The sequence below is a fragment of the Callospermophilus lateralis genome, unplaced genomic scaffold (assembly GCF_048772815.1).
Source record: "Callospermophilus lateralis isolate mCalLat2 unplaced genomic scaffold, mCalLat2.hap1 Scaffold_66, whole genome shotgun sequence".
Lineage (NCBI taxonomy): Eukaryota > Metazoa > Chordata > Mammalia > Rodentia > Sciuridae > Callospermophilus > Callospermophilus lateralis.
The window spans coordinates 5515839-5637734 of NW_027514882.1; the positions used below are offsets into that span (position 1 = coordinate 5515839).

General features: G+C 33.8%; 1 protein-coding gene across 1 annotated transcript; it reads right to left on the reverse strand.

Annotated features, from left to right (window-relative positions):
• Positions 1-64235: 64235 nt before the first annotated feature.
• Positions 64236-117571, reverse strand: LOC143389861 (roundabout homolog 2-like). The gene is given in 12 exon segments (XM_076842625.2): positions 64236-64471; positions 66239-66511; positions 73015-73188; positions 84875-85080; positions 88280-88540; positions 97497-97653; positions 102310-102435; positions 102837-103120; positions 108318-108443; positions 109888-109938; positions 115335-115369; positions 117530-117571. Coding segments are annotated over 12 exon segments (1971 nt in total).
• Positions 117572-121896: the final 4325 nt, after the last annotated feature.

The window sequence follows — 121896 nt, forward strand, 5'->3', positions numbered from 1 at the left end:
CTTTATAACCATGTTACAGAATTATGTTTTTGTTCCCAATAAATTAGTATGTTGAAGCCTTAACCTCCAGCATGGCTATGTTTGGAGATAGGGTCTTGTAGATATCATTAAGATTAAATGAAGTCATGAGATTGGGGCACTGATATAATAGGATTAATGACCTTAAAAGAATTGATACCAAAAACATGTTCATACACTCTCTCTCTTCTCTCTATATCCTCCCAGTGAGACAACACTTGAGAAACAGTTGTCATTAAGAAGCCAGGGAGAGGGTCAAAGCAGAAATCAAAGCAGCTGCCACCTTGATTCTAGACATCCCAGTTTCTAGAATGATAAGGAAAAACATTTTCTGTTTTAAAGCCACTGGTGTGTGGTATTTTGTTATGGCAGCCTATGCTGACCAATACAATACCGGGAAGCTTAGATCAACTTACATCAACTTAGATAAAAAGAAAAGGTGTGTGTGTGTGTGTGTGTGTGTGTGTGTGTGTGTGTGAGAGAGAGAGAGAGAGAGAGAGAGAGAGAGAGAGAGAGACACCCTCAAAGTTTTGATTACAATTCAGATTAGAATGAAACATAGATCAGGGGAATCTTCTTAGAGTAGATTGCCTAACTTATTTTTAAAGATGAAAAAGAGTTTCATTAAGCAAGATAAAGAGGAAAGTTTATTCATGAACTGTGGATTAATGAAGAGGAAATACAGTTGGAAAAAAACAGCATAAAAAACCAGAAATGCAAGGAGTTGGTGAAGGAAAAGGTCTGAAATAGAAATGGGAGATGAGGTGAGGTCATTAGGGGAGAGATCACATGTCCACAACCATTTGAAAAACTGAAATATACATATCTATTGAAAACCCATCTTCAAAACATTGATGTCAATGGAAGTTTGTTCCCAGTGTGTGCCTTTTTGGGATTGCTTATGTGGAACTCAGAGCACTCATAAAGAAATTCTATCACATTGTTTTTACTATTTAGAGGGTATCCCAAGTTGACCACACTGCCAAGATTTCTATTCATTTCCTATGACAAACTTCTGCACACAGAAAGATAAGGTTCAGGATTTTTGTCTGCCGTACTTTCAGTAGACTTCAAAAACTCTACATATTAAAACACATGATACATTGGAATATAGGGAGGAGACATATAGCAGTATAAAATAAAATTTAAATTAATTTACTCTTGGTTTAGAAACATAGCCAACTCTCTTATCTTGGATTTTATTTTTAAAATATATAATCTGTGACAATAATTTATGATGATTTGTTTATTTTAACATGAAATGAACAGAACAAAATGCTATGTTAATGATCCAACAAAAATGTCACATAGAAAGATATTTATCTAGAGGAATGGATCACTTAATTGAAAAGGTATACTATTTTTCTGTTAGGAAAAAAAATCATCAAGATATTTAGCAATGTTTTATTACACTAAGATACACATTTTTACATTTTAAAATCTGAGTTTGAGAGGATGCTTAAAATTGACAACTGGCCAGCTAACAGTCACAATGTAGCTGTCATTGACTTGACAAGCCTAAAATCAATCATCATTGTTCATGTTGTCTTTGCATCAATTGAGTTATGTGCATTATTAGTGCTACATGTATTATGTTTTAATTGCTGCTTAAAATATCTTTAAAGAGATGACAGTATTCAACATGGAAACAATAATATGGTAACCATAAAACATGACAACACAGATGATTAATTTATGCTTTTTAAAAAATTCCAAGGTAGATCAAAAATTCTTTTGCAATATATGGAGAATAAAATTTCAAGTGATGAAAAAAAAAAGATTTTCTAACGATGCTAGTTTTTATCCACTTACTAGTTTTCTGATTTTAAAAGAGCTGCAGATTTCATATGCTCATATTAGTAGTATTGCAATTGCATTATGAAAAATAAGGTTTGGGTCATTTTCCATGTTTATTCTTAAGACCAATTGTAGAGAGTAAGATCTATTTTCTCATTTCCAAACATGGTCTGAGAACATTGTTGGCATTATTTCTTGTGTTTACATGAAGAAACCATGTGAGGGATGAAATTATACTTTGACATGTAAATGAAATTGATTATTTTCCTGGTAGACTGATAAAACAAATTGCCTATACATTTCTTACTAACACTTACTGTTGCTCTCCTGTAGAATCATGGGATACGCTGTTTTTCACTACTTTTTCTTACTCCTATTACAAATTTTAGTTAGAATATATATGAATTTTGCTTCTAATGTTAAGAAGTGAGAAGTAGATCATTCTATAAATATCAGCTATTATGTGTTCTCACATAAATAAATAATAAACTCTGAGCAAAATCCATGAAAGAGCTGCCTGCGTGCTCTGAAAAAAATTTTAATGTCAAAATATTGTCAGTCAAAACTGATAACAAGCAAAATGATATGAACTGAGTTTTCCAGTTTTGTCTTTGATTCCCTGAGGGTGGCCTAGTTGTGGCTTTGTTTGCAACATATAGGCATCTAAACTCTGATAAAAGAGTACATAGGCTGTTGTGCTTGAAAAATTCAGAGAGATCAAGGTAATAAACATCCCCTGAAGATTGAGAAGAAAATCCCAGAAAAGAAAGCACCAAAGAAGAGAAAAACAGTGTATAGGCAGTTTGAGTTTACATCTTGTCCCCAACATTTCAGGAAGATAAATGAAAGCACCTTCAACTATGGCTGAAATTACTGAACTGAGATCAGTATTTTCAGACATCCCTGTATGCTTTGTAAAAGCAAACTACCAACCTAACAAACAAAAATCATTTAGTTCTTTGGCATTATTGAGGAATACACAGTCTATGCACCATAATATTAAAAATGTTCAGAGTCCAATTGACATCTTCAACGTACAGAAAGCAAGAACATAGAGTTCATTCTCAAGACACTAGGCAGTAAGCACATGCTAACCTTGAGATTGCCTGGAGGTTGCAGTTGAGGAGTTGATATAACTCTCACTAGTGCTCAGATAAAGCAAAATATGCTCATCATGAAATTAAAGAGAAATTGCTAGAAAAAAATAAAATATAGAAAAAGAACCAAATGCAATATCTAAAGTAAATTTTTGAAGAGCAAAACGAAATATCTATATTAAACCTCAAGGACCTGTAGGTTATTATCAAAACATCTTGTTTCTCAAGAGAAGAGGGAAAACAAGATATTGAAAAAACAATACCAGAAAACTATCCCAATTTGGAAATATAAATATACTTATAGATTTAGAAGCTTATTGAAATAAACAGAACAAACTTGAAAAAATTCACACTTACGCACACAAGAGTCAAACTGCTGAAATCTAAGATAGAGAAATAAACAGTGAAATCTTCTGTGTACTCAGAGTAAATTTCTAGATATATAGGGAAAAAAATTAGACCATAACAGACAGCTCAACAAAAAATATGAAGTTCAGATAAAAATAGAAAATTTCTTGAAAAGATTAAAAGAAAAAGCTAAACAAGAAAAGAGAACAAAGGATTTTATTTCCAAGCAATGTGAGGAATCCTCAAAAAACTATGAATGGAACCACTATTTTAATCCAAATAAACAAAAATCAGTATGCTATAGTGATATAGTCACATCCATGTTTATAGCAGCATAATTCAAAATACAAAAATTATGGAACCAGCCCAGATGCCCATCAATAGATGAATGGATTAAGAAAATGTGTTATACCAAAGGACTTAAATATACTACAGGGACACAGCCACATTAATGTTTATAGCAGAACAATTCACAATAGCTAAACTGTGGAGCCAACCTAGATGCCTTTCAGTGGATGAATAGATAAAAAATAAATGTGGCATATATACACAATGGAATTTTACTTAGCATTAAAAGAGAATAAAATCATGGCATTTGCAGGTAAATGGATGGCACTGGAAAAGATAAATGCTAAGTGAAGTTAGCCAATCCCCCAAAGACAAATGCTGAATGTTTTCTCTGATATAAGGAGTATGACTCATAGTGGGGTAGGGAGGGGGAGCATAGGAGGAATAGATAAATTCTAGATAGGGAAGAAGAGTGGGAGGGAAAGGGAATGGGCAGGGAATTAGCAAGGGCAGTGGAATGTGATGAATATCATTATCCAAAGTACATGTATGAAAACTCGAATTGGGTGTCAACATACTTTTCATACAAACAGATATGAAAAGTTGTGGTATATATGTGTAAGAAGAATTGTAATCCAAAAAAACAAAAACAAAAAAGTACATGTATAAAGGCATGAATTGGCGTGAACATACTCTATATACAAAGATATGAAAAATCATATTGCATATGTGTAATAAGGATTGTAATGCATTCTGCTATCATGTATTTAAAAAATAAAATCAATATAACAAATTTTTTTAAAAAAGAAATTTTTTTCTCTTCAGATACAAAAAAACTGCATAACATGTGATATACTTAACATGTCTTCCATTTGTGTCCTTCAAATTTCAATGGAAATAAAGGCAAGGCTACTAGTGACCAACTTGAAAAAAAAAAAAAGAAAAGAAAATGTAGTATATATATACACAACGGAGTTTTACTCAGTCAAAAAGAAGAATGAAATAATAGAATTTGCCAGTAAATGAATGAAATTGGAGAACCTGGTGCTAAGTGAATTAAGCCAGATTTAAAAAGTCAAGGGTAGAATGTTTTCTCTCATATGAAGAAGATAGAGAAAAATAAGAAAAAAAAGCAGGTACAGGGTCAGATATCATAAAGATAAAGAGAAGATCAGTGGAGTAGAAGAAGGAGATGGGGAGGGAGAAGGGATGTGAAAGGGGAGAAAATGCTGAATGAGTTTAACAAAATCATATAATATGCCTATAGAAATATACCAGAGTGAATGCCATCTTAATGTATATGCACAAAACACCGATAAAAAATAGTAAATAAATATATGAGCTAAAAAAAAACCAATAGAATAGTAGAAAAAGAATAGACGAAGGGAAGAAGGGAGAGAGAGTGGGGCAGGGGAATGGGGACTGAAATGGAATAGATCAAACCCCATGCACTTATGATAATTGTCAAAATAAACATAACTACTGTGTATAACTGTAATTTTCTAATAAAACTGCAAAGAAATGAATAAAAGAGGATGAGACTTGATTCTTGAATGAAAAAGAGTACTATTTACAGCAAAAAATCCTCCAGTAATGAAAACAAAGCATTTTTACATGAAGTAAAATGAGAAGAATTTGCCCTCAGTAGGCTCCATAAAGGAAAAGATGCACAAAATAAATTATTAAATGCAAAAAAGAAAAATTATTTCAAATAAATCTTAGATATTTTTGAATAAGTGAAGAATATTCAAAATATTGAAAATATAGACAATGCATGGCTTCTATTTTCTTTAAGATTCACATGGTTATTTAAAATAAAATATTGAATTATCTTTTATAATAAATGGGTATATAGTACATATGAATACAGCAAGATAAAGAAGGGCAAGAGCGTGTCAAATGGGCCTAGATTAAAAAGTTTCTACATTTATCCAGAATGCCAAAATATTATCTCTAAGTAGGCAGTGAAGAAAACAGTAAGAATGATTATATAATCCATCTAACATTAAATTAAAAAATCCTAAGAGTAATAACTCAGGTGCCTCCTAAATTAAAAAAAAAAGCAATTTTAAATTTATTAAAAGAAGATAGGAAATGGGATCAGAGAAATACTAAAGATGAAAAGAAATAATTTAATAAATTAAATTAATAAAAATATTTATTTAAATAGAAGAAATAATAGATTTACAGACTTAAGTCCAACCACAATGATTATAATACATGTTAATGGACTATTCACTCCAATAGAAAGATAAAGATTATCAAAATAAATACAAATCAAGACCTATATATTCTACCCAAAATTTTTCAGAAAATATAAAGGCAGAGGAATGCTTTCCAATGAATTTGATAAGGCAAAATTACCCAAACCAAAAAAAAGACTATGTAAGGAAAAAATCTGTGAACTATTAATATCTCTCATAAGCATGGGCAGGAACATCATTAACAACATATTAGCAAATCAAATAGAACAATGTACATTTTTTAAAAAGAGTAATAATACACATGGGCTGAGGTTGTGGCTCAGTGGCTGAGTGCTTGCCTTGCACATGTGAGGCACTGGGTTTAATCCTCAGCACCACATAAAAATAAATAAACAAAATAAAGAATTTGTGTCCATGTATAACTAAAAAAAAAGGTGGGGGTAGTTATAGTAACTGAGTGGGATTTATCCTAGGAATGCAAATGTTAAATGAATCTGAAAATTAGTCTAATTTATTTTAATAACAGAATAAAAGAGAAAAGACTTGTAATCAATTTAATAGATGCAGCAAAACTATGTAGAAATTAATTAAAATCTCTCAAAAAATTATAATTAATAAGAACTTTCTCTTTCTGATAAAAGGAATCTTGAAAAACCTTGCAGAGCACAAACACATTAGTAGAGTTGCTATAGTAATATCATTTTGAATTCATATATTAATGAAAGGAGAGAACACTTGAAATAGACCACCATGTCTCACGATTTTGCTTTTTGTGCTATATTATTTTAATCTATTCTTAAGCAGATAACTAGAGTAGCAAATATTGATAATTCTAAGTATTATTAACTTGAAATATGTATGTTCTACTTCTTTTGCATCTGTACAATGGGAATAAAATTAACAGCAATAATAATAATATTATTATCTCATGGAATTCTTGAAAGGATGCGATGAATTAACTTATGTGAGATGCTTAGAATAATTCTTGGTGCACACTAAGTGCTTTGTGTGTTATTATTGAAATATAATAACTATTATAGGAGGCTGCTAATTACCTTTAATAATAAGAATCCCAAACATTATTTGTAGGATGCCTGACATTTTACAATATCTGAACTGTTGTTATTTTGTACAGATTTTTCACCACATATACTGATTTCATTTAAAATGACTGCTTTGGTTTATTATAATATGAGGATCATGTAAGAAATTTTTTATTGCCACCACTTCATATATTCATAATATTTACATTATTTGATTCCAATCTGTCTGAGTTATAAGAAAAGATATTTGTGGAACCCAACATAATAGTAGTCATACTTTTGACAGCAATTGATTGAGAAAACTTCAAAATGACAACAATCCTATTTTTAAATACAAGCACATGTACATGAATGCTGATTATCAAACATATAGATCAAAGTTGTTCATCAAAATGTAAGTATTTGACACACTCTGTCTTTCTAAACATCACTGAAGGCTTTCTTTGTCTCTCTTTTGATTCTTGTCAGGCATGGTATTTCTGAGTACATCAAATATTCTGTTGAGGATTATAACCTTAAGGAGCAGTTTCGAGGGTTCTGATATGTAGTGTGTTATTATTCCTGAAGTAAGAATTTTAAAAATAAAATATTTTCATATAAAGTTCTATAATAATTGCATTTTTTGTAATATTTTTCTTTTCATTGTAATTTTTAATATCCTTCTATAATCCATGAATAAAATTAAATAACATTTTAGAGTATCTGAGCCTTGTATATCATGATGTTTCATTTACCTGAGTTGTATTTCTGAGTGAATATTGACAGTAAACCTATTCAAATATAAGTATTTGAATAAACTTATAATAGTGTACCAGACAATTGTAAGAGCTTACATCATATACTAAGTATGTGACGTAAGAGTTGCTATCTGCAACAGAAACAAAAATTGCTTGGGTCTTATATTTAGACCCTTACTACCAGAAAGAATATGGATTCAAACTTAGGTCTGACGTACTTTGGGCACATTCAGATTGTCTTTCTCAAGGTCAATGTCAGACTTGTTACTTAGTATGTCTACAGCCAGAACATGCTGTCTATGCAGGACCATTACATAATTGTATTCCTCAGGTACCCATGTCACGTACTCTGGGAACTGGTGTTTCACACCACTCAATGCTGCACACCATATCTGTCCTTGAATTATCCATCACAGCTTCACAATAACATTCATGGTACCCAATTTATTGCCTTCCTTAAGATTCATAAAAGTGATCCCTGAAAGCTTGCTTGCTTCATAAACTTCTGAGATAATCAGAATAGATTCCTTCAGAGCTAGCACAATTATTATTTTCTGTTTCTTCACAGCAGGTTTCATAACATACCTTGTAATACCTCAGTTCATTATGTCTTTTGCTTGGAAATTAATTGCATCCTAGCAGCAGGAACATCCCTCACCATTGATTATTTTCCTCCCTCTACTTTGTCTCAATTTATTCCAGTCATGTTTGTCTTTAACTAAGATTTTTAATTTTTTTTTAAATTTCTACTGTCTAGACACACCCCAACAGAGATGCACAGTTCCTTCCTCAGTGTGACAACAGAGAAGATATGCTTAAAGGTTTCTTTTCTTTTCAAATTAGAAATATATTGTGATTCAAATTTCTTATACAAAATAATTTCAGCTAGAAAAGATAAGCCCCTCTGACCCATCCTCACCACCACAACCAATAAATGTACATTTAAAATTGGATAAATATTGTAAGGGAACAAGTAGATGTGAAAGATAGAAACATGAGGTTAAGAGAATAATGAGAGAGAGAGAGAGAGAGAGAGAGAGAGAGAGAGAGAAAGAGAGAGAGAGAGAGAGAGAGAGAGAGAGAGAGAGAGAGAGAGAGAATAATTCTATAAAATTGGCCCACTGCGCTGACCCCCCCATCCCCATCTCATGTTTTTTAAGGAGACATATAGATTAGGATGGTGGGAACACGAGGGTAAGAGAATAATTCTATAACATGAGCCCACTGTACTGACTCTCCACATGCTTCCTTTGCCCAAAAGCAATCTGCCTGCAGCCCCTACCTGGCCTGACGAGACAGGAACTATCACATTCTTCAACAAACTGAGGCAGGGGGCCTGGCAGTCAGTGTTGATAATGAATGATGGGAGACAGGATGATGACTGGTTATCACTGGGTTGCTAATAGAAAACCTCTAGGGGGAATCACACTTCCCAGCTGAAAGGGTTGCTAACCCCTCTGGCAACTGACAGCATTTCCTGACAGAAATGATTACCCCCTGTGCTGCTTCTTCCTGTCTTAGGCACTTGTACACAAGGCGAAAGAAGGTGAAGCATTCTGGGGAACCTATAAAAGAGCAAGACATACACGCTTTTGAGGGCATACAGCTCTTGGCCCCACTTTTTTCCAGAGAAGTCTGTCTCTGTCCCTTTCTTAAATAAAACTTGTTTTCTACACTTGCCTCAGCATTTCTTGGGTGTTTAATCTTCAAAGTCAGTGGAAGGAAGACCAGAGGGCTGGTATCAATATTATCAAATTTATGTCTACAGAGATCATTCCCATTTCACTAATACCCACAACAAATGAGAACACCAGTTTCCTGTTTCAGTCGGAGTTCAGATGGGAAAAGAGAAACCTTTCTTTTCTATATTTGGTGTCATCAAGATGCTCCAATTGACTGAATACATTATGTTAGCACCAAATCTTGTTGGCAAGAACTTTATTTGACAACCTCCGCATTCCTCACCCTACCATCTGTTTTCCTTGGTACTTAGTCATGAGAAAAAGAACTGATTTTTTGCAACACCCATATCAAGCTGACCTAATGCCAGATTTCAATTGACTTCAGAGAATACTCAGCCTTTGGATTCCTACACAGGGTGTGCAAAGAAAGATGTGAAAATGATTCAGAGAGAACTATGTAAATGAAGCGGAGTCATCATTGGGAGCAGATGCAGATGAGCTCCTACACTCCATATATAAGCCAGTAAGCTAAGGCCAAAAATTCTCATGATTTGAAACACATTGCAAAATAAGTTACTTTTAGGAGCAGATTGGAAGTACAAACTGACTCTCAATGATGTAGTCTAGTAGCTATGTTTTCACATATCATCCCCTTCCTTTGACAGCAGATGCAAAATGCAAATCAAATTTGCCCTTGTAAATATATCAATAATTACAATTGTTACTGGCTTATTTATCCGTGACTTAATTACAAACAATGCACTGTCTATCATTTCTACCTAATAGCTAACTCCCTTCCTCTTTTTCTAATATCTTCATTCTCTAAACATGTCATTAATTTGCATATGTTCAATGTTAATTAGCACAGACCATACAACATGAATAATAATTTCTCATATGGGATGTGTAATTATCTCAGGTTCTTTCAGTCACCAGCAAGTTAATTAAGACCTTCTATGTCCTCTTGCTGTGCTTTGATTAAGATGTAATTTTGCCTCCTGGGCAGCTTCCACCCCCTTGATTTTGGAATATATGTTTGGAATATATATATATATATATATATATATATATATATATATATATATATATATATATATATCAAATGAAATGAAAACTCTTCAAAGATTGCACTTTCTGTAGATTAAATATGATTTTAATAGTTTGTTTACAAACTAAGACACAATCTCTATGTTACTGCTGATCTCATGTATGTCTATATCTGAAAATACCTGGTCTCTGAATTTACACATGTATGCACTCTTTCTTACTCCTCATGTTTTTTTTTTTTTTTTGTTCATATAGGGGTACTTAAGGAGAGTGAACAATTTTATTATTCTTTATTTCTCTCCTTGAGCTAGTCCAATACTTGGCACATATAAAAAACTCTAGAAGCATATTTTCTTGAATATGAAGGAGAGACATTAACTCATTAAGCATCTAAAAAGCTGTCCTATCACTTGTAGTTTATATTATTAAATAATTTGTGTGATTCTGTCATATTCTGTGTGAATTACATTATCCTACATGCTAATAGAATTCTCTTTGTTGTTTTTACTCTTGAGTAGAAGCATTTGATCAAAAGATCTACAATTACACAAAAATATTTATCATCCTGACAAAAGAACATTACTATTCCATTCAGACAGCAACCTTTGCAGCTGAGAGTTTCAATAGAGTTTTGAAAAAACAGTTCACTTCAGTTCCAGTCAAGGCATCTGTGGATTTATTGGAAATACTTTCAAAATGGCTAAATTCATATATTGGATAGTGATAATTGTTGTACAAAGCATTTATGATTTTTCTGCAGTCTCAACTACTTCAGATAACTTAGCAATCATCCAGTGTTACTTCATATGAATGATTGCAGCTTTCTTTCAGGCATTCAAGGCAAGCCTCATTGATTCTCTTCATGATTTATTAAGCTAGAGTTCTTTTGTGGTTAAGTGACAGAATTCAGATGTGACTGTAATATCTTTTGTAATGGTTTTTAAAAAGCTTGATGGAAGAATGTGAAGTTTGTATATCACCTAAATTAAGTGTCTACTTAGTCAAACACATGTGACCTGTTTCCAAACAATTTCAGAATGACTCATAGCTGATGCTTGCACCAGAGATAGAATTATTTCACATTAGTATAATGAAAAAATATGCAAACATAGTTTCCATATTTTGTATATTATTTTAACTAGGACTTGGTTGGAAATAAAATATCCCAGTCATAATGACGATGACCTGGAAATCAGAAAGGTTAAAACTGTAAAATAAAAATAACTAAGATAAGTATGTATACACAGAGGAATAACATTTAGAAATTCACTGGGCGATTGTTTGCAGAGGGGTCTGAAAACCAGTAGTGTTGCTCTTCCATTAAGAACAGTAACAAGAAAAGAACTATGAGGATAGATAACAGAAGAATAAAATAATTTTTACAGTAGAACTCAATTATTAGCCTATACAGTTAATGAATAACCCAACTGTATACTGACACACAAGATTATTAGAAATGTAGTCTAAATCAAGAATGGTCCTCAGTGTAGTCAATGAAAAACCTTGTTACTGGACCTGCTGTGTAAAAAGTCTCAGAAGCAATGGATGACTTGATGATGAAATAATTAATAGCCCTGAGATTGTTTTAACCTACTCCAAGGTTTCAGATTTTGTGGATTTGCTAAATTTACAGGAGGAACTGGCTTTATGAGAGGGGATAGAGGTCCAAAACAAGACCACTTGCTGTATCCCTGCCTCATTGAATTTACGGACTCTTCTCTCCCTAATCCCAGCAACATTATAAAAGTCCTAGGACATTTAAACAGGGGAGATAGTGATGATAAGAATTTCATGGCTATAGGGCATTGTTTTTGTGAATGTATGCAAAAGGAGAGCCTATAGTTTGCTGTTATGTTTTGCTTTTTGTTAAACAAAAAGTGCAAAAAAGGTCATAAATTTTCTATTTTGTCTATCAAATCAGAAAGTTGAATATCTGCCCTATCCTGGCAGATTTGAAAAGAAATGGTAAGATATTTTGTAGGCAACCCTCAAGTAAGATTTTTCTGTTGTATTTTTTTTTCATGATTAGCTGGCAGTTACGTGTTTTGAGGAGGAACATCAAAGATAAATTGTTATTTCAGAACATTATATCACATAACAACACTGTTGATGTCAATCTTGAGCACCCGACTGAGGTTGAACTTCACTGTAAAACTGTTTTATTTCTGCCGTTATATACCATGATCTTCAGAGGTTACTTTGGGAATCCCATACTTAAGAAGTAGGGAGTTATGTTCCATCTCCTTAAGGGTAGAAGGAGTGTTTATATAAATTATTTGATTTGCTTCCACATGAGATTTTTCTTTACTGTACCCAATTTAATTATCCATTCATTTGTTCATATCAGTACAGTCTCACATATATTTATTTCATACATTGGTTTATAATCTCATTATTTATTTTGATACTCAAATAAATAATTACATTATTTATTTTTTTAAAGAGAGAGAGAGAGGAGAGAGAGAGAGAGAATTTTTTAATATTTATTTTTTAGTTATTGGCGGGCACAACATCTTTGTTTGTACATGGTACTGAGAATCGAACCCGGGCCGCATGCATGCCAGGCGAGCACACTACCACTTGAGCCACATCCCCAGCCCCACATTATTTATTTTGTTACACAAATTCTTCCAGCTTTAAGATTTCTGTGTTGGCTCTTGTGTTCTTTTAACATATCCCTGAAGTTGCGGGACCAATTTATTTATTTGTTTGTTTATTTATTTATAGCAAGTTCTGGCACAACACTCTAGTAGTGGATTTTAAGAACAATTATGAGAAGAATGGTGAATACCTATGTGCAGTAACAAATGAGTCCAGCCACAGGTATTAAATCCTTTTTAAGTAAACCAAGAGAATTTCTGTGAACTGAACTCAGACTTTTTCCAATGATGTACTTTATTTGTTTCATTATTTCTACCAGAATATGAATCAGATTTTAAGCTTATATATGCCATTGACTGTTACACAAAAAGCTTAAGAAATGCCTTTACCAAATGAAAAATTGAGGGTGACCTTTCAGCTCCAATGCTAAAATACATACTGACTGTGTTTCTTTCAGTATTTAACATAGATAATGTTAGATGAATACTATTTGTCTAATGCCAGTACACAAACCCTTCCTTATTCACATTTCAATTTTCATGTAACTCAAAACTTTCATATTTTAGAAAACACTGTGTTCTATGTCAGATCCAAAAATCACAGATTATCACAGTTTGATAGTAATCTGCCCATTATATTACATCAATCCTCATAAAATAGTTTCAGTTCTGGATCCTAGTGTATAAATGCGTGTAAATGCTTATTGTATCAGAGGAAAGATAAGGCAGAGAATGAGAAACATACTGTGCTAAGACTGATTCTGTGAAAACTATGTTGAACTTGGTCTTTAACATTCCTCTAAAACCCTGTCTCCTCCTGTGTACCTTTATCCAGTCATGCTCTGACTCCTGCAAATGATTCAGGCTTTAAAAGACTGTTTATCCTACCGCCAATCCCTTCAAGATATCTCAATATCCTATATTTATAGTCTTTTAGTAAAAACTATTCTTTCTTAGAAAACATCTACCTTCTAGGACAAAATTTCTCTCAATATCCTATATTTATAGTCTTTTAGTAAAAAACTATTCTTTCTTAGAAAACATCTACCTTCTAAGACAAAATGCTTTCTACCTTAGTGACATTCAACTATACTTTTTCTGTGCTGAAAATGTTATTGTTGCTTGTTATGATTTCCTGCTGGTTTCAGAAGGTTCTTAACACTATTTATTACTTTGGAACCAGGAGAGAGGGGAAAAGGTACATGTCCAGATTTCTGGCCAGTAGGCTTGTTTTTACACAAATTTCTATGCTCTTTGAAAGGTTGTTAAGTCCTGTGTATATCATCTCACAATTACTGGCTTTCTGGGGTCATGCTTCTTGGTATCAACTGCCTAGAGGCTGTATCCACTCAGAAGCTCATCACAAAAGGTATGCCCTGTGCTTTCCTCTTTTGTGTTTTTCTGTTTGGGAAATCTTTACATAAACCTGGTTGATGGCTCACAGCTCTTCAGTCTTTCTGTTTAATATCTGTTGAAAGCATCCCCTGGGGACTGACCTTAAATGTTCTCTCCATCTAGAGCCAACAGGAAAGATCCTCCTCTTCCTTGTGGCCAGGTTCTTCAAAGAAGTTTGCCAGAGCACGGCAGCTAGAAGACAGTGATCAAAGAACGGTTATTTGTGTATGGTGTATGTAGCTGAGATTTTGAACAACAGAGTATGATACTATGTGATTAGAAAAATAGTATTTCCTCTTCCACCTTAAAATTGATCGTACCACAAATTTGGTAGTGGTTGGTGGAATATGACACTTCCCTTGAATAAAAATCAGAACAATTCAATTATTCCTCTCATCAAAGAGTACACATAAGATACTTAAAACTGCAAATACAATTTCAACTAAGTTTTTCAAATTTCCAAGCTCCACATGACAACCATATCTTCAAGATTTACTCAGGGGCACTGGTACTTTTGCAGGGTGAGATGTGTGCTGGACGTGATGGTCAAAGTCATTATCCCTTTTAAAAACATTCTTTCAAAATATAGAAGCAACATCAATTATGCATAAGATTAGAAAGTTAGAGAATTTGTAGACAATTGAGTTTGTGTAAGTTTGAAGCAAATGAAGAAATTTAAAACATAAATCAAATAATTCCAACATCTTTTTCTCACCCAGCTTAAAAGCTTCTAGAGACTCTTTACTGTCAAAAGAATTATGACCAATTTGTCTAAGAGATGAGAATACAAGCATAATGATTGAATTCCTCCCTAGAATCACTTTCAACATGACATTGCTTCTATCTCTTTCTATATAGAAATGCTTGCAGTTCTCATAACTGACCCCACTATTTCAATGCTGTCATTTTTCTACCATGTTATATTCTCTCTTTGGAATTTATTTATATTAATCTAACATAGTAATTAAAATTCTTCATTTATTATTATTGTATATATAGAGGCTCACCTCTATCATTGCATTTTCTTTCTTCTTTTACATTTTTTTCTTTGCTTTATCCAACAAGTCTAGCAAAATCTATAGCACTTACTAAACACAAAGCAAATACTTTTTGAATGGATGATTTCACATAGACCATAACTGCAAAAACATCAACTAAGCCCAATCTTATGAATATAGGAAAGTATGTCATCATAAAACTAAATTATGAAGGCAATGTAACACAGGTTAATAATATATACATAAATATATGTAATCATGTATCTATATATATATATTTATATCAATAAGTAGATATAACTAGTGACAATAATACCTGCAGTACATTTAATAATGTCTTACAAAATACATACAACTGAAATATTAGAATGTGATATTATTTGGAAATAGAGACTTTGAAGATATAACTAGTTCAGTTACAATGAACTCACAGGATCAGAGTGGATATTAAATCCAATGCATTGTGTCCTTTGAAGGGAACAGGAGATATGGAGTCATAGAAGAAAGAGGCCAAGTGAATATGGGGCAGAGTCTGGTGTGACAACACTGTAAACGAAGGAACACTGAGGACTTGATGAGTGCCACAGTCCAGCTGCGGCAAAATAGTGGGGCGGGGTGGAGTTTGGGGGGGACGAACAACTTGTGTAGATTGATACAGCAGGAGTAGGAGCCATTTATTGTAAGACAACAGAGGTATTCATACATTCCACACAGCTTATCTTAATTAGCATAAACTAGATACAGCAGTCAACCAATAATAAATCTCCACACTTATTGGCTCGCTTGCTCCACCTCACAAACCACTCCCCCTGGCATTTTGCCAGGCGCCATCCAGACTTGTTTACAGACTCTAACATTTCTCTGGCAAAATGCCAGGCGCCATCCTGACTTGTTTGCAGACTCCAACAGATGAGAAATGGCAAAAGCTAAGAAAAGAAAAGGATCATTCCTCCAGAGCCTTCAGAGGGTGTGTGGCCATGCTGATGCCTTTATTTTGACCTCTAGACTCCAAAACCATGGAAGAATTTTTCAAGGGCTCTTTTCCACTTGAAGCTCTGAACAAAAATAATAATAAGCCACTCAAGTAAACTAAGTGAATATATCAAAGGAAAAAATGACTTGATGTAGTGCTAGCCCATCCATATCCTTCCTTCTTGATCTCTATTTTTTTTATTTTTTATGCAAAATTAAGCAAATATCTCCATGGCTCTTAGCTTTTTCATATGACACACAAACATTTAGAAGTTATTATTTATTATTTGCTTTTGGAGAATTAAAATAGTCATCAAATATTTACACTTATTTACACCCCATATTTTAATTCATTCTTCTACTACATGAAATCGTCTAGGATCATATCTGTTTGTGTATAATTTTACAGATATTCATGTAACTTTCATATTAAAAAGTTGTTGAAGAATTACACATCAAAATTACAATCAAACTAAAACTCCAGATATATTCATGATTCTGGAAAATCAATTTATTCAAATAAATAATTTGACTTCAGTACATTTTGAAATTAGGTGTAGGTAGAAAAAATTAGATGATTGAACCCACTCTATAGAGTGTTTTTATAGAGGAATCAAAGTACAATAAGCTTAGTCTAAATTTTTAAATAATTAAAAGAGTTCACTTCAATTGAGTTTAGAAGATTAGTATCCAATATCATTTTAAATGACTTGGAAAAAAAATGTCCCTAATCACGTGTGATGAAGATGACTTTTTTTTTCATTTTTATTTTCTATTATTAAGAAAAATTCAGGGGGTTGTTATTTATATTTTTAAAAAATATTTATGTATTTATTCTAATTAGATATGACAACAGAATGCATTTTGATTCATTGTATACAATTGTTGCACAAATTTTATTTTTCTGGTTATACATGATGTAGTGTCATACCATATGTGCAGTCACACATGTACTAGGGTAATGATGTGCATTTCATTCCACCATCTTTTCTGCCCCCATGACCACCTTTCCCTCCCCTTTACTTAATCAAATTTCCTCCATTTTTCTCAAACCACCCCCCCCACCACCACCACCACTGATAATGGATCAGCACACACTTATCAGAGAGAACATTAACCTTTGGTTTTTGGGGTTTGGCTTCTTTGCTTACCATGATATTCTCCAACTCCATCCATTTCCCTGAAAATGCCATAATTTTATTCTCTTTTAATGCTGAGTCATATTCCATTGTGTATATATACCACAGTTTCTTTATCCATACATCTATTGAAGGTCATCTATGTTGATTCCACAGTTTAGTTATTGTGAATTGAGCTGCTATAAACATTGATGTGGCTGCTACTAAAGAATGCTGATTTTAAATTCTTTGGGTTTAAACCAAGGAGTGGGATAGCTAACTCAAGTAGTGGTTCCATTTGAGGTTTTCTAAGAAATCTCCTACTGCTTTCCAGATGGGCTGCACCAATTTGCAGTACCACCAGCAATGTATGAGTGTGCCTTTTTCACCACATCCTTGCCAATACTTGTTATTTGTATTCTTGAGGACTATCATTCTGATTGGCATGAGATGAAATCTTACAGTAGTTCTGATTTGCATTTCTCTAAGTATTAGAAATGTTGAACATTTTTTTCACGTATTTGTTAATTGATTTTATGTATTCTTCTGAGAATTGTCTGTTCAGTTCCTTAGCCCATTTGTTGACTGGATTGTTTGTTTTGTTGGTGTTAAGTTTTTTGAGTTCTTTATATATCCTGGAGATTAGTGCTCTATCTGACGTGCATGTGGCAAAATTTTGCTCCCAAAATGTAGGCTTCTCTTCATCTCATTGGTTGTTTATTTTTTTGACAAGAAGCTTTTTAGTTTGAATCCATCCCATTTATTAATTCTGTTTCTTGCACTTCTTTAGGAGGCTTGTTAAGGAAGTCAGAGCCTCATCCGACATGATGAAGATTGGGGCCTACTTTTTACTCTATTAGGTGCAGGGTCTCTGGTCTAATTCCTAGGTCCTCGATCCACTTTGATTTGAGTTTTGTGATTGGTGAGAGATAGGGGTTTAATTTCATTTTGCATATAAATTCCCAGTTTTCCCAGCACCATTTGTTGAATAGGCTATCTTTTATCCAATGTATGCTTTGAGTGCCTTTGTGTAGTATGAGATAACTGTATTTATGTGGGTTTGTCTCTGCATCTTTTATTCTGTACCATTGGTCTACAAGTCTATTTTGGTGCCAATACCATGCAATTTTTGTTACCATAGCTTTGTATAATTTAAGGTCTACTATTATGATGACTCCTGATTCACTCTTCTCACTAAGTATTGCTTTGGCTACTCTTTGATCTCTTTCCAAATGAGTTTCATAATTGCTTTTTCTGTTTCTATAATGAAAGATCTTGGGATTTTAATTGGAATTGTATTGAATCTGTATAGCGCTTTGGGTAGTCTGGCCTTTTTGACAATATTAATTTTGCCTATCCAAAAGCATGGGAGATCTTTCCATCTTCTAAGGTCATCTTCAATTTCTTTCTTTAGTGTTCTGTAGTTTTTATTCTAGAGATTTTTCACCTCTTTTGTCAAATTGAGTCCCAATTTTTATTTTCCTTATTTTCTTATTTACTTATTTATTTATTTTTGAGGCTAATGTTAAGGGAGTAGTTTTCCTAATTTCTCTTTCAGAGGATTCAAAACTGATTTATAGAAATGGATTTTATTTATGGGTATTGATTTTATACCCTGCTACTTTGCTGAATTCTTTTGGATCTTCTAGGTATAGAATCATGTCATCAGCAAATAATGATAATTTAAGTTCTTTTTTTCTACTTGTATATTTTTAATTTCTTTAATCCAATTGCTCTGACTAGAGTTTCAAGGGCTATGTTGAATAGAAGTGGTGAAAGAGAGTATCCCTGTCTCATTCCAGTTATTAGAGGGAATGCTTTTAGTTTTTCTCCATTTAGAATGACATTGGCCTTGGGTTTAGCATAGATAATATATACAATGTTGAGTTATGATCCTATTTTACCCAGTTTTTCTAGTGTTTTGAACATGAAACGGTGCTGTATTTTGGCAAGTGCTTTCTCTGCATCAATTCATATAACCATATGATTCTTATCTTTAAGTCTATTGATGTGATGAATAAATTTATTGATTTCTGTATATTGAACCAAACTTGCATCTCTGAAATGAATTCCCACTTGATTATGGTGCACTATTTTTAAAAATATATTTTTGTATGTGATTTGCCAGAATTTTGTTGAGAATTTTTATGTTAATGTTCATCAGGGATATTGGTCTGAAATTTTTTTTCCTTGATGTGTCTCTGACTGGTTTTGGTCAGGATGATACTAGCTTCATAGAATGAATTTGGAAGGACTCTCTTCTTTTCTATTTCATGGAGTAATTTGAGGAGTATTGGTGTTAATTCTCTCATGAGGGTTGTCAGGTCAGTGTGGTCAGTCCTAGGCCTTACCTGGGCCTGGGCTCCCATGTGGGTCTGCTGGATGAATTAGTTTCTGTTATAAGTCATATCACCCAGCTCATGTAATTTCTATGGCTTCTCCAGCAAAACAAATATAATTCATAAAATGTATTTTAATGATTATAATACTTAGCATAGCATTTCATGATAAGTCTGACTTTTCTAACAGATTTTGTTCTTGTTGTGCACACATGGCATTGTTGAATGATTTCCTTGGTTGTCCAAACAGTTTGAGCCCACAATAATCCTTTGAATTCTGCCATGCAAATTATTTGTAAGTCAAACATTCCAGATCTTCTTCAGAGATCCACAGTCCCTGAATATACCTAGAGTGGAGGTTCCCTATTTTTCTTCCCATATATCCTTAATTCATCACTTCCTGGTGCCTTCATCTTGAAAAAGTTTCATTTAAAAAGTGTACATTCTCTAATTCATTCCTATAATAACATAATTTTCACACTCAACTTTCTTCTGAAACCCTATTTTTTCTTTCCTTATGTTTTATGATTAAAACTAATATATTACCTTCTTACATTAATACTACACTGTTCCTTACTTGAAAGACAGAATTATCTGCAATGAAAGCAGCAGAGAACCTAGAAAATCTGTTAAGGATTTGCTGAAATTGTAATTTTGAAAAGGACTGCCCTCTTCTCTTTATCATCTGCCATGTTATGTAAATACAACTTAGGAGACTAGAGTATCAGAAAACTTGTTGCTTTTTTAGCTTAAAGTTATCAAAAATATTGAGGGTATGAGGACACTTTGAAGAAGGCTCACTGATAGCTGGAGCAGTACTCAGTCCTGCTGAGTACTGATGGATAAGGTGTACAGACCAATCCTCCTGTTTAGCAAAATAAAACATAGGACAAAATGTAAACATCATCATAAAAACACATAAGACCCTGTGAGATTGTGAGAAACTTGAGGTGTAAAACTTAAGAATGTGATGGGACTCAAAATATGTTACCCCAAAATATGCATGTTGGCATTTGAGAAAAAAGCAGAATCAGAAAGGTCTTTCTCAACTTCCCTTCTTCTCTCTCCTCTGAAGCAGGTCACAAATGCTTCATTCTAGGGGTGCCACCCTTAAACCAGGAGGAAAGTAGTATCCTTATCTCTGAAGACAAAAGGATATAATAAAGAATCTGAATGATTGGCCTCTGGTTTATTGTCATTAGCTAACACCCTCTTGGTTCTCCAATCCCATTTCTCTAAAACGGAAGCATAAAAATAAACCACTTTTCCAGTTTCTTTTGGCTTTCATCTCTTTATCAGGAGTCTCATGTCATATAAAACTTATATTAAATAAATTTGTATGCTTCTCTCTCCTTAATCTATTTTTTGATGAACAAAGGTCACAGAGATAAATCAAACATTTGGGGCTGCTTTGGAAGCATTCGATACATTTTCAGAAATTGCTGAAGTCTTGTCGTTTTTATTATCTCAAACTTTGGAGATACCTTCTCAACAATCTGCTTGTAACCTTCAGCTAGACCATGGAAAGGAAAATGCTGTTTTGGAAGAGGTCATTTCTATGTGCTTGGAAATCACAAAACTTTCATCTCATTTTACAGATGTTATGTCTGACCCAATGGAATAAGAATTGATTATGTTTCTCTGAAAGTAGGAAAAAGGCTTGAAAATAAAATAGAAGTTAATAATTATATTAAAGTTTCTTCTTATTAATTGAAGTTATAAATTGACTTTAAATTAACTCAATGCCCCGATTTTGAGAAAGGTACAAAATGTATCATTTACTTCTATAAAACCACATATACCCATATACACTAAATAAATGAAACACAACTCTAGACACAACTGTTTTGTTATTTAATAATCCATAGATCTAAACATAGTACAACCACACAGCTTGTACTAAAAAAAAATACTTGTTCAGTAAAAATAAAAATGTTTATGATTATTTTATAAACCATCAAAAAATGGCATCAGACTCATCAAAAGCAAAGGCCATGTAGATGAACTGGCCCATTCAGAGAGCCACTAGCGGTTCCCCACTGGAAGCTTAAAGATGACTTATTGACACTGTTGCAAAAAAGAACATGCATTCATCAGGAATCTAATTTGTTAGAGGTTAATAACATTTACCATTTGACTGCAGAGGTCTGTTAGCATAGAATTTAGAAAATGTATGGATAATTCAGACACTGATGAAAGGGAAGCTAAAGAATGCCAAATTCAGGTGTTTCTCCTTCAATGAGAAATTTCTGTGAAGAAAAGATTATAACAAGGTTCTGAGTATAGCTATCAGGAAAAGGATGAAACTCTACAACAATCACATTTTCTCAAAATCAGAAATGAGACATGGCATGCCATTAACATTTTCACATTTTGAAATAGGGGTTTTATTTATTTTCTGACATTCTGTTGAGAAAAGATTTGGTCTCCAATTTCTCCCCCACATTACAAACAAGAAGGTGCTCTTTAAAATGCAAAATGGGAGTTGAAGCTAATAGGATTCCAGATTTATGCCTTTAACAATTTAACAATTAGCAAGAGACATCAACCATACTGGAGAGATCTGTACAAGTAATTTATATCATTTTCAATGGCTTCCAAATAAAATATCAAGAAACATTTTCAAAACTGCAGAATCAATTGATTTCAATATAATACTGAAAGTCCACAGAGGCAGATAATATATTCAATAACCTCTCAAAACTTTCAATTGTAATTATACACTGATTTTGGAAAAGCAATACTAATACTGTCCTCTGATATTAAAGCATATTAATAGTTACAAGTTAACATAGAAAGAGAAACAGTCTGCCATAGCAACTGACTGCAATTACTATTCAGCACTGTGACCTGGCACTACTAAAATTTTGCTAAGCAAACTCTATTGAGTATCTGTCTTAAAAATGCTTCAATCAATAATAAAAAAAAAGTTTATTTGACTTGTAATCAGATTCTAATTCTACTTTCACTTTTTCTACAGGCTAAATAATTACAATTAACCACTGATTAATGCTGTAGTTATTGAGAAATTAAGGCATTCTTCAATTTTCTCCACAAACCCAAAGCAACATTTAGTTAAAATATATTTCATTGTTGACAGGAAAAGTAAAAGGGTAAGCAAATGTTTTCTAAAAAGTTAAATGATCATTTTAATCTCACTCTCTAGTATAGAGAATTTGAACACAGGGCTTGACACAAATTTTAAATATAGTTCTGAAAAAACTCAGAACTATATTTAAGTTCATTAATAGTTTTTCTCTAATTTATTTCATGCTTTAAGAGTAAATTTCAGAATTATTTTATTCTAACAAGAAAATGAATTTGAATCATTCAAGATACTTATTTTTTACATAAATAATCTACAATAATCAAGACAAAATATTTGTAGAAACTGATGCAATCTTTAAAATAATATATTTAATTTAATTTCCATTACATTTTCTTTCTTCCATAATTTATTTAATTCCATTATTTGCCTTAAGTGTTAAAGTTACTTTGGCTGGGGAAAAGTGAAGGGGAAAAATGTGGGGGATTTTGAATCTCAAGTTTACCTTCAGAAACACCAACTTTAATTATCACAAGAAAATGTGTAGAGCTGGCTCAATTACTAGAGAAAGATCATAATTTTAAGATAGTCTTTTTATTTTAACCTTTATAAACTTGGGTTGAGTTAACTGCTTCCATGCAGATTCATTATCTAATTTATGTCACAGGTTTAGACGAATGGTTTATGAACAACATTCTTTAACACCAAATTCTCTTTTCACTATTAATTTCACCTTAATATCTATCTTTATAGAAGTTCAATTCAGGGCACAGTATGAGAACATGGTTAAAACCAACCTTCAGGACTAAATTGATAATGTATTATATATAGTGTGTTTATTCTGTTATTTTGTTTTTCTATTACTGGGGATTTGAACCTTGAGCCTGACGTAAGCTGGGCAAGTACTCTCTACCACTGAGCTGCTTGCCCAGTCTAACATTTAAATTTGCCCTGTAAAGAACAAGCAAGTACAAAGATAGTCTTATACATTTAATCTTACACATTTATATTTATTTAGCAATTTCAATGGATTATCCTGTCCACTTCTCTCTGATTCTAAGCACATTTTGACTCAGGAAAGATTCACACTTGGCATCCTCTCATATTCTTATGTCACCTTCATTCTTGGAGGCTTCATTCTATGAAGCACCTATGGCCTTCATTCTGCTTCCTGGTACTCAGAATTCTGAGTAACAACCACCGAGCAGTAATTTTTTTCTACCAAGTGTTGTTTTTTCTGACTGCTGTAAAAATTCCTTACCTTGCTATTATTTTTATGGAAGACAAAAATTATTTCTCAGAGATGTTAAATATCTTGTTCAGAGGTCACATGTCTAGGGAAATACGGATCAATACTTTTCAAAGATCATCATACCTCATATTCTGAACACTTTTTGCTTTCACACAATCTTTGTTTTTGATTAGAGGGAAGGAATGGGTTAAACACATGCTTTATAAATATTAGTATGCATATTCTTAATGGGTACCATATCTATGGTAGAATATATAAGTAGAAACTCTGGAATTTTGCAGTGTCCAATCTGGGATACAACTTATGGTGGCCCTCATGTTGATGAAAGTAAGGGAACATATTGTCTGGATTTCACATTTGACAGTAATTAATTATTGAAGTTGATAAAATACGGAGAAGGAGACATCAAGGATGATTCCAAAACTAATTCTAGAAGGTGGTTTTAGTCTTAACCATCTTTAGAATAGGGACATGACACATCTGCAGTGGTAACTGCAGAAGGGCAAGTGATAAGTTCATTTTCAGATGCATTGGATTTGAGGTACTCAGGATACCTGCCAGTAGAGATATTTAGAGAGTAAAATGGATGTCAAGTAGTTCAAAATATGGTGCTGGGAAATAAGATATATATCTCTCTATATCTCTCTCCAACTCTCTCTCTCTCTTTCTCTTTCTCTTTCTCTCTCTCTGCCTCTCTCTCTCTCTCTCTCTCTCTCTCTCTCTCTCTCTCTATATATATATATATATATATATATATATATATATATATATATATACAGTCTTTAAAATAATATATTTACTTTCCACTATATTTTCTTTTTTTCATAATTTATGTATATGTGTGTGTGTGTGTGTGTGTGTGTGTGTGTGTGTGTGTGTAGAGGGAGAGAAAGAGAGAGAGAGATGAAGAAGAAGAGACAAAGGAGAGACAGTGAGGGAAGAAGAGAGACACTTATCACTGAAGTTTGTTAATATATATTACTAGTCAATGTCAGAGAAGTAAGAATTGAAATTGTGCCTGAAAACAAGTTATGGTGGAAAAAGAACACAAAAAACAGAATAGCAAAAGGTGAGTATTGAGGAAAAGATAATTTCATGCTGTGAAAAGTAAAAGGAGTCCCTAGAAAAATACTAATCAACAACAAACTTAAGCCCATTACAATTATGCAGACATCAGTGAATGGAAGTCTTCAAAGCAGAAGATGCCAACACTTCTACAGAATTATACTGAGGAAATAGAGGATAAGTTCTGACAAACAGTTGTTGACTGTCATGAAAAGGAGCTCACTGATGAAAATGAAAGAAAATAGACACCTACTCAAGGAAATCTATACTACCAGCTTGGCTTTCTCATTCAGCTAAGGGACTTTTCCCTCACACTAGACTCAGTATAGTCACCCATTTTAGTCAGTGCCTCAAATATTTGCAAGCTGGTTATATCATCATTTTCTGTGCATTTTTTTTTGTAATCTAGAATTCACTGAGTTACATTCCCAGACTATTTTTATTTTCATTTTATTCTATTTTGAGACAGCTCTCTCTAATTTGTTTAGGGCCTAGCTAAGTTGCTGATGTCAGCCTCAAACTCATGATCCTCCTGCCTCAACTTTCCAAGTTACTACAATTCAATCTGCAGGACTAAACCAAATGAATAAACAACAACAACAACAAAATAGAACTCACCACACCTACCATATCTATGCACAAATAATTCCAACATTGAAGGGGACTGGGTTTAAAAAGTAGCAATTAGACGGAAGGAAGGGAAGAAAGAAAACAGAGAGAAAAAGACTGGAAGAGAGGAGAAAGAAGGGAGGATTTCTTTTATTCTGTTTCTCTTTTCTATGCTCAAAGGGAAGGTGAAAAACAAAAATCAAAATTACCTTGGGCTGGGATTGTGGCTCAGCGTAAGCATTCACCTAGCACGGGCAGGACCCGGGTTCTATTCTCAGCACCACATAAAAATAAAAAAGGCATTATGTTGTGTCCACCAACAAAAAAGATTGCCTCTCTCTCTCTCTCTCTCTCTCTCTCTCTCTCTCTCTCTCTCTTTTAAAAAAATAAAAGAACTTTTATTGATGCATCGCTCTAAAAATAAATTTATTGATCATTTTTACTGTATACTTACCACATGAAAATGTAAGCTTGAAGATAGTAGAGATTTTTGCCATTTTGTATGTTTTGTATTTCCAGTACCCTAGATTGTACCAAGTCAGGGTGGTACAAACTTCTGGTGACTTTAAACTTCCAAGGGCCAAACACCTAGATTATTTGAAGAATTTTTAATGTTTATTTCACCATATGCGATTATGTTTACTAACTCTGTTTAGAGTCAAAATTCCTGCATACGGAGGTTCACCATCATATTTGATGTATTTTTATGTACAGAATTTGTGCGTGTGCTTACAAACATGTCTATCACATAGTATATAATAGGATTCCACATGAATACACTCCTCTGCAAGCATATGTGTCAAGTATAAAGAAAAAACTACCCACAAACTAAAAGCTAATAAGTTAGAACATCAGAAAAGATTAGAATTAGGTGTAAATTTAAAACATACTTTAAAGTGTAGCCACAAAGCCTTTGAGTGTTAAGTATTTTTATGGCATTGCTGAGATTTGGGGCCTTAGATGGATTCTAAGCCTAATGGTATCTGTTCTAAAATTGTCTTCAAAATTAGCAGATATTCAGATACAGATTGCATATTTATCTTTTATCAGGAACCAAATCTGGAGATTTTACTTATTTCAAAGAAGTAAAATTAAGAACCACTGATGAATGCCCTCATACAAGTAAGAATGCCCTTATTTTTCACTCCCAATCTTTTTCATCTACTTAAAAAACACAGAGAGGCTACGTACATGCTTCATACTCTAGTAAGACTTTTACAATATAATAACAAAAAGATACAAACCACTCATGTCCCATAGGTTATAGTCTGCTAATATCTAACTGTTCTAAAATATCTAGTTTGGACCAGACTTATACATATTTTCATCACCTCTGATTTTATTTTACTGACATTCAAATCAAATAATATCCCAATGAATTCAAATTTATTAACAGAAAGATGAAAGCAATTCTATTTCATGTTTATGAAAATGTATTTAAAGAAAATTGAATCATACATTTTTATTATGTGGTGTAATATCATACATTATTGATTGTCAGTTTTCCTTTTACTTGTTAATATATGCAGCATTTGGTTCTGATATTTTAAGTGTTTTGCACATTTACAAAAATAAAATAGTCAGCACTTTGAAGTTGTTGTGCTACCCAACCTCATCCTAATGCAAAAGAATAGTAAGTTTCTTCTTGCAAATTAATAAGAAAAATATATTTAAAAAGCCAAAATCATTTGAAACTTTTCTTATTCCCTTTTAGAATTCACAGTGCTTCTTTACATTTTCATGAGTTTTATTTTTATTAAATATTTAAAAATCTTCAAATCAAATCATTTGATGCTGAAATAATTTGTTCCCTTCATGTACTTACTTTGTTAAACTTCTTGTTCCTCCATTTATAGAATATTAGTCTTTTGACACAGGACAGTATGACTCTTGTGAATGGTTTTCAAATTTTGTCATTGTTTTTCTGATATATGAACAGTCAGGTCAAAGATCTGTCTATAGTCCTTATGAGATAATGGCTATTTTGTTTTAGACTCATTTTTTTCTTCTTTATCCCATGGTGTGAAGGAGAAATGAGTAAGTCATGTTTCCATCAATATTGCTTATAATCTCTCTACCAGGTTTTCATCACAGTACCTGAGGTGATAGTAAAAATTGAGGCTTTTTTACATTGGAAAAAAAAACCTTTTACAATAGGCTCATATAACCCTATTTTTAAATATGATAAACTAATATACAAGGTAATTAATAACTTAAGGCCAGTCTTATATAGTGAAAACAAACATTATGTAAAGAACTTTACATTGTGATTATTATCAAATTTGTATTGTTTTTCTCATACGTAACGATTTAATCAGAACTTCAACTAAATTATTTTTATTAAATATCTACACCTTATTTCACATACTGATACTAAATCTGCCTTTTAAACTTGAAATTTGTGATTTTCTGCTCATATTTCCCTCACTCTTGAACAAAACATGCACTTAGCACATTTTAACACCATTGATTAGCTTCCTAAATAATATTTATGTATATTAATGTTAGAAACCTTAAATCCCACTGTACTTTTATAATTGCTTTTTATCACCAGAACTCATTTAGGTTAATTCCCAGATTTATATTCTGCCTTTTTTCTTGTTTCACGTCTGGGATTCCATTTGGGACCTATTATTTTTTTTCTTCCTAAAGAAGAGTTTTTATTATTTTCTTACAGGTTCTTTTGCTGGCAGTGAATCTTTAATTGCTCATATGCAAATGCTTTGATGTTACCTTTGTTATTAAAATATATTTATTTACAAAGGAGGAATTCAACTTGAAAATTGTACACTTCAGCATCTTGAAGATGCACTGTCTTCTGGCCCTTAATGCTCAGAAGCCACTCAGTAACTTATGTGAGATTAATCTCTGGCTATTTTTTAAATTTTTTTTTTTAGAGAGAACTTTTTTGATATTTATTTTTCAGTTTTTGGCGAATACAACATCCTTGTTTGTATGTGGTGCTGAGGATCGAACCCGGGCCACACGCATACCAGGCGAGCACGCTACCGCTTGAGCCACATCCCCAGCCCCTATTTTTTTAAATTTTTATGCTTTGTTTACTTCATTACTTCTGGAAAATTCTCATCCATTATCTCATACAAAAATCTCCTGTGCTCCATTTTAGCTATACTCTTTTATTATTTTGGTTTAGAGGATATTACATCTTCTCATTGTCTCCTTTCCTACCTATTCTTTATGTCTATATTTTACTTGTCCCTGTTTCTCTCTAGCTCAGCTGTGTCAAACTTGTTCTTAGTTCAAATATGTAGTATCATTTTTTCATGGTTTCTAATTCTTTGCTCTAAGTTCTTAGGTTACTTTTTTTCTTTCCCTTAACCTTGCATACTGTATCACAATGTGTATCTATAACTCCAACATCCAGTAGCCCTCTGGAACAACTTCTACAGAATGTTTTTTGACTGATTCTAGCTCATGCATTTTTATTCTGGCATCTACTTCCTATCTTTGTGTATTTAAATAAATGTTTTCAAAAATATTTGAGTCCTAAGAAGATATTATATTCTTTCAGATATGAACTTCTCTTTCTTCTGCTGAGAAGAAATGCGCTAGGAGGTCCACACTAAAGCTTGAGAATTGTGAGAGCTAATTACCTAGATGGCCAGGTTCTCCAGCCTCCTGCCCAGAGCAAGGGATGTTATACTAGGGCTTCCAACATTGTAATCGCTGAATAGTAACTCTCATCTTTCCATCTTAGAGAAACTGTTGAATGGAACTTTCACCACAGATGCACATGGAGGATTGGCAGAAGTTTCCAGAACACAGAGGGCAAAAAGGGGCTATCTCTCAGGAACGTCCATCTTCCTAGTGGCCTACATCTCTGACTACTGCTGTCTGCTGCCTGTTGTAGTTGTGGTTCAAAATTACCCTAAGAAACAGTCATTCCCTCCCTCATTTTTATATGAGGCTCTCATTGATTTATTAAGTTGTTTTTCAATCCAATTTCTTAGAAGCCTTTGTGAAGAGATGATATGAATTACTTGTTCACCATTTACTGGAAATGTATGATACATAAAGGTTAGCTTTTCACAGAAATTTTTCTGTAAACATATTATGTTTTGGTTATCTTAATGTTACTAATTTTGATGTAAAACTGCTCAAAGGATATTTATGTTAAGAAAAGAGACAAAAGAGGGAAACAGTTTTTACATGAAGATACTAAATATAATATTTTTAAATCCATAGAAAATGAAATGTATCAAGTGTAAACTGTGGAGAAATAGGTGTGATAGCTATAATAGTATATGATTAAACTGAAGATTAGTGAATAAAGGAAACAGGATCAATAACCCACAATTATTGATATGAATTTTGTTGGGATTTTAGAAGGCCAGGCATTAGAGGAGCTTTTGGACACTGAGATCTAGGCCGAGGGTGGCTTTCTCCACAGCACTGGGAATCTCACCCAGAATTTCACATGATTTTGCTGTTAAAGCCTTCTCAGCTATAGTTTATATAAGTTTGTGAGCTCCTCAGAATTTCCAATTCCAGATATGTATTCACAGATATTTTTCCTCTTCTCCTCTCATTGTGTCTTCTTTGGGGTGATAGTCATGTCCAGGCATTGTGGTGGATGACAGTGGAAGATTTTTATGTGCCACGTGTTCCCATATGTATTAGAGTCATTTTCCGTTTTGCCATTTGAAATATTGAATCTGTGACGCTAACCCATAACCTTCTAGGCTCTGTCTACTTATCCTAACATCGATAAAAATAATCCTAAAGGAATAGAAGTAGAGGCATTTGATAGGAGGCATGGTGTATACTTGTATTTGCCTTTTGCTACATCAGAGGTACATATTATAAAACCTGTGACACATTTTTCTCATTTTACTTCTCCAAGAAATTTCAAAATTAACAAATGTGTAACATCCTGACTCCCTGAATCTGTCACCTGGGTCACAATGTATATTTTTATATACATATATATATAATCCTACTGCCATCACAGGTATATTCTTGAGAGTACTCTCACTTTGGTAAATACGAATTTCATAAAGAGATCACTGCCCCCCAATACACTGAGGTAACTCAAAATTCAAGCTGTGGTGAGCTTTATACTTCAACAAGATTAGACATGAAACAATGTAGAGGAAAATGAATATTTGGGTACATATGTGAAGGATATATATCCCCTAATGAGTTTCGATTGGCATACATACTATTATATTTTATTGTATTAAATATATACATATATATATATATATATATATATATGTATATATATATATATATATACATATATATATATATATATATATATATATATATAGTACGAATTTGCAAACATGAACTATATGTGTCATATTCTTATACTACCTTGATTTTTTCATGTCCATCTGTGTGGATTTATAATTAACTTTTCAGGAGACATTTTCCAGAAATATTCATTTTCTTGACATACATATTCATTTCAGAATACTCAAAATGAACGTCAGTGAATATTGAGTACTAACCCTAACATTTTTACACTAAATGACCCAGTTTAACTTCAATGAAAGTATACTCATATGGGACATGATGTGTATTTTGAATTAAATTTTTATTCAAAATTGTTATATTCCTTTTTCTTCAGTATATACACATCATAGGATGTATCATTTCATCCACAATTCACAAATTGATATGCATATGATTCACTTTCATTCACTCCCTGTATCAGATCTGATGTATTTCTCCATGTTGCTTTACTTGCTTTTTCATGAGATTTCTTTTATATCACATAACTTTGAATTTCATCATCATTTTTGAAGCAAAACTCAAACACAGTTGGTTATAATTATTAACCCTAATATTACCACTACATGTATAACTACTTGGATTGAATGTTTGTATGTGAATACCAGATTTCATGTATTTTTTAAAATATCAATTCAATCCATTATTTAAAATAGTAACCTGTTATATTTTTTATTCACCATATGGTCTATTCATGCATCATCTAAATATACATAAACCCAGGGTACACCTATTTTTATCCCCAAACTCTAAATGATACTGTTTCAAAACATGCTCCCAGAAATGGTGGAAGAAATACGCATGTCACCTGCTCCATATATTCCTTTCATCACATCATGTTCTGGACACAAATGCAAAACTCACACTTATCTTATTCTTCTACGAAAGCCTCATTTTAAAGAGAGCATGGTTTACTAAAATCATCTATGTCTGCATTTCCTATTGTTTTCAAATTTCAATCCTATGGTGAGTATACACTTGATTCATTCAAGGATAGTGTGTTCAACTACCCCCCTGTTAAAATTATCCCTGACCTTATCACTCATTTTGTACTTCTCCTGATGTCCTAACATCCTTATTGATATCTATTTCCCCAAGGGCCTTGTTGTGACTGACTCTTCATGTGTGCTGACATTCCCATTTACACTTTAATAGAAATTCATCGGATTGCAGAAAGGGCCTTTGGTCCAAATCCTAAACTCACTATTCTTCCTTACCCAACACTGGAATCCTGCCTACTCTCTCTATTTCACTGATAGTTCTCTTTTACATTCAGTAGTTCCAGGTACAAGATCTTAGGCCATTGTCTATGGATTTAGAGGATTCATCTCTGCAGAACATAATTCAAAACTATGTATCCAAATCGTGAGCCCAACAAACTTGTGTGCTTCAGATCTTACCTAGATTTCTATTTTCATAATTACATTTCACCTTACATTCGTATAAATATCCCAGTTGCCCAATACCCGTATTCATCCAGCAGAATGACTCCTAACCCAAATTGAACATGATATGACCCTTAACCATACTCTGTTCCCTCAATCTATTTTCACATAACAGCAGGTCCTGAGTTGATCTTGCCATACAGGTATGTAGGGAATCCTACAGCTGCTGGGAAGCTCAAAGGTAGATGCAGAAATGATCCCTGGAGCAAATGTAGGCAGCTAGGTAGGACCTGTGAGGTCTAAAGTCATCTTCCCTGGCCAAGAACCCAGTCAGGATAAAGGGATAAGGCTAAATCAGCCTCTCTCTTCTCAATGCAGGGAAGATGGACACAATCAGGTCTGTGTGGATTGCTGATCCTGGGCTCTTAGGGTATATAGACTTTATGTCTTATGAAAATGTCACAGAATGGTGGGGCAGCCTCCATCTCATGGGACCCTTGGAAAAAACTGTTAGGACAAAGTGGTTGCCAAGGCAGTGACCTCATTCACTTCCCTGAAGGAAGTGACCTTACCTCACTTCCTTGGTGATGGAACTCTCTGAATTTGGGATCCAGGAGGCGAGTCATCCAGAGGCAGTTCCACTCCCAGTGGGCTCACTTGATTGTCTATACCAAGGCCAGAGTCATTCTTTGTTGGTACCTAGTGATGTGTGGATAGCCAAATGCCTTGAATGGTCTCAACAGGGGCCTTTCCTGAGAAAGAAGTGTTGACTCATTGCTGGCTCCTGACAACTACAGAGAGATGGCCAAGGAGACCAGAGCTGAGACAGAACAGGCCACTACTGAGGAACATTATTTCACCCACCAGTCAGAGGACAGAGTGGATAGATGCAGACCAAAAACAGGGGTGGGTTCTGTGTCTCAATGGGTGTGTGTTTCAATTTGTCGTTTTGTCTCATGTTCTGAGAACGTGAAGGAAAAACTTTTGTTGTTGTTGTTGTTGTTGTTGGTTTGAAATGGACTGTTAACTAGTGAGCCATTTTATGTCAGTGGATCCCACTGGGTTTGTGGTTAAAGAGTGTAGAGAGAAGAATGCAGCCGTGAATGTGTCCTGTATCGTGGAAATCTTTGCAGGACTCCTCATGTCCAATTTATGAATGTACTGCTGCTTGCCTTGCAGATGGGCAACACCTACCAAGATCCTAAGTTCCTGTATTCTTCCTGAATTTTTTTTTACTAAGTTCAGTTGAACATCATTGTGACTTTACTAGAAAAAGCAGCCATTTCAAATTTCACTAAATATTCTATCTATAAGCTAAAAGTCTAAACGTAATGCAGAATAGCCTTAGTTGGTTGTGGAAATAGAATAGCATCAAAACAGTTAGAAGCTATGAAGCGCTGAAATTTTGTCTTCAATACACTTAAGAAGAACAAAGCTTTATAAAGCACCATTTCACTACTTAAGTTCAATTAATTATAACATTTCTCTGGAGAGACAAATATACATATTCCACTAAAATTTTAAGCAAGTGCAAGTTCACCAAGTGAGACTTCAGATAAATGCTGGGTAAGAAAATAGCACTACCATCAACCACAGCTTTGTAAGTCAGAAGACTATTTTTTGAAACAGATCCTTTTTAATATAAATCTTTTATATATGCTTAGAGGTGAAGTCCCGGTAAATATTACCTTATCAAAGGCAATTTTTTTGGTGGGGTTAAAGTGTGGGCATTAGACCAATATTTCTTACCTGTAGGTTCAATCTACTTAAGCAACATGTATACCCAGAGAGCAGATAGTAAATATTTTCTCATAAGAAGATCCTTGGATCATCTTTAGCATTTAGAAAAGGCCTGAGTTCTGTGTGTAATAGAAGAAATTGCCTTTAAGTTTAAAATATTTCCTGCAGGTGTTCCCACAAAAGATCTTCCCTCTAAAAAAACTCGGCTGAGGCTATGAAATATGTACTTCCAGCTGTGGGACCCACCAGAAGTCACCCAAAATACTCTGAAAAAAGCAACTTGTCAGTTAAATGAATGAATCTTAAGATTTTCCACACAGGGTGTTGATGAATGTGCAATGTACACACTGGTTTTGCTTAGGCAGTGACTGCTCAGCAAAAACCAGGATTATACCCACAGAAACACTGCCTGCTGGGACTAAAGAAAACAGAAAATAGGACCCAGTGAAGGAAGCCTGCCAACATGTGTTATTGTTTGAGAAAAGTGAGGAATGACTCCCGAGGAATTCAGAGAACCTCTGACTGCTGCTTCCCTCACAAGCCTGGAGCAAGGTGGCTCCCTCCTCCATTTTAGCAGAACAAGTGGTTACCACAAAGAACACATGGAACATGCCCTCCCGAGAGAGCCATGTTGGTTGGTCTCTGGGGCAGACCTGAAGGACCTGAAGGACCCATGTTTTCCAAGAGGCACTTATTTTCTTTCTTCTGTCTTTGATACACATGGTTGTCCTAAATGTCTTGCCATTGGCCTCGGTGACATCAGATACTCCGAGACTGTTCCAGAGAGTTTTGCTTCAGCTGCTGCAACTTTTGATGAGTGTTCATCTCAGATAACTCCACCCCACAGCTTCTCTAGATGATGTCCCCCTCTGTGGCCACTGTAGCTGTCCCCTCTGTGGTCTCTCAGAAGCTCCTCTCGAGAGGAAGCAGGACGTCCGCAGTATAGGCAGGACATGGTGCACATGTGTGAGCCTTCCATCTTCCGTTTTTGTTTGTTTGTTTGTTTTTTCCTATATGAGCAGTCTTCTCCTCACCCTTTTTGGAACAGTGGAATAGTCTGAATACTATTTCCCTTATGCTGCAAAAAAAGTTCTAATGAAATGGGTTTTATTTTGTGTATTCATGATTTCTCTCTTGAGTAGAACCAGCGGACCTGGTGACTCTAAAAGCTAGTAACACTGAGGCTGCTGGTACTAAAAGCAGCCACAAACCAGGGCTGGCAACGCTGAGGGGTCTAGCAGCCAGAGAGGATCAGAGTGCAATGGAGAGTTCCAGAGAGCAGTTGGTAGCTGCTGGCTCCAGCTTCTAGTGTAACAGGTGTCCACTTAACTTTTTTTTTCCTTTTTTTGCATTGCAATTTTCTTTTTGTTTTTTATTGGTTGTTCAAAACATTACAAAGCTCTTGACATATCATCTTTCATACATTTGAAAAAAAACAAGGGAGAGAATTGAACCATTTCACTTTTTGAACATAGCCTTCACTGCTCTGAGGCCTAGTCTAAAAGGGATGTGTTTATCTTTTCCTCCTCTCCCTGTTCCCTCCCTAACCTGGGGGCCGGGAAGAAGAACCACAGCCTCTGGGACTAGAATCCTCTGTGCTTCTCTCTAGCTAGCAAAGCAATAAAACTTCTTTTTCCTTTCTCTCCAAATCATGTCCTTGTTATCAGATTGGCATCTGGGACAAAGATGGAGCTTTTGGTAACAAACGAATTATGTAGAAGCCTTCATGTCTGATGGAATGTTTCTGGTAGAGTTTAGACTTTGTTTGGGACCTATCTTGTGTCTTTCTTCCTTCTGTTTTCTGCCTGCTGGAATGGGAATATCCTACGTTTATCTAACCATTGTATTTTGGGAGCACATAATTCATCTGACTTCACAATTTCACAGTTGGAGAGGAATCTGGTCTTAGGATGAGTCTCACATTTAAATGACGTTTAGCCAAGAGTAGACTTTAGAAGTTGAGTTGATGCTGGTATGAGTTAGGACTTCAGGACTGTTGGGTTTTTAATAAATATACTTTGTATGCAAGAAGGACATGCATTTTAAGCTATAGACTGGAATATGTCTCCCCCAAATTCAGATATTGAACCCCTAAATCCCAATGGGATGGTATTTGGAGATGGAGCCTTTTGGAAATAATTAAGGTTAATTGACATCATATGGGTCTGATGAGGAAGAGAAGGGCTGGGGATGAAGCTCAGTAGTAGAGTGTTGGCCTGGCATGCATGAGACCATGGTTTTGGTCCCTAGCATCGCAAAGAGAGAGGCAGAGATATCTTTTTCTCTTCATATCCATGTACAGATCAATTGCCATATGAGGAAATGGCAAGGCACGGCAATGTACAAGCCAAACAAACAAACAAAAAAACTTTATCAGAAAATGATCCTGCCTGCCCATGAAAATTTCTGTTGTTTAAGCCACCCAATGAATGCAATTTTGTTATGACAGCCTGAGTTAATACAGGTCTCATTTTAAAATTTAAAATAATAGGAACAGCAAAAATATTTTGTCTCTCCTACCTTCGTACACCTATGCAGCTTTTTGTGTTTTTTTTTTTTCAACTGAATCTGTCACCAGTTGAGTTGAGACGACTCAGTTAGTAGGGTTGGAGGATGCTTGGATAAAATAATGCACTACATTGGCACTGCTGCTCTCTCCCGTTCTTTAAGTCAGATGGCTAATGGCGCTACTGCAGGACTCTCAGCGAAGATGATTGTCATCATGCGAGTCATTTGACAGGGGCTTTTCTTCCTCAACACCAGCTGGAGGCCAACTCAAGTATTGATTGCTGTCATTTTGCTTCTGTGAGCTCCCTTTGCTCAACCTTCAGTTTTGCTAAGATATGTTTATAGGGAAGCCATATGTGTGTGTGTGGGGGGGTGAGTGTGCACACATCAAGGTGAGATACTTTTGCACGTGTGCTAATCTTACCAATTTTTGTTTTCTTTTTCACCATGCCACTAGTAGGCCACTTACTCATTTTGGACCTAACAGTTCTCTAACAGAAGCAAGGCTGGACTCCACTGTGATTCCTAGGATTATCCAGTGGCTTCCAGAAAGCCATATGGCCTCCTAGGACTATGGGGTTGAGCACATGTCATATGTTGGAAATGATAAACCCTTTTCTCAAACTATAAGAACTAGATTCATCTGCAAGCAAGAGAGATGTTTTCTTTTGTGAAAAACATGTCCACTCTTACTGCTCCAAGTGTCATTAAAAACTCATTCAAGAGTAAGGAGTGTGGGCTTGGAAGTCAAAGAAGCTTCTAGTTCTGGCTCTCCCAATGACTTGTTGAACAGGTGGAATATTGTCACTTAGCCTCTTTCAGCCTCATAAAATCATCAAGTAAATATTGGTCAAAGGCCCACTGAATGTCAGAGGCTGCACATGGAGATAGGAAGGAAATAAAGAAGAACAAAAATAAACACATGTAGGGTGGGGGGAAAACTAAACTAAAATCTCCAAATCTCAGAGGAACTTACAACCTTGTAAAAGGAGCAGATGTAAAATAAATATGTCGGGGTGTTCTGGGGACACCAAGCTGGGAATCACAGTCTGCCTTTATGTAACATGTGTGATCAGTGACCAGTACTTCAAATGTCCATCTTCTGATGAACTCTTCAGTAGTAGTAATGGAGAGGATGAGAGCTTTGTGCTTATTTAAAGGGAAAAGCAGGAGATGGAAGAGAAATACTGTGGATTAGCTAGCCTATCATGGCATTTGGCACATGACCATGGGACCGGATTTGTGCTGTACCTGAAGACACTCTAGAATGGATGATATTACACTTGAGAGCATAATACAGTTTTGTTACTTTGGTGTTTTTGCAGCTTTGGACTGCCCTAGATTTCTGTTCCCAGAGCAAGACCTCATTCTCCAAGGAAGAGGAAGCTTTAGCAGCAGGCAGTGCTGAGAGGCAACATGCTCATTAGAGTCAGCAATTGCCCTGGAGACAGTGACAGTTACCAGTTTAGACCCGGGACTGGGATAGCCACACTCAGAGTATGGGTCTTCTTCCTGCACATGTGGGGTGTCCACAGTATTGAGAGGTCATAGATTGTCTTTCTAGCAACTGCTATTATGAGGCAACTGAGGCTACAAATGAATATTAATACTCATACAATCTCAGAGTCCATGGAGCCTGAGTCCAATGTAGATTACATATATGATTATAATAAATTTATAGTAAGTATCTAATGATGGTAACCACAGATAGTAATAAGGACACCCAAAAGTATAGAGTGAACTCAGAAGACTTAAGGGAGGATTCAACAGAAAAGCCTATGGTTTATAATTTTCTTATAGGTAGAAAAAATATTTTACATATAGGAAAGGGGAGATATTCATTTCAAAAAGGTCAGAATATGTAAAAGCATGAAGAACTAGAGAACTGAGAGAATTTGAGTAATTCTCTCAAAAAAAGGCAAGAACGAATTAGTTAGGAATGCTTTTTGTTGCATATCACAGAACACCCAGAGGAAATAGTTGCAATGAACAAAAGTTTATTTTTATCTCAAAAAAAAAAATAAGTTCACAATAAGTAATTGCTGGATATGTTTCAGGGTCAATAATGCCACTCCTTCATGACTGTAACATGACTGCTGCTGCTCCAAACATTGCACACATGCTTCAGGCAGGAGGAATAGAAAACAGAAAATGGTTATGCCTTACTTTTTTTTTTCCTGGAAAGACAAGAATTTGTCAGAATCTTATCAACACGATTTCAAGTAGATATAATCCTGATTGTGTCAAATGTCTCTTCTCATGGTACCATGCCCCCACTACCCGCCCCCCCCCAAAATCTGGGAAAATAAAGATTTATCTTCATCTACTGTTGTATTTATAATACCCCAAAGAATTGTTAGAAATAAACAGATGGATCAACAGGAAGTGGTGAAAAATTATACATTGTTAGAGTATTCAGCCTATGTACCTGTAGGAGAAATAAAAGTTAAAAAGTAAAGAAAAGGGTTACCTGGTTTGAAAGGCCTCTTGGGCCTATAAATTTTGGTCTTCTGGTCCTCAAGACAGAGAACCCACTAATTTTCTTTTAATATATATTCTGTAAACTCCCTTGTCAATCATCCCTAACACTGTACAGAACATCCTTTGGAAACTTAGGCAATGTTAGCCATTGCCATGAACTCCCTGCTTATCCGACTTCCCCTGAAACTCAGGGAACACAGAACATTCCTCCTTCTCCTCCCTAATCATGCTCCATACTGGGACTCTGGCACATTAAAGGTGAGTGAGTACAGCAGGAAGCAGCTGCTCCTGACGAGAACAGACCTTCCTCATATCCAGCATCTAGGAGCAGTACTGAGATGGGCAAGAGACTGGAGGAAGGAAATTTTATTCAGATCCTGATTGTCACAGATGAGCTTCCTGGCCTCACACAACTCATTCTCTAGGCTTCTGTCATGGAGGATAAGCTAAAATAATAGGGTTGAACTAGTGAAATTATAGAATCCATTCTAGTTCTATGATTATTTGTTGATTTACATCCTTCAGCTCCTCCAAGCATGCACACACACCCTGGCTGTATTTTTTAAAGATTGATAGGATGACATTTAATGGGGAAAAAATCAAGGCAAAAACCTTCCTTTATTAGAGACATGGATCTCTAAGTTAGTTAGATTTACAGTCTTTGTACAAGTAACATTGTAGCCATTAAGGAACCTATGAACTAATATCTCCCCACCACCATTTCCCAGTTTTGGAGTCCTACATTGGTCTAGCTTTAGTCTCTCTTATTTCACTATGAAAAGTTTTGCCATCAAGGCGGCTGGGTAATTCTCTTATTTCCTTCAGAACACATGACTGTTCATTAAGCTTGGAGCTACAGCCTTCATGCTTCTAGACAGTCACAAATATCTTTAAATGTCATTTATGCATGACTGTGTGTATAAGAAAGAGGAGGTTTTGGAATTGGGTTCAGGGAAATAATGACCTTGCTGTCATTTATCATCAATAAGCCCTTGAAGATAATCCACATAGGCACTGCTGGACAGAGATGCTCAGTCAGTGTGCTCCACTAGCTTCAAGGCTCTGCTTCTGATTGCTCTTCTTGGACCATTTTCTTTATTTAACTTTGGCGAATTACTAATGTTATAGACGATATTTGCTTCTGTTGTGGATGAGATCAAATCACTTGTCAAATAAGCTGATCTTGAAATTTGGGTGGAACGTCTCAACCCTGGGGACTAAAGACAACATGTTCACTGAAGAAGGAAATCTTCATTACTGTGAGTGTACAGCATTCTGTTGTTGCAGGAGAACTCTGACATTTTTCTAACTGGATTGCATCTGCACTTTTAAAAGACAGACAGTAGAGTATCACTGGAGATAATAGGATCTGAAACTCGAAAGCCTTCATATTTTATTAGAGCTATCTTGATCCCATTTCATTAAGTCACTGGAGTGTTATTTCACATTCCGGTGTCTGCATAACTGCATTGCCTTTGTTTCTCAGTTCTATTTAAAATTCCCTGCCACATCAAGGCTAGTGAATGTCACTGAAGATAACTATCAACATGTAATAACTTCCAACTACAGGAATGTGTAGCTTGAAAGCACTTGAATGATCAGGTCTCTTTGTAATAAGTGGGAGCCAGGGGAGGACAAATTAAGTCCAACCACTTGGTGTGGTTGTCAGATTTAATTTGAGATCTGACCATCCATGCATAGACATAGACATTTATCACAGATGGTCAAGGAATGGAAGTGTGTTCTAATGAACAATAAGTCTACATAAAGCAAATGAAAGACTGATTCCCACATCACAAAGAACCTCTAGATCAACCAATCTCAAAATTACAAAAGAACCTGGGAAAGGATGTAATGTGAATTTGCACCATGAAAATATATTACAATGACAACTTAATTTAGTAACTTGCTTTGAACTTTGTTCTAGTTGTCCATTGTTGCAAAGAAACAAATAAACAAACAAAAAACAAAAAATAAAATAGCAAACTTGTTGACATTAAGCAAGAATTTATTATTATCTTTACTGGCTCTGTGAGTCTCACATAGCATTACAGCCAGATGTTAATTGACTTTTGAAGGTTTAACAGGGTCACGATCAAGATAACTTCTTCAATCACTGGTCTATCATCTGCCTGAGTTAAAACCACTTAGGGCTGTTCAAGCATCTTTTTTTCCATGCCATCACTTCACATGACTAGTTGGAGTATCCACAGAGCATAGTGGTCTGAGAAAATTGGTTTTCCCTAGAGCAGAATTGGTTTTACCCAGAGACAAAGTTAGAAACTACAAGAGTTCTTATGACATAAGATCAGGAGTCAGTCAGACAGTATTACCCCTCTCACAAATTATTTGTTACCAGCATATCACAACGTCAGCCTAGACTCAAGGGTCAGGAATTATATAAGGGCATGAATATTAGGAAGCGTGGTCAGTAGAGGTCCTTCTTCAGAGAACAGCTATAAAAACCTTGTTAATCTACGAGCTGAGGGATTTGCTGTTGCTTACTATGAATAGAGCACTCCTCTAAATAAGATGTTTCTTAACTTACAATGGGGTGATATCCTCATAAACCAAATGAAAATTGAAAATTTCTTAAGTTGAAAATGTGTTTGATACACCTGGTTGGTCCTACTGAGCATCACAGCTTTGCCTAGCCTATCTTTAAGATTAAGTGTTCCAAACACTTCCATGATCCTACTGTTGAACAAACTTATCTAATATGAAGACTATTTTATAATTAAGAGTGAAATATCTCATGTATACACATAATAGGCATTTTGCAGACATGATGGGATGCAAAATAATAAAAAAACTACTATATCTGAAAACTATAGCATTGCAGGACACTGCAAAGAATGGGTTATTTATGTTTGTGATCTCATGGTTGCCTGGGAGATGACAAGCAACACAAGAGAGTACTGGACCACATTTTGCTAGCTCTGGAAAAGATAAAAATTCAAAATACAATGCATAAGCTCATTTCCTACTAAATGTGCTTTGCTTTTCACCATCCCAAAGTTGAAAATTCAAGTCAAACCATCTTAAGTTAGGGACTATCTGTACTTTTGTATGCATTATCCATTTTAATATTGTAATAACCCAGTGAAAGATGAGGTTTTTTTTATTTGTTTGTTTGTTTTTAGGTAAACTAATTGTTTTATATATTTGGTGCATGACAGCTCTGTACCAGACTGTGGTGGATGGAATTCTACATGGCCCTTGAGGTCTCTGCCCCATGGTGTTCCTCCTCTAACTCTTGTTATGTGACAAAGGGATTTTGCATATTTAATTAAGTTTTCTAATTAGTTGACTTCAATACAAGGAGCTTATTCAGGTGAGACTATCCTTTAAAAGCAGGAATTTTTCTCCAGCTGGTAGCAGAAGAAAAAGTCAAAGAGATAAAAAGCATGTGAAGGAATCCACGAGCCACTGCTGACCTTGAAGATAAAGGGGTTGTGTGAAGGCTGTAGAGAGATTTTAGCAGAGGTGGGTAACAACAGCCCAACAGCCAACGAGAAAACAAGGACTTCAATCCAGCAATCATAAGGAATTATGTTCTACCATAATTAAGGGAATTTTGATGCATGTTCATCCTCAGTTTCCAGGTCTGAACTTAACCAGACCAATCCTTAATTTGGGCCTTATGATCCCTAAGCAGAGAACCCAGTTGAGTCTGGCTGGACATCAAAATTGTAGAGCTATGAAATAAGTAGGCATTGTATTGTCACAAAATGTGGTAATTTGTTAGTCAGAAACCAAAAATCTAATTTGGTACCTATAGGGCTTTTGTTGGTATCACACTCTTGCTTGAACTTTGCCTGTTTGTTCTGCTATCCTAAAATACCACAGACTGGGTCATTGATAAACAATAGAGTTTATTTCCCACCATTTCAGAGGCTGGGAGTTCCAAGATGGAGGAATCAGCACATCTGTTTGTCTGGACAAGGCTTCATACTCTAGAGGGAAGAACACCATCCCCATATTGTACAAGGTGAAAGGGAAAGTCTCTTTTATTAGGGTCTTGATCCCATTCACAAGGTCTCATTCCTGATGACATTGCACTGGAAATTTGGAAGAGATATAGGCAAACCAATTTCTAATTCCCCCCACTCCTTTTCCAGTTTTTTTTTCAATGAACTTTCTCTAGTAAATTCATTTCATTTCAAACTCCTTATCTTGGGATTTCACTTTGGAGAATTAACTGAGTTAACAGAGCTGGTCCTAGAAAGTGGACAGTGGGAGAGAATCCTGAGGTGGGGTCATTTACCAGCCTGATGGTAACATAGATGCAATTACTGGTGGAAACTGTATTGTAACTTGTAATTCAATAGCGTCTTATATCTAACCTTCCTCTGAGGTGAATTGGGATGGGATTGGAGGTAATGAATTTATTTTCTTTTGCATTATCTCCAGCATTCAAGTAATATAGGGGAAGTAGTAACTTTTAGAATCATTGAGTGATTGATTGGGTTTTGTCAAATATCATTTATATACTAAAGAAAGAAAAGGATAAACTCAAGTCTTGTAGCCTCATGTTTGGCAACTGGGGTACATGGCATCCTAACTTTCTCTCCAAAAATCTTGTGCAGCTCCACCCCTATGTCCTTGCTGTTTAGAGACCACTTGGCCTCCCTCTCTGTTGGCTTAATTCTGCTCAATTCCTACAGCTTTCCTCAAAAGACACTCCATATTACTGGCATCTCTTAATCTGGAGAGTATCCAGTGCTACTTGAGCTTCCTTTACACATCTCCAGGCAGCACCCTCTCAGCGGCTGCTTGCAGGGTCTCAGGAGCTACAAGACTTCTTTTCTCAGGTGAATTTTTCTCTTGCTTTGATCTTGTTTCTTTTTTCTATCCCCCTATTTATCCCCTGTGGAATACAAATGTTTATTCTATGCCTTCATATTTTGGATATATATAATTTGCTTCAGACTTTTAGAGGGACTCATGCTGAGAGTTTGCCTTGAATCTCAGTGGAGACTTTGAACTTGAATGTTTGGGCAATCCTTGAATTATTGAGACTTGGAAATGGACTAAATGTATTTTTCACTGTGGGGTGGACATGAGCTTTTGAGGGTACAGGCAGAATATTATGGTTTAGATATGAGGTATCATCCAAAAACTCACTCGTGAGACAATGCAAGAAAGTTTCGAGATGAAATGATTGGTTTATGAGAGCTACATCCTGATCATTGCTGATAGGGATTAACTGGATGCTAACTCTAAGCAGGTGGGATATAGCTGGAGGAGGTGGGGTCACTAGTGGTGTGCCTTTGGGACTTATATTTTGTCCTTGTTGATCAGAGTTCTCTCTCCCTGATTCCTGGTAGCATGTGCCACATTCCTCTACCACATTGTTCCACCATGAAGTTCTGCCTCAACTAGGCCCTGGAGCAATGAACTTGGCTATCTATTTACTGAGCTTCTGAAATCATCCTCCTCTAATCCAGGGTAGCAGAAGTGTTGACCAAGTGTCAGAGAAGTCTAGAATAAATGGTGAAGGTGGGAGATGGTGTACATTACTTAGGCTACAGGACCAACTATGATGGAAGTCCTGCCATAGAGCACAATATAGTATAACTCACTAATACTTCCTTTTCATTTTTATTTTTCTAGGAATTTTATCAGACATCATCTTGAAGCAACAGTGTAATGGATTTAATGTGACAACTGAATGGATCTGACCATTGATATGGATGAATTGTAGCAGATCATGTTTTCCACACGTTTCTTATAATCATCCACAGATTTTCCCACTAACTCATATTTTACCAGTCCAAATCTGCATCTTTTAAACATAGAGCTGTCTTCAGGATGATGAGCATACCCTGTGTACACAAATGAGATGCAAAAAGCCTGAAAATGTATGTTCCTTCAGGAAAAGCCACTAAAAAATAATTAGTGACATAAAGGTACAAATTCTCAGCTCTCTCACAAAGTGATGAACTGAACTCTTGTGAAATATAGACTGCATAGATTATCCGGTTAGGATTGACCTAAGTTTACTATCTGTAGGACTTGATTACCATATTTATGCTTGATCTCCTTCTAGTTAAAGGACAACTTCCCTTGAATCCATGAATTCTTTTCTCTGCCACATCATTTAGAAGCAATTCTTCCTTCTCTTCTTCTCCACTGATATGGTTTGAATGTGTATGCCCCTACAAAATTCATATATTGGAATTTAAACCCCAAGATGATAATATTAGAAGATGGGACCTTTGGGAGGGGACTAGGTGAAACCCTCATTAATGGGAACAATGCTTTTATGAAAGAGCTGGGAGAAATCACTCGGGCCCTTTTGACCCTTCACCTTCTGCCAGGTGAAGATGCAATAACAAGATGACACCTTGGAAATAAAGATGAGCTTCACCAAATCTGCTGGTACCTTGATCTTGGACTTCTCACCCTCCAGAACTATGAGCAATAAATTTCCATTGTTTACAAATTACCTAGTATGTGGTATTTTGTTGTAGCACCAGGAATACATCAAGATCTCCTCTACACATACCCTTTCCCCGGCTTCTCCTTTACTACTTCTCCTCCTTCTTCCCCTTTCTCCTCTTCTTCCTCCTCTCCTTTTCCTCCTCCTCCTCTTCCCCTCTTCCTTCTCCTTCTCCTTTTACTCTTCTTTTTCCTCCTCCTCGTCCTTCTCCTTCTTCTTTTCTAGCTTATTTATTTCAGAAAGCATGGTTCCTTTAAGAACTCAGTCATATCAACTAGTTAAGACTTTATTCTGAGCAATGCAAGATGCCACTGACGAGCTTTGAGCAGAGAAAAATGACACAGAAAAATGACACTTTTCTGTATATTTCATGTAGAAAAGACTGTAAGACAGGAGTGGAATGACAGATGATAAGGGGGGAGACTTCAGGTAAAATATGTGTACACACTCACACACACACAGCCCTTCATGGTATGATATGTGTATGTGCCAGTCTCTCCTCCCTTATTGTATATATGTTTAAAAATTTCTATTGTCCATGGAAATTAACAACACTGTCTCCCTTACCACTTGAAGATACGGATTATGGTCACAAGGTCTGGAAAACAAAAAATAAACAAGGAAATTTTTTTGCCATCATTCTCACCCCCTATTTAGGAGTAAAGACCCATGTCTTAATTATTGTGCATGGATATAATTGCCCTCTCTACCTCTATCCTTCCCAATACTGAACTGGGTAGAACATTTTTTCTTACATTCATTGTCACATTTCTTGTCTTATCTTAGGCATTCTTTTTTTGCCATTTTTGTTAAAAAAAATTAAAATCAGCTGTAAATTGATTTTATGAATGAACAAGTGAATAAAATTTTAAACTAATTAACCAAAGTGGGAATATGAAGAGAATGTCAAACCTGAAACCTGGAAAGGCACCAGAACATTAGTGTGGGCTGTGAACAGGAACTGATCATTAGACCCAAGAAGATAGTGCCTGCAAATAATTAATGCAATTATAACAGGAAGAAGAGAATGTACAAATATATATATATATATATATATATATATATATATATATATATATATATATATAGTATATAGTATTGAGCATTTGCTTTGGGAATCATTTTCCTGAGCATTTCCTTTTTCTATTTAGTTATACATACTATTAGGGTTCATTTTGACATAATTATACAAGCATGAAATAAAGTTTTCTCTGATTCAGTTCCTAGTAATTCCCCTTTCCCTCCCCTCCCTCCGTGTTCCCTTTCCTCTATTCTACTAATCTTTCTTCAATTTATCTATATATTTGCTTAAATTAGTGCCGTGTGTGTGTGTGTGTGTGTGTGTGTGTGTGTGTGTGTGTCTATGATTTACTGTGGTATATTCAAATACCTACATAGGAAATTTTGGTCAGATTCATTCCAGTGTTCTTCCTGTCCCTCCTCCTTTACCCTCAATCCCCTTCCTCTGCTCCATTAACCTCTTCCTACTCTTCCTGAGCATTTTCTATCCATTCCTTAAGTTAATCTTCACAGCAGCCCGATAGGTTTGCATTACTCTAACTTTTTACAGATACTAGCAGCAAGGAACACTTGGGAGAAGTAATGTGTGGACCCTTAATGAAAAGTATGAAAACAACAATTCAAAACTCCACTGGATTAGGTTGAAATTAGGAAGACACTGGTGTGGTTGCTGTGGGGATATATTCTGGCTCATTTGGGATTTCTTATGAAAACTCTGGGGAGGCTGAATCAGCACATACAGGAAATCAATGGTTCCATATATAAAAAGTTGAAGGAGACAGAGAAGCAGCAGCTGGAGATCATGGTGCATGGAGATTCCAACTTAACACAAACATGAAGAATGGCCCTGGATTGCAAAAGACTTAATCTACTTACACATAACATATGATGACAGAGTACCATTCCTTTGTGAGACACTTACCTGTATTTCAATTCCTTTCATTTTCATGACATAACTCTCACAGAAAGATATTCTTCTCTTCCTTCCACTCTCCTCCTCCCTGGCTTCACTTCCCTTTCCAGTCCATCTCCTCCACTTCTTCTCCACCTCCATTTTACTCCTTCCCCTCTCCCTTTAATGAAGAACAAAGCTAACAGTTGAACCCCAAGTTTCTGATTTCAAACCCACCATGTGCTGCCTCTATTATTTCTGTGTAAAATATGAATTTTCTTGAGACCTATGTGTTAAGTTAGGTTTTTGGCAGGTGTAGAATTAATTTTAATTTATGTGAGAATAAATTTTAAAAGGAAAATTTGACAGGTAAAATTTGAAGAGTTGAAATTGAGAAAAATCAACATAGTCCCCAAAGCAAAAATTATATATATATATATATATATAAATTGACTTCTGCTTAACATGTGTTTGAAAAATCATCATTATTTATTATGTTCATCATCAGCCACTTAAGAGCTTGTATTACTGGGGCTGGAATTGCAGCTTAGTGGTAAAGTGCTTATTAGAGCATGCATTAGGCCCTCAGTTTGCTCCTTGGCACATCCCAAATTGATCAATCAATTGATCAGTCTTTTTTGGATTATTTACTAAATTCAGTATTTAGTTTTCCTATCTCATTAGTTCTTTGCTTGATTAAGTAGTATATATAATTATTATTTATTATATTATCTTTATATGAAACTTTCTAATCTTGTGTATTTAAATTCTCTGACTCCGGGCAGTGACTTTCTATTTTTCCCCTATTTTTTTCTTTCCCTTCATTATAGCAGATCTCTGTGTAGCAGTTGCTATGATCATAAACAACCTAATCAAAGCAATCAACATTTGCTACATACCTCCTACTTGTGAGGGCCTGTGCCACATTAGGACTGTAAATGAAGTAACATGCTGTACATGTGTATCCATACAGTATCCACTAGTTACATGTGGTTAATTAAATGTAAATTATTTAAAATAAAATGTTCAGTCCTTTTTCATTGGCCACATAATTCCATTGGTTGTGGTATTGAACAGGACAGGTCATAAAATAGATAAATCATTGTCCATTGTGCTCACAGAAAGTTCTAGAATTAGTGCATAACTTATGCTAGCAATTTATGACTGTATTCTGTGCTGTTTGAATTCACTACTTCTTTCTTCCATTAGATTTTTAGTTCCATCTGCAATACTTGCTGGATGGTAGCTACTCTATAAACAAACATGAATAAGGAGGTGGGGGAAGTCTTAGAATTTGCTCTGCAAAGAGATAAACAATTCAAATATGTCCAATTTAAATTTGTCATGTTTATTTTTTAATTAGTGCTCATCCAGCAAAATTTGTACTCATTTGTATTTAGGAAACCTAAAAAAAAATTTGGTGAACTAGAATAAAAAGAGTAATGGTTAAATATTTTCTATCTGACATAATCACATATAACAGATTGAATTGTCTCTCTTTGTTTATCTGTTCCATACTTAACTATTGAATATTCTCAGGATTACTTAACCTTTTAAATGTGTTTTATGTAAATGATCTCATTAAGAAAAAATACATTTGGGTCAATTCCAGACTTAAATCTTGTACTTTTAGTTTTTGTTTATACCATAGTTAATACATGATGATGATTTTTTTAACAGCTTACCTGAAAATCATTAATTTCATAAATGATATTAGTCAAGATTCTTATTGTTAAGTGACAAATGCCAATCTGAATCAATTTAACAAGACAGAATAACTTAAGGAATACAAGAAATTAGTGAATATCCAACACATAGGAAAGACTGGGGTATAGTTAAGTCTGGCAAACACCTTGATTCAGGGTTTGAAGGACCATAGGACTCTATGCATGGATTGAGCTTCCATTTGCTTATTGACATCATCTTATCAACATATAATGTTATATAGATTTCTTCTGTATGGTGGAACGCATGAATTTTAACTGTTTCTGTGTGTTTCATGTTAAGATTTCAAATCCTAGAGATGTACTTTCTTAGATTAATTTGGTGCAATCCTGTTCCCAAGCTTCCTGGATCATTGAACTCAGCCAGGAATCAGAAAATAATTTTTTTTTAACCAGTTTTGGTCCGATTCTCACAATTGGATCAACATGGCTGGGAGATGTACTCATGGCTAGTATTGAGGAAGTTATGAAAAGATAAAGGAAATTCTAGAAGGAGACAAAAACAATACACATCCAGGACAATAATATAAAAGAGTTCCCATTTCTTCTCAAATTTTCATTGGCAACTCAGAAACATTTTCCATATGGTTCCGAGTAATCCTTGGGTCTCAACACTCAGATTGCTGCAGACAGCTCTATCAGGCACTCTCTCCTGTTTTTTTGTTATCTTTTCTAACAAAAGGAGCAGTGTTAGTATTCACAACAGCACGATACAATGAAATCATCTGTTTACCAAGCACCAAAGGCAGTGTTAGATATTATTTAACCCTTATTGTGGTTAGAAAGAAAATAATAACAATTGTTCTCTCTTTTTTCATTGCTAAGATCATAATTGAGCATTTAGCAGAAGTTCCATTCCTGAGTTTCTTTCTTTAATAGGCAGTGACCTTTAACAAATAACCACTAATATAATTAATGTTTTCCTTCTCAATCTTGCACTCTCCACCCATTGTCTACATTCTGTCTTTCAAATTATATTGGGTCATACAGAGGACACATGCTAGATGTTTGGATTCCAGAATTACAAGCTTCACAGCCAATGTGTATTTGCATAAAAGCAGACTTCTTTTTCAGACATTAGACACACAGAGCAGCCTTCAGTCTGCCAACTTTATTACTGTTCATTTCACCATCCTACAGCAGCTCTTCGTAAAACAGTACCATTAATCTCTGCAATATAAGGTACTCGTCCATAATCACTCACAGAAGAAATAAGATACTGTCTTGTTCTATGGAATACATCAATGATATGGTATTGTTAAGCATTTTATGATTCAGGAAAAAAAACATGATAAAACTGAATGAATATTTGAACGAAATAGCTTAAAGACAAAAGTGGAAAGCAGAAAAATAATATAGATCTTTTATTTTGGTTGGGTGTGCTATGCCAGCAATACTGTCAAAATATCTGTGTGCCCATGTGGCAGAAAAATGAAAATGCTTTGATAGGTAGAGACTATCCCATATATTTTACAACAGACAGCCACAACATAACCCTGTATATGATATGTTCACATTTCAAGCCCCATTCTGTGACTGGCTGAACCAGCTAATGGGTTACTCCATATTCGAAGATTTACACTAAGCTTTTTCTTTCCAATTTTCCTTGGACTGCAGGAGTTACTGATGCTGATTGAACACTGCGGCTCAATAAACAACTTTGCTATCTCAAAAAATACACCCTCTTTGCCAGCAAGATGTTTGGAGTGATTCCAAGAAAAAGACAAAAAAAAAGAAAAGTCTGATCAATGGAGAGAAGGAACCACATTGAAAGGTTTGCAGTCCTATTTTCACTCTGGTCATAAATCATTATCCACTCTGGCATTGATTAATTGGTCTTTCTCGAATTCTCCAGAATTCTTATGAAAATCTAGGCTAAAGCACTATTACACTATTAGCAGAAGACAGAAAGGGATACATTTTCTAAATGTTGTCTGGAGATAACAGTGTGTAGGCAAAAATGTGCCACATTGAAAGTAGCTCTTTGGTTATTTACATTTTTAGAGTGATTTAGTTTCTTTTGTCAAAGTCTTCATTCACCCCCTTTCTTATCTCAGGTCTACAACCAAGCCAGAGTGGGTGAGGGTGACATGCTCTACATAGTCCACCTGTCACTTGTGATACCAGGGCATCCTGGCCCCATTGAAAGTTTCTATGTTATGATGTCTAATTCTTCAGGGTTTATTGCTAATGATCCAGTTTTCCATTGGTAATTGAAGCTAGTATCTTAAACAGATTAAAAATGGGTTAAAACAGCTGTCTGAATGTCACATTTGGTCAGGCTTCTGGAGATGAGGCTCCGAATTCGAACAACAGTTTCACTTTGAGAATTAATAAGCTTTTAATTTGAGGCCTAATGTCTACTGATTCCTGTTTTCTGTTCACTGACTGCTATCTTGCCTTCCTTTACTCCTCAATGACTGCAGTTTTTTATTTTGCTTATGTGTTTCTTTTGAAGAAAGTTTGTAATTACACTTTACAGTTTGTTAGTTACAATTTTAAGTGATACATACTATTTATTAAAGAATAGCTATGCTATAAATTTATCAAAGTATACAATCATACAAAAGGAAATAAACCAACAGGTCACATTCAAAAGCTCAAATACAGACCCATGTATATACAGACACTATGTACATGACAGCTGCTTTTGTGTATGAATGGTTTTACAGAGAGCATTTAGAATAATGGCTACCCATTACAGATAATAATGAATCCAGATTCCTATTTTAAAAACATGAGAAGGTTATATTTCAGGCAGATAAAAAATGAGTGAGTCAGGCACAGTGGTAAATGCCTGTAATCCCAGAGTCTCAGGAGGCTGAGGCAGGAGGATCGCTAGATCAAAGCCAGCCTCAGCAACTTAGCAAGGTCATAAGCAACACAGTGAGACCTGCTCTCCAAATAAAATACAAAATAGGGCTGCAAATGTGGGTCAGTGGTCAAATACCCCTGAGTTCAATCCCCAGTACCCTCCTGAAAAAAACCCCAAACCAAACAACAACAACAACAAAATCACATTTAAATTTTTTTTGTACATGAATAGAAAGGAAAATGATGTCAGGGCTATGAATTGATTGCTTGGAAAGATAAAACACACACACACACACACACACACACACACACACATAAAAGCTACTATTTATTAAACAAATACACTAATAAACTAATCCTTTTAAACAACTTGGGGACATGAACAAAACATTTGATTTGGGGAACTAACAAGAAGTAGTAGGCAATTTGGGATCAGTATTTGCTCCAATGAGTGTAATTATTGTGTAAATTGTGGCTCTTGACAAAAATCTCTGATTCCTGTTGAGATGTTGTTAATGCCCCAGGAAGAAGCCTGCCTTCTCCAATGTGATTGCTTACAAAGACACAGCTGTTTCCTTCCTCCTTTTTCCCACAGGAGATGGTCAAATTGCCAGTGTTTCATTTTCAAGTGCCATTGTTCACATAGAGCTTTAGGAAAAGGCTCCTGCTTTTTTATTGTTAATCCAATCCTAAGTGATGATCTTTATTTTAATCCTGTAACATTTTATAACAAATTTATTAGGCACTGACATTAGCCACTAAGGCACAAATAGCTCTGTCACTTTTTTTTTTAACTTAACCAGTAATTTAGTAATTTATGCAGCCTCAGAATTACTTTATTGGTATGTGAAATCTGTTTTCATGAAGAATTTATGGGAAAAATATAAATCAAGACCTGTTTCTTCAATACCTTTCTAACATCATTCCATTAGTTATGATTCTGACCGAAAAGCAATGTGATAACGTTTATGACTTGATAGGATACTTTAACATCATATTTTATATTGCATATATACAATGATCAAGAAGGAAAGTACAATTGTTCTATATTCTGAGGAAAGAAGTTAAATTTATTCATTAAAGAAATTGAAGAATAGGTTAAAGATGTTAATGATAACTGAATGCGAGCTCATGCTGGGACCTTATATGAATTAGGTTTGGCAGTCTCAACAAACACTAGGCAAGCCCTAGTTATATTCCCAGCCCAATTTTTAACTTGTAATATAATATTGAAATAGTTTTAGTAGGAGTTATCTGATATTGAACACACTTATTTTTTAATACTTTATTGCCATTCATATATAAGGATTTCTCTTATACATTTAAAAAATAACACCATATTTTTAAATATTTAAAAAATAACATCTCTATTACTGATTAATTTAATTCTTGGTAAATGGTTACTTGCATAAGAAAGGGTTGCATATTACTGAAAATATTACTCCTTTTTCTTAAGTTGAATATTAGCCTTATGTGTCTTCCCCCCCAACACCCAGGCTGCTTCCATTTGCCTATTTCATCTTTTAGTAGAATCATTACCCATTGGTAATTGTTTTTAAATCACCCTGTTAGGATATTTAAATTTATTGATTGCACCAATCTACCATCATTCAAAATTAATCAAGCAAATTTAAATCTTTATATTCTCTATTCCACTTTCATTTCTATGATAATATTAGCATCTTTGTACTCACTGCCAGTGAAAGTTCGTTTAATGGTAACCCTTCATTTTCACTTCTGAGCATCTATATTTATAAATTTCTGAGTATTCTGATTTTTGTAGTTTCTAGTTAGCTATATTTAAAATTCTACTGGGACTTAGTTCTATTATTATCTTACTGAGATAAGTCTTTTTCCCTTAAATTTCATGTTATTCATTATTAATTTTAGCAAAACTCCACTTTATGTAGAGCCTAGTGATAATCAAGCAATAGTCTTAAAAAATAATAATTATTCTTTTGTGGGAGGTAGTAGATATGAACTGGGGGTGGGGAAAGATAATGAGTCTATTTTTATGCTTTAGTTTTAGCCTAATGATTTCAAGTGTTCACAGCACAGAATTGTGGAAATGCTGAGGAACATGATGCACTCATACCTGTTGAGAAAGTGCAGAGTACTGATCTCAATTAAGTTCTTGAAACATAATTCAATGATTTAATAACTCACTTTTCTCATCACCTTCACAGAGTTCCTGGGATTTGCATGATTCTTTCCCAAGAGTTAAATTGGTTAAAAAAAATATGCAGCAAGGTATGGCATAAAATACCTTTGGGGTCACTAAAGAGTCTAATGGCAGAATAGGTACTACAGATCCTGGAAGAGTATTAATCCCATGAGGTGTCCCAGGACAAAGGGTTTTATGTCACAGAAGATGTATAAATAAGTCAGGCAGTGATGAAAACTCTACATATATTCAAACCTCGAGCTTCCAGTTCTTTAGCCTCTTCTTAGTTTTTAAAATAACTTTTAATACCCCACATACTATTTTTGAGAAAGAATAAAACAAGGGTAATTTGATGGGAGTTTGAGATACAAATGATGCTAACACAGAATTTACTGTATGAAATGTATTTGAAAACTTTGGTTTTTGGGTCTTTCCCATTAACATAAAAACATTACTCAAAACAATACTTTCTTAAAAATCAGGGCAAGATTTAATAAAAGATATCAATCTATTTCTCAAGACAAGAATTATTTCCTTTTAAAGCACTCTGAATATTTAATTCTAAGCACCGTGTCTCAGTGCTTGCTTGCAAAAAGAATAAAAACAAGAACTATATTTGACAGAAACAAATTATTGAAAAATGGGTCTAGAAAAAGAATGTCTGAAAATTGTTTTAAATAAATGTGTGCTATAAATCCTGTATCTGTCCAGGTATTATCATTATTTTTTTTTTTTTTGGAAAGAGTACTATGGTACTATGGTCTAAGGGCAGTTATAGTGACCTGCTGTCTTCCATGGGAGAGAGAGAATTTATTTTCACCAATTAAAGATTCTAAATAATATTTTTATATAAATGCTTTTCTGCAATATTAAAATATATATTTTTCCTTAGCTAATATCTACAGTAATCAAGATAAAATAGTGCGTTTTTTAAAATAACCTTTGTGATAATTTTGTATTTTTGCCATGTGTAGGTGTTTCTACAATACAACAAAATTCAATAAAGCAATGTTTGCTTTGTAATTGGTCTGTTTTTCATCATATTGGTAACAGGTAGGTCTCATCTTTAACCCCCACATAGTATGTATCACCACTATATTATATTAAGGCAACATTATTTGTAATTACTCTAAGAGCATTTTATGATGCATCTATGTTAAATAGATCTCTAAAATGTATTGTCCATTTACCATGTGTTTTTAAAGCTATTTTTAAATGAATAAATGTATCTTTTCTCTTTTACCATTTGCTTTTTACAGTTACTGAGATAATTATTTTTAAAAACTCAGAAACTACTTTTGGAGAATTATATCCTACAGTTATAGTTTACCATGAAGAATGATGAAGTATTTATGAAGTACAATAAGATAGAATATTATTCTTTTGTACCCGTCTGCCCCAGAGGTAATTGTTCAATATCCAACATCTCAAACAATTATAATTAACTATTCTAAAGCAATTAAGAACTATGTACTTGCTTGTAATTCTCATATTTACTTACACTTAAAATAATTCATTAAAGTAATTCTGTTGAGAAATGTTTGTGGTAATTTTAACTATCTAAAGGTCATTATGGTGTGGTGGAGGCTTCAGATCTGGAAAACAGTGCTGATAGAATGAGCTGTGAAATTCCAACTACAGGTCATGGTCTCAATCATTGTATTTTAATGACTTTTATAGGTCAATGCCAATTCCTAGCTGTCACTTTTCAACCCGTACCTGAATTAGAAGACAAGATTATTCATTTTGCTACAAAATATTAATGTGAAGACCTAAAAGTGACAAAATAGTCTATTTTTTGGTTTTTCTACAAGCAAGTTTGTTTTACATTAAATGACTTTTTTACAAATTTGAAATGTGAATATATTTTATTTTTTCCCAGTGAGTACACAATACACAATTGTTTGACAATACTATTAACCAATTTTATGCCAATTTCTTTGCCAATCTAACATCAAATGAAACACATTAAGATTTTTGGATGCTGTTTGGTGACTTAAAAAAAACTACAGTTTTTTAAAAAAATGCATCTATAAAACAAAGTATAAAAAGTCTACCCACGGCCACAGAATCCCTTATCTTGCAACACTTTTAAAGTCACAATAAATGATTTTAAAATCATGGAATTAAAAAGAATTAGTAAATTGCATGTCATTTAAAGAAATGCATGGTGCTTCATTTGATTTACACATTATAAAGAAGGAAAATAAAAGTAACTTCACCTCTAAGATAATGTGGAAAGACATGTAGCTTTACACCAATTCTTGTCATGTAACTCTATAAACACAGTATACAGAAGCAGATGAAAAAACTAACATTAGTGAATACTATGGTTCTGCATATCTTTAATACTGACACACAATTGCTTTCCAGTGGAGATAATCCCCTGTTTGGAGCTCATTGGCATTATTATTGTTTTATTGTCAATGGACAGTTACATATTTTTATTGAGTAGAAATTAGGAAGTGTTCCACCAAAGCACATACAAACTTTCAACTCAAATTCAATTGAAAATATATTTAAATACCCAGAGCATTAAACCATGACATAGAACACCATTAAATCTGCTATTCAAAGCAAGTAAACTTGTAATGGTTTTACTTCCCTTTGGTTGTATGATAACTTAACATGCTGGTCCTTGTTTTCTTATATTCTCTCTTGAATTGGATGCAAATCCTCTGAAGGGATCAATTATTTTCATGCCCCTGTACTATCCTAACTTTTTAAAAAATGGCATGGAAAAGATTTAGAGGAGGGTGGGTTGACTCCCTGGCATACACTGGCATACCTGAGTTTGGGCACTGACATGGTTATTTTCTCTAATGAGACTTTACCCGTTATAAATGAAGCAGTACTTGTGTCTGTCTTGACTTCACAGCAGTGTTGCCTGTAAGTGCAAAGTAAGTTACATTCTCTCCCACCCACTTTTCCTTCTGATGGTTTATGTAGGCTCTGGTTAGCAGAGTTAGCTCAGTGAATTCCTATTCGCATTCATTCAATCAGCTACACAATAAAAATCTACGAAGTTTCTCTTAGATTTGTGTTATTCTGTTGACATTCTGGCTTGTGCTGACTGGTAGCTTTATACGTGTATCATGTTGATGAAGATTTCTGATTTTTAAGAGTGTTCCTGAATTTATATAGCCATAGCATGTTATTTTGCTCTATAAAAGGATGACCATATTGGGTGGAAGATTTTTTGGACAAATTTATTTAAAACTAAGTTTAATGGGCAACATGGATTATTCTAAAAGAACATTCCAAGTAACCACAGGGTTTGTATTGCATTACCTAACTGTTAATTTTTTGTGTACTCAAGACAATCAGGAAGGTATGATGCTATGTTCCAATTATTCTACATGTCATCTACATAAAGACATATTTTTTTAAGTCTTGGTTTATTAATTGCCTACAAATGCCAGTTACCAGGAGTCAAGAATCTGTATAATCTATGTGATAAAATTTTAGACTAAATTCAGTGATTGAGGAGCAAAAAGATGAAATACAAATGAATATAACTTCTTAGATATTTGTTTTGAAATAAAGGAGGTGAATTAAGGAACTTCACAAATAAAAAATAAATTCCTCACATCTTAGAGTTGTGAATTATTATGTATTCATTTTTTTGCAAAAGCTTTTTCTCCTCTCCCAGTCTCTTTATCCCAGAGAAATCAAACTGCATGAAAATCCAGGCACTGATGGTAGAAAGCTGATAAAGTGTTTAATAAGTGTGTCTCAGAATTCCTTTTCTCTTCAGTGAAGAAATGAACTACACACGACACCGAGAAGATGTTGGGGTCCATAAATAACATCACATTCTAGGCTTGCCTGTGCTGATGCAGTCTCAGGGAATTCAAAAGATGGAGCCATTGAACTATGTCATCCCTTTGCTATGACAACAGGACATGAACCGGTGACTGAGCCAATAATGCAGAGTATGAGACCTATTAAAGGGTCTCCTACTTGAAAACTGATCCTGATTGTTACATCGAATAGTTTTGAAGTACTGAATATATCGTAGGAAAAACATAAGAAAATATAGTCAGAGCTAGAATTTAAGATTGCGTAGGTAGCACATGGGAAAATGTCGCAAGTGGGAATTTCAGGAAGGTTATCTTCTACTTGACTGATTGACTATACATGTACAGTAGCTAACATATATTTCAAAGTCACATTTATTTTGAGCATACGTAGCTGATGTTCAACTTCTTGTTCTCAAAGTCGTGAAAACAAATGAGGGAGGACACTGTTATTAGTGTCCACTTACAAGGTTTGGTTTTATTTAAAAAGTGTATAAACATGCATTTTTTTTCTCCTTTTTAATTTTTTCTTTTCAATTTACTCATTCAAAATGGGTCAAACAGATTTTAGTTGGTAGCCAATTTCCGAGAATGTACCATCAAATATTTATTCCAATAAACTTATGGATGGTGAACTGAACATACTCTGAGCACTGCTTTTTAAGCACTTGCAATTTGGCTCTACCTTTGGTGAAATCAACTTTATATCTTAGTTAAATGAAACACAAAGTTGTATATAGACTGCATTTTTTCAATCATGAATTTAAGTGATTCAGTTTTATCCTCTAGTGTGTACTGTACATGTATTAGAAAGACAAAACAAGATATTGCAATAGATTTCATGTTTGGAAGCAGCCTGAGCATGTCCTAATAATAAATTGCTTCTTTACTTGCTAGATAGTCGCGAGTTCATTTTGTTTGTTTCCTTGGGGAACTTCATGTTATATTCTGACTTAATGAGTTGGAGAGATTAATTATGGTAATTCAGAAAATGCTGTTTTAAAAAGCTATAATATAAATACAGCTCTTGTGAAACACCTTAATTTCCTTTTGCTTGTCGCCATTCTCAGATGGGTCAATTACAATGACAAGTAAAGTTGATTCTAAATAAAACTTTAATTATTTTTTTTAAAGCAAGTTTAGTACATCTTTGCTATCTGCATATTTTAATGCATATTCAGCCTAAAGACTTAAAATTCCTTCTTTTGACCCCTTGCTTTTGTCAATAGCAAAATCCATCTTTCTTCTCTTAAAAACAGACTCGTTTTCTGATGTTCAGACTTTGCCAACACCATTGTTCCTTTGCATCTTCCTATTTCTACACCCCAGCTGAAAACCATCTAACAGAATGAGTTACACCAGCATTATCCAACCTAGCTTACAGTACAGAAACCCCCTTCACATTCAATCTTTTCTTCATGTCATAAGGAGTAAAGATTTGTGCTTATCACCAAATAAAATTGCAGTGCAAAATTTAAACATAAAAGTTACACAATTAAGAAAGCAACAAGGCCTTTAATATTGTGTTGTGTTACACTTGTGTTACGTGTTGTATGTCAGTATGTCTGTATGTGTGTATGTTCATATATCATGCAGTGATATAACAATTGGCAGATGAGGAGTGCTCATGAAAAATTTTAAAAATGGATCCAAATTTCTTTGACTCACATGATTCAAATGGTTCAATTTAAATTGGGTAAACAGATAAAAGTAAAGATGTCTTTAAAATTAAGCTTATAAGTTTTTCTAGGTGTTCAAAAATAAAACCTAAAAATGTTGATGTCTATAAAATAATCTGATTAAATTCAAAATTTACAAGTATTGTTTCAAAATGTGAACAGAAGGAGGTTAACAGATAAAAAAGAAACTAGAAAGTTCTAGGTATGGATTTCATAGAGGAAAAATGTGTTTCTGGATAAGAGTCTATATGATGGTAATTTTAGGCTTAAAAAAAGACATGTTGGAGATATAATTAAATCATTTGTGTTCTATAACTGGGCTTGTTATCAATAAGATATGTATAGTTCTATGTTACCTTTTTACACTGAGATACAACTTAAGTGTATTTTTAAGTTAATGAGGGCTTAATCTATGTAAAGGTTTTATTGTAAAACACAAAAGTACTTTGCTACTTTTCTACAAAATGTTAGAAGCTTTCAGCCTTTCTTTAATTCATGTTTTAGATGTGATATTATGTTGTGTTTGCTCAAGTTTACAACAATTTATGTAGGCTTTATAAAATGATGTCTAAAAAGCAAAGATCAGCTTCAGAGCTATAGTAAAATTCATGAAGAGCCCCTTACTTGAGATAAGGCTCTATGTCCCATCTCACTGCATGTGAAAGTGACTATAAAAGAAATAGGCTAGATTTCAGTACATTAAAAGTTGTGTCCAAAGGTTAGTTTTTGTCATGATTACCAGGATCTCAAACAGGGGATATAATGTATAACTCCACCAAAATTCAAGGTAGCTATTATATGAACTAAATATGTTTTTACTCTTGATAATTTTATTTTGTAGTTTTCTTATAAATGGTCTAAAGATTGCCTGTTTTGCAGAGGTACTACTTTAAGAACTCACAACCTGGGTTAATTTAAGATAAGGAGTTATCACCTACAGGATAGAGAGATAGACATTAAAGCCCAGTGCTCTTAATATAAGGCTGTTAAAACTTATTTGCTAAATGTTTAAGATTAAGTTTTAAAATTAAAAATTTGACTCTTGCTGTCTGAGTCAGTCTGAGTCAGGGGATAGGGGACTTTTCCAAAGAGCTTTGCAACTCTAGGCCACATAACCTCCCGATCAGGGAGATTAATGAGACCAGTGGAGGACAGAAAGCCAGTCAGTGCATTTGCTGTGAAGAGGAGGGTCATCAGAAAAGGGAGACATTCCTGATGCTTCTGAGGGAAGCCACATGGTCAAGCAAGGCCTGGACCCATCCTAGCGCAAATGGCACTAGCAGATCTGAGAAGCTGCTGTAAGTTCCCGAGGACTCCCAAGGAAACTTGGCTGACTGTTAACAATAGATAGAAACAAAAGTCAGTTTGACTTGCTTCATCTTAAACACTTAGCAAAGACAGTCAAAGCCAAAACACAGCTATTCCTGGGCATTTTAAATAAAATAATACTTAAATGTAACTTCCATAAATAAGTAAACTGGATTCTTCAAAAGAGATTCTCAGACATGAATGCCTGATAACTATCAAAAGGAACTGCCAAAGTAGTTCTTAGTTCAAGGCCTTTATTTCTAACCTACACAGGTAGGCCTGGTGTTTGCTAGTATGGTTATCCAGCCCTAAGTAACAGAATTAAAGATTTCTCTATTAGACACAGAGGTCATACTAGTAAAAGGATTTTGCAAGTCAGATGACATTAAACTGTATCTTAATGTTGTGTTTACATCCCTGACAATTCTGGCAATGTGACAAATATCCTTAAAGATTTACATACTCAGATAAAAGCCATGTTCTCAGCAATCTTAGCTCCTGGTTCTTGGTACTTCCTGGTGGAAAACATTGTTAGTCTTTGTCTTTGCCATCATACTCATTGGCATATTCCTGTGCTATGAGATTTATTGCTGCATCAGTCTGGTTCCAGTACTAATGAATTCTTTTTTCTCTTATAGACCACCCATCACTCAAATGGCCCTCCAGCCCATTACTTCTCAATCAGACTTCTATCATGGACCCACTCAATAGACCCGATTTTTAAAGGGGGACTCCAAACTGCTTGCCCCACACCGTCCCTTTTCAGCCTGAAGAAGCCAGAAAGATTTTCTTCGCCCCCCTTCCTTACAGCAGTAAGGAGTTCCTAAATTAAAAGGGGGAATGAAGCCAGATTAAAAGTTAGGTAGTCAGTGTAGTTAGGTAAATCAAATATCGAGTGAAATCTAAAATGGAGGCCATGCTGGGAATGACTCAGGGAAAACGCAGGACAACTCATGGAATGTTAATGAAGTCCTGAAAAGGCCCTAGGCCAAAGTCCACCTCAAGGAAATGTTAATGGAGCCTGGGAAAACAGCCCCAACAGACTTGGAGATAGCCCATCTCAAAAGGTGATAATTAAGCCCACCTGTAGACCTCCAACCTACAATCCATCACTGAAAGAACTATAAAAAGGGGAAACAACTGCACTTCCACAGATTCCACCTTTTGGGTCCCCTTCTTCCTCCGGGAGAAGTCTTTTCTGCTGTCCTTTAATAAACTTCTAATTTCTGTTCTGACAAAAAAAAAAGTTACACAATTAAAAGTTAATATATGGAACCACAGCCTATTAATTCACATATAGTAAAACAAACCAATAAGAACAGACAATAATAGGAACAGAGCTAAAAAGAGTTAGCTTGCATAGCAATGCACAAAAGAAATTATATACAGAGAAAAATCCTTTTCTTCCTGGAGGGCAAGTTTTGTTTTCTTTCTTTTTTTTTAATATACTCCTGACAAGAAAGAGTTAAGGTGGATGGTGTACTTAAGAGAAGAACACAAGTAAAATATCTGTGGGATATGTGTGGCTGTGTGTCTTTACATTGCATTTACAGTTCTTTTAATAGTACATAAATAAAAGAAATTGTTCATTGCACTGTTTAGTGTCATCACGTTCATGAGTTGGGACCTGATGATCCTTCAGAGCAGCTTTGTATGTCTCCTCTCGGTTACTCTAAAAAGAGATGGAAACAAAAGTCAGGAATAAAGCTCAAGAGTTAAATGATGCATTCTTCTATCCTGACCCGCATATTCAAAATCAGAGCAACCGGATAGTAAATGAAGATGAAGTCATCAGAAAGATCTTGGTGTGTTTGTGTAATTCATTTTCGTTGAACCAGAGAAACAAGGAAAATAGAAACACTGTAGTATCTGGAAATTTAAAATTCAACTAGAGCTATTTTATTTTCACCCCCTGAACACCTACGATTATGTCAATATAAAATTTAAAGAAAATTTCAAGTACCCATGGGCCAAATGAAAAATTATAAATAAATCTTAATACTGATCTGATTGATAATAGCCAATAATGATAACTCAGATCCATAAATGATAAGTTTGAAACTATTTTCCCTTTTCATTAGCTCATGAACTCCTCCAGCCTGTGATGTGAGCATAATGGTAATCATAAACTATTTTTCCATGAGGAATTCAAGAGATCATAAAAGTAGCTTTGTCTTCTCATGAGCTATAATCAGGCAAGTGGTTGAGAACATTAGAAGCCATGGCTGTTCTCTTAACAGACTTGGTTAAGCTGAATTCAAAGAAGCAGTTGACAATTTTAAGCAGGCATCATTATAATAGGGAATAGGGAGTTGGTAAATTTCCTAATGGAATTAACACAAATTCAATGTTTTTAATTGGACGAACTGTGACATCCCTATTTTTCACCATTACCTCATATTTTTATATTTAGAAAATATGAAAACCAATGCCAGTTCTTCATTCAAAAAGATAAACTTAATCAATAGCTATATCATTATAATAAAAATATTGTGAACTAACTCAAATCAAAGATCAAATTTTTTTAAGACTGACTCCATAAATTTAAAAAAAAAAAAACGAATGAAGAGCAAATAAATAAAGAATAGGAAGAACTACTAAGAAGACTCTTTAAAGTACCAAAGGGCCAGAATTTCTCTCTTTTTTATTGTGCTGAGTTTAAAAGAGCAAGAAAAGTATCCAGTGAACTACATTTAATTTAACTTGTAAGTGTTGAGACTCTTTGCCCACGTTTAAACAATTTTCTGTTGTTTTATGGTTGTTTATTTTGGTAATGGTGTTTGAACCAAGGGTGCTCTATCCTGAGCTACATCCCCAGCCTTTGTTATATTTTATTTTGAAACAGGATCTTACTAAGTTGCCCAAGTTGTCCTCAAGCTTGTGATCCTCCTGCCTCAGCCTCTGGTAGCTAGAATTACAGGTGTGCACCACCATGTTTAAAGTAATTCTTACATAGCATAAATCAGCTTGAAATATAAATGAAATATTTATGTCATCGACCTGCTATAAAAAGCAATCATCTACGTTATGACCAAACTTGTTTAAAAATCATTGATTTTTTTTCCTGTAGCAGGGAAAGTTTTCTATCATTCTTAAATTTGTTTAATATGACAATATTATTAATCTAATATTTTTTCTGAATCACAATAAACCATAATTTTTATTATTTTGGTTCTGGGGATTGAACTCAGGGATGAGCTACCATTGAACTACATCCCCAGTGCTTTTATTTTTCATTTTGAGACAGGGTCCTGTTGAGTAGCTGATGGTTTTACTAAATTGAGGCTGGCCTCAAACTTGGAATCCTCCTACCTCAGCCTTCTATGTCATAGGGATTACAGCTGTGCCACACCGTGCTTGGCTATGGTAGCCTTTTCAGTGACCTAAAACACTTACATAATTCACCTGTAAACTGTCCTTGACTATTTGAGCCCATATATCCTATGTCAAGAAGGTCACTGGCATTGCGCTGGTGGCCTCCCCTCAACACCTCTGGTTTCCTGGGTCCAGTGGATCCTTTAGAAGAAGCTGTTCCTGATGAGCTGTGGCCACCTGGAGATGGGAAACTGGGCTTGCTATAGGGCACCAAGGCCTCCTCTGAAAAAGAAAAATAAAAAACAATAAAGGGCTAAATTGAACTGCAGTCTGGGAAAATAACACGAATTTAACTCTTACAAGTTAAGCTCAGAATGGACCATTTTACTATTTCATTCTTTAGTAAAATTAAAATTAAGAGGTTTAATCAAGACTGGATATTAAAGGAATTTCCATGTGCAAGCAACATTTCCTACAATAGGATCTGAAGCAGGATTAAATTAAAAGAGATTTTGGGATAAGTATACACTGTTGTATATTATTTGCAAAACTTAAATTCATTATAAAAGAGAGCAGCTTACAGTGAACTACTTTGTTTCAAAAAAAAGCATATCTTAGAATAATTTCTAGAGTTCAATGAGGCTTCAATATTCCCATCAAAACAGAAGGAACGTGGTTTTGTTTTAGTTTAAACCACAGCAATATTTTCTCAATCAATTTAGATCAAGGATTTTGTATTAACAAATTAAGTAAGTTTCTTAAATTTTTGTTGTTGCTTGGGACATAAATATATTAATTGAAAGGCTAGGAATTTCATTAAAAGAAAAAGAGAAACCCACCCAATTTTAACAAATGTGATAATATTTATTTTGTATATTGTCTCCCAATAAATAACTGATCAAATGTATTATGAATAATTATTTAATATTTTGAATCCTTCTTTCCTTCTCCTTTTCTCCTCTCTTTATTTCTTATCTCTCTCTTCCTGTCTTTCTCTAGCTCTTTCTTTTCATCTCTCCACATCTTCCTCTCCACCCCAACTACTCTATTTCTTTCTTTCTTTTGAGGTTTTGGCCATTAACAAGTGATTAGATGATGAAAAAATGTTGGCTGAATTTACTGTTTCTTGCCTTAGATAGTCTTTAATGACAGGGATCACATAATTTTTCTCTCACAGCTTGAATGGTCAACCATTCCTAAACATTTCAGTAAATCTAGATATTGAAATTGTCATCTTCTGCCCCTTGCACAAATTGAATTTTTCAAAAACTTGAGCACAGTGTTGTAACAAAATGTAATTACAGAAATGCATGGGGAGAGGACTTGTCTAATAAAGATTGAGTCCAAATGAATATGGAATATGTTTCAAAAGTTGTGTGCATGTGTATATGTTTATTAATACTCAGTAAATCCTGATGCAAGATATTCCAAAAAATGCAATAGCCTCACCCCTAATTAATGTCCAATCAGAAACCATGAAATTTATGTTTTAACATTTCCAGGAAGTGTGATTTATAAACAAGAGCATTCTTGTCCCCATGTGAACAGTCATCTACATTTAATCAGTTAACCTTTTCCAACATGAGGTCTGTTGGTTGGTCATTTATTTGTAAATTTATAATCTCAATTAATTCACCTAATTGACTGACAGGAGCTCTCCTTTCAAGTGACTGGTTACTTCTGTCAAAATGACAATCTCCTTGAAGGTAGAGATTAAACTGACACAAAAGCTGAAATTTAGTGGTCTTAAAGCTACTCAATAGAAAAGGTAAAAGGCAAAAAAGCCAAAATTGTCCCCTGAGACCGTAGATGAAGGCTGGAGATCTCTTGGATTCAAAGACCTATGGAGTGGTCAATTTGAGGAGCAATCACCACTGTAATCAATTTCAAGGAACATGCCTCTGAGGTCTGCTTGAGAAATTCCTACTTCACTTACTGACTTAAGGCAAATATCTCTTGGATGCCCTTAAACAACTGCCATTTCTAGAATACCTGGTAGAAAATAAAAGGGTCACAGCCCACACTTGCTTGGGACTGTGCAGAACACACCTGATCCAACCCCTTGTTTGTGTGGGGCGTTTTGTGTGTCTTCTTGGCGTTCTGTGGAGCTTATCCATTCCTGGGTTTGTCGTTGCCACTCTAGGGAGGTTTTGGCTGGACAATCCAAGGAGCTCTTTGGGTCTTCTAAGCTGGAGGCATGTTGTCTCTCTAGAGAGCTTCCTTTTCTCTCTGTTGAGTTTTCCACATGACCAGCATGCTGGCTCGGGCCTATTTGCTGCCTTAAACCCTGACCTGGTGGGGGATCTGGTGGTGGTGGAAGATCTAAAAATTTTGAATAATGTTTAGAATGGACTAAAATTTAATGAAAAAATACAGGTTTTAGTTCAAGTTGGAAAAAAAAAAAGCTCCTGCCCTCGTACAAGTATCACCCATGCAAAAACAAACAAACAAAAAAAAAAAACAGAGAAAAATAAAAGTCAATTATTGATATGTAAAATGCATATTATTGGTGTCTCTGCTGTCTTCTACCACAGCATCATTGAAATCAAATTGACTGGATTCATCCAACTGTTAAACATGGAAAATGTTTTCAATTGCACACTGGGGCTAACATTCAAGGTTAAAGGGCAACCTAAGGGTCATAATTTATTTTCATCCTTCCCTTTTGAAAGTAGAAATACTATGGCAAAAAATAAAATAATAACATCACTAGAAATTCTAGCAACTGTGCTAATAAAAGAACAAAAGCCAGCCTGCCAATCTCCATAGGAAACATCACCCTTGGGAAATTAAGAACTATATGCCGTATCATATGCAACATATGATTGCCTTTACCCAAGTATGTGGCACATTTAGCAATAGTCAAAGGGTTAAGCTAACATTTATTAAATGCAATTAACATTCTGCCTGACAACCAATTCTGGCTATTCGTTTCATGAGTTAGCTAATGAGTTACAACTAATATATTATAATCTTCCAATGTATTAATTTTAATAAATAATAACCAATGTTCAGCATACAGATTGAATATGCTTTATGGTACTAGAGTTGGCAATATATCATGGAAATTTGAGAAGTAGTGAAATAGATAATTTTTTAGAAACGCTTTTTAAATTAAATATCGGAAATGAAAAACTTTAAAGTTCAAGTATCAGCAAATTTTTCATTTTCCTTTTATTAGCTATTCATATCTAAAACTTTGTGTCTTGAAAATCTTCCACTGTGAAATCATACTTCCTTCCTTAAATATTACACCAGCTGAAATGATTTATTTTTTTTCCTTTAGTACTGGGCATTGAACCCAGGGGAATTTTGCCACTGAGCTACATCCCCAGTTTTTTTAATTTGTTATTTTGAGGTAGTTTTGTAAGTTGTTGAGAGTCTCATTAAATGCTAATGATTGAGGCCAGCCTCAAACTTGTGACCCTCCTGACTCAGCCTCCTGAGTCATTGGTATGGTAGGTGAGCATCACAACACCCAGGTTTAAAATAATTTTTAAATCCTTCTAAATATTCATTTAGCTTGATTTATTGTGATTTTGTGTATGCTATTGCGTACTTCTTAGTTTATCCTTAGAGTATTGGCAATTATGTTATTTATTCATAAAAAGCAAAAATCATGTATACTATTTATTTCATTAATTAGAAGATACTGTACTTAATATAGCATTGTTATGACACTTTTATAACCAGGTTCTTATTTCTAATAATATTATCATTGAATTTTAAAGGGAAAAGTATAAATTTCTTATATACAAAAAATAGCTTTTTCAAAGGAATGTTAAACTGGTCATTCTAAGATTTATACTTTGTCTTAGGAGCAAAATTATATTATTCTCTACTGCACAGAGAATCTGGAGCACCCAGGTTGGATGGTTACTAGTTCTTATGTATACTTTTCACATTATATTATGAATTTCTAATTATTGAGGGGAACAGAGTCTCTGTCTGGGAAAATAAGGTTTTATTCCAAACATTTCTTCCAAGATGAAAAGCTAATGTAATGTTGAGATATCTCTTTGTTGGATAATCTAATGAGTTTGGGACTCCCATCACTAAACATTATTATAAATGCAAATTAATTATTTCATTTGAGTTATTGTTCTTAGAGAGACAGCAAGGAGAAATTATAAAATTTGCTTCCAAAATAACAGATCTTCACATTGATTTTTACTCTCCATCAGAGCAGCTTAATTTCTAAAATGGTCAAAATGGTATCTGCTTATGCCAGCTAAAACTCTGAAGACTATTTAATATAACCTGAAATTATATAGCTTCATAATTAAGTAATATCCTTGAAGACTGTGTCTTCTAAGAAGAAAGGGCATTGCAAGCACATTGAAATAAACCAACGGGAAAGGGAAATGGAATTGCAAATGGCTATAGAAAAATAAAAATATATAAGCAAATACATTTTATCTAAATTAAATTTATTATTCAATTGTAGGTTGATTCATCTCAACAAAGTCAATTCACTAAAGAGTATCTTACTAGACTACTGAGAATTAGCTATTGTCAGGTGACCACAATCCCATGACATAAATGTTGTTATTGTCCTCATTTTTTATTTGAGAAACTGGGACCACAAAGAAATGAAGTATCTCCATTCTGGATCTTTCCTCCCAAGAACTGCAGACTCTTCTAACCAAATCTACATGGGACAAATCCACTTGGATATTTAGAAAGCTTTTCAAATTGCACATATCAGAACTGAAATCTAGTTCCTCCTTTATAAAATGTGTGTCTTGCATGATATTCCTCTTCCCCACCTGTGGCAATTTCATCCTACAAGTTCACCAAAGCTATGAAGTGACCTTTAAGCTTTGCTTTACTAATTTTATTAACAAGACCTGTGAGCACCATTTCCAGAATTCCTCACTTCTCATCGCTTTCACTTATTTCTGACTTGTTATGAATCCCCTATGTTGCTTCTACAGCTTCCTAAGTATGTGATCTGTTTTACACCTTTTCCCCATTAAATATAACACAACAGTGGAGACGATCTTTTTAAAAAGAAAAACAGAGAAGATCATGTCACTCCTCTGCTCCCCCCCACCCCCCACTCCCCACCCCTCTCTCCAGTAGCTTCCCACTCAACATACTGTAAGGCTGATTGCAACACTGCAGCTTTAAGGTCCTACATCATATGTGCTCTTTTGCTTGTCTGACTTCGTGTTCTATTTTGTTTTTATGCTTGCTCTAGTCATTTTTCTCCCCTAACATTTTTGGTAAATAAGCCCCAGATTTTATTGCTGTTTTTTTATGTCTTTGAAGGACCTTTCCTTGGATATCTTTGCTTTAATTCTTCTAGTCTTTTCTCCAATGTCACCTTGTATGTGAGGCCTTCCCTAAAGAACATTCTGAAAAATATCTCTTCCCTACCTCCATATTTCTCAACTTCTTTCCCTTTTGTCTTTTTCCTCATGGCAATGATCACCCTCTTATCAACTGCTTTTTTATATTCATGTATTACTGTTGGTCTTTATCTATCTTCCTAGACTCAAATGTAAGCTCCATGAAACCAGAGGATTTTGTCTATCTGGCTCCTATTGTCTACCATGTGGAATACACTTAATATATATTTTAAGGGGTAAAGCAAATATTTGACAGAGCTTGGAAAGGGCCCCTTTTCTGAACAGGGCATTAAAAACCAGGGGAAAGGGAACACAGGTTGTAGTCTAAGGAAAATCAGTTTGTTGGGTAGAGAACTGCCAATTTTTACTCAGTGTGTTGGCTTCAAAGGTATTTTTTGACTCATTATGCAAGTGGATAGAAGATGTGGATTCATCAATGTCTCCTTAGGTGTGCCTGGGTTTTGGTATAGCTTTTGGGACAGACACAGAAATATCCATTCCAATTCTTCTGGGACACATGGAGGATACTTTCTAGTACTAGACACCATGGGAGAGAGTTTTTGATAATGACATATGAGACATGAAATAGGTTCTTGTCATTAGAAACTCCCAATGATCACCCGTTATCTGTCTTTGCCTCGCTCAGAAACCATAAATATTTCTGAAAATAATGCCATCTCAATTCTGGAGAGACCTACACCCTTACATTACTGCTTAGAGGAGAACCACCTGACCTTGATAGATGAGTGTGTCAATAAGAAAGTATCTTTTACTGTGCCAAGACACTGAGGGTTAGAGGTTGTTTGGTAAAGCAGCTAGCAATAATTACCCTAATTAATATAGCCATAAAACACTATTGTAAAATCTATAATGTAAAAGTTTTATTGTAAAGTGTCCATACACTATAAACTACTAGGCAGCAATCTTCCCAAAAAGAAAAGTTTGATTTTATGTAAAGAAGTTTTGAATTATTCCTGACACATGGATTCATATCATGTAAGTGCCATGTCATAAGCATTTATTGTAAAATAACAATATTCTTAAGGCCTCCAAAATAAATGTCCTTGTTTCACAATTAAATGTGTCTGGATTGCACATGTGGGAAGATATGTGAGCCAAATTTCCTTTGCAATATCACTTAAAATATATCTACTAATAACACATAATTCATAATCACTTTTCAAAATTGAAATTTAGCGACCTATTTTTTTTAGAAAGATAAGCAATATATTGATCATGATTTAAACTAGGAGGAAGATAGTTTTATGTGAACATATTGAAAAATCTTGCAGAAAAAAGGATTATAGAAGAAAAAAGAGCACTCTACTTTTTGTATATTTAAATTGTATGCCGTCCACATATACTACATATGGTCTTCAAAGATTTGTAAAAAGAACACACTATATTTTTCTCTGTTGCCACAATATTCTGAGCAGAAAAAAATATATAAAATTATTAATTCTCCAAGTTGTAGCATATCAGTGAGAGCAGTCTTTTCTATTTAGAGTGAATAAGATCAACACTGCAAACTGTTCTAAGTGCTCAACTAATCTCCAGAGCATGTGGAACAGAAAGGCTTTGTTCACCACAGGGTATCTATTTAGAGAGAATGAAAAACTCAATTGGACCCTTAATCTTCATATTCCATAGAAACACTTCCCCATGAAAACAAAATAAGCAGGATATATGAACAAACCTGAAAGCTTTTAGAACAAGCATGTTTGGCTTTTTTAAGCCTTCTTAGCATTACAGGGTGACAAAAGAAAGCACAAAGATGGCTGCCTGACACAGAGTGCCCCTTCCCACAAAGGAAAATGCTTTTTTTTTCCAAAACAAGCTTCATTCTGTTTCATAATGATGGATGTAAGAGTGCTAAGGACTAGGTCATAGCTTCTCAAAGGTGGATGTCCATTAATTTTAACCCATGGAGCTTCAAAACTTCCTATAATAGTATTATACCTCAGAATAATCATGAATGTCTCCATGGTTTATTTGAAGATCTCCCCAAATGTTTCCAACATTCAGCATGGCTAGGTTAATCCTAGTGTTTAGTTGGACAATCTCAGATAAAGTTTGTATGCTTATGAAAGATAAGGTTGAGAAGAGGGAAGAAACTCATTTTTGAGTCTCACTGCATACTAGGCACTTTAAATATAATTATATATCCTTAAATATACTTCATATGTGCTTATGCTTAGAATAAAGTTTCATGATGAATATATTTATTCAGACTTTAAAAGATATAATAATTAAGTGGAAAATGTGGGAAATAGACTATGCTCTGAGAGCAGTTGAAATACTCATTATTGACCATGGATAACTTCCAGTAAAAATATTTTCTGAAACTAACTATTTAAGCAAATATTCAAAGATTGGCTATTCAATTAATTGACATACGTTGGCAAACTATGACCTATAGGCCAAATTCTGCCACTATTCTATCAATAACGATTTATTAGATATTAGTCACACCCATATTTTCATTTACTATAGCTCTACCCATGCAATAATGGCAGTGCAGAGTACTTGTGGCACAGGCCACATGCTAAAAAAAACTCCAAATATTTACTCTCTGAATTTCAATAGAAAATATATATATATATATATATATATATATATATATATATATATATATATATATATATATATACTAGCCCTTTGTTATGGTCCAAATGACTGTATATCCCTAAAATTCATCTGTTGAAATCCTAACCCCAGGTGATGGTATTGGAATATGAGGGCTTCATGAGGTCATAAAGGTAAAGTTCACATGAATGGGATTAGTGCCCTTATTAATCACACCCCAGAGAGGTCTGTTCCATCATGTGAGAATTAATAAAAATGTACCATCTGTAAACCAGAGTGTGAGCCTTCAAAAGATTCCAAATCAGTAAGTGCCTTGATCTTTGTACTTCCACTAATATTAGCCAAGATATCCATGAGAAATAAATATTTGTTGTTTAGAAACTTTCTGCTGTTTATACAGTTATGATTATCTGTTATAGCAGCCCAAGTAGACACTCTTCAACTACATAACCGCTAGCATGTTTTAAGCTCTGAAATTCACGAAACTAAAAAATTACTAAACCATTTCAAGTTCTTTTCCAAGAGTGAAAGAGATTATAATTTCATATCATAAATGTTCTGATACTATGACATGTGCACATGCTGCTTATGTTTTTTTTCCTAACCTATTTAAGCTAAAATACAATAAAGAAAAATTTCAGAAGGGTAGAAAAATCAACAGTTAAGAGTGGTACAGCTTCTCTTTCTTGGGGATTAATCATAAAGACATAATTCCAGATTGTTGAGAGAGAGGGTGTTTCACGTAAGCAAGACCATTTTGCCAGGTTCCTGCCTTGTATGTAATGAGGCAATGCCTAATCTACCATAGATATTTTAATCTGAGTTAATGACCAAGTAGAATGCATCTCTTCATTGAGGAAAGAAGAGGAACAGAAATCAGCCTACCATCTGTTATTTCTTCCCTTCGGTGAGGCAGTGCTGGCTGTTGGTCCATTCGCCCTCCCTTGTGTTTGTTGGTGGGCCTGGGCCTCTGACTTTGATTCAGGGCTGTGCTCGTGTTACTATCAGTAGAAAATGGGCTGGTGGGTCGAGGTCTTTGAGAGGAGGTAAAGGCTTTTCCTAGAAAGAAAACAAAGGGAGTGGGGTATAGGGAAGGTCATTGTAATGCACTGATAATGTCTTGTATTTTCTGCTCTTCCTAAGGCTAAGTCTGTGAACCTACCTAGAGACGCCATTGGAAGATACCAAATATTGGTGCACCTATAAAAATAAATATATGCCCTGCTACATATAATGTGTTCAATTTTTATAAGCTAAGAACATCCCACCCACAAAAATATTTCAAACAATTGAACATAAAACAAACCCACCAATCCAAAGATTCATTCTGCTTGATTAGTTTTTATATTACCTTGAAAATTTTAGTGATAATTTTATAGTTATATGCAAATTCATGAAACATTATTTCTCAAAATTCAAGAGGTTATTTCTTAAATGAATTGCACACTGTTTCATTTTCACCCCTGAAATTTTAAAAAATCTGAGCACAGTAAAAAATGCCTTGTAGTTTTATTTGAAAAGTCTGCTCAGGTACACATGCTAAATTGACTTTACCACTTATATGCAAACAAAATGAACTCTATCTCTTAGTGGAAACTCAATAACATCAGTGTAGAGGATAGCAGGTTAAAATCACCTTGTATATCCAAAGTGAAGTAGGTATTTTGTGATTACTGTATCTTAGCAGACTTCAAATTCTTATGGACGAATGAATTGTACTATTTCCCTTTCTTGTGGTTTAGTACAAAAGAAGTGAAATTTATTCTGGGAAAAGGTTACCTAATACATTTTCAAAAACGTCTTTTAATACTGTTTATTATAGTAAGAGAAGGATGGTTTATGTTCATATATTTATTCTCTTGTCATGTTTTCATTTCATACAAACTTATCCTACATAGTTTCATTTTCCTAAGTCAATGTTACATGATGTTGCTTAATGTTTTATTAGCTATTAGCACACATGCAAGAAATGCACCTATTCTGTCTAATTTATTAGTTTCCTTGCACTTTCTCACTGTTCTGCTTACAGCTAATGCCACAAAAAGCACTCAGGCAACATAAAGTTTTTGACTTATGCTTTATAAAGCAAGAAAATTCAAATAACAGTTATATTACAACATATTTTAGATTGGATGCTATATGAAAATAAACCTCTGCAATGCTTGAGAAATCATTTTATTTTGCTTGAAGATATCTAATACGTGCTCAAAATAAACATTGATGATATAATTCAAGACAATTTCCAAGGCTCACTTTTCTAACCTGAGAGTTTAATAAATATCAAGAGCATATCACTTTTATTTAATATTTGAACACTACAAAGATTTAAAAATGCATTTGATATTTCATTAGTTTTTTAAGAGAGCTCAGTTTAATTCATATATTACCATCCTAAATGTGAAGTTAAGAAGTACATATACAAATATTAGAGCATAATCATGCCAAATTGTTGTTTTTTTTCCCCAGAAAAACAAATGATTACAAACTGCTAATCTATTTTTAGAATTAAGACTGCATTTCTTTTTGTGGAATGAGCAGCATGTGAAAATGACATAATTGGTCCTTTATATTATTACTTATTACTCTCAGAAATCAATATTAAATTCTCTAATGTACAATATACACGTAGTCATCATTTTATTCAACTTGCAAATGCAGTAGGTGTATCTTTAATTAGCATCCTTTAAAACATATAATAAATTATTGTATTAAAATCTTAGCCAAACAATAAGACCCTCAGCCATTTGAACTGTTAGACTGAAAGCCTTACACCTATTCACCCCATGCTGAGGAAGGTTTCCCAGAAACTGCATTTGTAGAAAGAGACGGGGCAAAGGAAAGTAATGGAGATAAAAGCTGAATAATTTTAATCACTAGGTTCATTATTAATGTGTGCAGATTTTGCAAAGTGTGAGTTATTGAAAATTTAATGGCAATCTGAGTTGCTGATTTGCCGTAATATAGAAAGGAAGTATATTCCAATTAATCAGCAGAACCGTGAAGAGAAAGGGATATTAAGGATAGAAGGTAGTAAGTTGGAGCCTATTTTTGGCTCTGCAAAACTTGCATCAGGTCAGAGTTCAGACAACAGAGCATCCCAAATGTTCATGCATATTACAGAGAGCCCTGCAGTCAGACTTGCTGAGAAAGAAGAGGAGAAAAAAGGTAAGTGTCCCAAGGACAAGATTCTCTCATGCAAAGAGTGTTGACTTTGGAGTCTACAAACCTGTTCTTGTAAGGCTGGTTCCATCCAGCCTAAAACCAGCTTTATCTGCTGCTTCCACCAGTGCTTGTGCAAAACTGCCACTGGCAAATATGGAACCATCTGAGGAGCTACCTACACTAGATCTATGACTAGAAAAGTTACAATCCTCATCAGATGCAGAGCCCCATCCATTTACCATTGAACCTAAAAACAAATGTAGTTGTCTAGTGAGTTTGTATATATTACATATCTCATGTGCTTGCAAACACTATACGAATGAGCAAGTACACTGCCTCGACTCCTTGCCACTTTGAAGTTTCATCATGGATTCCTTAGCTAAACATTATCCGTGTTTTAAACACACTTAGTACAAATGAAAGAAGCTTGTGTAAAATCGGTATTTGTTTAAAGCACATGTGCAAGACATGTTCCAAGTGGTTCATTTCTTACATTGTTTAAATTGTTACATGATCATTTTTCCAAGCAAGAACTGCTATGTGTATTTTCTACAAGTCAGGGATGAACACTTTTATTGAAACAAATTATGGTTAATTTAAACTGATCGGTGACTTGCTTGAATAAATAGTATGGGTATAATTTGAAGTTACTTCAGAGGGCAATGGTAATCTGCATAAAAACTTGAATACCGGACCTTGTACATACAGTTGTATTTCATAGAAGATCTGGAATTATTTTAAGATTTTAAGGTGAACAGTTAATTACTGTTTAAATAACAAAATACATCAACTAAAATGTATAGATGACATCAAATCAACTAAACATAGAACATAAGGAAAATGTTAGTTTGCAAAAGTGCTATTAATTTCAATATTTCTTATGCTTTCTTTGATTTTTAATATTTGAAGAACTCTAATTTTCTCTTTAACACTGATACTTATGAAATTAGCCTTTATGGAGACTATTATCAGCATTTCTATCAATTTTCTTTTTCAAAATGAACTATGGCAGTAGAGTAAAAAAAATGCAACTTTATATTTAAAGAAAATACACTTTGAAGATATTGACAACTTTTTTTCTTTCTAGAAAGTCACTTAGTATTTTATGCATATACATACACACATATTAGATAAAAGCACACTGGGAACTTAACTCATTATGTAATAAAATTAAAATTGCAGTACATATTTAAGTTGGTGTACCATTAATTCATGACAAAATAAATTATCAAGTATTGTTTACCCTATCTTCTGCTTTTGTTAGAAGAGGGACAAAAAAGGACTTACAAAAAGTTAATTTAGAATTCAGGCTGTCATGGTACAATAACACGGATGCATGCATTCTCAAGACAGAGAAAACTGAAACTGAAAGGGTTAGAATGATCTGGAAGTTAAAAGGGTGTTAAGTGTAGCAGAGAAAGATAGAGTCTTGATTCTATTTGCCAAAAGCACAAAGATATACTTTTTACTTTCCAAACAAATTCCCTTGACACAGACCACTGCAAGGAACCTGAGATAACACCAGCAACTGAGCCTCCTCTGAGAGATTCATTTCTAGGTTAATAATCACAAGTCAAGGATCAACAGCCCAAAATGAAAGAAGAAATGATGCAGTGGGTCTTGCAATATAATGCTACAGGAGATAAGAAGAAATCAAAGTGATTCAGCAAGGGGTCACAAAAGAATATGAAAGTCGAGAACTGGGAATAGTTTTAAAACATTCAGAAGCTCAGTTCCAAACCCTTCCATGTGATTTCTGTTTTTCTAAATGTCTGTGCTCACTCTCCAAACAAGCATCTCCTTATTGTTATTCTAATTCATCCTGACACTCCTTTTAGCGGATTTCCTTCTAGTCCCTTCTATCTTTCCTCATTGTTATCTACATTATCTTTTCAAAGCATCAATCTTATACTTTGTTCCTCTGTTTAAAGTCTTACCTATAACACCAATGCACATAAAAAATTAGGAATCTGAGACCTCCCCCCAATATTAAGCCAGCCTACCTTTGCAGCCCATTCTGTCCCACAACTAGTGTAATCTCACTCTCTCACCCACACATCACTTCCCATTTCTTGACAATACTCTGTATTGCACCAAATCTAATAATCACTGCCAAACTTTAAAGTTCAAATAAAATACCATCTTTATCACCTGGGTTCTACCTTCAACATTCTATTAGGGTGACTCCCTCCTTTGTTGTGAAAACATTGTGCATGCAGTAGTCTATCACCTGTCTCCCTATATTTTGTATATTGTATGTATTTTTCCTGTTCCAGGAAATAAAACTCTTGACATTAAGAACTATCTCTTCTTCACTTCAGTATTTCTTGTACAGGGTCACTGAACAGTAGGAATTCAATGAACAGTGGGCATATGGAATTAAATGCATTTATTGTTTTTTTATTCACTGTAAATTCTTTGAGTGATTATATTTGATGTACAATTTCTTAGCAATGACCTTTCTTTAGTTGCAAAAAGAATGTTCTTACAAGCATCCTCAGAAAATTTATTAAACAAATTAGTGAATATTTGTTGATTACTTTGGAACCATGGGAAAAGCAATAACGTCTTCAAGTAAGAAAGTAAAAATTGTACTATATAATTTTTATTATATAAATTAGGATATATATTATATAATAAAGTTCATATGATGTACATCTTGGTTAGGCTTTGATATTTTTGAATATCAAGGTTAAGCAATATTGTCTTCCAATGAAGATGCTAAATATCATTAAGTGGCAAGTGGCAATTTATTTGTGTGTGTATATGTGACATCTCTATTGAGATTCACCCATCCCAATGCACTTAGCCCAAGCTCTTATTTTTGTTGTTATTCTTTTAAAATTTTCTTATTCCACTTCTATCCACTATGATCAGCCAAGAAATTGAGTCTACTCTGCCTGCTGTGTGGTTCTACTCTGAGGATCTAGAATATTGACAAATTTAGTTTCTGAATCTGCAAAATTTAGAAATAAATCTCCCATCACAGCAATGTTACCAAAGAAATCCCATCTTGTAAGACTTCCCAACATTCCCCCCAAATAAACTGTTATCGCCCTGTGAAAGTGAGTCCCACACAAGAGGATTTCCATACATGCATCTGCCTTACCCTAAACAGATCAGCAACTTTCCTACTTTTGTGTTTGCTCTGATTTCTCTCAATCTTTCAAGCTTTAATTTGACACAATATGGCCTCAAACATAATCAAGAATATTTAAACATATTTAAATTCATTTAAAAATGAATTTATTTTTTATTTGTTCATGAAGCTTTTCCTGATGCTCACCGACTCCCTTCTCTGGGAAGAAAGAGTGGCCTGGAAGGCAGGACATCAAGTGGGTATTGGTTGATAAAGAGACAACATTAGCTATTCTTTTACTTGTACTTCCAATAAGAGCAAAGCGACTAGACAGATGACTTTAGAGTTAAAGACAAATATACTATAGCTATTTGGCCATATTAGGCAATGAGAACACTAATGATCCCAAGTGAAAGAGAGAAGTTAAGTTAGTTGCTTCAATAGATTGCAACCAATAAAAACAGAAAGAAATCGATATTTCCTGTTCCTTCATTACTCTGCCTTTCTGGTAAGTCTTCAACTTTCCTCTGAATTGGGGATGAGATACATAGAATTAGTACCTTCGTAGGACAATTTTAAAGCAGTTTAGTTATATTGTATGAACAAAAAGGTCTATAACATATGTTAAAGTTCCTACCATAAAATCGTTAAAATTTTTAACATTTATTGATTTTACCTCTCAGTCATTACAATTTTTCCTCTTACTTTTGATTTGAACATCAAGAATTATCTGAAGATTCAGGCAAACAATTATTAAAGAGAGGAGGGAAAGAAGGAGGAGAAGGGTAGAAATCCTTGAGGAGGAAGAGAAAAGGGGGAGGAAAAAAGACAGTAATTGAAAGAAAACAAAAAAGAGTAACTCATCAATTAAAAAGGACGTCATTTAGTGGTAACAGTTTTTTTTTTAAATGTAAGCATAAACATGAAAATAAAAGTGAACACCAGGTAAAAGGAGTTCAGCCAGAGATTCTTACAAATTATATGAGATTTGTATTCATTTGACACATTATAGCCCCAAACATAATCAATACATACTTAAACACTTAATGAAAAATGAATTTATGTCCTATAGAGAAATTTATTTGTGTTTATGTTCTCAATCTTTCCAAATTTCTCAGCTTTAAAATTACTGAAAGGTCAAAAAATATCTCAAATGTATTCAAGTTGTTAAAGAAAAAATGCACACAGGACATTAAGTTGTTGCTCAAATGTTATTGAACATAAAATACCATGATAAAGTGGCATCTTGCTGTGTCTCTATTACATCTTCAGCACTAAAATTAATTTATGATCAGTCATCAATTCATTTACATGTCGTTATATGCTAAATCCTTCCTTGCTGATAAATGCTTATCCTTAGATCCATTAAGCTAGAGTAAAGTCTGTGCTTTCTAATATGACCCTGATAATTGTTGCATTACCATTTTTATGAGATACAAAAACTAATGTTCCCCCATTTTTTGAGCCAATATTTAATCCTGAAATTTTTTCTATGAAGTTCTCATTGCCTAATTACCTGCTAAGTAAAATCTTCAACTCTAAATGTCTTTGATCAAATCAATCCAAATATTGACTTCTGTTTAGAGGCAGAGAAATATTTCAAGTCTCTGGAAATTCTTTTTACACTCAAATGTCTGAATATACAATAGTCCCACCTATATTCCAGAGAGAGAAAGGCATGGGTGAATGTGGGAGGGAGTGGGAGAGAGGGAGGGAGGAAGGGAGAGAAATGTGTCATATAGGAAAAGCAAAATAAGCAATTAAAAAATCTCTTCCCTTGGTTCATATAATACTTGTTAACTCATCTCAAAATATTGTGCATAAAATATGCACTTTTCTTATCCATTAAATTCCAAAGTATATATTTAATTTCTTTTTAAAGACATCAGATAATGATTTCCTTAATTTTAGCATTATTCCTGGAATTTGCCTTAATACTCAATTACTATGCTTTTGTAGCAGAAGCAAAGTGTGGCAAGTGTGTGGAGTGTGTGTGAGTCTGAGTAGGGAGTGAGTGTATTTGTGTGTGAGGGAGAGAAATTGTTAGGCCATTAGGCTTCACCATCTGTCAGATCAAACTTTCCCGAGTCCAAGGACCCAAAAGCTGTGTGCTCAGGTCAGATGGTGAGGATGTCTGGTTTTATTACTTTCATACTCATCTGGTATGGGAGTTCCAGTAAAAACCTCCAAAGATATAAAGTGGAAAATACAGGGCCACAATTTCCTTTCAGCTGTAGTGTTCATGTGGGATCCAACAGGCAAGGAAAATTTTATTCGTTTCACTTTACAACACTCAATCTGGGTCTTTTTGTAATCAGTGAGGCAGTTAGAATCTTGACTACATGTTCAGGACATTGTCCTCTCCCACTCTCCTCTTGCCTTGGTTTGTTTTCATGGTGGTGTCATTAAATTCAGGAAACACTTATCCTTGACTCCCACCACCTTTTGGAAGTTAGAGAAAGAAATCTTGAAATCTTGCCCCTCCCTGGTACTCAGAGAGCAAAGCTGACAAGTTGAACACTGAGGAAGAAACAGTCCATATTTCCCAAGACAATGTTGCATAGACATTGCTTAGTCCCAAATGCAGTGTGATGGTATGAAACTTAAAAAAATGTACATTATTACAACCAAATAGTATTAAGCACAAATTAAAATAAAAATTATAAAAATAATATTCCTTCCAAAAGAGCTAATGGATTTTAATTTTATTAGAAAAAGGTAACTGCACACAGAGATAAATATGAGAAGAATAAATAATAAAAGTCATATCAAATTCAATATTTTTATCAAAATTAAGCACATTGTGGGAAAGGATTAATGTTTCCAGTGATAAAATGCATATTTTATTTTTATAAATACATACTTATTCCTCTCAACACACACACACACACACACACACACACACACACACAGAGAGAGAGAGAGAGAGAGAAGTAAAAAAAAACCAGAACATTATTTTCCTCTTCAATATGCTAATTCTGAGGATTAGAATGAACTGGGCATTTCCAGGGCAGAGATCATAGTAATTTATCTTTAAAGTAAAACTGATTGATTTTGTTCATTCTTCTGCCACTTATCTGGTAGATAACCTTCAAAAAGGATGTAAATCCTTCTGTGACTCAATTTCTTTAGCTATAAAATGAGAACAACAACAATAATAATGAGGTTATGAGGATTAAATGAGTTAGTAGATGGTAAAACTTTACATCAGGGCAGGGAGTTCTTTCTACAAATGTAAGAAACCAAATAATTTAGGCTTCTCCATTCTATAGTTCTGTCATGCATTCTTTAGTTCTGATTTCATACTTACATCTTGTTTCTTTACAAACTCTAACATTTAAATCCATTCTTAGCTCAGCCAGCCATAGGAAAAAACAAGCCACTGCTTAGAAGGGTATCATGCATTGACTAGGAGCTAGGTTTTCTACTTTATTATTATTATTGCTGTTTGGTTGTTGCTATTATTAAATCTAAATGTTTATTCAAGTGACTAGAAGTCATGGGCTTAAAATAAATGTTTGTTTAGGGAATAAATACATGAAACAGGAGACTTGCAAATACATATTACCATTACTAAGATCATGGGATGTGGAATTATTGATATTTTCGTTTCTTTTTGTTCTTTTTCATTCTTGATGATCATTTCAAGATTTAAGTAGCCATTCACAAACTACATACTTGCTATGAAAATATTTGGAGTTAATGTATATATATTTTACAGAATAAAGCTCTGTAGACTGTTAGTGGCTGGTATTCCCTATGCTGGCAGTTGGGAGTACAATTCAGCCAAGTAAAATTTGAAATTTTACATAAAGACTTTCAGCCCACCCAGTGTTACTGTGTTACCCAGTGTTACATCCATTCTGGATGGCTTTAGAGTCTCCAGGAATGGAAATTGTTAGTTCTATTTAATAAAAATGGTCATTTGCTTCATGAAAATGACAATATAAGGGAATTTCAGTTGAAAGTAAAGATTAATTTACACCACAGGCGAGTTTAGAACTCTAAGAAACTGACGGTAAGTTCAGAGTCCTCTAGTCTCCAAAGCTCATTGAAGGAGTATGTGTATTATGGCCTATCTCTATTAGCACTATTAAAGTAGCCTTATAGCTGAACAAAACCTAAGAACATCATTAGAACAATATTCATTAGCACGTTGGTTTTGATTACATTTGGTCCACATAAACATCCACCTGAGCATATGTACAGGCATGTGTACACACACAATTACATGTACATCCTAGTTGCTCTCCCTCACACACAAATACATTCACTCGCTACATAGACTCACACATATTCCACACACATTGTGCCTTGTCTTTCATACACACATGTATACCATACACTTTACACACATGTTCACAAACTTTATAGAATTGAAAACTGTGTAATACATGCACATACCCTGTATAGATGTGCACACCCCATTCACACTCACACTGTATATGCACTTTCAATCTTCCTTGTTCTCACACACATTTATACTCATGCACTCTACACCCTACATATGTACATACACTAATACTCACATCCCCTATGGCCACACTAATACCTACATATACTCATTCACACTTCCTACACACATACACATAGACACACAACACACCCTGGAAGGCAAATCAAATCTTTGATCAAACTTTCTCCTCAAAGTCATTGGTGCATGGAAAGACAAAAAAAATGTGTATGGGGGAGGTGCTTAAGTTGCTTAAGTGTAAAGTACAACTTCTGCTAAGGAGATGTATTATTCATAGGATAAGTGCATTGTGGAATTCATGCCTAAACACCCTGAGGTTTCTATATTCAGAAGTAATTAAGCAGTGAATTCAAGTAGGGAAATTTAGACTTTCTTTTCTTAGCAATAAGAGCTTCATTTGGAATTAACATTATATTACCAACAGGAGAAATGCAGGTTACTTAAGATGTTTAAACTTGACATCTTAACCAGTGGACTACTTTAGACATCCTTACTTGTTCCTGACAGGTGTGTATGTAAAAGTGCAGGGTGGTGTTCTCCCAATTTATAGATACATTTATCATCTTTCTAATTATAGTATTTAATAAAAGAACTACATCAGCATAGCTGACTTTTTTTCATCATTATTGAACATTTTTACTGCATTCCTAAAGGAAAAAAAGAGTTCAGTATCATTAGTGAAATATGCAAAAATATGCAGAATTTTACCCTTAAGGAGATTATGCTAGAAATTCAGGCAAAGAGGCTTAACATAATAGTGCCCTAATAAGTCAGCTCTCTGAATTCAAAGATTTTAACTTTTGCTCTGTCACTGTGGGTTGGATCTGGGTTTCAAATCACACCAGTATATCTGCAGTTCTTAAATCTTAATTTGACTGGCAAGCTGACCATCCATCAAGCAAGAAGGAAAACCGAATAGTGGACTCATGCATCATGCACTTCCTCATGCAGAGAGGGCTGTACAGGAAAAGTGAAGGCACTTATGTTTTCTCAGCACTAAACCAGTTTCCATTTGTGTTTGCAGAACTAATATGGAACACAAAGTCTGTGGAATTCGGAAACTGTTGGATTAAAAGTAAATTAAGACTGTGATAAGATGCTTTCTAGGATGAAAGTTGTCATCCAGGAAAATACAGATATGTGTAGTTTCCTTAGAAATTCTAAAGAAATGCAAAGACCAGGCTTAGTATGGAGTAGCTAGGTCTTCATAATTTTGTAAAAGGCATTTTTTGTGTGTGTGCCTGTGTATCAAAGAATGTATAACTATGTGAACAGAAATACTGAATTTTTACTTTTCACCATATATATTGTGTACATATTAAGATTTTAAAATTTCCAATTGAAATTGTTGGACATAGGTTACACATCAGTCCTGGAATCATCAGAGGAGGGTACCAACTGAAGTCTTTCACTTGGTGAACAAGGCAAGCAGAAGCCAGAGGAGTAAGTAAGTCAAAATAAATATACTTCTTGGAAGAGGGGAAGTTGTTGGATTCTACACTATAAAATGCATAAATGCATGGTTTATCTCACTATGCATTTTCCACTCTAAAAATAATACCTTGTGCAACTGAAGAGTCTTTTTCTGAAGACTTGCTTATTTTCATCAGTGAATGGTTTTATAGTGTGAAATATCAAGAAGCATTTTAAGATTGCATTCATTTTGTATGTTCCTCCTGATATACAAAATATATCATTTCTAAAAGTTTTTTTTTTATTTTTTTTTTTATGTAATAGACTTGGTTCCCTAGCACAGTGAACTTTTCATTAAAGCCATGACTATAATTGAGTTTTCTTTCATGTCTTTAAAGCTTTGTAAAATTCATGAATTTTCTTATCATTTTTGCAGCAAAGCAAAAGTATTTCCAAATCCTTTTTGAATTTTGTGTTTAACATTAACATATTTAAAATGTTACAGAAATAGATAGAGTGGAATAAATCTTACATAAGAAAGTAAGAAAGTACTTGATTTTTGATGCATTTCAATATTGCAAATAGGTCAGTTATTCATATTAAATCAGTTCCATTACCTGTCACAGAACTGTCTATATTGTCCATACTGGATCCGGGTGTCTGGTCTAGTGCTCTCAGGGGCCTGGGGATTTCTAAAGCTTCCTCTTCATCATCAGCATCATCATCTGGAACATCTGTTTCCAAGTCAGAAATCAAGGCTCCTGACACATAACCTAATGGTGGAACTGGGGGCTGTGGGGGTGGATTATTGCTTTGAATGTGCCTAGAATTCAAATGGAAACAATAAAATGGGAAAAGCAGTCCATTAACATTCAAAAACATTGTAATAAGAATTAAATGGCATGCTATGGTAACAGTATTCTTCTTTTGCATTAATAATTTTGGAGTTTACAATGCTTTATTACATACACATCAATAGAGACAATAGGTCTCTGGGCATATGCCTTACCAACAACCACATAAATTTAAGAATTATTCTAGTGATATAAACATATATTTTGTATAGATAAGTCATCAAAAACAGAATGAAAATACTTGTCACAAGACTATTTAAATTTACCTTTTCAAAAAATAATATATATACCCATACATATATACATATTATTTTGTTTCCAGTTTTTGTGTAACCCACCCATGCGGCCTGCTAGCACTTAAGATGTCACTGGAATGCCTAATGTTCCTTCTCTTCCATCTTCAACACATTTCTGGACTTAGGAGGATTTCTTTTTGCATGACCCTCTCAGAGCAGGCTGAGTAGTATTTTCATTTGCCCCAGTTAGGGCAAGTATCTTCTGCTCTATCTACCTAGTTGTGCATCTATCTCAGCCACCAAAATCTTGAACTTCTCCAAGGCAGAAACAATTCACCCTAGTATTCTGTGTTTAGAACAAAAGATGTGTTAGATAAACCCTTTGCAATGAGTAAATAATTTTAATCTCAACCTTCATTAGATAAATAGAATCTTATAATTACCATCACAGTTTTGAAACATATTCAAGTAAAACTTAAATTTATCAAATAAGGTGGCTAAATGATGTGCAACTGGACACCTACAAAATGCTAAGCAAAAGCACTGCAATGTTATTTTCTTTCTTCTTTCCTTTCTTCCTTCCTCCCTTCCTCCGTCCCTTCCTTCCTTCCTTCCTTCCTTCCTTCCTTCCTTTCTTCCTTCCTTTCTTTTTTGGGGGAAGTACCAAGATTGAACCCAGGGATGCACAATCACTGAGCCACATCCCCAGCCCTATTTTGTATTTTATTTACAGACAGGGTCTCACTGAGTTGATTAATGCCTCACCATTGCTGAGGCTGGCTCTGAACTCAAAATCCTCCTACCTCAGCCTCCAGAGCTACTAGGATTATAGGTGTGCGCCACTGCAGCCGTCAGCAATGTTGTTTCTTAATGTAATTTAAAAGCAAATGTACTACAAGTTTTAACAGAGTCTTTTCATTGCTGTCATTCAAAAGTATCTTAAATACCCCTTCTATTTAAGCAAGACTAAAGAGTAAGTGTTATGTTCTTTTACTGTTGTCTTTTGAAACTCATTTCCAAGTCTGGCAATATCCCCTGTGTATCGTCACACTTAAGGGAAAGTAGTGCTGTCCTTGACTCCAATTGGAAGAAACAACAAGAAGCTCTGCTTTGGGGATTTTTCTAGACTCTGCCTCATAACTCTTCTCTTTGCTGACTTTATATGTTTTTACAGAAGTTAACTATGTCTTTGAGAATAATAGATTTCTATAAATTCTTCTAGTGAATTCTTGAATTTCAGTGTGGTCTCAGGACCCTGATATTTGTATTTTTTATCAGAAATTAGAGTGGTGTGAGGACTGTCCTTTCATTTTATACATGAGCTATTATTTCTGACATCATTTTAAACACATTAACTATAGCATGCAAGTGGTAAGCAAGTTGCCCATAGTTATGCAGATAGGAAGCAGGTTCACCTCCATGGTAACTGCCCCAACTTGGGCTGTCCTCAGTCAAAGCTCAGAGTATGGAATCAGAATCTGCCTAGAGGTGGGACTTAGGACCAATATATTTTAAAGTTCTCCATATGATTTCAAAACACACACAAATTTGAGAACCCCTGAGCCAAAGTCTCTGCTTCAAATGACTTAAAGTTGTGATTTCACCAGTTAACCTTGAGAGAATCCTATCACTCTTTAAGTAATTGGCTTCATTTTAACCAGTGATGTATCATAAAATAATTATGTGTAACAGGAGGTTGTCTTTAATCTTTAGAAAAAATGAGAAAATGTTCTTATCCTAAGGAAAGAGCATGTTTATACAGCTTTAAGTGACATACCTGTTTGAGAATCTCTTTGTATGTATAGTTAACTATGTTATATTTTAATATAGCTGTTATATTTTAAAAATAGTCAATTAACACTGAGAATAAGAGTCATCTCATAATCAACTTACTCTAGTAGCTAGAATTACCCTCCCATAAAAAGAAAGATAATATTATCTTTTAAAAAAGCTACCATGATTTCAAGCACAGGGTATAAATCAAGAGAACATAATTCAAAGAATGTCACAGAGATTTTGTTTTCAAGGGTGCAGGCCTATATATCACTATCTGAGAGAAAAACATTGGAAAAAACAACCAACCCTATAAAATTATGATCTACCATATTTGTACAAGATACCTATATGAATTGCATCTATAATTTATGAAAGTTTTTTAATAATTAGAAGAAAAAACTATAGATCCTGGTGTGGTGGCACAGGCTTGTAATCCCAGTGGTTCAGAAAGCTGAGGCAGGAGGATCACAAATTCAAAGACACCAATTTAGTGAGGCCCTAAGAAACTTAGAGACAACCTGTCTGAGGTGTGGGTGAGGGGGGCAGCTGAGCATGTGGTTTAGTGGTTAAGTGACCCTGGGTTCAATCCTTGGTACCAAAAGAAAAAAAATGAAATTTGGGTTTTTAATCTATTCTTTATGATTTTAAAAAATCCATTTTCTGTTAGTACATTTGTTATTTTTCTGATTTGTTTAATTCTGCCCAAAGAGGGTCTTTTAATAACTGACACTTACCATAAGTGATTTGCAGAAGCTTGGATTTACATATTCACAACCACATGCAGAATTAATCACAGGCATTTTGAAGAATCCAAAAGGAGTCCTTCATCATGGCATTAAAAGTGAGTTCAAGGATAAGCTAATTGAAGCTAAATCAGTTGTAAATTAGAAGATTCCACTGTAGCCAAATAGCACTTTAGACTGAATTTCAGCAGACCTGAATTCTTGCTCTAGCTTAGTCTCCAACTAGCTATGCGACTTTGGTCAAATTAACATTTCTGTAGTAGTTAAATCATTTTCTAAATGATTAATGAGTATACAAAATCAAAATTTTGTCCCCATGTGTATAGTTTTATGAATATGTCTTGTGAATTTACATAAAAGGGCATTTCCATGTGCAGAAAACATGGATCCCTTGACTCAGTGAATATATTTACCATGTTTGTTTTGCTATATCAAACTGATATGCCCTTGTCAGTTCATCCAGGTGAGCCTGCAGCATGGGTTGCATCTCTACCCGTGGAGATGGAGTAAGAGTGGCAGTAGACTGTTGTCCAAAAGAGATAGCAGGAGAGGAAGCCACGCCTCAAACAGGTGGAGTTGGGACCCGATCATCATCTTCTTCCAGTTCATGTTCCATACCCTGGTGTAAGTATGTTTGTACTGGTAATGGTGGGCACCAACTATCACTGTCATAGCTGAAATTAGATGAGGAAAAATGCACATTAATAGACAAACAAAAATGGCTACACTGACAATAAACAGCAACCACACGGTGTCTAAAATGTTCTCTCAGTTTACTTCATCCTGATCACATTGTCAATGCTACTATAGTAAATCACCTAATTTGAAATTGTAATTACAACTGTTATCTCAGTATCTCAATTTATTATTTAAAGATCTTTTTCGCTAATTGTTACCCCACAGTTACAAAAAGCAATAACTTCCCAACAAAGTTACTCATGTGGAAACACCAAATTGCTAATTAAAGACAATTAATGAATTTAGTGCTTGTAGACTTAACTGCTTCCTTCTCTTATGCACCAGCAGAATACATCAATAGAGCTGACTGACCATATAAGAAGTATCAGAGAACTTGATTTGCTTTTTTTTAAAGAGAGAGTGAGGAGAGAGAGAGAGAGAGAGAGAGAGAGAGAGAGAGAGAGAGAGAGAATTTTAATATTTTATTTCTTAGTTTTTGGCAGACACAACATCTTTGTTTGTATGTGGTGCTGAGGATCGAACCCGGGCCGCACGCATGCCAGACGGGGGCGCTACCACTTGAGCCACATCCCCAGCCCCTTGATTTGCTTTTATTCTAGACTTATGACAACCTTTCTATTTGATATTCCAGTCATAAGACTTCATGACACAAATTATACTCAATATTAGTTTATTTCCCTTATTTTTATCAGTAAAATCAAATGCTTCTTCTTACATTGAGTGTTAAATTCAAACCAGAAAACGGAAGTTCAAAACCTTGCCCTACAAAATATATATTTTTTAAAAAATTGTTTTATTGTAGTAAAATATTTAATATGAAATAAACTTCATTGACATATTTTAAGTGCACAAAATACAATTATTTTAAATACTTATATTTCATGTTCAAATTACATCTAGAAACGGGATTATGGTCCAGGAATATGACCGTAATATGACCAGGAATATGTTTTTGTTGTGGTACAAAATAAGCAGAATTTCTACTTATACTTTTTCTGTAACCCTAATGTTTTCAGAAATCAAATAAGTCCTAATATACTTTTTTATAGATTTTTAAGTATAAGATAAGAATAATAAAGGATTTAATTGTTTTCTTAATTCAACATCTTAAATATCTCCTGAATCTGCCTCCTACATCTCCTCTTCCATAATTATTGATCAGTCACCTTCTATAAAATAGTTCAGTAGCTTTCTGATTCTCTTTTCTTCTTTTCCACCCTATCTTTAATGCAGGCAACAGGATGTTAATTCACATCACACCTACACTTACGATCATAACTAATATGAGAAAAGTCAAAACTCATTAGCTGGCTTAAAAGATCCTTCCCCAATGGATTAATCTGTTATTTTAGCCCTGTTTCTCACTATTTCCCCAACATCAGCCTATTTTCTAATTTTTCCTAAACTCTGGGTCTGCGTATGACTGTTCTCAAATCATCTATCTGCCTGTGGGTTCCTGGTCACCTCAAAGGTGGTTAGTTTTGTGGAACCTTCTCTACCATTTCCATATACAACTGATTAGAATTTTATAATACCTACATTGTGGAACTACCCATGTTATATTGGGATTATTTGTCTCTGTCTCTTTTGTCCTATTATTCTGTGAGATCCTTAAGTCCAAGAACTATTTAATACTCTTCTACATTGCTAGTGCTTAGTACCTAAAATTAGAATTAACTATCCATATCACAGCTATGCATAACTAGTCTTGATCTCCCTTATAAAAAAAAACTGTAACTCATATAGATCCACTGTAAGTTGAATATCTTCACTTGAGTAACATTTTAATCATTTTGTTAAAAACTGAATATATCATAAAAACCTGCATGTGGACATGTATAGCAGTTTTATTTATAATTGCCAAAATTTGGAAGTAGCTAAGATATCCCCAGAAGTTGAATAAATAAACAGATACATCCAGACAATGGAATATTATTCAATGTTTAAAAGAATTGGGCTTCAAGTCATAAAAAGACATGGAGAAAACATAAATGCACCTTGGTAAGTGAAAGAAGTCAATATACAAAGGGTATAGATTGTATATTTCCAATTCCAGAACATTCTAGAAATGGCAAAACCATGAACAGAGTAAAAACATCAGTAGTGCCAGACTCTGGGGAGTGAGAGATGGGCAAAAAGCAAAGTGGATTTTAGAACAGTGAAGATATTTTGTATGATACAATAATGGTAGATACATGTCAACCTGAATCTGTCCAAACCACAAAATGTACCACATGATAAGTAAACCCTGTGGGAAATGATGCATTCTGGGAGATAATGATGTGCCAATGCAAGTTCATCAACTAGAATAATTGCACCAGCTTGGTGAGAGATGATAGGAGATTATGCATATGTGAAAGTTGGGATAAATCACTATGCTTTTCTTCATTTTCTTGTGAACCAAAAACTGGTCTATAAAACTAAAATCTCTTTTTAAAGTAACCCCAAATTTATCATCCTTTTTTCCCAACAGTTATGTGTTAGGGTCCTGACTTTATTTCATATAGCATACAATTCAGTAGATTGATATTAAGTAAATTATTAAAAATACAGGGTACTATAGAATTGATTTGGAAGGCCTAATATTGTTTTGGGGTTGATCAAGGCTACAGTGATCACTAAAAAGAGAAAATTTTAAGTGACATATGTGGAAGGGAAATGGTTTTGGAACAATTCAGATAGTTTCCTAAATGGCAATATCTTCCAAAGAAAGAAAAAAAATGGGCACAGGTGAAGCAGAGCACCACTTACATTTTTTTTCTATGAAAATATGAGAATGGTCTACCAATTTTATTTCTCTTATCTATTCTGTTTATTAAATATATTTAATCTTTAGTCTACCTTTAGGATAGGTTTTATAGTTTCTCAACATGAATCTTCTGCTCAAACTAAATTGGTTTGTCTCCTCTTGTCTACGTACTTTTCTGGTAGGTTTGTTTATAGAATCCAAGTTATTCAAATAAACTGGATGCCTCCAAATTTACCTATCTTAATCTGATAAATCCTCAAGCTATAGGTGAAATCTCATATCTTTATAAAGATTTCCTTGATGAGGCCAACTAGCATTGCTAAACTACTCTTCTTAACTGGTGCTGACAATATTTTTCTACATTTATTTGAAAATTGATTATGCACCATCTAATGTTCTTTCCAATGTTGGACTCTTTTAACACTTTAAATTATTTTTGTATTTACTTTTCACATGTTTATGGTATCTTTTTCTCAAGTGGATTTAAGCTACCTTAGAGTTATAACACGGAACTCTTCTTGTTCTGTTGCCCCTAACAGTATACCTTAAAAATAGTAGGTTATAAGCATATTTACTGATTTGAAATGAAAACACACAATTTGATTAATTAATAAAAATGCTTAGGTTTATTTTCTTACTTAACTTTAAATATCATATTATTAACTCAAACAAAAAAATATACAAGAAAGCTAATCATAAAATAATTGTCCTTTTTCAGTATAGAATGTGTTTACCATTGTAGTTCATCAATTAAATTTACATTTACTTTGTAAAATTCAGTAGAAAAGAGCACATTTATTTTTGTGTCAGAAAGTCATAATTGCACTTTCTTACATTGGTTTATTCCCATATATATTATACTTTTAAATAAAAAACTATATACTTAATCTTTCAAATGAAATTAGCCAGTTATCTCCTAAAATTTGTGTAGTCCATAAATAGTAAACTGTTCTTACTTTCAATAATCTACTAGAGATATACCTATGGAATGAAAACACAAAATGAACATAAGAGAAAGGAAAAGTGTATGGTATATGCATCACATGTGTTAAGGTAACAAAAAAAAAAACATGGTAGTAAGTTGTATTAGATTCATTTTTATTATTCAAATAATATCAGGCAAAGAAGTGTCTAACCATTAAAGCATTATTTTTAATACTATGTAAATGCATTGCATTGTGTATTAAATGACTAAAACATATTTCATCACCTATCTCACAAACATACTATACATTTTATCACCAATTCTTCTATGTCCTTTTTCAAAGTTACTCTAGAACTTTAATATACCAACTCTGTATATAAGTCTACATGCAGTATATAAGCAAAGCTGGGAACAGTCCATGGATTCAAAGTGATTTGTACCAACATTAGATAAATAAACAAAGAAGGAAAGAATATTCAAAGAAGAAAAATATGAAAGAATAGAGGAAAGGAATCTGGGATATAGTGCAAATCAAAATGGCGAAGAATTGTTCATCATCTCTGAAATAGTCAAGTCTTGATCCATTCCAGAGGAACATATATTTTAGGCTTAGTTCATGCAGCTACTAAGGAAGGATGAAAAGACTACAGATGTGCCTATGAAGTCTATAAAAATGTAAATCTGTTTTGATAGTTTCCTTCACATTTTATAATACACATCTTATTTGAGAGATAGAATTTCATCTTTTTCTTGTGTAACATTAAAATGAATAAAAATTCTCCTAATGCCAAACCATAGTTCTTCTGGCCAACCTTTCCTAGGGAAGTGCTTGTTCTTTTGACATTCTGTCAGTGAAATATGAGGCGTCATGTTATGTCTTGACTGATGAATAATGATAAAGATGATGGCAAATCAATGCCGCATGTGAACTAACTTGTTAAAGGCCAAATACAAATATCAAATTACTAATAAAAAATACAATGAAGTTCAACACTAGCAAAAGCTTGCCAATCTCTAATTGCAATAACAAAGCAAAGCACCAGTTTTATACTTAATTACTATTCAATGCTTCCTAGCATCATGACTATAATAAAATGTATATATTTATAGTGAAGAACTAATACATTTTAACACTATTTTGTCTAACTGAAGATGCATATTGATGAGAGAGAACATTTAGCATTGTTACCATATTATTGAATTAACAATTAAATATTTTGTTATTTGGAAAATGCTTTGATAACTTTTGGTATTTAGTATTGTAAGGAAAGACTGGTCCAAGAAATGCTTAGAAAGAAAATTGCTGATTTCTAAACACTTAGAAATTATACTAAAAATTGTAACAAAAACTAGAGACTATACTTTCCAGATCACAGTTTTTATCAGCTAGGAATTGTGCCTAAATCTACTCCTTTCGCACCTACCCACTTTCATCCTCTTATTTTACTGCCTTAGCATTTTTATATCATATGATTTCTAGATCATATGCTATGATATCTTGTATGTGATCCACCTGCAATCTCATGTCCTTCAGCATCATGTTCTCCAATCCATCATCTGTATTCAAAAATCAGAATTTTCCTATGGCATTAAGGATTCAAGATGAAAACTAAGACTCCATGTCAGATGTTGTCATACAAAATGTAGGTTAAAGCTCATAAAACCACATACAGAAGCCACCAATTGCTGAAGGATGCAGACAAGTAATTAAAATAAAGTGCTGAGGGTAGGGCATGGAAGCGGGTGGTACTGAATAGGGGCAACTAAGAGAAAAGCAGATACCTCTAACTAGAATAGGGCAGGGTTTCCAAAGGAAGACCAATGGAGCTATTTCTACTCTCATTTTCTCATCACACATAGTATTAATTTTAATTTTTTCTTTCCCCACAGAAATTTCTTTCCATTTGTTCAAATAGTGACCTTAGTATTGTTTCAATGCAGCTATTGATTAATGACCTATTTCTAGTACATAAGATCCATTAGATCAGAGACTTATTTCTTGTTCTCCTTTGTCCTTACTTTTTGCTCTATATCTGGCATCTAACAACCACCCAACTTGGCAATGTTCTTTATGAAGAAATGATTCAAGATTCACGGCAATATTCTCCAGCTATCAGCTTTTTGAAGACTTACCTGCTTACCTGGCATCTATGATTATTCCTTGGGGTAGACAAATTATTATTTTGTATACAAAATTCCCCAAGAGCTCATTGTACAAAATCGTGTGTGTCAGAGAGAAAAAGACAGAGACAGAGAGACAGAGAGATGGAGATGGATAAGTGTTGTGAAGGGGGTTACTATCTAGAATGTGCTTTCTATCTTCCCCTCTGGGTCACAGGTCAGTTTTCCCTAGTAATTGTACATTTATCTTGTGTCTCCTATGTCTCTTCCAAGTACAATGCTTAGCACTTATTATACTTGATAGAAATATTTGTGGATTAAATTATCTATTAGGATGTTAGAAATAAAAGTGTCATAATCTCTATATCTCTGTAAGTAGTATAACTGCAGAATCCTTGATGGATAGAAGTAAAAATTATCAAAAGCAAAAAATTAATTCTAAAGTTTCTCTACTTTGAATATGAAGAAAACCTCAAGCCTAAATTATGAAGTTTTCACACTAAAATATAAAAAGATTCTATAGAAGTTCTCATCTGTGAAATAGTCAACGTTAATTTCATGAATAGCAGACTACAACCTGAGTCTAATAATATTTCCTTTTTGGTAGTGTGAGGTTTGCACATTAGAAAACACCAAAATGTAAAGATTATATGCAAAGGAACAATATCAGCCTCAGCTTAGTAAGTTTAATTTGTTCTTTTTGCATTGACTTTAAATATGTTTTCATCACAAACAATTGAAATAAAACCTACAATATTCTTTGAAAAAAAAAACCTAAAATAGAAGTAAATCTAATTCTGTGGTTAGTATTATTAACTGTTTAAGACCTAACCATTACTTTGAGCAAGAATGACTTTTTTTCAGCAAATACTAGGTAAAGTGATAAAAATTCAAAGGTAAATAAGGACTAAAATACATCCTAAATAGACTTCAAATATACATATGAATACATATACACATGCATGTAGATATATACATATACATGTATATGGTCAACAAATATAATTTACCTATTTAAAAAATCAAGTTGATATTATAGAAATCTTTAAAAAGGGATTTTTTAATATCATATATTTTGGATGAATATTTAAACAAATTAAAATCCCCTTAAGAAATAAGTTTTTGCTTTATATCTTGATATTCTGAAAATGATTTTGTCAAAAGATAAAAGTCTGCAATAGCATATGTTATTTCATTATCAAATTAGTATTTCCAATTCTACTGCTAGATAAAACAAATCAAGTGATAAGTTTAGTACTCACTTTGATGGAATTAATTTTATTTTAATGAGTAACTGGCCTTATTATATTGTACATATATTTCAAGTAGACTCAACAAAAAAAGAAAATAGAAAGAATTCCAAATTACCCATAATTTTTGTGTGATTTGTGTTTTCAATTTTATGCTTAAAAAGTTTTAATAGCATTGCTTTCTCTTCATATTCATCTTTTAAATTTCATTCCCTCATTTTGTGATGATTCTGTTTAAAATGCAGACTGTAAAATTCTGTGTGATAATCTTTTCTTATGGAATATGTATCTTTGCTCTTCCTTTTCTTTTGCAGTGCTGGGGATTGAACCCAGGGCCTCACACAGGCTAAGCAAGAGCTCCAACACTGAGCTACACCTTCAGCCCTTATAGGTCTGCTATTTCTTTGCTCACAATTCATGTGAGACTAACACATTTATACCTTGAGGTAAATTAATTTCATATAAAAAATTTAATTTTTTTAAGTTACGGAAAGAAAGCATGTACCCTTAGCTGCCTATTTCATAGGTCAATATATTTCTAAAATATATAAATGATAATAATATGAATATATATGGGCACTATAATCCCAGAGAAATAAATAAAGTCCTTTGGAGGGAGAAAAAAACATACAAAAAATATGTGATGAGTGTGTGTGTGTGTGTGTGTGTGTGTGTGTGTGTATGTGTGTGATGTGTGTACATGTATACATACTATGTGTGTGTGTATATATATTTATATATATAATTCATGTTATATCTATACAGATGTGTGTGTATATATATATATATATATATATATATATATATATATATATATATATTATATATAGGAAAATAATATTTTTGAAAGAAAACAAAAGCTATGACATAGAAAACAGTTATGAAAAGTACTCTGGGAACCTCAGAAGATTTAGAAAGCAGATAGAATAAATGATAAGTACATACATATAATATTTTTTGAACCAAGACAAGATTTAAATCTATCATTCAAATAAACTGATATATATATATATATATATATATATATATATATTTCTAAGTAAAGAAAATTTATGCAAAGAAAAACTGTCTGTATTCTCTATTTTAGGTTACATAAAGGTCTAGTCAAAATAAACAGTGACCTAGGAATTATAAGGAAGACATAGGATTTATTCATACAGAAAAAGAGAATATATTCTTTTGACCTGTTTTTTTTCTTTCAAATAAAAAATTATCTGTGTCTGTGTTCAAAATCAATTAACACTTAAGCTTACAGAGGACACTAACTCTTGTTAGATGTTTCAAAAGAAAGAATCAGAAAACTGATCACATTTAAAGGTCCTCAAAGGAAATTTTCTAACTTAAAAAGGTTTTGTTACAGAGTGTGCATTGGCTTGAACCTCTTTTATTGTCCCTGCCCCCAAATTCCCATCAGAGCTGATGATTAAAGTTCTACCCACTTCCCAGGTCCCTACAATTATCCCATTGTGATGGCGCTCTACCGTGGTGCCCTGTTATGGCCAGACATCAAGTCATTAGAGAACTGCAAGGGATGATGAGGAAGATTATTTTAATTTCCTTTCAGCCCTTCTCAGGAGTGGCTCTTTAGTTCAAAGAGCTGTGGGTACTTGCTTTCAAACTAACAAGCAATATTATAAATGTAGGCTGCATTATCATGATTGCAGACAATCTGACGCACTTGAAGGCCAAGGATTCACAGTCCTCAATATGTGCTGTTTTGTGTTTATCAGCTAAAAATACACGGACAGTGCAAACAGGAAAGAGGGAAAATGTAATGAACAGGGTGGGAGGGGAGCTAAGAAAGAACAAGAACTCAGGGCAAAAGAGAACAATAGAGAGTGGAATGCAAGCTGGGCCATTTTGTTGGTATATAAAATACCATTTACCCATTCTCTTGCTGTTCCACTCCATAGTGTTCCAGCTCTATGCCAGGAAGGGGTTGAACTGGGGGAGGAGGTAGAGGGACATTGGCCCAGGTTGATCCATTGTTTTTCTGTGGTTTAGAGGAGTTTTTATATTTCCTCTTTTTTCCACCTTTCCCACCTGGAAATAATAATGCATTTATTTAGAGATGGTGAATATCAGAACAAACAGGCAATATCAGGTGGAAAGATGTATTTGTTTTCAAAATACCAGAATCGCTATGTTAGAGATGGTAAAAGCTATAAACAATGAAATTATATAATCAGAAACACATTTTTATAAATCACTCAAAATGATATTGTTTCTTTCCCATTGCATTAACTGCAGAGCTGAATAAACCAAAAACATGGCTGCTGTATCAAAAGAACATTTATTGATTTATTCATGTCTGCTGCCTCCACGTTTTCACTGTTAGAGGAAATAATGGTCCATAACAAATTCTTTTAAATGTCAGATTTTAGTGCGTTTAAAATGCTCTTTTGAATAATCTCTCTCAGTGGAAAATACAGTGTCTAAGGATACAGGCTTAACTTTTCCATTAGAATTTGCTCAATTTAATTAATCCAGGAGAGTAACATTTTTCTCTCAAAAGTCACTGATAAAAATCAATCAAGTACAATCTGGAGAATACCTATAAACCTCTCACAATGATACATTTCATAGACTTTTTGACTAATAAATGGCACAATTACTTTTGCATATAGTGAGAATATTTCCCAGATGTTTTAACTATCACATTTTGTAAATTCCAAAAAGGAGGGAAAATTAATGATAATATAGTGATCAGTTTCAGTACTATTTGTTACATGAATGAATTCATGCACAAATATTAGCAGAACATAAATGAAGAGTGTATGAGCCATATCTGAGATTACATGATGCTTAATGAACTATAAAAATAAAATTCATCATCTGCATAGTGCTGTACTTTTTAAAATCAAGTAAATAAAGCTTTTTCATAAAAATGGACCTCAGTTGGATGCAGACTGAATACTTCATGAGCAAAATGAAAATGACCTTTCAGGGGTGACTCAGTAACTTCCAATAATTCCACCTCAACTTAAAGCTAAATTTTAAGCATAGGATATTTGTAGCAGGGCTATCTAGCCATTTAGATCTCACTAAGAAGTCAATCCATCCTTTTTCTTCTACAACTGCTGAGTCAGATTATGCAATTTGGTAATAATGTCTTTGAGTGCCAGAAAGTGATAAAACTCTTAAACTAGACACTACAGCCAATAATTGAGTTGTGTACATTTTCCACATAGGATACATAAATAAATATTTAAAAGAAGATCCCTACAAAAAAAGTGCTTTCAGCTTTCCTCTCACTTCTATTCTTTGACAGGACAAAAGATATTAAGAGGAGGGTAAGAAAGTGTCCTATGTTTAGTGAGTAAGAGTTTGGTTTCTGAGTTTGAAATTTAACTCCTCACTCAAAAGGTATTGCCTTAACTTACATACATGTAAAAGAAATATGAACTTATTCCACTTTTTTTTCTTTGGTACTTGGGATTGGACCCAGGAATGTTTTACCATTGAGCCACATCCCCAGCCCTTTTAGTTTTTATTTTGTGACAAGATCTTGCTAAGTTGTGTAAGGCCTTGGTAATTTGCTGAGGCTGGCCTCAAAATTTGTGATCCTCCTGAGTTGTTGGGATTATAGGCATGCAAAAGTTACTACTTCCTTGAGTTGTCATGAGGATTATAAGAGATATTGTATAGGAAGTGCTCAGATGCACAGAAAAACTCAATAAATGCCAATCATAATTGCTTTCTCCTGTCTTCTCTTCCTCATAGCAAAACCAGTTTCACTTGTTTTCTGAAGTCTTACTTGTCAGAAAAGGCCTCATATTCAGAATAAAAATAATAATATGCTTGCTCGGTTATAAGTATGTAATTTTTGTTTTTAAGGTAAATGAACCTCAATTCCTCATTTCCTTAACCCACCAATCACTAAGGTCTATTTCCTTTTTACAGTATCAGAACTATATTTCAATGATTGAGAGAAGAATGCTTGAGCTATTTGTTCTTCCTGATCACTCCCTTTCAACTTTATGTATGCACAATCCTAATCACATTCTCCAGCATTTTAGAAATGTCATTTGAATCTCACCTGAACAAAGTGCCTAAGAAAGAAGTTCCTACACCTCCGTATTCTAGATGATGACACTAAGGCTCTGAATGTTATGTGATTCACTTTCACATAGCAAGAGAACAATCAGATTTACTACTGAGTAGCTTAACTTGAAAATATTTCTAGAGCTCTGAACCTCATTGTTGAAGCCCTTGCTCAGGTTCAAGAAAGCTACTCATTATTATGCTTCCAAACAACAACAGGCTTTTAAATGTGTTCTGGAAATAGCTGAAGCACAGAGAGAATTACTGTGTACTTTACAACCAACACTTATTTTTCCCCTGTTCTGGAGAAATATCTGTTCTTTCATTTGATCAGTCTGGGTAGGACTATTATTCATCAACACATGCATCTTAGGACGTCTTAACAACACTTTGAGATGGAGGTGAGCTTGATATAACTGACAACTGTTAAAATCTCTTGAGATCTGAATCTTTAGAGAAGCAAGCCACAGTCTGCTGCTTCACCTTGAACCCTGTATCATCTGAAGGCCAGAGTACCTAAATTATGTTTTAACGAAGCAGATATTGATGCCTTGTAAACATATTTGACCCTTTTCTCTTAAAATAAAAATGTAAATAGTTGGATAGTTAAAGCTTAAAAAATGACTTCTCTGTAAAAAAAATAAATCATAAAAGCAATTCATTTTAAAATTAAACATATGGTCTATTTTTTAAAAAATATTAAAAGATTTAGCTATTGTTACCAATATTTTATATTATATACACATACAACTATGATTTAAAATACTATTTTAAAACATCTGAGTTTTATTGTATAGTTTTTACTGGTTGGATATTTAACAAGAAGTACTCAGAACTTACATATTGAATGCATTATAAAAGTGTTTCAAAGAGGGTAAGAAGTTCACTCAAATAATTCAGAAATGCCCAATTTTCTTTGTCACTGTGATTATTTTAAATTGGTTACACCAATGTGCACAGATTTAAAAAATCCCATAATATATGATTAGCTAGCCACGGGGCAGTTAATTCTTAGATTTGGCCCCTAGGAAACATAGCTATAAATAAAAAGAATTAAACAAAAGTGTAACATTAAACTCAATTAGACTAAACTGTAAAAGGAATAATCACCTCACTCTTACCTACTAAAAAATGCTTTCTATCACCAATTCAAGTAATCCTTTATTCAAATGTAGATGAAGTAGTTAATATAATTCCTGGATATATGTAAATGTCACTCAAGAGATTAATGGATTCAAACAGCAGCAAGCACCACTGTGAATCCTGTTCTGCTTTCAATTACTCAAAAGATAACTTTTAAATTTGGTGAAAATCAATCTATACAGAACATTTAATGAAAGATTTACAGGTCTTATGGAGTCCATGGCTTGCAATATGGAGATTTATTTTCATATATTGCTTGATCTTTACATATATTTAATGAAATAAAAAGGAATATCCAACAAAATTACTTTTTAATTATTCAGAAAAATTGTGGGACTAATTATAAATAAATGCCCGCATAAATGACATAGAAGGTCATTCAAAACATTCCCTTATATTATTAAGCCAGTTTAAATTCATAACAGATGTTTAAAATTTTCTGAATTCTATAATGTACCTAATCCTACCAATAGGCAAGAAGAGCAAATGACTCATTTTGGAGGGAAGAGAGAGCATTAACATTTTCATTCTGAGAAGGTTCCATCTCCTGAGGAAAAGTAATTTAGTAAATGTAACACTAATGATAAGAAAAAGTTAACTCTTCATAGTCTTGATGCCTTGGAGACTGCACAGTATCATAGTACACTATAATCCTTTATTATTAATATGTAATTTTAAAAAACCAAACAGAAACTCCATAAAAACAATTAGCATATAATTAAGCATATTAAGTAAGTGGAGTCAGGAACCAGTCAGAAGTAGGCAGAAAAAGGCATGTGATGTAAATAGGTGGAATTTACAATGTCGTTAATACAATATCCTCACATACAAAGGGAGGATAACTCATTAGGATAGGAATATATTTCTATCCAATGAAATGCGTTTTTCCTTACACTTGTTGGTTTAGCTGATATTTCTCAAATATATATTAAAAGTGACAGCATAAAATAGTTATTGTTATCAAATATTGTATTTTTTGAAGTAAAAATTAATAATTTCACATATTAACATTCATATTTAGCATAGTAATCATTGAATTGATAACTATTACATAATATTTGAGAGGTTGTCCTAAAATAGGAAGTTATATCATTGGCATCCCGATATGAAATCATCTCTGAGATTATTTTCATTTCAGTTGAATTTATCTTTTGATATCAATGACCTGGAGTTAACTTTCATGCATGATCTTTTTATTATAAAGTTCTTTGGACTCATATATTTGGTTCAAGATGGAATGAACTCATCTGCTCTTTAAGGAATAGTAATTAGTAAAATGGCACTATTTTTCTTTCAATACATTATTGTGCAGTTAGTACGTAAGTGATGACAATGATTTTTATTGCCCACCCCCACCAAGGCATAATTTCACCAGGATCAAATGTTATTGTCATTTGAAAGATAAATGCCTGACAGTGGCTTGCGATTCAATATTTCCTCATCAGTTGTTAGGGAACACAGGTCATATGCTGGTGACAAACAAATATTTCTCCTTACTGTGATGAGACCAACCTGAGAGACTGCCACTCCTTTCTGAGCTGTTGTGAGAGCTGGTTGTGCTGAAATCCTGTGACTGGTTGTGTGGCATTCTATTAGACAATCCCTCAGCCAATCGGTAGTCAGGGATGTAAAGTAAGGCTAAGGGTTAAAGTCAGAGGTCATAGTGGCATCATGTGATTAGTTCACAGCACAAGCCCATGCAGAACATGCAGTTAGCAACTCAGAAGCGGATGTCATGGGAGAGTGGAGGAATGACTCCTCTAGCCTGTCCTAATGGAAGTACAGATGGATTGCTGATCACTATATTGAAAAACAGCTGAATGGGTGAACCCGATTGGTGTTGGTGTGTGGTAGCGGCGGTGGAGGCAGTGGCCGTGGTGGTAGGAATTGTTCAAGGTACTGAATACATGCCAGTATGTTTTTTTAGTTTAGGTAGTGAACCTGGTAATGCATCACTGAATTGAACAACAAATACTAATTTCTATCTCATGCACAAATGACATGAAGTTAACTTCTCAGGACAGAAGAATGTGACTCACCATTGTTACCTTTGTTCTGTTCAGGCAGAGAATAACCAAATCCCATCAGATCTGTTTTTTGCTGAATTGAGCTTTTCCACTGTGGATCAGGCAGATCGACAGCCAATTCATGGATGCTATTGGAATGCAAGATCTGTGTCGTGGCATATGGGGTAGCCTGTGTTATTTGGCTGGAACTGTTGTAAGTGGTTTTGGTAGTGAAGTCAATGCTGCTATAAATGGCTCCATATGAGAGCATCTTTGCTGTTTTATCCCCTTGGCCTGGAACTGGTGGCAGCAAATCCGTGATGAACATAGGGAAATGAAACAATTTAATGACACACAGGAAGCCCAAAACTATGAGAATTGAAGATGAAAAATAAATGTGTCATGCCACACGTTTGCATTTCAGCTGAGATGGGCTTCATGAACCAATGAAGGGTAGATGATATACAACCATCGCCAAGCTATCAACCTCAGTGACAGGCAGGCCTACTGCTCGTCCTTCACGTCTCACTGCTTAACACATCCCTTCCCCCATTTCCTCTAACCAGGAATGAAAAATTTGGGATATTTCACTACTGAAACATGCTTTCAGTTGTTCACTATGTTTTAGAATCAAGGAAAGTGGTAGCAAGATACAGCAGCAATGAACAGAGGGAATCTACAAATTGTGCCTGAAAACAGCTCTTTCCACTTCATCCCCAAAGATATGGAACATGGCTGCTAAATAGTTGCAAAAATTTCCAAAATTATACGACCCTGATTTTGAAATCCATTTTTCTGAAGTTTTTACTTGACATTTATGTGATCTGATTTTATAACTGCAGAAATGGAGAACTGATGGTAGAAAATGTGTTCTTTTTTTCTTGCATAACAAAGGAAAATTTTCATGAATAAGTCATTTCCATAATATAGAAGGATTTAACTATAGAAAAAGCAACATTAGTGATCAGTGAGTTTAATTTATGCTATCAACACTTAGAAGTGGAGAATTACAGTTTCACGTTGTAATACAGCAAGAGTAAAATTAAACTTCAGGAACAACACTGAATATCAATCGGTCCATTTATCATTTTGGTATGCTGAATTATCTTTACAGGATGCTTTATAATTCAGATCTGCCACCTCGCTCCTGAGCTCTTTTCCCTTTTCAGAAGAAAGACACTAAGTGAATCTAAAAGAGAAATCACTAACTCTAGTATTAATCATGTACAGTGAAGATAAATCTAATTATAGTGCAGTCCTGAATAATGTATGTTCTGAAAATATCACTTCATAGGACTTGAGGTCATGAAACCACTTGATCTCTTCATTATAAGACATTTCAACTGTCTTTAAAACTTTTAGATTTGATAATGCCCATAGTACTTGAAATAAAAGTGCTTACAGAAGTATTAGCTTTTCTTTGGAATTTTATAAATACTAAAAAAAAATCTTCATTAACAACAGTGACAAGAAATTTATAATATATTGTGTACAGTGTGCAATTTCACTCTTTCTGAAGTTTTGAAAGTCTGGAATACCAACCTGTTTTACAAATATGTGGATGTTTATTTAAGTAAAGATTTTAAAGGCATCTCAGTGAGACTGTTACACATATTCACATTTTAAATTATGCTAGGTTGCATAAGCAAGAAATTGTTTTTGGATTTCAGAATATCAAAATTGTTTTTCTGTCATTATTTATTTGTGATTAATAATTATAGAATCTGATTTTAAGAAGCATTGTTCATTCTCAAGTATTAGTATCATTTTTTTTAATTCTCAGAACCTTGAATATTTAAGACTATATCAAAAATTGGCAAAAAAACCCCACCAGATCTTTTTTTTTTTGCATAAGTTTTTGGGCTCTCTCCACCTATCTCTCACTGCTGAATATTTGAATATTAATTGAATAGAAATGTTTCTCCTACGTGGACCTCAGTTTCTCATATCTTGAACTTAAGGTTCTCCAGAGTCCCTTCAGTTACATGTTATTGAAAGGGTTCTGTGCTCAAACAATTAAAAAATGGAACAATATTGTCCAAGAATATAATTCTACATAATATTACTAACAATTAAACACTAAAGTTATGGCTCTGGAAATAGAGTATCTCTCTTTCTCTGCTAGATGAAATTATAGTCAGCCTTCCAGCCTAAGTGCTTCTATATTGATTTTTGGGCTGCATGTATTGTATTCAAATATTATTTGATCACTCCCACATTTTCAAAAACTAAATTAAATTATATCCAACACTGAAACATTGGAGAATCACACATGAATATCTGTATGTGGAGGAGAATCTTATAACACGAAATACTCTGGAACTCTGGACTAGCCCTCCATTCAACAAGCTGGCTCTGAATAAGTGCGGCCATCATTAGGAAGGACTTTTCATTTAATATTTCTTGCTGTCCCCGCCAACCTTAATGCTGTCTGACTGGCACTTGTTAACATTTGTTTTGGAAAACTATGAATTCGAGAAACCTTGACTCCAGTTTGGATTAGTGGTGCAGCTTTTGAGTACCTTGGCTTTATTTGTATTCATGGATTTATTTTATTTTTGCCCAATGTAATTATTTGTATGAAGGACTGCCTTCCTCATGGCATCATAAGTTACTTGAGAACAGGAGCCTATTGGATTTATGCTTTCATTACCATAATTCCTCACCTACTGTTATGAGAGTAAGCACTTGCTGATGGAATGTTTAAATGCATTTCTCATAGTTTGCATTGGTAAAATGCAAAATTATGAAATAATTAATTTTTTCATTTTTCAAAATATGATTTTCATTACATTCATATATTGGTATTCTATTTGTAAAGGGAAAATGTCAGTATCCATGCTTATTTTTCTAAGTGAATGTGGTTATAAAATCATACATATGAACCCAACTTCAGACTACACAGCAGTATAAATAAAATAGCAGAGGCATTAAAAATCTACCAGACGTGCATTCTATATCCACTTCTCAAATTATCTTGCTTAACTCTAGTCTCTTGACTTTAAACATGTAAATATGTTTATGTATTTCATAATTGTGCAAAAGACATAAATTTAAATATACAAAAATGTCCTACAGTATTTCTGGCACAAGTGTTTAAATGACTATCAAATTGAAAAGAGAGTGGGTAGAAACTGGAAAAACTTTGTCTTGGCCTTGATATTCATGCCATAAAAATAAGGTACAAATGGAAGAAAAACCCTGCATTCTACCTTCAGTTAAATTGGACTAAGATATTTTAGATGTTAATTTAGCTTGCTAGCCAACAGAAAAAGAAAATGTTTTGTCCATCTGAGGCATGTATCTCTTGATACAAAGATAGAACTTTGTGATGTTCTAATACAAAGTGTAAAATAGGAAGTTATTATTGACTGATAAAAACTTTGGGAACAGAATTCCTTTAGGCAAAAATCAGTCTGCATTTTAGGGGAAAGATGATCTGTTTCCTTGGTTGGGAATACTCAGACACACAAACTTCCCAGGCGACAGTAAAGGCATACAGAGAGAAAGCAGGAAGTCAAAGAAACTTACAGCTTTCTTTGTATTTTCTCATTTAATCTGATACCTTTGGGAGTTGATTATGCAGTTAAGCTCTGTGTGAAAACTATATATTGTCATCAATTTAATTCTTATTACACACCTACGAGGTAGGGATGGTTATCTTTATATTTTATTTTCAAGAAGGAAAAGGAGTTAATTGAAATGATATTCATAGAAATCAGGCTTATGAAATACTTAGTAACTTTATAATTTGAGGTATTACTTTATATGCAAATACATTGTTAATCCATCTTGAAGAGAAAATGCAAGGATCCATAATTACTCCAATTTTTTTAAAAAAATTTTTTAGTTGTAGGTGGACACAATGCCTTTATTTTTATTTATTGATTTTTATGTAGTGCTGAGGATGGAACCCTATGTCTCACCCATACTAGGTGAGCACTCTACCACTGAGCCACAGGCCCAGCCCTTCTTTTTAAGTGTATATGCTTATATAGTCATACATGTGAAATCCACTGCAGCTTTTAGTAGAACTGGAACAGTTTAGCACAGCCCTGGGTCTTCCGAATTAATTCTCCAAGTGTGGAAATCTTCTAGTGTGTCTATCTAAATTTGCTTTGCTTTACAAGAATCTCCGAATTCCTCACTCCAGTTTTCTACTTTTTCTATTCTCCACCCAGAAGAAGCCTGAATGATTTAAAAGTGTTTACATCTCAGCATTCTCCTCTTAAAAATTCACCAATAATTTCTGATTACCCTCTGGACAAAGTTTAAACTCTTAATGTGACTTAGAACATCTTTTCTTTCTTGTCCCTTTGTGCTTTCTAACATCGTTGAACTCAACCATTAGGAAGTTCCGTCTTTCCCTTCCTTCTTATCCCCTCACCTACCCTCCCTTTCAGTGCTGGGTAATCAACTTAGGCCCCTGGTCATGCTGGAGAAGTCCTCTACCAATAAGCTACATCCACAGTCTCCTATTAATTTCTTAAAAAGGTTGAATGTCTGTCATTTTGTCTTTTAATTTTTTTCATTGTAGATGGACAACAATAATACCTTTATTATTTTGTTATTTTTAGGTTTGAACCCAGGGCCTCACATGTGCTAGGCAAAAGCTCTACCATTGAACCACAACCCCAGCCCAATGTCTCTCTTATTTCTAGTCTCTTATTTCTAGCAGCCTTTATTTCAGCCTTTTTTATCAGGGTACTGATAAGGCAGTTCAAGTCCATTTACTGTCTGCATAGTATTGTACCAGGAGAAAACTTATGTATAATTGCTGAGCCAATCAGGGAATTCTCTACTCCTCTCATCTTTATCTAAACTAACCTATCCAACTGACCAGAAGAAAAAGTGCATTTGGGAGGAAGCAGTCATTATTTATATTAGATACAACTCTGTCTCTTTAGAAAAACCTATGGAGGGGAGTTTAGCGTGAAATTTTGGAGGTTTTATCGTGTCAGCCACTTTGCACTGTTTTATCTTTGCTTTGGAATAGCAATTAATGATTGTAGAATAGAAAGTTCTCTCTGAACATGCCACCCCATCTAGTTAACTGTCTTCCTCACATGAAATAAAATGGGGTAAAGGATGATCACTATTTATACCAATATTATATTCTTTCTGACTGCCATAGTGCCAGGTACACAGGAGGTACTCAATAAATACATGTTTAATAAGATTTTGAAAAATGAAGTATTTGTTCCAAAAGCATAAACCCTAATTAACAGTATATTCCCTGATTTTAGTTACCTTGTACTGATATTCCTAAAAACAAAATGTATTATGGATACTTCCACATTAATAATGACCTTCTTTACTTTATTTTTTAAGGTATTATAGACACACTAATTTTATAATAAAATATTTTGGAAACATACAGCAATATTAATATATGTGCTTTGTTCTTTTAACTATGGAAGAAATACTCTCCATCTCTTAAAAATATCTGGAAAATGAAAACAGAATAAAAAACAAAATTAAAAACAACATTATTTCGAAAAATACAACTTACCTCCACGCCCAAAATTTCCAATTTCATTTGGGCCACTATTGCTGTTGTTCACTGGCAAGGTTGTGGCTGGCCATGAATCATCAAGCCATGGATAGCTGGGATCACCCGCATTTAGAAGGCCTGGGCGGCTACAACAGAAATGAAAAGGAAATCAGACTATGGAGCTCAATGAAAGATTTTGATGCCTGTCTCATGCACTAGAAATGATTAAGGAATTTAAGAAGATTTTAATTGAATTTAGAATTAAAATGTGTAGGCTCTCAAAATTAAAGAAATTTGGCAATTCATTAAGGCTATATATAGATCAACCCTGTCAGTGGAAGAAGTCTCTTTGCCTGGGATCCTGTCAAACTCCACAAGAAATCAGACTTCTGCCCTGAAACTGCTGGGAATTGGCCATAGTAGTAACCCCACACGAGGTTTGATGATAAATTGACACCTCAAGGGAACAATCTTTCAGAATGGCTTCTTGGTATTAGCCATTTCCAGGACTTTGGGTTATTTTGCTCCCAGTAACTGCAGTCCCAGCATGAATCTGTCCTCTCTAGCCTGTCACCCTTATTGTGAGCCTTCATGTTTGATTTAGAGGCAAAGAACTTGAAAGAAATTAATGAACAGTACTTATACTGTTCCATCAATAGCACATTTCCAATTTCTTTAAATGGAAAAATATCAGGGGGCTATTAAGTGTTTTTCTGAAGGCAATAAAAGACACCTGTGATCTGCTCCAGCATGTGAGTATAGTCTACAAGGAAAATTTCCTTCACATCATATTTAATAAAGAATTCCGTTCTTTAATGTTAAAATGGGATTTTGATTCCTTTCCAAGTTATTAACATATTTACAAAGAAATAGAACACCTATAATCATTGTACCTTTTTGTTGTTGTTGTTGATAGACCCCTTCTGGTATAATACCTAAGAGAAACATGTGTTTCTATGGGAACTGCAATAAGAAGATTCAACTGCTTCCTTGCTACATCCACTAGTTCTCATTAGACTTAATCTCTTTTTGCTAAAATATTGATTAAATGGGAGATTGGAAGTTATTACCAGAGCCTAATTACAATCCCCATATTGGCAAAGGGAAAATAGATGAGGATATATGGGTTTGTTATCAGCTTTTATCAATTTCAATTGAGTATCCAAAGTTGTGGAATCCAGTCCTATCAATCTACAGCCTATTCATCATCCATGAATCATTTTCTTTGTGATCGATTATATGTAATTGTTCACTCACAGCAATTTAGTGTGAGCCAATAAGGAGTCTTAAACAACAGCAACTTCATTTGCTAATGTCTAATTAATGCAATAAACATCCTGCTAACAAATGAACACATTCCTTGTGATATTTACCACTAATTTCTTCAGGGGCATCTGGGAGATATGAAACATCTGGACTTGATTCCTCTAAAGTGCACAACAGATAGATCATTAAACCTAGTAGTAAGCTATTTAACTCCTCCTAGAATTCTCAGACTTATAAGTGATCATTTATCACAATAATAGCTTCTTACTACAGAGTTTTTCTAGTCCTGATTAAAAATACTAATAAAGAATCTCCTTAGCATACCTTCCATTGCTCATTATTCCTCCATCTCCTCTTTGAAATGTAACTGTAAAAAAAAAAACACAAAAAAACAGAAAGGCATGTACACACACAAGTTGTCAATATTAATTACAATTAATAACAACTCATATTGGACCTCAGTTTAGAACTAAGCCTATGGAAATTTTAACAAAATATAATTAACATAATTGTGCAGATAGTAAAAAGCAGTGGTTTGGCTCAGGGCAATGTTATCACTTGCTCCAACTTTAATACAATATTTCAAGTTTCTTCAAGTCAAAAGTATGGATAAATAAAAGTGACAATTTGGATTTAAACATCAAACACTATTATAAGTGGTGGACCTAGTAATCCTGGATGATTGACACAGCATTAATGAAGAGTTATCAAATAAAACTGCTAATAATAACATAAAACTGTCTTAATTAGAAGGCATAAAGCAAAATATATACTAGAAATTGAAACAGGAGGGTTTTAACAGGTAATGTCTTTCCAACAAGATAAGAAAAACAGGTAACTGTTATTACACATTGCTTATCATCACAGATCCTTTTAAATATGCTAATAGTTATTATGAATTGAATAGGTATAATTACAGTAGATGTAAACTGTAACTAATAGAGAATAGCATATTCATGAAAATAAAATTTTAACCAATTTATACTAAATAGACTCCAATTATATGTAATGATCACAAGTTAAAATTTTCTACAAAACTGTGTGACTTATTAACAATGTCCACTAGTATCTAATAGAACCAAGGTCAATGAAGCCACTCCCTCCACTCAATGTCTTCCACTCCACAAAGCTAACATTGAGCAAGTGGACTTCCAGGAACAGCCAAAGAATGTAAATATCAGTTGTGGGCCATCACCTTATCCCAAACTGTTTCAGCCAAATGTATTTAGACTTCAAAATGATTCATACCCGAGAAAGGTAATATACTTTTCATACTATAATGTTTGAAGTAGCAAATTGCACTCAAATTTATGTAATATTTGTCCAATGAAAACTGAATATGAATGATTATAAAGTCTAAAATAGCTTCACACTAGTTTGTATCAAGTTTTGCCACTAAATTATTTAACTAGAAAATTATGGACAAGGTATTTGTTAAGAAACTTACAGATTACAAAATTGCAATAATCTTGGAATTCTAAAATCAAATCAAAACAAAACAAACAGCAAGGGTCAGTTAAATCAATCCCTGGGAATGAAAGAAAAATACCATTTTTCACAGTTGTGAAAACAATACATCTTATCTTTGGAACAGAATAATTATGTCTATTAAAAGTTGTTGCTTGGTGACTAAAAGTGAAATTTACTAAAATTTTAATGAAAGAATTCATATTTCAAGTAAACAAGCATATTTCCACTTAAGATAGACAAATTGTTTGAATACTTTTTTATTTGAATGGTTCTCCAAAATTCTTCTGCTTTTCAAGTTTGAGCTATTAAATATGATAACTCTTTAAATTTTGTAAGTTTCCAAGCACTGTTTCCTAGGCCCATATGAAAGGTCATCTAGTAACATTACTTTTCATGACACTACCAGGAAATATGAACATAATTCCAAGGGTCCATCAGGATTTCAAGACAGTAAAATAAATAAGGGCCTTCAAACTGGGATCTGAAATATACAACCTTATCATTTTTTCAGGTAACACCTCAAATGCATTGTAAATCAATCCTGACAAAACCTTAACATCTGCCCAGAATTGGCAGTAGATAGCTCCGCAGAGATGATGAAAAAATACTGATCACTACAGAGTGACTTCAGGGCTGGGAGTCATGAATCAGCAGTGCAACTGTATCACATTGTGCCTCTTATTAATTGCTTAGAACACAAAAGAATTAATCTGAAACAATTAATGCAAAAAAAATTGAGCACTAGAGGTATTCAATAAAGGCCTGATTAGGACACACACATGTAAAAATGCATTTTCACAATGTGAAAGTGGTACAGCTAATTAGCTTTCCATCTGATGTGACTTTCCAGTTATGTGGCACTTTAATGGAATATCAAGTGATTGTTTTACTCTGCCAAAAGGGAGTTAAGATAATGCTGTGAACCTCATTGCAAATATGCAAATAAGCAGGTTCTGATGGGCTGCATCTCAAAAATGTGCTGTTTAAGAGATATGTGAGATGCCACATAGTTCTCCCTAATTTAGATGACTTTTATTTCATCATCCAAAATTTCTGATACTGCCATAGGAATAAAGTATAGCAAAGCAAAGAAAAGAAGCTGAAGCAGAGTCTCAAAAATTGCGTTGTACTTAACTCTATGAGATAACCAATGGCATATTTTCATCAAATGTGAAGTTTAAAGTAGTATGACATAACACTCAAAATACTATCAAAATATATCATTTATTAAGGTTAATTTGCAGATGTGCTAGAATATAGACCACATGGGATGGTCCATATCTGCCAGTTGAGAGCTAAATTTGGAAGCAAAATAATTAATTTCAAAGCATTTCACATTCAGTATTCAGGACATATCCATTTTATTTGTGTCCTAGTTGTCATTAACACGTGTTTCTCAAAGGATTCTAGACTGCTAATAGTTTGTCAAATATTCTATAATGTCATTCATCTCTATCTCTGCATGCCCGCTAACATAGGAAAAACTTCACAGAACATTATGTGAATGCCTGAATAACTTAAAATGGGCTCCATAAAATTTAGTATACACAGGAATCTTTCATTTTGCATTTTTCTGTCACAGAAGAAGGAGGTGGACGAGGAAAAGAGGAAGAAGGAAAGTAGAGTAGGAGGAGGAAGAGAACACAAACACATATTTTCTCTTACTGACACTGGTTAGCTGTGTTTTTAAAGTGAGGGAAGAAAGGGGACATCTTTTCACACTTCTTTTTTTAATGTTTTGCTTCAAAATATTTAGATTAAGTTCATTTTGAAAAGTAGAACAAGAGTAACTTAGTCTATAAGGCCATCAAAGGAGATTACAAATTAGAATGAACAACTAAAACTTCTAAAATGGAAATAATATATAGCATTTTGATGAATGTTTGTGTGTATATAAACGTGCAAGTATGTGTGTGTGTGTGTGTGTGTGTGTGTGTACGGGCATGTGTAACATAAAAAAAATGCCATTGCATACTACAAGCTATTTTGAGGTAGTCCTCATTTATAAGAAAAGTTTAACTTGAAGGTGAAAGAAAGTGGGGTGAGGGGGTGATAGATCGTTGGTGAATAATCTTTTTCTTGTTAATTTTTTTATAATTTTGAAATCACAGTGCAGTAACTTTGTACTAATCAGAAATAAATTTGGAGTAACTTAATTATTACAAGCTCTTAATCAGAAGTCTGTGTGGAATCTCAAATTAAAAGCTTACAAGGCATAACATATAGAAGTTTTGACCAAAAATGAACTGAATACTAATAATGTTTCCAGAAATTTCTCCCACATACCAGTGGGATTTTTCAAAGCTATATCATATACAAAGTAAGTCTACTACTATCTGACAGGATTAATACTACATGTCTGCCAGAACTGGGAGGAAAATGTAACTATGTGGTAAATTGGCATTTTGAGGTAATGTAGCTTTCGGAGTGCCTATCTCTAGTAGTTCACATTTTCCTACTCCAAATTCTTGCAGCCAATTCTCATTCTCTTTCCTGATATGCTTATTTGGCAAATATGAAAGCATATTAATCCTTTTTAATAAGCATTAACTCACCCCAGATAATCAGAGTATAAAAATTCCGTCAAATATTTTAGCTGCTTTTGGATAGTACTGTCAAGTAACTTATTTCACCACCAGTTATAAAACCTATGTGTGAGGTGTTTAGCATTTTCAAATTTGCTCACTCACGAATTGTTTATATTTACTGAGTTTCATAAAATGTTAACCTCAGAAATAATATTCAGAAAACATAACTTACCCTTTATACTTCTGGAAAATTACATTTATTTTCATTAAAATTTGATGACTTCAGTAATCACAAATAGAAAAATGGATAGCAGAAGTTTGAAAAATACTGTGCATTTATCATAAAGATTATAATACAGTTATATACATTTATACTGATATATTTATATGAACCTAATCAAAGCTATATAGATTTTTTCCAAACTTACATTGTTCTTTTTTCTATTCACAAAAATTATTACAGATATTATCAAATATTTACTTCAAATTCAAAACCACTTAATATTTTCTATCTAAATTTCTACAACTTTTTTTATTGTTTATAATAGTTTAAGGACTGAATATGTTGAGCAAACAGGACCCCCATTGGCAGTGATATGGAGATTGATAGTGCTCAGTGAAAATTAAGGTAGATGGCGCTTCATGTTGCTTATAGAAGTATGATATTATTTCATTTAGGATATGATACACAGAGATGCTTTTAGTTCTTGCAGCTACACTTATTGCTATGGGTCAAAACCTGAGATGTATATTTATATCTGAAGAGTTTAAGTAAGTGATTAATATGCAGATATAAAATTATAAGTTGATGTGTAACATTGTCTCAGAGGATCCTCTACTTTCTCCTATGTGAAGAGGCAAAACATGTTTAGTCCAGATTTTCCTTCCAGATGATATGAATATATAGATATACATTTGATTCTTGATATTTAATCTAAAATTTAATCCATTACTGTTCTCTGATACATCTGTTACACCCGCTGACACCTAAAAGAAAGTATTAACAGTGATGAGCAGTTTTTGTTGTTGTTGTTGTTTCTTTTCTAAGTCTTCAAGTATAATTTTCTGTAATAATGGCAAGTTCCAAAGGAGCTATAGTATGAGTCAATGGGTAATGTTTGGCCTACATAGAGTTAGCTAAGGCATCCTACCCAGAGTTTGGATCACACCTTGTGAAGTAATTCTGCACTTACACTATTTAACATCTTCTTTTTCCTTCCTCTAGTGGGTAAACAGAAATGAAGAAGTAGGAAAAAGGAGGCCTGAGAAAAAATTTAGCCTGGTCTACAATCTTACAGTCAATCCAGCTGCATTGAAAATATGTTTTCTAATGTAGGAAAATTCCACCAAATATTTAATTATGACCACAACTGAATTTTGAAATAATTGTGCTATAAAATAATTTAAATATTGACTCAAAGTGGAACCTGATTGTACAAAAAAAGTGTTTTATCATAAATCAACAATTAGAGACTGTAAATATAGATTTGAGACTACATACATATTACCAAGTAGTGAAAAAGTACATATACACTTCAGACTACATTTTGCAAATCAAGTCACATTGCTTGAATTCTATTTGGTTTAGTTTTCACTTTTCTATTGGTATATTATAGTTTTACATAATAATGGAATTCATTGTGATATATTTATACATGCAGAACTTGGTCTGCTCACAATTTGGTCTGCTCCATTCCTTCAAACCTATCTTCTTTACCTCTCTCCTCTCTCCATATTCCCTTGCTCTAGTCTTCTGGGTCTCTTCTCTATTTTTATGATATCCCTTTCCTTTCCTTCCTTCTGATTACCTTCCACAGTTTTTATACTATAAAATCATAAGACTTACTAAGAAATCTGTATGAAAACCAAAATATAAGCAAGTCCAACATAAGAATTTTTAAAATAATTGTTATAAGACCTTCGAGGTAAAAAGCCCTTATGAAATCTCTTTGCTCTTTCATGTATGATTATTAGCTCATACATGAAATGTCAAAAATAGAAACAAAAGATAAATACATATTCTATTACTCATTCAAAATCCCTTGTTCTTTAAGTTATAAAAGGATGAGAATGTGAAAACTTAAAAAGGTGGAAGACAGGTTATTTTTGGAGGAAAATATGTAGAAAATATCACAAATCAGACATGTAATGCTAGGTATCTGTGGTTTGGCAAATTTTCATTTGCTTCTCATCTGGAGCAGCAGTTGCTAGAAGGCAAATTACTAGCTGAAGGGAAATCCATTCTGAGAGTAAGCCATCTATCAATTAATTATAAAAGTTTTGAAAGGCTTTTCTCTGGCTTGGCCTTCTTCCAAAATATTTGAAGGGCATAGCACATTCCGAGTTAGCAGTTTTCTACAAGCAGATGGATATCAATCACAATGAGAAATGATAATGGGAAATGTACTATTCTTGTCAAGTTCAAAGACCAACAGATATTTTCAAATTAAGTGCATAGGTTTTGCAAAGAATGGCTGTTAAAAAAAAGAAGTAGTAGAAGAAAAAGAAAGTCAGCTTAATGTGATTGTACTAAAAGTGCAAACCTACCAACTATGAGAGCTATTTCGTTTGTAAGTCATGAATGAATGAAGAAGTATGAAGTTTAAAAATGCACCATTCCAAATATGGATATATTAGAACTCTGCACTGAAGTGACTTGCATAGTTCATTTTTATTATCTCTAAAGTCAAGTGAAAGGATAAACACAAAATTGTCCTTGAATTAAATCAATTTTTTCTTATTTTTTAAAATCATTTATATGTATGTCTCACAGAGATAAAATATTCCATAGTAACTGATTAAAGAAAGGGCTGATGGACAATACATTCATGGGTGAAGGCAAGGGGCTAGAATGCAAAACAAGAAAGTATATAAGAGTTTTTTTTATTGGTTGTTCAAAACATTATAAAGCTCTTGACATATCATATTTCATACATTAGATTCAAGATGGTTATGAACTCCCAATTTTACCCCAAATACAGATTGCAGAATCACATAGGTTACACATCCACATTTTTACATAATGCCCTATTAGTGATTGTTGTATTCTGCTACCTTTCCTATCCTCTACTATCAGCCCTCCCCTCCCCTCCTATCTTCTCTCCCTACCCCATTTACTATAATTCATTTCTCTCCTTATTAATTTTCCCATTCCCCTCACAACCTCTTATATGTAATTTTGTATAACAATGAGGGTCTCCCTCCATTACCATGCAATTTCCTTTTCTTCTCCCTTTCCCTCCCACCTCATGTATCTGTTTAGTTTTTTTAATGTTCAAGACTCTATACTCAGCAGTTAGTTCTGAGCACACCTCTCTGGGAAGAATCTCTAATTGGTGCAGTGGTTTAACACTTGGATGATAGAACATAAGGAATTGGGCAGCCAAGAACCACTGAGAACTGAGAATGGCAGAATGTCAAACACATGGAAACCTCTGTTCAATGGATTTGCCATACTCCTTTTTCTACTCCTGGAATTTATTTTGACCAATAACTAATAAATTTAATCTTCACAAGATGCAGACATAAGTCACAATATCACAACTAGATTATTATGTTTAATGCTGTCAAATAACATGCAATACAACTGAATGGGTGGTATGTCGTATATTTTTCACTATGTACATATTGTATTTGATTATATTAAATCTTCTATTTTTAATGTTTTGTTAAAAAACAAATGTCTTAATAATAATTTATTTTGACAGAGCCTTTGCTGATTATTAAAAATGGAAGACTGAATATAATGTTTCAGAAACTGTTTAAATGTCTGTAGGATGATATTATTTTAAATAGGTCCACTTACAAATTCTAGAAAGTATGAAATATTGTCAGTTTCAGATGAATTGTTGCTGTTAGAGATAATATTTAATGTAAATTATGATCAAAATGTAATTGAACATAACTTCAGCATTGAATATCTTCTCTCATTTACCCACTTTATGATTTTATCTCTTTCTCTCTCTCACCTGCTTTATCCCTCCCTCCTTTGGAGATAATTTGAAGGTCATAATATCTAATGTCCTTAATACTCTGTCTAGGATTCAAAAACAATTTATTAAAAAAAATAGAACATCCAAGGTTTTTTGTTTAATTTTGGTCTGCTGATCTGCTTCTTTCCATTTTCCTTTTGCTCCTCTCTCCTAGTTTTTTTTCCTTCTAAAAGGCTGCAGTTCACACTGAAATAGACTACACCATTTAAGTGAAGAGTAAATCACTCCACTCATGCCTCATCAGTTTTATTAATATTATTATTATTATTAATAATTATTATATATTATATTATTATTATTATATTATTATAATAATAATTATTATTATTATATTATTATTATATATTATTATTTTTTTTTTTGAAATTAGGTGAATTCAAAGATACTTTGCTACTTAGCCATATCCTTGGTAGTGGAGCCAGATTTATGAATAGGTAGTTTATGTAGTTAGGTAAATTGGGTCTAATTTCCAGTAAAATCAATCAAAACTCCATATTGAGGATGGAGTCCAGGATAAGGGGAATTGAAAATGTCCCTAAGGCCCTAAGCCCACCCCAAGGAAATTTTAATGAAGCAGCTCACAACAAACATGGAGATGCTAATCCAAAAGCCCTTCCTGCCCAGATTACTCCTTCAGCCCACCTGTCCTCCATACTTTGGGTCTTCCCACCTACATTCCAACACTGCAAGATAACAGAACAAAGGACAGCAATGTGACAGGAATGCAGGATAGCTGAAGGAAGACCTTAGCTCTAAAAAAGGTAATAAGACCTTAAATTTTTTTTCAAAGATTTTTAAAAAAATCTCTTTCATGGTTTCTACCACTTTGGTCCCCTTTGTCTTCTTGGGAGAAGTCTTTTCTACTGTCCTTTAATAAACCTTCTACTTTCTGCTCGAAACCTGCTTTGGAGAACTTATCTAGTGTTATACTTCAGCATTGGGGAAGCAAGGACTCTTCACCAATAAACACCCTAACAGGTTTAAATTTATTTTGAGTAGGGCCCTAGCTAAGTAGCTGAGATTATTTTTGTTAAGGTTTGATTTATGTAGAATGTGCTATTGCAGTAAAGCATACTGTTTTTACATATATATATATATATAGTACATATATATGTATATATATATATATATGTATATATATGTAGTACATATATATGTAGTATATATATATATATATATGTATATATATGTAGTACATATATATGTAGTATATATATATGTAGTATATATATATATATATATATATATATATATATATATATATATATTCATATGGGGATCTTATTTATATTGTGATTCTTTATTATTGTAATATTATATTTTCACAATATATATGAATAGTAGGCTATGATAAGTTCTTTTTTTGCTCTTATAATTGAAAAGATTTTTGGCTAAAGTTACATATACCTTTTTAGATGAATTTTAAAAATTTATGCTTTGATTTCTTACTTCATTTAAAGTAAAGCTTGATGATTTTCTTATTATTGCATTATAGTTGTATTTAATTGTCGGGTTTATTTTGACATTATCATAAAACATGAAATATAATTTGCTCCCCTTCAGTATCCAGTAATTCCCCTTTCCCTATTCTCATGCTTTCTTATATCATATATTTACTTATAGTTTTTTTTAATTATTGCTTTATAGAATGCACATAAAAGTAGACTTCACTGTGATATATTTCTATTTGTATATAGCAGTTTTGGTGAGATATATTGTCAGTTAATTTGGGGGAAAATGATCACCTTTGTAATGATGAGTTATATTATTTACATGGGATGTATAATTCAGTCTTTTATGTGCTTTTTGTGACTTCTATTTTCTCATAAGTTCTACATATTTTGTTTCTAAAAATGTACACATGTGAAATACCACTTGCATAAGGCACCTATTTAAAATTTATACATAGTGTTTTATGCCCTTTTTTAAACTGGATATATTATGAAATGTGACTGGCCCCAGTGACAATTTTTCTTCTTCTTTTTTTAATTTTTAATGTTGGTTGTTCAAAACATTACATAGTTCTTGATATATCATATTTCACACTTTGATTCAAGTGGGATATAAACTCCCATTTTACCCCGTAAACAGATTGCAGAATCACATCAGTTACACATCCATTGATTTACATATTGCCATACTGTGACCATTTTTCCTACAGATTATTATTTATCTCTTCCAAGATCTATATTGTATTGAGCTATGCCCTTGGGCTTCAAGTGTTTGGGTAAGTACCATTGCATACTTACATGCTATCATGAACACATATGCTCTAATTTCAGTAAGTCTCTGTGATGGGGAGTATCATGTATATTCAATAGCAAAATAGTTTCCACAAATAGATACTAATTTAAACTCCTTTTGAGTTAATGATTATTAATTAGTTTTAAATGTTCATCAATATTACCTAATTTTTTCCATGATGGATTTCTATTTTGTATTTCTAAAATTTCTAAAGATTTTGAATTTTTATAGTTAATAAACATATCTCATGTATAAATTTGAAGTTCAAACTTCTGTCTTTTATATATTTTTGGCTTAAAAAATGAGAAAAGGATCCAAAAATGCAGCTAGATATTGATTTCAAAAAAAGAAAAAGGTTTAAATTTCTAAAATTGACTTTTTTCTTTACTCATCATTTATTATAGATTTCTTGTATGATTGTAAGGGTAGGTTATTTAAAGTGGATTCTAGGGCTTATCTTTGTTAATTATAACAGGAAAATGAAATAAGATATTTCTCCACACTATGGCTGCAGGAAAATGAATAAATTTCTTTAAAATCATATGGTAATAAAATTGTTAAATGACATACTTACTAAACATCCACTCCTTAAATTTTTTTACTGTAATATTTTTTTCTGTTAATCATAAATTCTATCATCTAGATTTGGGGATTTAATATAAAATCATATGGAATAAAATTAGGCCAATCCTAGAAGTATTCATACATAATTTGTTATTTACTTAATGACATGTTGTGGAGATAGCAACTAATGAACATATTTATTTTTAGACAGAGTTACTTTTTGGCTTTTCAGGTTCTAATAAGCCTTTTAGATTTATTTCCACACTGAGTCACTCAGGGCCACTGATGTTTGTTTTTTTTATTTATTTTTTATTTTTTTATTTTGTAATCTCCAGGCATTTACCCTTCTAAGAAATCTGTCTTGGGAGCTCTGTTTCTGAAGAGTTTCTTAACATTAAAGAAAAAAATGTATATATGTTGCCCCTGAAATGTACTGTCAATGCACTCTCTTCAAAATGGAGAGAAAATAATATTTTTCCAGACTGACATCCCTGTGTTAGGAGCTAAAAATACACTGATGGTCTTTGAAGAAATTTCATACAGTTCTGTCTCTGGGTAGTTTTCTGTGGGCTGCTGAATTGCCACTTAGTATCCAGATACCCATGTGTTTTCATCTATACTATGGGAATAATTTCAGAGGGCACAGATGAATAATGCTCTTCATGGAGGCTATGAATACCTGTATGTTCTATAGTGCACAGCTGACAAAGCCCCTGGAATACACTGTGCACATTCTATTTGGTTAACCGTTATCTGCCACTCACATGAATTTTCTTTCAAAAGTTTGTAACAATCTTTTCACTTTAGGCATCCATGTCATCCACATTCCCAAGTATAAAAGTTTGAATCTTTCTTTTCTGAATTCCAGGTTCCATTTCTCTTGTGGTTCAATGTGGTACATATAATTATGTTTTTTTCTTTCTTTTACACTGTTTTTCTAATAAAAATGTTCTCTGTTCCAAACCTATATTTCCCATGTCCAGCTATGTTTAGAAAATGACATAGATAATTGTATTTGATAATTAATAAAGGGGAATTGAGAATAATTCTTGCTCATGTTTCCCTTCCTTAGAAACTGAACCTTTTCAGAACTGTTCCTGAAAAGTGAGGATCATAATCAATCAGATATATTACAAAATGTTGATTGACTGTATATTCTCTTCTAAAAACTCTGTGTTCAAATCCTTGGCCCATTTCTTGATTGGGTTATTAATATTATTATTATTACTATTATTATCATCATCATCATCACTATTATTATTATTTACTTAGTTTTTTGAGTTCTTTTTGTACCCTAGAGATTAGTGCTCTATCTGATATGTGAGGGGTAAAATATTCCTCCTAAAAGGTAGGCTCTGTCTTCACCTCACAGATTGTTTCTGTTGCTGAGAATAAACTTTTTAGTTTGATTCTATCCCATTTATTGATTATTTGTTTTAATTCTTATGCTATAGGTGTCTTATTAAAGAAATTGGGGCCTAATTCCACATGATGAAGATTAGAGCTTGTGTTTTATTCTATTAGACACAGAGTCT